At 34.2% G+C, this 140,713-nt stretch overlaps 16 protein-coding genes and 2 pseudogenes across 26 annotated transcripts; 11 read left to right on the plus strand and 7 right to left on the minus strand.

Moving 5' to 3' along the window:
* Positions 1–6,237: 6,237 nt before the first annotated feature.
* LOC145631802 (uncharacterized) lies at positions 6,238–10,490 on the plus strand. The gene is made up of 2 exons (XM_081683981.1): positions 6,238–9,123; positions 9,884–10,490. The coding sequence occupies exons 1-2, from the start codon at positions 6,429–6,431 to the stop codon at positions 10,318–10,320; spliced, it is 3,132 nt and encodes a 1,043-aa protein (XP_081540107.1). The 5' UTR covers positions 6,238–6,428; the 3' UTR covers positions 10,321–10,490.
* A 556-nt stretch (positions 10,491–11,046) lies between these two features.
* LOC145632539 (uncharacterized) lies at positions 11,047–14,554 on the minus strand (annotated as a pseudogene). The gene is made up of 7 exons (XR_014112581.1): positions 14,531–14,554; positions 14,233–14,340; positions 13,102–13,979; positions 11,932–12,168; positions 11,664–11,753; positions 11,447–11,554; positions 11,047–11,217 (listed from the first exon to the last, which is right to left on the minus strand). The product of XR_014112581.1 is annotated as an uncharacterized LOC145632539 (transcript).
* LOC145631803 (proteasome subunit beta type-4-like) lies at positions 14,400–18,061 on the minus strand. Its single transcript, XM_081683982.1, has 6 exons — positions 17,898–18,061; positions 17,573–17,649; positions 16,348–16,477; positions 15,934–16,093; positions 15,624–15,809; positions 14,400–14,709 (listed from the first exon to the last, which is right to left on the minus strand). The coding sequence occupies exons 1-6, from the start codon at positions 17,948–17,950 to the stop codon at positions 14,593–14,595; spliced, it is 723 nt and encodes a 240-aa protein (XP_081540108.1). The 5' UTR covers positions 17,951–18,061; the 3' UTR covers positions 14,400–14,592.
* A 1,825-nt stretch (positions 18,062–19,886) lies between these two features.
* On the plus strand, positions 19,887–24,584 carry LOC145630332 (protein APEM9-like). Of its 2 annotated transcripts, none has more exons than XM_081682582.1 (6): positions 19,887–20,073; positions 20,606–20,845; positions 20,958–21,035; positions 22,579–22,864; positions 23,302–23,627; positions 23,895–24,584. In XM_081682582.1, exons 1-6 carry the CDS (start codon positions 20,000–20,002, stop codon positions 24,022–24,024), a joined length of 1,134 nt encoding a protein of 377 aa, XP_081538708.1. In that variant the 5' UTR covers positions 19,887–19,999; the 3' UTR covers positions 24,025–24,584. The 2 variants fall into 2 exon arrangements, with proteins under 2 accessions (XP_081538708.1, XP_081538709.1); XM_081682583.1 differs by having other exon boundaries at positions 19,891–20,073; positions 20,681–20,845.
* Positions 24,585–24,671: 87 nt separating this feature from the next.
* Positions 24,672–29,595, minus strand: LOC145631804 (protein DAY-LENGTH-DEPENDENT DELAYED-GREENING 1, chloroplastic-like). The gene is made up of 7 exons (XM_081683983.1): positions 28,654–29,595; positions 28,393–28,478; positions 27,647–27,820; positions 26,831–26,945; positions 25,838–25,935; positions 25,599–25,734; positions 24,672–25,034 (listed from the first exon to the last, which is right to left on the minus strand). Exons 1-7 carry the CDS (start codon positions 29,302–29,304, stop codon positions 24,966–24,968), a joined length of 1,329 nt encoding a protein of 442 aa, XP_081540109.1. The 5' UTR covers positions 29,305–29,595; the 3' UTR covers positions 24,672–24,965.
* Positions 29,596–32,373: 2,778 nt separating this feature from the next.
* LOC145631806 (uncharacterized) lies at positions 32,374–40,123 on the minus strand. Of its 2 annotated transcripts, none has more exons than XM_081683985.1 (20): positions 39,929–40,123; positions 39,709–39,745; positions 39,371–39,501; positions 39,115–39,213; positions 38,932–39,000; positions 38,752–38,811; positions 38,566–38,631; positions 38,390–38,471; positions 38,011–38,144; positions 37,503–37,642; positions 36,794–36,844; positions 36,605–36,687; positions 36,459–36,513; positions 36,233–36,347; positions 35,000–35,489; positions 34,697–34,910; positions 34,480–34,550; positions 33,682–33,850; positions 33,469–33,592; positions 32,374–33,235 (listed from the first exon to the last, which is right to left on the minus strand). In XM_081683985.1, exons 1-20 carry the CDS (start codon positions 40,086–40,088, stop codon positions 32,592–32,594), a joined length of 2,994 nt encoding a protein of 997 aa, XP_081540111.1. In that variant the 5' UTR covers positions 40,089–40,123; the 3' UTR covers positions 32,374–32,591. The 2 variants fall into 2 exon arrangements, with proteins under 2 accessions (XP_081540111.1, XP_081540110.1); XM_081683984.1 differs by having other exon boundaries at positions 38,752–38,820.
* Positions 40,124–50,255: 10,132 nt separating this feature from the next.
* LOC145630333 (uncharacterized) lies at positions 50,256–52,629 on the plus strand. Its single transcript, XM_081682584.1, has 4 exons — positions 50,256–50,692; positions 51,212–51,455; positions 51,923–52,016; positions 52,177–52,629. The coding sequence occupies exons 1-4, from the start codon at positions 50,268–50,270 to the stop codon at positions 52,443–52,445; spliced, it is 1,032 nt and encodes a 343-aa protein (XP_081538710.1). The 5' UTR covers positions 50,256–50,267; the 3' UTR covers positions 52,446–52,629.
* A 436-nt stretch (positions 52,630–53,065) lies between these two features.
* On the minus strand, positions 53,066–56,580 carry LOC145630334 (uncharacterized). The gene is made up of 9 exons (XM_081682585.1): positions 56,357–56,580; positions 56,189–56,250; positions 56,035–56,098; positions 55,630–55,666; positions 54,430–54,662; positions 54,272–54,335; positions 53,857–53,948; positions 53,488–53,778; positions 53,066–53,364 (listed from the first exon to the last, which is right to left on the minus strand). Exons 1-9 carry the CDS (start codon positions 56,390–56,392, stop codon positions 53,212–53,214), a joined length of 1,032 nt encoding a protein of 343 aa, XP_081538711.1. The 5' UTR covers positions 56,393–56,580; the 3' UTR covers positions 53,066–53,211.
* A 5,936-nt stretch (positions 56,581–62,516) lies between these two features.
* Positions 62,517–63,592, plus strand: LOC145632541 (uncharacterized; annotated as a pseudogene).
* A 2,447-nt stretch (positions 63,593–66,039) lies between these two features.
* LOC145631808 (E3 ubiquitin protein ligase RIN2-like) lies at positions 66,040–70,902 on the plus strand. Its single transcript, XM_081683988.1, has 4 exons — positions 66,040–66,389; positions 66,579–66,639; positions 67,000–67,378; positions 70,405–70,902. The coding sequence occupies exons 2-4, from the start codon at positions 66,635–66,637 to the stop codon at positions 70,459–70,461; spliced, it is 441 nt and encodes a 146-aa protein (XP_081540114.1). The 5' UTR covers positions 66,040–66,389; positions 66,579–66,634; the 3' UTR covers positions 70,462–70,902.
* Positions 70,903–71,619: 717 nt separating this feature from the next.
* LOC145631807 (putative disease resistance protein RGA1) lies at positions 71,620–75,837 on the plus strand. Its single transcript, XM_081683986.1, has 2 exons — positions 71,620–75,121; positions 75,567–75,837. Exon 1 carries the CDS (start codon positions 71,777–71,779, stop codon positions 75,092–75,094), a length of 3,318 nt encoding a protein of 1,105 aa, XP_081540112.1. The 5' UTR covers positions 71,620–71,776; the 3' UTR covers positions 75,095–75,121; positions 75,567–75,837.
* A 15,173-nt stretch (positions 75,838–91,010) lies between these two features.
* Positions 91,011–93,738, plus strand: LOC145631810 (uncharacterized). The gene is made up of 5 exons (XM_081683990.1): positions 91,011–91,110; positions 91,210–91,258; positions 91,774–91,959; positions 92,101–92,140; positions 93,289–93,738. Exons 2-5 carry the CDS (start codon positions 91,256–91,258, stop codon positions 93,372–93,374), a joined length of 315 nt encoding a protein of 104 aa, XP_081540116.1. The 5' UTR covers positions 91,011–91,110; positions 91,210–91,255; the 3' UTR covers positions 93,375–93,738.
* A 439-nt stretch (positions 93,739–94,177) lies between these two features.
* Positions 94,178–98,884, minus strand: LOC145631809 (uncharacterized). The gene is made up of 5 exons (XM_081683989.1): positions 98,553–98,884; positions 97,668–97,809; positions 95,955–96,181; positions 95,149–95,406; positions 94,178–94,626 (listed from the first exon to the last, which is right to left on the minus strand). Exons 1-5 carry the CDS (start codon positions 98,805–98,807, stop codon positions 94,309–94,311), a joined length of 1,200 nt encoding a protein of 399 aa, XP_081540115.1. The 5' UTR covers positions 98,808–98,884; the 3' UTR covers positions 94,178–94,308.
* Positions 98,885–99,827: 943 nt separating this feature from the next.
* Positions 99,828–101,854, plus strand: LOC145630336 (hexose carrier protein HEX6-like). 2 transcript variants are annotated; one of them, XM_081682588.1, is made up of 3 exons: positions 99,828–100,127; positions 100,259–100,581; positions 100,666–101,854. In XM_081682588.1, exons 1-3 carry the CDS (start codon positions 99,992–99,994, stop codon positions 101,737–101,739), a joined length of 1,533 nt encoding a protein of 510 aa, XP_081538714.1. In that variant the 5' UTR covers positions 99,828–99,991; the 3' UTR covers positions 101,740–101,854. The 2 variants fall into 2 exon arrangements, with proteins under 2 accessions (XP_081538714.1, XP_081538715.1); XM_081682589.1 differs by having other exon boundaries at positions 99,828–100,048.
* LOC145630335 (putative disease resistance RPP13-like protein 1) lies at positions 100,435–107,293 on the minus strand. Of its 2 annotated transcripts, none has more exons than XM_081682587.1 (3): positions 103,240–107,293; positions 102,051–102,176; positions 100,435–101,035 (listed from the first exon to the last, which is right to left on the minus strand). In XM_081682587.1, exon 1 carries the CDS (start codon positions 106,782–106,784, stop codon positions 103,284–103,286), a length of 3,501 nt encoding a protein of 1,166 aa, XP_081538713.1. In that variant the 5' UTR covers positions 106,785–107,293; the 3' UTR covers positions 100,435–101,035; positions 102,051–102,176; positions 103,240–103,283. The 2 variants fall into 2 exon arrangements, with proteins under 2 accessions (XP_081538713.1, XP_081538712.1); XM_081682586.1 differs by lacking the exon at positions 100,435–101,035 and adding an exon at positions 101,378–101,503 and having other exon boundaries at positions 102,037–102,176.
* A 4,354-nt stretch (positions 107,294–111,647) lies between these two features.
* Positions 111,648–117,621, plus strand: LOC145631811 (putative Rho GTPase-activating protein At5g61530). The gene is made up of 10 exons (XM_081683991.1): positions 111,648–111,854; positions 112,660–112,774; positions 112,872–113,122; positions 113,512–113,574; positions 113,660–113,678; positions 114,606–114,719; positions 114,831–114,908; positions 114,987–115,231; positions 115,661–115,829; positions 117,168–117,621. Exons 2-10 carry the CDS (start codon positions 112,714–112,716, stop codon positions 117,314–117,316), a joined length of 1,149 nt encoding a protein of 382 aa, XP_081540117.1. The 5' UTR covers positions 111,648–111,854; positions 112,660–112,713; the 3' UTR covers positions 117,317–117,621.
* A 1,882-nt stretch (positions 117,622–119,503) lies between these two features.
* On the plus strand, positions 119,504–123,165 carry LOC145631812 (putative isoaspartyl peptidase/L-asparaginase 3). 2 transcript variants are annotated; one of them, XM_081683992.1, is made up of 7 exons: positions 119,504–119,627; positions 119,752–119,923; positions 121,152–121,216; positions 121,307–121,699; positions 121,804–121,862; positions 122,377–122,481; positions 122,662–123,164. In XM_081683992.1, the coding sequence occupies exons 1-7, from the start codon at positions 119,577–119,579 to the stop codon at positions 122,900–122,902; spliced, it is 1,086 nt and encodes a 361-aa protein (XP_081540118.1). In that variant the 5' UTR covers positions 119,504–119,576; the 3' UTR covers positions 122,903–123,164. The 2 variants fall into 2 exon arrangements, with proteins under 2 accessions (XP_081540118.1, XP_081540119.1); XM_081683993.1 differs by lacking the exon at positions 121,152–121,216 and having other exon boundaries at positions 119,517–119,627; positions 122,662–123,165.
* A 4,884-nt stretch (positions 123,166–128,049) lies between these two features.
* On the plus strand, positions 128,050–137,391 carry LOC145630338 (ceramide kinase-like). Of its 5 annotated transcripts, none has more exons than XM_081682591.1 (13): positions 128,050–128,376; positions 129,774–129,917; positions 130,000–130,167; positions 130,249–130,329; positions 131,107–131,199; positions 131,785–132,010; positions 132,116–132,142; positions 132,279–132,366; positions 133,103–133,252; positions 134,561–134,662; positions 135,771–136,115; positions 136,846–136,912; positions 137,018–137,391. In XM_081682591.1, exons 1-13 carry the CDS (start codon positions 128,209–128,211, stop codon positions 137,153–137,155), a joined length of 1,797 nt encoding a protein of 598 aa, XP_081538717.1. In that variant the 5' UTR covers positions 128,050–128,208; the 3' UTR covers positions 137,156–137,391. The 5 variants fall into 5 exon arrangements, with proteins under 5 accessions (XP_081538717.1, XP_081538716.1, XP_081538719.1 ...); XM_081682590.1 differs by having other exon boundaries at positions 130,249–130,341; positions 137,018–137,390; XM_081682593.1 differs by having other exon boundaries at positions 130,249–130,341; positions 131,785–131,932; positions 137,018–137,390.
* Positions 137,392–140,713: the final 3,322 nt, after the last annotated feature.

Below are 140,713 nucleotides of genomic sequence, written 5' to 3' on the forward strand. Positions count from 1 at the left end.
TTTTCTTTATGCTAACAGGCCCAATACATTTCACACAAATTGTAGTCTATGTAGAGCCGTAGAGGTGTCAATTAGAATCAACAGTCGAGTTCAAGTCTAGCTCAATTAATATGAGTACTTTACTATCGTATAGTACGAGTATTATTATCATCAGTCGAGTTCAAGTCTAGCTCAATTAATATGAGTACTTTACTATCGTATAGTACGAGTATTATTATTATTATTATTATTATTTTAGTTTCTGTAAAAATTTCCTAATGCTTACTTTTGATTGGCCCATGCATTTACTTTATACTGTATTTTTAATGTTACAAAGTATCTTCTTAACTTATTTGATAATCACTCTTTAATTACTTTTTTGCATTAGTAGTCGGTACCAATAAAAAAAATAAACCTGCATTTGCTTCTTCCTTTACTAATTAAAATGTGAATTAGAATTTTCATGAAAACATTAGTAATAGACTTGGTTGACAAAAACATACAAAATGATATATTACACGAATTTCATTATAAACAACCAATGCTTTAGGTGTAATAACACTATATATAAATTAAACAATCAACATCAAGAAAGATGTGATTGATCAATTAAGAACTTCCATTACCTAAATGAGACCCTAGAATACCTAACTGGTGATTAGAATCATCTCTTAGAACAACTACAGACTACCATTAAGCACATTTCCAAAAAAACCATGTTATTGAACCAGACCCATTCTCAAGCTAGAATTCAGCTTTGTATTCTGAAATTGATTCGAAATCATGTATTTTAAGGGTTTAACCATTTATTTTATTGATACAAAGATTATTACATCCTTCAATCTTAGAGAATTTTAGACTTTTTAGGGTTTCAGAAGGATAGAGTGGTCCAACAAAGTTTAATTTTTATGCATGTTTTGACCCACCTTTACTTCTCCTGTAACTGATAATTTTTATGCATTAAGTCACCTACATTTGTCTGTGTCACGCTTGCTATGCCCGGTCTTATGTGGAAATGCTCATAAGACGTGCAAAATGTATTTTACACTTGTTTGTATTTAAAGAAAATACTCTCTATTCTATATGAATTCGCACATAGAATGTTGTGTTGGACTACATGTACACTTAATCCCTTATATAGATACATTACATGTTACACTAAAGACGTGTGTTCAGTTTCTAACGCGTGCAAGCCGTGCATCATACATGTGAAGTGTCGCGTGCATGTAAACACACTCGCACAACACCTAGATGGCTACATGCAGCACCTGGATCATAAAAACTAGTGTTTCCGCAATTACATCTTCAATTCAAATAAAAGGTATAACTTGAACAAAATTTCTCTATGAAGTTTTTCACCAAAAAGAAGAAAATAATCCGAATTAGGCATTCGGAGCTACGATCATGCGTAGTATGAGTGGGGACAAACATTAATGTGCAATAGCTTTGGGGCCCTTTTATTTACACGCGAGAAAATTCAGAAAATAAATAGGCACGTGCGACACACACATGCTAGCCTTGTAAGAGGATAGGTAAGAAATTCATGATTTTTATAAAAAAGAAAAAAAAAAGAAAGAAAATAAAAACATAGTGTTAAGAGTGATGGGAATGAAGGAGACAAAGTGATGTTCTCTCTACAATAATATTAAAATGTGGACCTCACATCATCTTCTTGGCTTTTTGGGGAGTTCCTCTACAAAATTCATCTTCTAACCATGTTTTTCTTTTTCAAGATGCCTACCTACCTAGCTTATCTATGTGTAGTATATAGTCTTCCTTTTTTGCCCTTGATATTTTTATTTTGCTACTAAGAGTTTAAGGACAATATGGTAATTTCCATCTTTAGGTTGTTGTTGACTCCATATTGAAGGATATCAATTAGTATGAACATGCAATGCATAATGTTTTGGTTAGAACTTTTAGACTATTAGCATTTAATAAGAAGCATGGCTAAGCTAATGCCTAATTGACCTAAGTTTATTCTCTTTTAGAGATAGAGTGGTCGATACCGTGAAAGAGGTATTGACGTATTGTTGTAAACAATGATATATTCGATAAACATCTTCTATTACACATACAATTGAGTGTGTTTATATTTCACGACTTCATGTACTAATATGTACATGCAACCACGTACTAAATCCGCTTCTAGAAGCCAGGACACATATAGTATGTCTTATGAAATACCTACTAGACGATACACTTAATTAAATACAAGATTGTAACGATATAAGATCGATTATACAATACAAAATGTGATCGAATCTGTATTTTTGCCAAATAATGTATATACTACCTCCGGTCCAAATTACTCGTAACTTCGGAATATTTTATATCTCACAAATAATACCCCAAAGTTACAAGTAATTTGGACCGGAGGTAGTATATACTTTATCTTTTCTAAGTTTGCCTCCGTTGATTTTCTTTGCTTTGTTAATGCATGTCTCATTATTGCAATATTACTAATATCTATTTGATCCTATTCTTTCAATATGGTTATGTTACTTGCGTAGCACTTGGTGGATATAAAGAAAACAACCATGCATACACAATTCCTCCTTAATGATTCAGTTAGCCGCATGCCCGCATCCATCATTTTGATGTATCATCTTGTAGACTTGCATGGCGGTACACTTTCATATTGTCATGTACGGAGTATAACTACATTATGTTGGTCCATATTCATTTTTGTACAATTTTTTTTCTTATATTCTTTATAATGTAAGGTACAACAACGTTATCTTATACTTCCTCCGTTTTTTTTTTTTAGTTGACACGTTTCTTTAGTCATATTTGTTAATGTACAAATTTAGGGTCTGTTCTCATACATTTATTTTCAGTTCAGTTCAACTCCTAATTTCCTTCTCTTGTAAAACATTCATTTCACTTCAGTTTAGTTCAGCTCAGCTCAGTTCAGTTCAATTCAGTTCAGCTGAGTTCAGTTCAATGAGAACAGACCCTTAATCATTAATATCTTTAATCAATGATAAGCAAAAATTATAAAAGGTTGATATTTTGAAAATATATATTGTGACGAAGAATCTAACAAGATCTCATATTTTTCATTACTGATAAAACACAAAATACGATCAAAGAAAAGTGAGTAAGTAGTGCTAAAGTCAAAACGTATCAACTAAAAAATATGGTGCAGTAGTAGATACTACCTATTATTTATAACATTTGGAGTTCTTGCATGCTCATATAATTGTGCAAAATAGCTGTAAGGCCCACGGAATTTTAAGACTTGGCCAATTGGCCACAACTCATGGCACCAAAAGTTCCACAAAGAATTGGCCATCATTATGCTTTATTTTATACATCACAATGTAAATATATAATTGTCACATGTATGATTAATTGTTGTCTTAGAATTTATTTATTTGTTACACTGTCATTTTCTGCAACAAATTAAGGAGTATTAATTTAAGACAATACTCTGCTTGGAAATGAAGTAGAAATCATGAAGTATTTAACCTGAAGATGATGATTGTTTTGTCTTTAATTAAGAACAACAATAATCATTAAAATTGGTAATTGGTCATCATGACAAATGTAAATAATTAACCTTTTACTCAAAGTCAAAACATAGATAATAGCAAAAGTTACCATATTTAACGTATGAAAATATACAGTAATTAAATTTACCTAATTAGCTGAATAATTAGTACACCTTCTAGGGTCATAATCTCATATTTTTCACTTGAGGTGGGGATGGGAGACAAAAAGAGCATCTTGTTAATTTTGAATTTCTGGCGCCATCTAATCATGGTTTGTTAAACTGATTAACCATATAAATAAGCTTAAGATAATTAACTACGTAAAGTTAGGTAGTCTAGAGAATGACATGTAGTAAAATCCTTGTCCGAAGTATTTTCCTCTCGATCTCTTGGTACATTACTATTGATTATAAAGCACAAAGTTTTATATGTAGCTGGCTAACACCATATGATCAAGGTTACTTTATCAGGATATTCAGGAGTTATTCGATTGGTCAAGGGTTACTTGGTGCTCAATGAATTACTCAATCAGGGATTACGTACTCGATCGATCATACATTACCTGGCTAACCAGTCGCTCACGGGTTACTCGGTCTGTTATTCTGTTTGTTACTCGGACGGTCAAGAGATACCCGATTAGTGCTTTGGTGTGGTCAACTAGCCACGCAGAAAACACACTAATTGAAAAACTGGCGAAAACTTTTTTATATTAAAAGACAAACGAGATTAAATGAATGTGTTTTCCTTAATAAAAGCAAGTTTCAAGCTTAATTAGATAAAATCAAGGTTAATCATTAAGACTAATCGGGTGTTAGCACAAGGTGAATCAAGAATTAATATTCCCCTCCATGTTTTTTTTAAATATTACAGTTTGACTTTTTTATTATTCACATAATGGTTTTGACTTGATTAGTTTACTAATTTAGAGAAAACAAATATTATTTGTGTAATACTCCCTCCGTTTTTAAATATTTGCTCCATTTCTCTTGGACACGCATGCCGATGTTAATCTTTGACCACTAATATCTTTAATTACTAATAAGTATTAATTCTAACAATTGAAAATTAATAATCTATTCATAGAGATGATTCCAACAAGTACCCATAAGACTATATTTTTTCTTATGTATAAATCACAAACATAAGTCAAAGTAGGATAAATGAATAGTGCAAAAAATAGAAATGGAGCAAGTATTTAAAAACGGAGGGAGTACATTGTTGGATTCGTCATAATGTATACTTTCATAATATCTAATTCCCTATAATTTAATAATTTATAATTAGATAAATTAGTGGTCAAAGTCGTGTCTCGACATGCGTATTTGTTCAAAATGTAACACTTAAAAAACACGGAGAGAGTAGTGATAAACAAAATATGTTTTAGCATTTTATATATTCTTTGGGATTATGATTTTTTTTTTATACATATATAGTTGGGATTAGAAACTAAGAGAGGAGGGGTTGATGATTTGTTTTTGAGATACATTTAAAGAAGATATTCCAATTTCCTTAAATAGTAATAATCCCTAAATCCAATGGAATCATTCCCTAATGTATTGTTCTGACAAATCCTAAAGTGATTACTATTTATATAATATGATCCATTAATTAAAATAACATTAATCAATTTTCATCTCATTTTTTTTAGTGGTGTGCCAAAAGAAAAAAAAAAAGAAAGAAAAGATAAATACTTAAAAGAGAAGCAGAGGAATCATGGGTGGGAACTTGAAATTTGCTTTCTCGGATCCTGCGTGAAACAATTGTCACTATAACATTAACACATACCCATCAATATTGATGGCCAAAGATAAAGGAAACAAAGGAATGATGAAAAAGGAGAAAAAGATAAAGAAAACACAATTTTATTTTATTTATTTATTTATTTTTGGGTAAAATACATTAAAGAAAATCCAATGATAAATAAAACAGTATTGAAGCAAAGCAGACAAAACTACAATAACTTTCAAGATAGATACATGTGAGAAGCAAAACCACAAACAAATAGGATGAAATTTTACTTAAACATCTCAAAGATTTCAGTAGAGTATCACTATCTAAGAGCTTTCAATTCTAATGTTTGGCCAAGATTGTTTTGTTAGGGAGTTATGGATGTGGTCATGTGCACAATTCTACTATGGAGTACGTGATATTATTTTGACATGATATGAATATGATAATGAAATTTATAAGTAGTGATTAAAATATGTCATTAAATTATAGGACTATCGACCATCTTAGTAATCTGACCTATTGTACATAAACTCTTATTAGTAGCTAATAGGTCAAGTTCTCATTAGTCTCTTTGCCAATCATAATTCAATATATGTGATCTGATATGTATTATATTGTACACAGTTGGACAGTTTTAAGTAACACTTTACTTGTTTTTATCCGTTTAACATACATGAACTTATATGTTATAGACAACATTGTAACATAAGAATTATGCATTCTATTAGATGTTCTCTACACCTCCTCATGAACCACCAAAAAAAGAAAAAAGTCATATTGATTGATATGATATCACCCATGCCAATCAAAAACAAGAATAGTTTTTGAAATAGTAGTGAAATTCAACCTCACTATTCAAAATAAGAGGTAAATAGGTAGGTGGTGATGGTTGTTAATAGAAAGAAAGAAAGAAAATGAAGAAAAAAAAATACAAAATCATGTTATTTCTTTCTTTTTTGGTTATCTTTTTTGTCAATCTATATCACACTCTCTCTTCTCCAACTCTCAGTCCCACTCAAACCAAAAACTCATGATGAAACACCCTCTGCACCCTGCACTCCAAAAAAGCACCATTTCTTCTCTTACTAGATTTTCTACTATTACTCATTTTTCTTCTACTATTTCTCACCATCATAATTATCTTCATTTTCTTTCTTCCCTTAAATTTACCTTCTTTCACTTCTTTTCTTCCACACTTAGATTTTTCTTCACTCAAAAACCATGAAATTCTCTTCTTCTCTGTTTCCCTCTGTTTTTCTCTGTTCTTTCCTCACCATTTTTCCCTTACTAATTCAATCACAAACACCCACATTTCAAAAATCCCAAATCCCAATTCAAGTTCTTTCTCTTCTTTCCCTTAAATCTTCACTCAAAGACCCTCAAGATTCCCTAAAAAGTTGGGATCCTACCCCAATTTTATCAAATTCTTCCCCTGTTTCTCCCCATCATTCCCCTGTTTGGTGTTCTTGGTCAGGAATCAAATGTGCCCTTAATTCCTCCTTAATCATCTCTTTAGACCTCTCTTCGCGTAATCTCTCCGGCGATATCCCACCAGATATCCGCCATTTATACTCTCTTAGAACCCTCAATTTGAGCAAGAACTCATTTGAGGGTAATTTTCCCACCTCAATTTTTGAATTATCAGAGCTTAGAATCCTTGACATAAACCATAACAACTATAACTCAACTTTTCCTCAAGGACTTTCTAAGCTCAAATTCCTTACACATTTCAATGGTTATAGCAACAGCTTCATCGGCCCTTTACCACTTGATCTCCCAGACATCCAATACCTCGAGTACCTTAACCTCGGAGGCAGCTACTTTTCGGGCGGTATTCCAGCAGAGTATGGCAGTATTCCTAGCCTAAACTTCCTTGATTTAGCAGGAAACAGCCTAAATGGTACAATACCACCAGAACTTGGTTCTTTGATTCAGCTTGAGCATCTTGAAATGGGGTATAACAATTTTGAAGGGTCTTTACCAATTGAGTTGGGTATGTTATCCAACTTACAATACTTAGACATCTCAAATTGTAGCTTATCTGGGAATATACCCCAAGAAATTGGGAACTTAACAAACTTAACTGCATTGTTGCTGTTTTCCAACGACTTTTCTGGTGTGATCCCATCTAGCCTATCCAACTTGAAAAGACTACAATGGCTTGATTTATCAGGTAACCGGCTTTCGGGTTCGATTCCTGAGTATATTTCAGAGCTCAAAGAGCTGAATGTACTAAGTTTGTTGAGCAATGAGTTAAGTGGGGAGATTCCACAAGGTGTTGGTGAGCTTCCATTGCTTGAGTTCCTTCTTCTTTGGAATAATGACCTTAATGGGTCATTGCCTTCTAGTCTTGGTACCAATGGAAACTTGATTAAACTCGACGTTTCCTCGAACCGCCTTACCGGGGTTTTGCCGGAGCAATTGTGCTCTAACAACACCTTAGAGAAGCTAATTCTGTTCAACAATCAGTTTACTGGTGAGTTACCAACATCACTTGTGAATTGCACTTCATTAGTGAGGGTAAGAATTCAGAATAACTTGTTTAATGGAAGTATCCCAACTGGGTTTGGACACTTGCCTAATCTTGTTTTTATGGATGTTAGTAAAAATAATTTTAGTGGGAACATTCCCAATGATCTTGGGATTGCACCCAAATTGATGAATTTGAATGTTTCAGAGAATTTTTTTAGTGGGGAATTACCAAATGGGATTTGGGGTAGTCCTAGTTTGCAGATTTTCTCAGCTTCTTTTTGTGGGATTTCTGGGAATATCCCAGATTTTAAGGGGTGCAAAAGTTTGTACCAAATTGAGATGGAAGGGAACAATTTAAAGGGTACAATCCCTTGGAATATAGGGCACTGTGAGAAGTTGATTTCCTTAAATTTGAGGAAAAATATGTTGACAGGAATTATTCCTTGGGAAATTTCTACTCTTCCTTCTATTAATATTGTTGATCTTTCTTATAATAATCTTAGTGGGAGTATTCCTTCTAATTTTGATAATTGTAGAACTTTGGAGACTTTTAATGTGTCATTTAATCTTTTGACGGGGTCTATACCATCTTCTGGGTCGATTTTTCCTAATTTGAATGCATCATCATTTATGGGTAATGAGGGGTTGTGTGGTAATTTGATTGGGAAGCCGTGCTTGTCGGGTTCTCCGGTGGCCGGAGCATCGGATATGGAGGATAAGAAGCCTAAGAAGACGGCGGGGGCTATTGTTTGGATCATGGCCGCGGCATTTGGGGTTGGACTATTTGTGTTGATTGCCGGTAGTAGGTGTTTTCATGCCAATTATAGCCGTAAAATATCCGAGGGTAAGGAGATTGGTCCGTGGAAGTTGACCGCCTTCCAACGATTGAACTTCACCGCGGATGATGTGTTGGAGTGCTTGGCAATGAGTGATAAGATCATCGGAATGGGGGCTACCGGGACAGTGTATAGGGCGGAGATGCCTAGTGGCGAGATCATAGCAATCAAGAAGTTATGGGGCAAGCAAAAGGAGACGTTGAGGAGGCGAAGAGGGGTGCTCGCCGAGGTGGAGGTGCTAGGCAATGTAAGGCATAGGAACATTGTAAGGTTGTTAGGGTGTTGTTGTAATAGAGAAAGCACATTGTTGCTCTATGAGTACATGCCTAATGGGAGTTTAGATGATTTGTTGCATGGCAAGGTCAAAGGAGAAAATCTAATAGCAGATTGGCTTACTAGGTACAAGATTGCCCTTGGCGTGGCTCAAGGCATATGTTATCTACACCACGATTGCGATCCAGTCATTGTTCATCGCGATCTTAAACCTAGTAACATCCTTCTAGACGCCGAAATGGAGGCAAGGGTGGCCGATTTTGGGGTGGCCAAGCTCATTCAAAGCGACGAATCTATGTCCGTCATTGCTGGATCATACGGCTACATTGCACCCGGTATAGCTCTTCTCCTTCACTCTTAACACTTAAATTTGTTTTAAAAACACCATTAATTTAATTAACTAACTAACTTATCTAAAATTTGAAAATACTCAATCATGCATGTGGTCCAAAGTGTAATGGTATGTCAGAGTGTGTATAACATACAACAAGTATGCTATTTATTCAAACATTTGGAAGCATGCTTCTTTTTGTACAATTTGGTGACAGACGAAAATTAAAACTACCCATAAAATTGGAAATTTGGAATACTATATAAACTATATGTGATGTTGATTCATCAAACAAATAAAGTTATAGTGCAAACACCAAAAATTCCTTATTGTCATTTGTCAGTGAACTGACTCAGCAACTCGTTAACTCAGTGTTATATTTAGTGGCATATACTACAATTTTACACAGTAGTGGCTCTTTCAACTGTTACGCGTGATGTTGCTTTTTCTTGCTTTTTTTCTTTCAAAATCATTTAAATTTGGACCTACTCACCATTTTGTCAAACACTTAGTTTGTAATAATCTTTGGTGCAATATATTGCATTGACTCATTTTTAGCACCTTTTTATTAGTTAATTTCATGGTTAAGGTTAAATTAAAAAAACAAAAAAAAAGTTGTCTTCTTGTTTGTATTCACTAAGCTTGTAAGCCCCACTAATTACTTAGGTGAATTCAATTAACCTTAAGTAAAAGCTAAGTTTAGTAATCTTTATGTTTACAACTTTTTTTTGTACTAAAGTATTGTTTGTGTTTGGATGATGCAGAGTATGCTTATACGTTACAAGTTGATGAAAAGAGTGACATCTATAGTTACGGGGTGGTACTATTGGAGATATTGAGCGGAAAAAGATCGGTACACCCAGAGTTTGGTGAAGGAAATAGTGTTGTAGATTGGGTTCGTACCAAAATTAAGGCAAAAAATGGGATCAGTGATGTCCTAGACAAAAATGCAGGGGCGTCGTGTGCATCAGTAAGAGAGGAGATGATGCTTGTACTTAGAGTCGCGTTACTTTGTACAAGTCGGAACCCTGCTGATAGGCCATCCATGAGGGATGTTATATCAATGTTGCAAGAAGCCAAGCCTAAGAGAAAATCTCCTAGTCTAGGAAGAGGTGATAGTGGTGATCATGTAATAGAAATTGGTGGTTGTGTTGATGTTCATGACAATGTTGGTGCACCTCCTTTAGGTGAAAAGAAGTAAAGAAATTAAATTATGTTAATATTAGTACTAATCTTTTTTTTTTTTCTAATTATTATTTTCTATTTTTTGGGTTTTTTTTTCAATTTCTGATTCAAATTGTGGGGGGTGGTATAGAAATAGTTTTTATGAAGTGATTTTTGATGGAAATTTGAGGCAATGATTTTGTTCTAGTACTAATTGTAACAAAGTATTGTTTGATGTGGCCAGCTTGTGCTTTTTTAGAGGTGATAATTATATTGCAGATTTATTCAAAAAGCAAATATAAATCCATTCATTACTATTGTAGCTAGAATTAGTCAAAAGAAATTATGAAGTTAGCTTAAAAAAGGTTATTTCCTTTCGGTTTGAGAATTATCAAGTGCACACAGTATATCTCTAGAAGATGAAATGATAAGTACACTCTAGATTTCTAGCTGTGGATGTCTATCTATCATCCCCCACCAGGCCGAGCACTGCAGCTGCACGTCGATGGTGCAGTGCTCGGATGCTGGCTCTTGGATAGGCTTTGGTGATCGCCATGCTTTTAAATGTAGCAAGACTCGAGTACTATTATGAGGCGACTTATATAATGCTCTTATGCTCTAGCTCAATCATGTATATATATTTATAGAATTTTGATATAATTCTTTCAAAATTTGGCCTTTGAAAGACCTATCATCATACAAAAATTTCAGCCTCACCACTTTTGGGGGCTAATGTATTCATAGATATAGCATGCAAGAACAATATGATCAATTGATATATAACAATAAATTAAGAGACATTTAACATAGAAAAAATTAAAGCTGTCTCCTTGTTTTTGAAAGTTCTCATAAGGTGCTGTTTACAGTTCCTCTGGCTTTCCTCTGGCTCCTTATTTCCCTGTATGAGATGTACTACCAAGCTTTTTTCATGTGCCTGTTCACACAATAAATTATGTTAGACTATTACGGAGTAAGTACGTGCTTATTAACATAGTACGGACTACAAAGTACCCCCTATATATAGTCGTAATTCATACAAATAATAACACATTGATGTTGTACTGTTTTACTATTAGGAGTACGGTTTGATAATAAGATTGCTTATATCTGAACCTTTTTTTACCACGCTACCAGAAAAATTTGAATCCGAGCTAAGACCATACCTCTAGTGACATAACAGATGCAATTTCCTTCTGTAAATCTTGGAAGCATTCCATGTTTTGATTGACAGTATACACAAGCTCCCTTAATGTATTGCTTGCTTTTTCACTCTGCATTCATGCAAGAACAACCCAAACAAAATTAAAAATTTTGAACCAATAATTATGTACAAATAACAGGATATTGAGGTGATTAATTAATTATTAGATAAATATTAACCTGATTTTGAAGGTCTATGATGGTGTCTTCAATATTTTCTATAACTTCCAAAGCTGATTTCATAGCATCATATACAGAAACTATATCAGCCTGCATACAAAAAGCCAACTTATATTAAATTAGCAATCAAAATAGTAATTTTCATATCATTATTTTATTGTTATTTAAATTTGCATCTTTCATCGATCCTCTCAAATTCAATTACGTGATAGAGAATATACGCAGAATATTTTCTTAGCATTCCAGGGTTAAGAAATATGAAACGCACCGTTGCACCATCAACTAATGGAAGTTTAGTAGAGTAAGCAGAGAGCTTCCTGGTAACTCTACCAACAGCTTCACAATTTTTTTTCTCCAATTTTTCCCACTCATTGAGAAGCACAATTTGTGGGCATAAAATTTCAAGAAACTTTACTTTTTGCTTTAGTCTTTCCACTTTCATCCTCTTTTCAGCAATTGCATATCTCATTTTGTATAGTTTCAACCATACACCAAACACTCTCTCCTGTCAAATATCATGTAGACACAACATAAGCATATCATTTAAAATTTCAAACTATTACTCCATATTCTATAGGTATTAAGCGTTTTGTTTCATTTTATGTCTCATCTTGTGTCTTAACACGTCTCGTTTTAACTCATAACACACATGACAATTCATGATCACCACCACCCTTTCACTTTTTCTTTTAATTTTTTCCCTTATTGATCACTCATTTCTTTCTATTGTTTTCCCTTACTTTTTTTGTTACAAGTTGTCTTTCTTTTGTAAATGCAGGATACTTCGTATTTTGATTTTGATAAAAACTAAGAATAAGGGCTAGAAGTTTAAAAAAGGTTTATAGAACTTTAACTATCACAAAGAACTTTATATACTAGTATTTCTTTTTAGAAGATGGGGTGATGAAATTAGTTGGAAATCCCTGTAATGCAATCACATAGCATTAATTAGTTTGTTAACTTGTATTTTTCTTGGATCAAAATCTTAACTAAGCATATATTATTGATTAAGAGGGCAATCCCAAAAAGGGACTAATTTTAGCTACAATTTACTTATGTTAGTTGGTCAAGTTATATAATGGGTGGGTCATTAGTAGCCAATTTTTATGACAGCCCGAACCTACCACCTGCCCATGAAACAACCCATCTCGTTGTTTCATGGGCCGGTCCTCAACCCGACCTGCCTTAGATTATGTATTTTATCTACTGATCTACATCACTAGCCTTTGTACAAGAAGAAAAAAAAAAAAAAGAACGAGACAAGATTTCGAGGGTGGCCAAGGTTAGGAGTTTTCGGTTATGTGATGTGGTGAGCCCTCTACTAAATTTCCTTTACGTTCAATCGTTCTCATATAACAGATAGATTTTGACATATGACTGATATGAGCGATGTCAATCATACATAAATGGAGATGTAAGGGAGGATAAACCAACTGACCTCCGCTTTTCGCCTAACAGTTGCCATAGCAGCCTCAGCCTTAGCATTGGCAAATCTCCATTGAAGTAGCCTACTATGCATAATCTTGTATTGGTGAAATTCTTCCTCTTGAGCTGATGATACCTTCTTCTGCTTATTGAAGTACTTCAGAACCCCACTTACAGTTTTCACCTTAGGTGACTCTGGTGCCAAAGGCGGGGCGGACAATGGACGGCCTGGAGACAGGGCCCATGCAGAGGGGGATTTGATCAAGGACTTTCCTACTGCCTTCGATATTGTGTTATGAGAATTCGACCTAAATAGCCTAGCCAAATTACTCTGGTTTGCATTGTTGTGATCTTCCTTTGAATCCTTGCTATCCAGGCTTAGTCTCCTTCGTGGACTGCCTATGACTTTGGATATAGGAATATTGTTGTAGCTTTCCTCGTCTTTCTCCTCCTTAGTGGTGCTTCTAGTCTTGATTATTGACCTTGTCCGATGAACTGATTGCCTAGGGGATGAGGTGGCAGACCTTGAGGCACGGACCTCAGGAAGAGAAACAGATGAAACCCGGTTTGTGGAACGATATGGGGATGTCCCACGAGACTCTGAAGTGGAAGCAGTTGATGCACCACTGCTGCTACGACTCAAGCGTGGTGAGCGAGGAATTCCAGCAGATTGGGGACGACGAACTTTGGAGTTGGGGGTCATGGGTGTACTAGTTTCCATATCGGGATCGCTTTGTTTGCAGAAAATTGCCATATTGTTAAGAATAGGAAGACATTTTATGAGATTCAATGAAACCAAGAAACCATAGTGGTGGGAGTGTCGCACAGTTACATCACTTACATGCAAATAGGAGTTGCGGGCACGTTGAGGCATATAATAAATGAGACGGCCTAGTCCATAAGCTTAATATGTCACTTTCATCACTTTGTGTCAAGAAAACCACCAAGACAAAAGTGTCTATTTATAAGTTTTAAATACAGCTAGAGGTTAAGCTGTCACGCTTAGCCTGCAATATGACTAATTCCTTCTTATGATTGGGAGATTTTTCAAAAAGAAGAGAAAACTATCAAGAAACTGCCTAGAAATTCAGTTGAAAAGGGCCGAAGAATCGAAGATCAAACAAACAACAAACATTCAGCAAACAAGACCAGTATGCAGATAGCCATGTAACATAACCTTACAAACAGTGACTCGTACAAGCACATAACCAACTGATGGCACAGAAGAGCATATACAAATCGTGTAGCTGGCCTGTACGAAAAAGATTAAAGTTGAGATGAAGATAAGAGTGGTTAAAATCCATAATCACATGAGCAAATAATAATGTTACTGCAATAACTAACAACAATATTTCTTGATTAGGTTTGCACAGGGGGCTAACCATGAAAACATTCTAGTTCTCAAGTAAAGTTTAAAAGTGAATGAAGCTGAAATTACAAACAAAAGCCTCAAAGTCATATTTCATTGCACTCCAACTTTTAACCCCTAAAAGGGGCAAATCATCTACCATGAGCCCTCAGCACCAGCAGTGGGATTCTTGAATGCAGCGTATTCCCAATATGTCTTCAATGAGTAGGGTGGGGAGATTGACACACCGCCTTCTTCGGTGATCTTTGCAATCTGAAATTTTCAAAGTAATATTTAGTGAAAGACATACTCTTCAAATCCTCAAAAGACAGTAAAGCTTTTTTGATGAAGTAGTGAATCACAAACATTTTGGACTCGGTATCAAACAGAACTTTTAATCGTCCAAGACATAAACATAGCATTTTGGGAAAGATGAAGACATCCATCTGAGCATGCAGAAAGGTAAATAAAAATCTAGATGACTGCATTGACCAGATTTTTAGATATATCTCCAGCATCATTTCTCCCTTAGAGCTGTGTCATTTATAAACATGCATTATCATGATTCTTTATGTTAAAACAATTGACAAAAATGCTTAAATAATCCAAAGGCACAGTTCGAATCTTTTTTAATCCAAATAAATTTGAACTCTCCCTACCCAAAAACACGGAGAGGAGAAAAGATCCAAAAGTCACTTCACATTCCTCACATGCAAGCACTTCAAACAAGTAAAATGTTTCCCAGTCCTTTTGCCAATTAAATAGACATCATAAGATAGCAGTACAGCACAAGTCCCATATTTCCGGGTTATTAAAGATTCTCACTTATCAGCAGCACTGTGCTCTAATATTACAATACTATGTGCACACAAAGACCAGTTAGCTCAGACATCTCCTAACATAATGCATTTTTGGAAAGAGGCATTAAAAACAGGAAAATTGAACAAAGCATGCTGCATGTTCCTAAATCAAAACAGTAATTCATCCTAAAACTCAAATGGAGTATTTTATAAGTGGAGATCAATGAGTGCATGTGTAGATAATGAGTCTTTAACAACTCAAAGGATGTGCCTAAGCTACCAAAATGGTGTATCTTTTCAGTTGCTCAGGAAAATAGAAGAATTTTTTTTTGTAGATGGCTAGAGAGGCATCTCATCAAAAGGAAACCATGACAAAGATGAACAAACCTGAAGCTTGTTGACCGCAGATCGATCACGGTATAGTAGGACGCGCATGCACTTCTCCAGTAGCCTAACACCATCTTCAAAACTCAGGTCCTCCTTCCATTCATCTCGCAGAATTGGCACTGCAAGATGATTACCAAATCCGGTGGCAACATGATTGTCTTGATAGTGTACACCAATCATATTAACCTACACAACATGCATCAAAAACATCACACCGTTCAAAATCTTCATTCAAAAATGATAGTTATGTCAGCTACAAAACATTCTAACAGCAATCATCTGTGCATTTAGCTGAAGATAGAAAACTCACTGTTCCGAGGTACTTCTGCCCATTTTTAACACCACCAAGGACAAGAGAGTTCCAGAGTGGATTAAACTTGTTACGCCTATTATACATAACACGAGTCAGGTAGTTGTGCACCTCTTTAGGTCCAAGGGAGTTTCCATCATCCCACATGTTGTCATACAGACTGCAAAGATCAAGGTTAAAAAAAGCAGTTACAAGTCAAGGAAAGCAAAAACAAACAAGGCACATCAATGATGGAAGAAGCATAAAGAGATTACTTATACTATAGACCTATTGTATTTTTTGTATAACTATTGTGGGCTTCAAGAGTAACAATTTACAGTCACTTTGGCTCTTGCTATTTGTTGGCAGCATATTTCAGCACCAAGTTAAATGTACTTATTGAACAAAAGAAATGCCAACAGGATTATCACTTACATGAGATCATCTAGGTAACGCAGAAGCTCCTGAAAGTCACTTATTTCCCCACTGGCACCAAGAAGAGAGTGCTTCCCAATACCTTTCAATCTCTCCACACTCTTGTAACGCAATGTGGATCCATAGGAACCTGTCATACATGTCAGTACTTTGGTTATATAAATGCTAAAAGATAAACCGCTTTACACGGCCCCTTATATTGTGTTTGAGGTTACTCCGGAAAGAGCTTGTTAAACAGACACAGGAAAGATACTACAGGGATGGAAATAATGAACAAATGATGAAGGTATGTCAAGACTCTACAATCATAATCTATAATAGTAGACTATACATACAGTCAGATTGATGACAAAGGCATTGCAAACTATACTCATGTATCAGCCAAAGATGACAGAATACTAGAGCATGCATAGCCAAGTGAGTATTATAAGTTTAACCCCCAACTTCAAGAATATGACTAATATCCAATCATTTTTTTTTTCTTGATTTTATTTTTAAAGAATCATTGGACATAGTAAGATGAGTGTTTACTTGAGTCCTCACTACTTTTATGCTTTGAGACGTGGATAGGCCTTCAAATGATTACCTCAAAAACACATTTCTTGTACTCAGTACGTAATTATCCCAAAACACTAGAAAGAGCAGCTTCTAAACTTATAATATTTAAGTTGACTCTATATAGTCTATGTACAAACCAAGGAATCCATAGGAAAGTTCTCCAATATTAACATATGACACATCCAGTCCACTTAAGTTGTGCAAACAGAGAGTGTCCAACAAATTGAAGTTGTTATCGGCTATATGATAAAAGCCAAATAGATAGTAAAATCTCAAAAGGGGTTGTATCTCAATACTCAAGAGATACATTCTCCATAATAACAACCACATAATGAATCTTACAAATTGCAGGATCAAAAGAGTTGTTCCGAATGTACTTAAACTTAACCCTAATTGCCTTATCATTCAATAAGATAACAACCTCCTAAAAGAAATCACCTTTTCATCCCCTTCCAAGTTCCAACCAATTGAAGTCTATATCTAAATAATCTAATGCTTCATAGAAACCATCTAGCCCTCGCAGCGAAACCCGAACAATAAAATTTTCACAACACTATCATGCGCAAACCCCAAAAACAAGTATACATTAATCACTCACTGAAGTATATATATAATTGGAAGCATTAAAGAATCGCAAAAACAAAATGAAAAAAAATCAAAATCAGACCTCCCATATCAGCAGCAATGAGAATTCCATCCTTGTATTTGATTCCGATAACAGATGTCCCAGTTACATAAGGGTACCTGTTTCATACAAATCACTCAATCAAATTCCATTCCCAATTAACTAATCAATTGAAGTCTAATGTCAAACAACACTATATAAGAACCAAACAATCAAAAATTAATACCCACAACAAATCTTAACCAATCTAGCTTTTACAAAACCCTAATCGACGGAATCTAAGAAATGACCCAAAAAAATGAAATAGAATGAAATGAACCCTTAAAGCAGTGAAATTGGAAGTAGGAGAGAGATAAAAAGGGCATACTGAGTTCGCTGAATGTCGTCGACGAGTAGAGTGCTGGTGTTTTTGGGATCCATTGAAGTAAGATTGTGGAGTTTTCTCTCTCTTGATTTTGGTTTCTCTCTTAATCAGCTTTCTTGCGTATTCTTTTTCCTCAAGAAATCGGAAATTAGCATACTCTGCTTTTATAAAAGTACCTAATTTATGTCCGACATTAAACATGTACACTTAAAAATATTAAGGGGTATAATGGGTATTTTGACTTGAGTAAATATGGGGTATTTTTGGAATTTCCAATATTTTGCTTTTTCTTGTGGGAGTGTTTGCTTTTAGGGCCTCTTTGATTTACTGAGCTGAAGTGAACTAAATTGTATTTCCTCTGTTTTTTTTTACTTGCAACACTTCTTTAAAAAGAAAATGTCACAATACTTACAACACACTATAAAAAGAAGGTTACTTTAGGGAAAAATTATATTATATCCCTTATTTAAAGCACATGGTCCACTAAATTACACTTCTAACAACCACTCATCCTATTTTAAAGTTTATTATATCATGTAAACCCCGTCTTTCTTAATTACCGCGCTAAAGGGTGTGTTGAATCTAAAAGAAAGCGGAGGAAGTATATGAGTTAAGGAAATTAGGAAACGAACTGATTGGAGCTAAACTAAAATTAAGTTGAAGAGAAACATGCCTTTAATCGAGCAAGCCTAATTAATCTTTTTTATCGTCAAAAACTATTAATTTAACGGCATTGTTGTAATATTAAACAACAATGATCGGATACTAGTTCATAAGCAATCCTACTCATTAGCTGAGATTGTGTCAAATTGAAGTGAAGTTAACGGGGGTTGTAGCATTACTCCACCTACACCATTGAAATGTTCTCCTTCTTCCTTCCCCGATCTCCACCCAACTCCCACTGACACCATCGTTTCCACCATCTTCATCGTGTCAACCTTCCACCAACACCATATTCCTCGTCTCCGCCATCCATTAACACCACCATTTTCCATAGCTTTGTCATCAAATTAAACGAAAACCTTATAAAGAAGGTGAAATTAAGGGCATGGTAAAAGTTAGAAGGGTGAAGGTGACCCCTTCTATCATTGAAGCCTATCGAATTTACAACAATACTCCAAATAATTTATGATAAAGTCAATTTTACTCTCTTAGTAAAACAAATAGATCCACTTGTATATTCTCCTTTAGATATACAACAACTTATATATTAATCCAACAATAATTTACTAGAAAAAAAATTAAATTTGCAAAGAAAAAGTAGAATGATAGTAATATAGGAATCCTTGGTATATCATTCTAAGTAGCTAATTTAAGGAGAAAATTCAAGTTTGTTACCTTGATAATAACACAAATTTTGTTTATTAAAAGGCAAAACCGTAAATAAAAACAACTTTTTATTAAAAATAGAGTCCCATACGTCATGCAACATTTTTGTTGCTTTATTTACGACTTTCCCACTTGATAAACGAATTTTGTTTGTTAACATGATAAATAGGGCTTCCTCTAATAAATATATAATTGATAAAATAATTAATATTACATATGAAGAAAGAGAATCGGTATTCGGATGCCGTTGAAAAAAAGTAGCTGATCATAAACCCAAGTAGATAGGGTGAGATTGATTTTCAAATGATGGTTGGACTGGGACTAATTTTCGATCAAAGGGTTATAACGACACTAGTTTTTTTTTTTTTTGAAGGGAAGGGGAAAACGACACTTGTTTGGTTGGCCTTAGTTTTGAGTTATAAGGTTGAGTTCGAGATACATCTAATTCTAAACCATTTATCATTTAAGGTTTGACGAAAAAATACTACCTTTGTTTCATATTATTTGCAACGATTAGACATTTTATCTTTATTTTATATCAAATCGTTGCAAATAATATAAAATGAAGGTAGTAAATAATAACAAAACGGGGACGAAAGAATTACCTACTTACGGTCTGATCCAGAGTACTTTGTAATCCATATTATCTTTGTTTGACTTATACAGTCTAATCCACCCAAATAAAAAGAATGTCAACTGACTTATTAACCAGATGATGATGAGGTTGATCTGGGTTTGAAAATTTTCCCAAATTTCTTGAATCCCTTGTTTGTAAAATGGAAGAGGAGGTAGTACCTGCTCAAATGCCGTTCGATTTCGTAACTTGGCAACAAATTGATCTTGCTGAAAGGTGTTTCATCCTACTTAATTTCCCTTTTTTTTTTTTTTAGGTTTTCTATTGTGAAGTTGTTTCAATAGCATGTTAAGACACACAAATTAGGGTTTTATTGATTTTGAAACGCCCAAAATTCAAGCTATTGTAATAAAGATTACTACTTTTTCTATTGGAAATTATATAAAATTAGGAAAGTAGTTATACTCCCGATTAATCTGTATGCTCTTGCTTTGGCCTCATCTTGATTTTTAATTTCTTTTTTAATTTTAGCAATTGAGATGTTAGTGATACTGATTTGGGTGTTTTGGTTGAAAATTTGGGTGTATAGTGGATACTGATTCAGCATAATTCTTAAGTTCGCGCTTCGTAGTTTGTAATTCTCAAGTACTGAAGTAAAGAGTTGAGAAGATTGTTCATACTGGCTGTTTTTGGTTGATAAGTAATTAAAGTGGTAATATCTTCCGGTGCGCGTTAATTAGTTTAAACTTGACAATTGGCTTTACTTGTAGTTGGCATTGCCTCACCTGGTTTTGCACTTTGTTTGCAGTAGGAATGATGTTCATCTTTGCCCTTTTCTTAACCAAATCAAATATGAAGTATGTGAATTCGTTGTGCTGTGCAGTTACCTTGTTAGTGGAATGTTTGAGGAGGCGGTAGCATCAGCCTCTTCAATTTTGACACGCTTACATGATAATAGACACATATATACCGAGGATGATGTTGTATGGCATGAGATGATGGAATCATCTGCAATGGTCTTAGTCCAGTCTTGGAGAGAAACTGGAAGGTATGTGCATTATAAAGCGTTGCTTAAATTGACTTGAGTATTGTGGAAGATACTCATGTATGTATATTGTTTTGGTGCTAAGAATGATTTTACTATTGTTCCCCTCATGCAGGTCATCAGATTTGTTGAAGGAGCTTGAGGGTTATTTTGGATCAGTTTGTGAAATTCCTGTTCAAGTTGTTCTTACCGGGTATTTCCTAATGTCCTGCCTGTTGTGTTCTAGGATGTTTATGGAATGCCTTCATACTTTCATATATATCTCGTGAAATGACTACTATAATATGTGATATTTAAGGAAGTAGAGAAAGAGCACAAGTGAAGTATACTTCCATCGTTCTTGCTTCTTAGACTAAACACCTTTTGTCCCGTTCTATAGTTCTTAAGAATTAGACTTCCTGCTGTTCATATTCTAGAATGTATCCGCCTATTCCTGAAGGTTGCAAACCTCGCCAGCAGATGTGGCTCTGTAAACTTTCCCAAGACTTTCTTAGAAAACACCTCAATTGAGTCAACCTCCCCCCCCCCCCCCCCCCTCTCCTTTCTTTCTTTCGAAACTGCAAAATCAGTGACTTTCCTTGTATGCCAAAGCCTTTGCTTCTCTCTTGAATTTTCTATTTTTCTTGCTAGAGCAGTAACTATATCAACCAAAGGTTACAGGAGCTCAGAATTGTAATTGTATCCTACATCGAGTGTCAGTTTAAAATGTGCTGTTGAGACTGACAACCTGACCTCTGTTTTCCTATGTGATTTCTTCAAGAGTTATCTATTCTTTTCTTGCAAAAAACTTTTCCCAGTTCTAGTCCATAACCATCACTGTGAAACTTCATGATATTCAGAGTAGGCTCGTGTTATTTGATTTATCATATGGTTCTTGCCAACTTGCAGCTCTTAATTAAATTACTGATACTCTCTCTCCGCATCCCTAAAAGCAAATGTATATTACGGTTTTGGAATCTTAAAATTTTGATATGTGTACTAGTGTTTATGCTAGAGTTCTTGACATGTGGTGAGCAGAATATTTACCCTTTCTGCCAAAAGCCTGCTGGCTGAAGAATGGCAATTGGAGAATTAGTGTCTACAGTTTTTGATTGCAAATATCATGATCTATATTGCTGATGTTTACCATTGAGACAAAAGGGGGAAATGGCCATGATTCTTATGTCTTCATTTTTTTTTTCCAGTGCATGTGTGCAGGTCTCATGTCTACAGTTTTTTATTACAAACTAGTTTGAGGCCCGGGCAATGCCCTGGGTCATTTTTTTGTATATAAAAAACTATAGTAAATTGTTTTAAAAAAATAACTTTAATAAATTAAAGTGAAATCTATTGATGATTTTATAATTTTTTTTAAAAAAATCTTTTTTATTTTAATTTTATTGAACATTAACAAAATTCATTATCATATTAGTTTGTTTTATCTCTTAAATGAATGAGCAAACGAAAGAATGAAGATTAAAAAATTAGAATTTTTGAACATTAATTTTTTGTGAGGAAAAATTGATGATTAGTTTTAATATGACATGAATCACATGACCCCACAACATTTATCAATTCATGATGACACGTGGCAAAAATGATGACACGTGGCATGATTACAATTCTTGCCTTGGATTTTAATATATATAGATAGATATAGATATCATGATCTACATTGCTGATGTTTCCCATTGAGACAAAAGGGGGAAATGGCCATGATTCTAATATCTTCCTTTCATTTTTTATTTTTTTTCCAGTGCATGTGTGCAGGTCTCAGGTGGACATCCCTCAAGAGTCCGTGACTTCCTGGAGGATTTTCTTTCAAAGTGGCAGTTGAACAATGACAAGTATTATGCTGTTGCTAGTCCGAATGTGCAGAAAATTGATGTGGATGTCTCTGCTGGACATTTCACTATAGAAGGGGACCAATTTATCAAAGTTGTTGAATTTTATGCATTGACACTTTTAGGAGTAGCTTTAAACAATGTCGACCATGCTATGTCATGGGTTGAGAAAGCTCAGCTACCAGAGAACGCGCGGCAGGTATTTACATTATTACCATTTTGTGTGTATTAATTAACTATTGACTCATTGAGCAATCATTTCAAGAACATAATGTTAGCAAAAGCTTATTTCCTGAGGAATGATAAGGTACCAATGTCAGATTCTCAAACTATTGCTATCGGATAAAAAAGATAGGTTGCATTAGTATTATAAAAGGGTAGATATAGCCAGTCAATGTTAATGGAGTCTCCTTTAACAAATTATCATTTCCTGTACATTTTGTAAGTCTTTTCCCCATGATTGACCTGAAAAAGAAGCCACTTTGGCCCTCTTTTCCCGTGTGAGTTGTATATATCACTTGCATTATACCTTTCAGGCTTTCATAACATATCAGTGTTTTGTGTACATGTTAAACTGAAGCACTGACCATTAAACACTTATTATTTCCTTCTCTCTGAAATCACTTTCTTTCATAGGATCTCTTGAGGAGACTCCACTCTCTGTCTCATCTCAAACCATCTAGCTCAACACTTGGTGATGTATCGGTATCAACAGTTGAGGAGCCTGAATCTCATGCTTTATCTTTGAAAGAAGTTAAGCAATCAGATAAGACCATGACAGTCCTGAGCACCCAAGGTCATAATGGAGGTGTTGATTCAAAACATCCTTTTTGGATATCATTGCAGAACATAACTCAAAGGTCTTGCAATTCAGTTATTGCATCTAGAAGGAAGATCTTCTTGGCTTGTTTGATCTTTGTGATTAGCTATTTCATTCAGAAGAAACGAGAATCCATTAAGAGGTAAGTCAACTTTATTCTGATACTGTTTGTTCTGGCCCCCACAAGAAGCGTTCATCAATTTATTTATTTTTCTTGGGTTAAAAACAAGGTATGTTACCTTCAAAAAAAGAAAAAGAACGAGGTCTGAATATTAAGCTGATTACTGACACCAGGGCATAATGTTACGAGTATCATACATTTATACTCCATACAACACCAATTTAATCAGTAATTGCAAATGCAATTATTGTGATTTTGTTTCTGAATTATGTTTTTTTTTACTCTCAGGGGTGTTCTTAGTAGAGTGTTATCGCTGAAACAGACTTTGGTGGACTTTTGGAAGCTTGCATTTTCGTACCAAGTGAACCCTCTGGCTGCTGTTCAGCCCCTTCCTGCCTCAACAAACAGGAGCAGGTGATTGTGTATGGACTGCCAGTCTGCCATTGATGCATTGTTCTTGACATCTCACCACAAGCTTGAACTAGTTGTTTTCTTTAGCCAATGGGGGTTACTATGTGCCATGTTCATCATATGCACAATGGCTGCAAGCAGCTGAGTTCACTTCGGCTGTTTCACATCATGTAGATATTGATCTGAATTGAGAACGAAAGAAAGAACAGTGCATGGGTCACATAGGAAGGAAATGCCTTAGCCTGGGGCATGGCAGAGCTTTTGTAAATTTTAGAACGCAAAATGTGGAAGGAAAACCCTTGATGATTGTATAGCTGTATGGATTGAAATTGGTTAGTTTTGGTTTGATACCTACTAAACTGCTTAATCAAATTCAAAAGGATTTCTAACTATATCTCTCTCCAATTACAGTATTATCTTTAGATTGGGTACATTGGTAATTTCCTTTTGTAATTAACATTATATAGTTGTCATACTAGTTCTGTTTCTACTTTCTGTATATAGGAGTATATGATATATTAGCTTCAACCTCCAAAGGAATTGTAGTTGGTTAGAGCATTGTGCAAATATCTACTCCATATTATTTATACAGAGGTTGAAGGGTTTGAGATCATATGCATGGGGCACAAGGTGAAAAGATAATGAACCAAACAATGCAAAATAATTTCCCAGCTAATTTCATTTATTAACATATTGCTCGTGCTCTTCCAAAATTTTGAGATTGATGTTTTCTTGACAAAATGAAAAGCAAATTGTGAACTTTACAACAATATGGAGTAAAATTTATGACTTGAACACTTGAAGAATCATACTATACATAACTCAACACTCAAAATTCATCTCCGGAATGTGATCTCCTCTGACAAATGCCTCCGTAGAAGAGAAAAAGAATATGAAGGGGATAATGCTCATAGCACATTATTCTGTATGTTTTGAAGAAAAATCTCTTCAGTGACGTTTCATTTCGTGGAAGATATTAAACACTTTTGGGGATAATCTTGGCAGGAACTTGAACAGCTGCAAATTAACAATCGATTAATTAGATTCACCATCTAAGGAACGATGGGAAGGAAAAAAAAAAAACCATGCTTCACACAAGCTATATAAGGCAATGAAATAGTCATATAAGCAACTAGCTTCCTCAAAGAAAAAACAATACGAGAATCTATCCTTGATAATACTGGGTTGAAAAAAAAATTCTCCACATTATATGACCATTTACACTCACTAGATTCACTCAAAAGCACAAGACCAAGAAAAAAGGTGCATGCCATTATCACAGTGACTAGAAATTAGAAGCAAAAAGTTTTCACGACTAATCTGGAAATAGGGACAACATGTTTGACCCAAGTGCCTGGTAACTTTCAGATTTCTCAAGGCAAATGAGGCATCCAGGTGACTGAGCCATGAATATAATTCAATTGTTAGAACTTTACAAGACCAGTAACAACTTTCTGTAAATTGATGGATCGTGAACCTAACAAGAAAGGGATTATTTTTCTCTCGTTGTTCTGAAAGCATTACCACAAAAAAAAAAATTACGACGACAGTGTGATCTATGATAAGAAAATGTATGCATACCCAAAGCTTCACACAAGCATCCATTATCACTGGTACCAGGCATATAAATATTGTGATTGTAGACTGATCAACCTCCAGTCCATAATGCTCGACAAAGACTTCACACACGGTTTGCCAACCAGATTCAGAATGATACCTATATAACAAATGCAGCATACATTAATATTAATTCTCTTTACAAGAATTCCTTAATTATATACATTTTATTATTAGAAATTGAGTCAGCTTATTAAGATTACCCAAGAAATATATCAGTGATTAGAATTATGAGAAATGCTTTTCCAGCATCTGAAATGTTGTTGATGATTTTGTATCCTGTGAATTTCAGTAAAGCCACCTGCAATATTCAATGTTCAACGTAGAAGTGATAAGCTTCAGAAATTAAATTTTTGTATCCCAATATTTACATGTGAATATCAGAGTTCACACTTTATTTTGATAAGAAATCTTTTTCTTTACCCACCTTCCAACCACAACACAAGGCTGCGAATGATGAAGGCAACAAATTAATAGATGTCTGTTACCTAGAATTTAACTTTCAATCAACTTCTCCTATAAATTATAAACGAAAAATTTACTTTTTCTTTTGTGTCTGAAGCCAAAGAACCAATACTCAACTGAACTTACTCTAAATGCATCTTAAGCCACATCTAATCAGAGCACTAATAAGGAAGTTTCCGTGTTCCACAAACAAGCTAGTTGGATGGGGCAAAGAGAGAATAGTAGAGATGAACAAAAATATCAGTATTCCTCTTTTTACTACAATTCATAACTGAACTCGAGATAATCTTCTAAAGTGAGGAGTATCTCTTTGAAAAAGTGTAGCTGTCCAGCACAAAAAAAAAAAAAAAAAAAAAAAAAAAAAAAAAAGATTTCTTCATGAACAATCGAAGACTTAATCCCAAAGATGGGGTTGGAAAGAGATAAAAACAAAGATTTTAGGACAAGATTTCATCAGATACCAAATCATGTACTCATTGACACTTACAGAAGTACATTTTAGTCAAATCCTTAATGTCATAGCAAAATAATATCACTCAGAAATGGATAATAAAGCAGAGCAGGCACTATTTAAGGTGATGCACAACTACACAGGACCTCCCAAATTTTTATGTCAGGCTTCCAAGTATTTTGTATGAGACCAATTATTCTGTATGAGACACTCATTGATCATGGACTGAGCTGGAATCATACACAGATTTAAATGTAGAAGTAGAGCAAAGACATCTTACCTTGCTCTGGTTGAAGTATAACAAGAGAAACACTGAAACTCCAAATACCATGTCGGACCATATGTTGGCAAACGCATTCCGATTATTCAACCTCCATTCATCTCGCAACTCTAGCCTGTCAGGATAACCAATTCGAACAAATTTTAACACAAGATAGAAAACAGTTTTGTGTATTCAAGGGCTAGCAGAAAGGATTGCTATTACAATTGCTAAATTAAAGCAATTATGCTTTCCAGCCAAGAAATACAGTCTTATAGAGAGAGCCTTTTCTCACATCAGCAAACTAGGTTAACTTCCTAACTAGAGAATTGTAAGCAATGCATGAAATCATATGGAGCAATCACAGCAAAAAAAAAAAAAAAAAAAAAAAAAAAAAAAAAAACCTTTATTAATTCCTTTATGTCCAAATCTACACTCTGATGATAAGTATATTAACAATTTAGTACACGTAACAGATAAAACCCGAAATTTCAAGTTATGAAGTATAGTTTATACACATTGTTATCATGCCATGACGCCATGAACTCTCATTGTAAGGGCAAAAAGGTTCTTCCATCTTGAAAAGAACAGCACTTGAGGTTATTTTTAATGGTATATCTCTCAAGTGAATAAAGGGAATACACGTATTTACAAGGCTAATCCCGATTAGACTGGCAAGTGACATTACAAATGGGTCAGGCAGCCTCAGGCCACGGAAAGCTCAAATCTAAAAACAATTAGAGGGTCATGTTTGAATTTCAAACTTATAGCCAGAAAATGCCACGCTAAAAAGTTCCCTGAAATAGACTTTATAAAATGCAATTCAATAGATCTTACGCTTTATGCCGCAATTCCCACCATGTCTCCTCCTCAGAAAGTGGAGGTGCTTTACCAATCTCCACTTCAAATCGAAGCCTTGCTTTCTCGGAATTTAATTCCTTGACCATTTCAAGCTTTTGAGATCTACGCACATCAAGCAACTCTGCAGCAAGTGGTACAGTCTTGACATATCTGTGCAGGGCAATACATACCATAGTGAAACAATGAATATTTCCATATTAATGATGATCGAAAATAATGTAGAACGAGTCATTCTTTTATAAATTGCACCTCTTATATTTTGGTGATCACAGTTAAGGAGCTTTAACCACTTATGTGCTTTAAATTATCATTGGATATCATTAAACGATACATATCCTTTAGTTGTACCGTTTAGTGTGTATATATTAGAAAATTTATTTCAAACTAGGGCATTCACGAATATGTGAAGAAAAAAATAATAATAAGGAAGATGCAAGCTCTTCTTCCAGTTAGCACTAGAGATACCTTGCCGAGGATAGCCTAATTCATTAATGAGCTACAAATTATATATTCGTAATTAAGTATTCTTCTTTCCAAATTGCTCAAAACATCCCAAGTTTACAACTTCATCCATCAATAAGGAACACTCTCTAACCATTTCAAGTTTGACAAGGTAATGCAGCCATGCCGATTTTTTTAAACGATGAACAACACACAAAAAGCAATTATTTGAGTTGTAATCACAATACGCCAAGCTAATAACAGAGTAGACAAACATTTACCTGTCTAAGAAAGGCATAAGAACGTAGTCATGCACAAGAAAATCCATTGCCCATGGTACAATTATCAAAATAGCCAAAAATTTAGCCTGCAAGACAGGAACACAGAGTTTATAAGACAAAATTCATGCACTTATCTAGCAATTGTTACATACATTCATACAGAAGAACTTAGATCATCCTAACAACATACACAATCACACAAGTAAAACAAAACAACAGAAACCAGAAACACACAAAGGCAGGCAACAAAAGAAAGACTACCGAATTCCTCGAAGCGAATTGAAAAACACGATCTTCATACAACAAATCATCATCCTCTTTCCCAAGAATAAAATTCTCAAGAGTCTTCACTAACCCCCTCTCAGGCATTGTCTCATCAGGGTCACCATCAATATCATCTTCCTTCAATTCATTCACATCATCATCATCAATATAATCCCAATCTCTTCTAACAGCACCATTTCCCTCATCAAATACAAGCCAATCTTCCCAATTCCTATTCTCCTCATTCCTAATTCCCTCCTGAGCCTCTCTCAACTCAATAAGCGCCTCGGCCCGGTTCTTCCAGGCCTCAAATTTCTCCTTCTCTGAATCCCCCTCTACCTTATCAGAACCCTCAACTTCAATTTTACTCTCCTCCTCAAATTCCTCCAAATCCTCCTCTCTTAAACCAAGCCAATTCCCATCTTCCTCAAAGAAAAACCTCTGCCACCAGCTCTTCTTCCTCGAATTAAGCCCCTTTTTCTTCTTCGCATTCGGAACCACTAACCCTAAAACCCTCTGATTCCTCCCCCCAAATTCTCCCCTAACCCTAAAATTGGGCAAAAAATTGCTACTTTTCCTGTGAATTGAACTGCATAAAGTAGGGTTAAAAACCATGAAATTGTCAATTAACACTACGGAAGAGCTCATAACCACAACCCAACATTGTCAGCCAAAGATTCCCCAACAAATAAAATACTTTTTTGAACTCAATTTGAGATATTCAAGCTGAAAAAGTGCAGAATTTGGGGAGAGAAGAAAGAATATATCACATTCTTCAGCAAATGCGTGAAAACCCTAAAATGCCAACAAATGAAGAATTTAGCAATTGATTGAAAAATTAAGAATTTGATTAGGAATTCTAAAGAGGGTTTAGGAAGAAATGAGCAGAGGAGAGAGAAAAATGGAGTGGATAAAACGGTCTGCATGTTAGTTTGGAGATGAGATAAAACCCCGGGAAGTTTTCTCATTTTTTTGTTTGTCGACATGGACACTAAATGGTCCACAAATTGCTATAAATCGAAAACCATTTGGAATTTTATTCTTAATTAGGGTTTCATGACATGGCTCGTTTACGCGATTATCGGTAACTAGAAATATCAGGTAAATAATGTTAAAAAAGGAAATTTTGTCAATAACTACCAATTAAAGCACGTGTTTTGAAAACAACTACCTATTAAATTTTTTTTTTTAAAAGAACTACCACAAAGATATAAAAAGTTTAACTAGCACTACCACTTTAACAATTTTGGCTAAAATCTCCGGTATTTGGGTCTCACTTTTTATTACTTTTTACCTTTATAAAGGGTAATTTAGTTAATTTAGATGATGATTTTATGAGGTAAAGGTAAAAAGTAGAACCTACATGCCGAATATTCTAATTGAAATTATTAAAGTGGTAGTGCTAATTAAACTTTTTACAACTTTGTGGTAGTTCTTTTTTTAAAAAAAAATTAATAGGTAGTTGTTGTTTTCAAAACACGCACTTTAATTGGTAGTTTTTGACAAAATTTCCGTTAAAAAAATGTGGGAGAGAGGGTGAGATGGTTGGATATAGGCAGGTATGATACGCGAAGTACAATTAATTAACTAGTTATTGTATATAGATTACTTGTGGTAAGTATGACTTTTAAAATTTACATTCACTCATTATCCACCAAAGTCATACTCATATGTCATATCGTTCTATATTATGTACATGTCACAAGTGTGTAGAATAGACGAATATAATTCAAAGATAACTTGGTGGGATTAGGGCTTGTTTTATTGTTTCTCATTTGAAAGATGAGTGATTTGATTTTTTGTAGTCCCAAAATTACTTTTGAAAGAGCTTAAAATTTAAACAAGAATGAGAAAATAGTCTTGTTACAATTTTGATTTGCAAAAATTGTATACAGTGGATATTATGGTCATTTACCAAATGAATTGGAGGTAACTTTGTCATTCATCTACTTTTTCTTCCCATTTTATTTTCATTTAAAAGAAAAAAAAAATTGTAAATATGCCGCATAAATAAGGTCCCTTCAAAACAAGAAAATAATATTTATTGATTAAGATAATCATCATAAATCAATAACTAAATATTAAAACAGACACCGAGAGTGACACATGTCATATTCTGATGTTTTTTTTCCCCTTCAAAACCCTTCTTTTCTTACAATTATAATAATATCAATCCAAATATTTTATATTATCTTATCACAAATATAGGTTTTATTTGGTGTTTATTATTCTTCCATAAACATTTACCTAAAATGTTAATATTAGATTTTTCCAGAATAAGAAGTTTTAATAAAATTTATTTATATTATTGATATTTAAAAAATTATTACTCTAAAGCAACACTTTTATTTGTTAAATACAATTATTTTAATTTTATATACTACAGGTTATTTGCAACATATACTATAAATGGATGCTAACTATTATGTGCAACAAATGTTTTTTTTTCCTTTTTAGGTAATCATTTCTCTCTATCTCTCTCCTCATCACATGCACCCAACTTTTTCTCTCTCCATTTTACTCTCACAAACAAATTTTGTCTAAGAGTCCGCAAACACCCCCTTTGTTGCAAATAATAGTTAACGGAGGAAGTATATATTTTTTTTAAAAAAAAATCAGACTTATCGTGCATGACACAGGACCTAAGCTAGTTAAACACTGAATGACACCCGCAAATAACCGAATGACGCTCACACTTTTACATTGATTGACGAACCTAGCACCTTATAAAAATACCCCATGTCATTTGTTCATTTTAACCCTATTTTTTAAATTTCTATTTCAATTGAATTGTTAAGATTCACTATTTATAAAAATTAAGGAAATGATTAAAAAAATAAATAAATAAATGAAGACATAAAGAAAGCATTTGTTACTCTCATCTCCTCTCCTCCTCTCTTCTAGGGTTTCTCCAAAATCTTGGCCGTTTAGGCCAGAAATAGTCTAATTTCTTCGGGATTTAGACTATTTCCGACCCCTTTCCTTTAATTTTATTTAGTTTTGCAATTTGAATTTCAATAAATCTACACAAGTAGTGTAGATATTCGTCCGTCTCCCTATGGTGGAGTCGTTAGTTTTCGTTAGTTTAGTTGTTTGTTTTTGTTTAGGATTTGTTTGTGTGTTAGGGTTCATCAAAAAAGTAATTATCTTTTGCCCTATTGTCAGTTCTTTGGTAAAGATTTGTTCGGGATCGCAACGGTTGTCAAATTTTCAAATGCGTTTAGGCGAATCAAATGAGAATCATCCTTACGGCTACAACAAATCGTTAGACCGTCTCTCCGAAAAGGCTGTATATTCCAGCGATGTGTGCGAGAGATGTACCACAGTGCAAGATCTTTTCAACGATCGTAGCTCTGATGAAGGAAAACCTAATTTGATTCAATTTTATGTATTTGTTAATTTAGATTTCATTTGTAGATGGCGGATGGCTTTTAATTAATGAATTGATTTGTTTCAAAAAAAAAGAAAGCATTTGTTATTCCTCAAAAAAAAAAAAAAAAAAAAAAAAAAAGGGCAAGTGTAACCACCATTTTCAAAACATTACAAACCAATAACTAGATATGAGCATGTTCTTTTTCATCATCCTATATATTTATGCTACACTTGTAAAATTGATTTGTCAATAATTGTGACCTGTAATTTGACCTGCACACGTTCCAACGTTGGCCTCTTTTAAACACAATCCTTAGTAGAATAGTAGCCACATTGTACCAGTAGTATCTTGAGCAATGTTATACTAGAGTAGTAACCACAGTAGTAACAAAACTTCCTGTTGATGATGACAGACTACAGAGCAGAAATAGCAAAAATCTTTCTAATTTGTATTAGTGTATCGCATAATTTCTCCCTACAGATCTTTGGTACAAAATTTTGGTGATGTACAACATTCAAAACGTAGCTACTTCTGGAAGAGAAGCAGTAGCAAAAAACGAAACCTATGTCTGAAACCATCTTTTAATCTGCTGCCTGGAACCTTGTTTTTCACCATCTGGTTTATCAGAACTCTTCTGTGAAAACTTGGATCTATATTGTTCAATCAGCACATCCAGCTTATCCACGCCATCTTGGCCTAAACGGTCTTTTTTATTGTTCCTATTTCTCTTCTTCATAATTTTCCCCTCAGGACCATCTCCTGTAGGATTAATTACCTTTCTCTTTCTGGACTGCTTATCATTTTGAATGGAGGGTTTTGATTGAAGAGCATCCACAGTTCCATTTATGTGTTGAAATGATTTATCATGATTTTGCTTCTTTTCTTGGTTGTATCTATCTTCACTTGCTCGGACTGGCTGATGCTTCTTTCTTTGATTCTCTTCAGTAGCAGCCTCATCAGCTGCTCTATTTCCTTTCACGTGTTTTCTGCCAGTAACCCGATCTTCTCTTGATTTTTTATCATCTGGTGATTTCCTTTTTCTCGAATTCTCTTTATGTGATTTGGTGGATGAAGTTAAGGTGTCATCATTTCGATCATCACCAGCTTTCTGCAGCTGGTCATTAATTTTTAAGCCTCTCTTCCGTAATGTCTGAACATTATCAACAGCAAACTCCACAATAGGACGATGCGAAGGGCCAAATACCTCTGTTTATGAAAAAAATACCAAATATGAATAAAGCATTCTAAGGCATTTATTCAAATCATGAAGGGCATTCTTAAGGCATTTCTTTGAATGTTGAATGAGGCGTTTCTTAAACCACATCACTCAAATTATATGAATGAGGCATTTCCTCAACCACATAAGAAAAAACAAAAAGCAACTGCAATCTCAGGAAAAGAAAAATCTCTGACAAATTATATACTGCTCAAGTAATTACCAGGATTGTTGTTAAGCACTCTTAATGTCACAATAGCATGTTGATGCTCTGCAAACTCCACAAAAGCAACTCCACGAGAATGATTTTTCACCTTTCCATTCTTAACATCACTAAGAAACTTTATCTGCACAGCAGATTCAGAGTGCAAACAACTTTAGTCTAAAGCAACAGCACAAACAAATATATGCCAATAACAATGAGAAACACACAAACCTGCCGTATCACAGGGGTCTGCTTTGAAGCTTTGGAAACAACAGCGTCAATGCAGAGTTTTTTCAGTTGTTTTGGAGTCATTGACTTCGGTAAATTGTATATTACTAATCTTGTTTTGGAAACATGGAAATTTGGTGATTTAAGTTTAGTCATTTTTTTCTGATGCAACCTGCACAGGATCCAACCACCATCAATATACAATTGAAGGATAATAATGACATGCAGCAAATGCTGGCAAAATAGCAGCCAATAAATCTGCCTCAATTACCCTTCAAATAAATGACCACCATCTCTATAATCAAGCAAAAGTTGAAATTTAAAGAATTCCTTTGTGCAATCAAATCTAACTCCAAGCATATTGTCAATTCATAGGTCAACTATGCTACAGAAAATTTTTGCAGGGTTGCAATAAAAGGCTTCTTTGCTGGTAGCTTCAGTGACTGAAAGCTCAAGACTTCTTTGCTGGTAGTAAAGGTATTGTGTTTTCTATCCCATTACATAAATTCTTTGTGCAATCAAATCCAACTCCAAGCATATTGTCAATTCATAGGTCAACTATGCTACAGAAAAATTTTGCAGGGTTGCAATAAAAGGCTTTTTTGCTGGTAGCTTCAGTGACTGAAAGCTCAAGACTTCTTTGCTGGTAGTAAAGGTATTGTGTTTTCTTATCCCATTACATAATAGGACAGGAGGCCCATATAGCACATTAATCATAACTGCCTAAATGGTAACTACTAACTAGGATGTGAATCCCATTATTCAAAATAAATTTAACTTCTAAATATTGCAAGGACTTACGTTTGGCGTTTTTCCAAATCTTCCGCTGAAATCCCTTCTGCGGCAGGAGTTCCCTCAACTATCAGACCCTCCTGTACAAACCACAATGCAATTCTGTTCAATAAGCTTAAACAGTCTGTACAATATTTTTAGCCAAAAAACACAATAGCAGATGGAACTCTCAAATAAGCTTTCAAAAACACCAGCCAAGAAGAAATGGAAGGAAAGACAGACAAACCTTTGCCAGGTAAAGGTTGCGGTGGTCTTCAATCTCTTTTTTGGAATCCTCCAATGCTTTTTCATCAGCTGATTTCTTGTCCAGTGCCTTAAATACCTTCAACTGCCTTCCTTTCAGAAAGATTCCCAGACCAGGTGCAGCACTTGCTGCAGATACTGCTGCATCAGCTGCATCAATCATTTTAAATTTAAGGAATCCAGTTCCTCTTGGCCGCCTGCACATATAAGAATGATTATATACATCATATATATATATATATATTACCTCATGGGAAGAAAGATGCAAGAAGATATATGACCATACTTGGTAACGGGATGAACAACAGGAAAGAATGATTGGATTTTTCCAAAAGTTGCGAATCGTTGTTTTAATTCTTCAGGATCAAGATCAAAAGGAAGATTGTTTATGAAAACTGTTCTTGAAAGATCATCTTCCTCATTGACAGATTTAGTGGGTTTGACTCTCGCTTTTTCATCCTTAGTCTGGATTGTGTGTTCAGGTTCTACACTTTTGCCCAAGTTGACTGCCTTGGCAGGTACTCCGTCATTTGAACCATTGTTTAAAGAAGATTCTGTCACGGAGGATGTAATAACATTTTGAAGGACCTTTCGTGCTAATTCTGCTTCCTCTTCAAAAGTGATTGTGGCTTCCTTTTCTCCATCTGAGTCAGAGTGATCTCCATCTGAGTCAGAGTGAGCTCCATCTGAGCCTTCAGTCTTTGTTGCAAGAGCCAAATCATCATTCTCCAATGCATAATCAGTGTCACTGTCAGCATCTTCATCAGCAGATTCTCCTATCAAATGTTACAAGTCATGTAAGAGAAAATTTAGATCCTACATAACTGCTCAACAGAAATTTAAAAGTATCATGTACACCTGCACCACAAGTCAACAAGAGTATGTTTTGCTCATTTGAGCAAAAAATGACCAAACGAGCATAAAAAACTCTTGGGTCCACCCATACCCACCCCCACCCCAATTAAACAGCTCCAATAACAAAATTTGTTGAGAAATACAAACTATAGCTCTCCATTCCTCTCTCATCAAATAGGCCTTAAAAGGACTAAATTACCACCATCATTTAAGCGGCCAGGCAAAGGAGGTTAAGTTCCTTGATTTATGATTCCAAACTACTCTATAATGTCATCTAGATAAGTATAGCATTACTGTATTCATTTGTCCCAGAGTTTCCACCTCCAAGCCCCAACACCTAAAAAGGGGGGAAAATAGAGAAAAGATAGGCAAGGAAAATACAACACACTAAAAATTAAGAAAGTCTGCAGCTAACAGAATCTCCCAAGGCTACTGATATTACCAAGACTTATTTAGCTTATACTTAAGTCACCTTACTAAAGCCGCCTTTCTCACCACTCAAGTTTCTTATATGCCTCTCTCTCAAATCAGGAGAGAGTATAGAAATAAGACGATAGAAAAAGTGACATATAAGAGCAAATTACCATATAATGCAACATCTTAGATAAGCGGCTAAAAACTTTTTAAACCCAGGCATTTGAATAGAGAGAGAAAGAGGAATTACCATCATCTGAATCAACCATAGAAGTTACACCAGTTGTATAGAGTTTCTTTGGTACAGCCCAGTCAACAGCAATAGTTCTATTATTAAACTTTTTGCCATTGAACTTCAGAATAGCCTATGTGGAGGAAAAAAATAAAAAAAATAAAAAAAAAATTCATATATTTATACAAAAGACCCTCACAATTACCAAGCTAAAGGAAATTGAAACCAGATCAAAAGAACATACATTTTCAGCATCATGCCTGCTAGTAAATTTTACAAATGCAAACCCCTTGGCCAACCTGAAAAGGAAATTCAGTCATTTATACAGACATAAAGAAGAGGATATCATTTCCAGGTAATCCAGTCTGTTGTACAAAAAAAAAGCAATACCTTGTCTCTGGATTCCGAGGAATAAATACATCCCAAACAAATCCTGCAGCAGAAAAATGTTCATTTATCTCCTTGACTGTTGCCTGCTTCAGTGCAATAAACAAGTTTAAAATGCATTGCTTTACAAATGACGGTAAATTTGGAAATTGCTTATGATGAATAAGAAAACCACAGTACAAAAGAATTAACCTTAAAAGGAAGGTTACGGACTATGACTTTCCACTTTTGAGCTTTGGAACCCTGAATAAGACATGCAAACCAATTAGAATATCATGCTTATTCAGTTATAGCAAGTCAATTATCAAGTAAATTAAATGACACAAAACAGGGCCCAAAAGAACAGTGAAGACATCATGAAATCATGTTTAATCACACAGGGAAAATTTACAGTGCAAAGTAAACCTTCCTAATCCAGGCCTCCCACTCCTGCAAGTCACCTAATCTGCAATCTGCCTACTTATACCTTGATTTTGTTAGCAATTGTATATCTCTATATAATAATCAGTCATCTGTCTTATACTTGTATGATAGTCATCAATTGGACTTGATGTATGAAGTCACAATAGCCACATTTTTTCAAATCACTGAGTACATTACAGCATTACTCCATACAATATAAGTAAAAACATTAGATAAGAGGACACAGTGGTTCCAAGACTGTTTGGACTTAAGACTTAACATGCCAAAAAAATCTAGATTATGTAGTTCACAAATCTTTCTAAAGTTCACAGTCTGCAGCTTTTCAGGTACTCAACCATATGCCACATACAGGTTTCCAGCACTTAATCACTCTATCTTAACATGCGACTTGATATTGGGGAAACCATGCATCACATTTGAAATAACAGAAAAAGGCATGATTCATAATTGGGTAGCAAATCTAGCAATATGGGTTTACCTCTCCACCAAGTTGGCGTGCCCACACTGAACCTCCTTTGATTTCTTTTTGGTGCAAGGCTGCAACAGAAGCACGTGCAGATCTAATACTTGCATACAGCACTGCCGCAGCTTCCATCTTGCATCCATCTTGAGCAAGCCCTAAAACAACACCACACTGTTAATATCTGATTTTGAAGGCACAAAAGTAATTCAATTTCACAAGCGTTACAAGTCTTACAACAATAAAGCCCTATTGATTAGTTCAACATATAGACTACAGAAACTGCCTTTTTATATAAGCACTTTAAATGTTAAGAAAAAAACAGCTAACAAACCAATTGGGGTGGGTCCTACAGTATTTATCATCTACCAATCTTAACCCTTCAAAAAAAGTCTTGGATGTGCTTAGACAAACTAAAACAATGCAAGCCATATTTGCTGCAACTTATCTAGCCCATGGCTTTCAATATAGATAGCTTAAGCTCCATAAATCATAATGGAGGGGAGAGAATGCAAATTTCAGTTACCATGGTGCTGAAGCTCTTCTTTTGGAAGTGGATATGTGACTGAACACACTCCATCAATCTCCCTAGCACGACGCAGGACCTCCTCTGCCATATCAGCATTTAAAAGGCCTCCAAATATGACAGTTCTTGCAACCCTATATACATTTCAAATAAGTATTTTTTCATGAAAAATTTCAGTTTCATATTAGTAAAATACAAGTTATAATTATATAATCAGATATGGCCATATGCCCATGGAAAGTACACAATTTGCCTAAACACAGCTGTGCTGTACAAATTGTCCAACTGCTACATTCTCAAATATATATAATCAGCATATAATGAATAATTCTCAAAGCTAAATTTCCAAAATTAGAAAATAAAATTTGCAATTTAATACCTTTGTTTATCTGAAGATTTGCCAACTTCAATTGGACCAGCAGGGTCTCCCTTTGCTTTCTTTGGTGGCTTAAGTGATTTACCTATAATAAATACAGGCATGTCAACTTTGACAACCGAGTAACCTTACACAAATAGGATTGAAGTGAACATAATGGAGCATATTGAATATCCTACCAATATCAGGTTTACTTGGAGGCTTAACAGGCTTTTCAGCAACATGAGGAGCACTATCCTTCTTATCTGTTTCCATTATATAAATTCACGTATGTCACAATGACAAACAAGTGATTTACTCAAATACAAAGTAGGATGAAGCAGAGATGAAGGAACATTATCAATAGATGTATCGAAATATCCTACCACGTTTACTTGGAGGCTTTTCCTTCTTTGCAGCAACATGAGGGGGATTGTCTTTCTCATCTGTTGTCACTACAAATTCAAGTATGTCATAATGACAAACAAGTGATCTCACACAAATAAGATGAAAGCAGGCATAAAGAAGCATTGCCAATATAAATGTATTGAAATATCCATTCCTACCTATTTCATGTTTACTTGGAGGCTTTTCAATCTTTGCGACAACATGAGGAGCTTTATCTTTCCCATCAGCTGTCATCACATGTTCAAGTATGTCACAGTGACAAATAGGTGATCTTACACAAATACGATTAGAGCAGACATAAAGAAGCGCAATCTATATATGTATGTATTGAGATATTGTACCAATTCCAGGTTCACTTGGAGGCTTTTCAAGCTTTTCAGCATCATGTGCAGCACTATCATCCTCATCTGTTGTCTTATCAGCATCATTCGATTCAGCTGCTGCTCAAGCACATAAGCAAGAAGATTCAGCATGACTGAGAGGAAAACAAACTAGAAACTACATAATCAGTCGATATTTATTCTAACCTAATTAAGTCACATTTTTATCCTCCTTTGTAAAGATGTCCATTTATTATAAATGAATATGTCAACCAACCTGGATTAGTTTTAGCTCGACGTTGCTCCAACGAAGCACGATGAGAAGCATGTTTCACCACAATTCTCCGGCCACCAAGAGACGAACCATTTTTCATATCAATAGAACGGTCCGCATCCTCAGCAGTAGCACTGCGATCAAGTATAACCACATTAGTGAGTAAAAACAGCAAATGCATTAGTTTATATCACAACTGGAGATACATTCAGCATATTGTTCTGATGCTGAACAAAATGCTAAAACTTTGGGTCTTACTTCATCAATAACTAAAAATTCAATACAAGTATCAAATAAAATTGAAAAACCTCCACTAATTTAATTCAAGTTATTCAACTTACAATTGAACATAACCAAATCCTCGGTGTTCAGTTGAACCTGTAAAATACACCCATTTTATCAAAGTGAACAATTACTTACATTTCCAACAAAATTGCATAAAAACAATCAAATTAACCCTCTATTTCCAAAAATTAACAATAATTAAGATAAACCCAAATCACAAATCTTACAAAATATAGCATATTACAGAAAATTAACAATAATGGATTCAGAAAAAACCTTTCTTGGTGACCATGAAACAGCGGCGAATGGGACCCACATCACTGAAGGATTCTTCAAGCTGAGAATTGGAGAAAGAAAAGGGTAAATTTGAGATGAAGACAGTAGCAGGGCAGTGCTCAGTTTGCTTGCGTTCCTTCAATTTTTTGTTCTTCCCCATTTTTTTGGGTTTGGGAGGAGAGAGAAAGAAGTTGCGCAAGGTGAAGAAGAACAAGGGTTTAAGCTCAGGGCTTATTGGAGTAATAATCAAAGAGAAAGGAGTTTTTTCTGTATTGATTCGGGTCGGGTCGGGTCGAGAAGCTTTTTTGGGGATGGTTCGGATACTTGAGTTCATGACTTCATGGAATGAATCATTAGTAGTGTAGGCTCATGACATTGTAGGGGTGAGCTAACCGGGTACCCGGCCAAAATTTTAGGACCCGAACTTGGAATTGGTTGGAACCGGGTCCTAAAATTAGGATCCGGAATTGAAATTGGTTCAACCGGTCCTAAAATTTAGGAATTGGTATTGGAACCACCGGGTACCAGTTCCGGTTTCGGGTACCCACTTGTGTATGTAATTGTTAAAATATAATACAAATTATAATTCTTATTTTAGTTAGGTTCATTTTTAGCATTTAATACTTATATTTATATATGCATTAAGCTATTTGTATTTATGTTAGGTATTAATAATACTTTTTTAATTTACAAATTAAATACATTCAACATATTTTTATTATTTAAAATTTATTTAGTTTAGCATATATTAGGTTCTATTAAAAAAAAAAAAAAAAGGTAACCGAATACCCAACCATTTCTTGTTCCAAAAAGTTGAGAATTGGAATTAGAATTGGTTATAACCGGGTCTTTAATTTATTACCCGGAATTGGAACCACTGGGTCCAATTTCGACTCCGGACCCGCCGATTCCTAACCGGTTCCAGTTCCAATTCCGGGTACCCGGAATTTTTGCTCACCCCTAATATTGACACATGTCCCACATCCTTTGTAGAGTCGGAGGACTCAGAGTCTCTTCAGTTCGGCTTCAATTCAGTTCAGTTCCTAATTTGATCCTCTCACTTCAATTCAGTTCAGCCCTAATCAGTTCAATTTAGTAAATCGGAACAGGCCTTCATGTGATCGTATGAACAGTAGGCAATGATCATAGATTCATAGTTAGGGAGATGCCCATGGGTGCCAAAATGCCAATTACCATCTTCCCCCTAGCTCTAAGTTAAAATCTTTAGTAAACTTGGGGGTTTTTGTTTTTGGACCCAATCTTAGTGAGGTCATTTTTTTAAAAGTGGGGTCTACAAATGTCCTTCCAGATTAGATTGCATTATGAAGTTTTGGATACATCTGGAAGCTTCTAAAACTTTCTTAAGCAATCTTGTATGAACTCCAAGGGCTAGATATGCGTAGAACACTCCGAAAACTTGTACTTAAGAGCATCAATAATGCATTGTTTCTTATATGGTAGTTCTTATTCTCTCTCTTGTTCCACATCATCATAAATTCTTATTAAGCTCCACCCTTCATATACCCAAAGAAATGCACTAGGTCTTAACACTATATCTTAATCTCTCTCTTACTTTTAATAATTGCTCCATCATTATTATATTTGTCCAACAACACTTTTTTTTTTGAGGAACACTTTTTTTTTATTATTATTATTATTATTATTATTATTATTATTATTATTATTGCTACTACTACTACTAGTATATATGCTTGTTTTTTTTAATTATTGTTTTTTGGTATTAAACAACATACAAATGTATTGTTAAATATGAGTTATATAATGTACTTAAAAAAAATTGGCATTAATATTGAATATGGAGATAAGAACTTTTGCATACAATAACACATTAACAATGGTAAAAAAAACATAAACACAATTAAAAGAGACAAAGAAATACATTCAGAAATTAAAATTAATAGGAATAAAAATACATTTTATTCCTCACCATCATGACCAAACCGATCCCAGATATGTTCCATTAAGTCATCTCGCAATTGAATATGGGTTTCCCTATTTCGTACTCTCATCCTATTCCTTAGGTATGTTTGCATATCGGCACGCCAACGTACATTATAATTAGTTGGCGAGTCATCATCATTTTCTGCTTGATCAAACTGCCTAAAATCTCCATACTCTTCATTGTGAAGGTAACCTTGTCGTTCATCTTCAACAATCATGTTATGCAATATGATACAAGCTATCATTATTTTTTGCACAACTTCTATTTTCCATATTAGTGCCGGGTTTCGTATTATAGCAAATCTAGCCTGGAGAACTCCAAAAGCACGCTCAACATCTTTTCGTACCGACTCTTGGCGTTGCGAAAATAAATTTGCTTTTCGACCTTGTGGAAGTCGAAATGCTTGCACAAAAGTTGCCCATTCTGGATATATACCATCTGCTAGGTAATATCCCATATTGTATTGGTGACCATTTACTTCAAAATTGACTGGTGGCGCTCTTCCTTCAAAAATATCATTAAAAACTGGAGATCGATTTAGTACATTGATGTCGTTTGATGAGCCCGGAACTCCAAAAAAAGCATGCCAAATCCATAAATCTGTCGATGCAACTGCTTCTAATATTATTGTAGATTTACCATCTCGACCTTGAAATTGTCCTTGCCAAGCAGTTGGACAATTTTTCCACTCCCAATGCATACAATCTATACTTCCCAACATGCCTGGGAATCCACGCACCTCTCCAATGTGCAATAGCCTTTGTAAGTCTTCTTCATTTGGCTTCCTCAAATACACGTCTTGAAACTCGACAATTATAACATCAACAAATCTACTTAAGGCATTGAGTGAGCTTTTCTCACTAATTCTGACATACTCATCGATTTGGTCAGCTGCTACTCCATATGCCAATAATCTCATAGCTGCAGTGCATTTTTGTAGTGGTGAAAAACCGGGCTTACCAACTGCATCATATTTTTGTTGAAACCATGGATCGCATTGTTGGACTCTTTCAACTATATGCATAAATAACGACCTTTTCATCCTAAACCTCCGTCGAAATTGATCATCAGTATATACTGGATTCTCAGCAAAATAATCTAAGAATAACCGGTTGTGACCGGCAACACGATCACTTGGTCGATTGGGAGAACGATTCTTCCTCTGCCTTTGAGAAGTGGAACTCCTTCTAGTGAGCTTGGTAACAGTTTCAGCTACAATTTGATTGCGATGTGGCATTTCCATTACCTAATTACGAGCCATTTGCCGGACTTGTGAACGGGGGTTTGGATTTTCATGATCTAAGCTTGCAGAGCTTGAACTTGAACTTGAACTAGAAGCCATAATTATTTTTGAAGATACTGCGTATTGAAATTTTAGTGAAATAAGAGAGGAATTGAATTCTAAGTTGTGTAAACATTAATGTACAAGGTGTTATTATATAGATTTGAAAAGTTAAAGATGCTTGTAAATAATTGATGTGCCATGAAAGACACGTGACACACCATGCATTGTCACACAAAAGTCATATTATATCAATACAATGCTATTGATGTCGGCAGAAGAGCTCTGAGTACATCGATAATTCACCTGCAAAAGAAAATGCCTCAAAATTATTTATGTACGTGGTTTTTGACTCATATTTCAACATGTTTGTACTATTTGGTCTTTTGTCATTTTAAAATTACAAACATAAGCATGTTTTTTTTTGTTTTTTCAATACAACATAACGAATAAGATTAAGAATTACACTGATACGATTAAGAATTACACTGATACAATTAAGAATTATGCTGATACGATTAACTAATATCATTAACTAGTAGTAATTAAACATAACAACTATTGATAAACTACAATTACATTAAATTAACAATGATGTTTAAAAATAAAGTCATTACATGGTCATTAATTCGTCCCACAACTTATTTTTACGAGCTTCATCTTCCTCTGATAAAGTATCTCGACTTAGTAATGCTTGTAGTAGTTGATATTTTAATTCCCGTTCTTTCATGATTTGGGCTTGTCTTTTTCTTTCCTCTCTAATTCGTTCAACCTCAACGAACTCCTTCACTGCCTTTGCAGTTTCTTCGTTTGAATGTTGTACACTTGCAAGTTTCTCTTGCAAAGGATCAACCGAGATTCAACCGAGCTCGAACCCGAGTAGTTTATTGGTCGGCTCGGTTCATTTACACCCCTAGGTTTGACATTTCTTTATACTAGGGTGGCCAACGCGCGCGTTGCGCGCGAGTAGCTAGCCCTTATAGGTAAGTTTTATTGGCTTGTTTATACTCTTGACGACAAGGCATGAACGTCTAAGGAAAATTCCGTATACGACGTATAAATTTTGAGTTTTGTAGAAGTTTTATATTATCAAAGTTTGCAACTTTGCATTGCATTTATTTGCATCGTATCGTAAAGGAAGCCTTGTGAAATAAGGCCATAGAAATTTAGTGTTTTGCATCAACTAAAATAGTAAACGATTTTATTAAAAGCTGTAATGAGTTAGTGCAATATAAGCATAGATGAAGACGCTAACAAAAGGGTTGACTATAGCAGCATAAATGGTCATTTGTTCGTACAAAGAAAGAGTTTAAACAACCATATGCATTATTTAGGAATGTGTCGTGTAGGGACACATGGTGGAACTTATTGTTGTGATGTAGCAGCCTAGCTAGTTTAGCCTTAAGAGAATGGCTTTGAGAGTTCAGGTGAGGGATGTTGACGGTCCAATTTGAAAATACATGGGGTTGCTCCTCAAGCTAATAGCTAACAGCTTCGCCAAGCGGCCCAAGCACCCTGAAGAGTAATGCTGATAGTGTGTTAGTGGAAACAACACCGTGTTCTTTTTAGAAGGTTTCCCTGCTATGTTAATTTTGGCCAAGAAAGTTAAAAATTATACGAAGTAGATGTCAATTAGAAGCAAGGCACCAAATGAATGAAACAAATTTGTAAATCTGTACAATAAATTATAACTGGCAATCATTATCCATTACTCATCAATTTGATTATAATTGAAAAGCATAGAAAAGGCGTCTTACCTATCTGTGCAGCTAAGCCCTAGGTTTTGAGCAAGCCAACATCTCTTGAAGAGTTAAATACTACTTCCTTCCATTTAAGTGACTTTTATATAGCATTTGTTATTAAGAATTACTGCTACAATGAAATTTAAATATCACTAAAACTGACCTTCCATGATTACCGTTCTGCAAACTAATGGCGAAAAAGTGATCACTAATACCCTTATTTGGCACTCTATATACCAGCATACTGATGCAATAAGAGTCAAGATAATTCATTTGTCAGCTTAAAAGCGGTTCTTTATAAGAAAAAACAAAACAAAAAAAACCACATTAGTTCATCAAACCCCATTAGCTTAAAAAGGGGATCCGGTAACATATCAATTGAGTTAAGCACAAATTCAGGTACTCAATTCTTTCTTTTTTCACCGTTTAGGTACTTAATTTTTTTTACTTTGCTTTTGGGTACTGAGTTTAAAATTCCGACCAAAAATAATAAATCAGCCTAAGAATTCAGTACCTTTGGTTAAAGAATTCAGTACCTTGGTTAAGAAAAAGTGGCCCCCACCCGATTAAAAAATTCGTGGGTCACCCTTAATTTTTTTCCCTTTCTTATTCTTTATTACCCCTTTTTGCTCCTTTATTCTTTCCTTTTCTGGAAATTCTGCTGCGTCATTGTCGAAGAACACGAGCAAGTTTAGGCTCGATTCTGGGGAAAACGACACCAAAAGCCGCCATTTTTTTGAGCTAAGCTCAATTACTCATGGATTATGTTGATATTTTGATATAAATTTTGAAATTTTTGCCCATTTCTTGATGTTATTTGCGACCTAGGGTTTTCGATTTTTTGGGGTTTTTTTTTTAACAAATTGATGATGTCGATTTCTTGTGTTTTTTGTGTTAAATTTGTTGCTTTGTTGTTGTACGTTTGTTGTTGGATTAAGCTAGCAGCAGCAGAGGAAGAACCTAGCAGCAACTTTTTTTTTTTTTTTTTTTATAATTTCTAAAAAATCTGGGAAAACCTTGTTGAAGAATTTGTGCCTAAATAGACATGGTGAAGGAACCTGTTTTGATGATATTTGTTGCTGGTGTACTGCTACAGCTTCTGCGTTGCTGTTTTTATTTTTTTTTTATTTTTTTTTTATTGAAATTAATCAGGGAAAATCGTTTTGGATGAATTTTGTTAAGAAAACATGGTGTGCTGCTAGTGTTTTGCAGGTGTTTTCATGGCATTTTTTGGCCAAGTTCATGCCCCTTTAAATAGAGTAATAACGACTAATTTATGAGTCAAAGTTAAGATTTTTTTTTTAAAATATTAATTTTTTAATTAGGTATGGTTAGTGATGAGTTAGTGGTGAGTTAGTTCACCTGAAAATCACTTTGAGTACCAAAAACAAGCAAAAAAAATTGAGTACCTAAAAGGTGAAAAAAGGAAGAATTGAGTACCTAATTGTACTCTTAACTCCATATCAATTCTATACAAAGAATAAAATGAAGTAATTTTGGTAATTTCGCTGAATATTTAAGGGCATGTTGGGAAATTCATTTAAATTCATCAAGGGAAAATAGAACAATTAAGATTAGATGTATTGAAAGTTTGAAACCATATACCAAATGGTGTACTTTTACACATAAAAATTGAACAAAAGATTCACACTAATTCACAAACATGCCATTGATATACACAAATATGAACTACATATCAATTTTACTTTATGAATTTCCAGAAAAAGCACTAATTTAATCAATGAATTTATACTATTACAAAAATAGCCATCAAATAAACAACAATCAAAAACCCTTTTTGCTTATCCAAGTTTTTTTCACAACCTTCAAATTTATAGTCACAAATTTCAACAATTCAAAATGAAAATTAGCCCAGACTTGATTGGTGGCAAATTTAGGAGCAAAAATCAATACTCTGTACTAAACTATGCGATTAAAAAGCTAGACTCAATTAACTAATTACTCTAAATCAATACTGAACTATCAAAAGAAGAACATTCTCTATCTCTGACTGGTGGAAAAACTGTGAGTATAAATCAATACTAAACCAATTGTTGGCCACAATTCAGAACTAATATTTTGTTAGTGCAGGAGTACAAACCTTGTATTTTTGCCCTGTATAGAGAGGAGAGAGAAAGAGGCACCGGTGAGCGGTGACCCACCTCCCATGAAGTCCGGTCGTCATCTTCCGCTGCCGCCCCCTCGACAGGTAGCTGTGCTGTCCTACCCCCTCCCTCAACGTGGTCGTCACCACCCGATGGACCACGAAATGCATCTTTGATGTCATTTCTTGTATCAATTTTTCTCAATTGAAAATGTAAATTCAGAATTTTAAAATTCAGCACTTCAATGGAGAATTGTAAATTTAGAATTCAGGACTTAATACTTCTGTTCGGCAATTTGAACAGAGATGGAATTCTCCATTAAAGTGCTGAATTTTGCAATTCTGAATTCAGCACTTAATACTTCTCTTCGGCAATATGAACAGAGATGAAGACACATGCAGAGCAGAGAAAGACACATGGAGAGGAGAGAGAAAGCTGGAGGGAGAAGGTGTTAATTATTGTGGTGGTGTGTTAATTATTATGGGGGTAATAAGGTAAATAAACAATTTTGAGGGTATAAAGGTCCGACCACTATTCATAAGAACATCTTTCCACTTTTTATAAAGTAGGGATTTGTAGATGGAAAATTTCACGTGTTTACTTCCTTCATCTTTTAAGCGTTACACTTTAATTGCCACATAATTTTAAGTGAAGTTTTAACGCAAAGTATCTATGACTTATAACTGAAGTTAATATATCATTGAAATTGTAGAATATAGGAAGAAAATTGATAAAGAAATATTAATGGGTGGAAAACTTTTGTATACACCCGGTTTTCAGTAATTTACTGAATATCGGGTACACTTTTGTCAGATTTAGTGTCACTTTTGTCAAATTTAGTGTCACTTTTGTCAAATTTATCAATGAAGCATAAATAACTTTTATATATGCCAGGGTAACTTTTGTGCGTTTTAGTGTAACTTTTGCACATTTTATTGTCACTTTATAACCGATGTTCAGTAATTTACTGAACATCCGTTTTATTTAAAAGTTTGTCTTTGATAGAGAATATCCATAGAATATTCTCATCCTAGGTTTAGGATATATTTTGTATAAGATTATCTTTGATATCTGTACATATCTTATAGTTACCTAATATGATTAGGTTTCTTATTGTAACCCTATAAATATTGATCAATGGAAATCACTCTAATTAAGGAGTTTATATTATCTGACATGGTATCAGAGCTTAGGTGAGATCTTGAGATCATATACAAAAAATTCTCACTATGCCGGTGGGTTAGAAAATTAAACCCACCGGCGGGATATACAAAGTTTTTTATGCTTCCACAAACACACATATAATTTTTTTTTCTTTTCTCAAAGTTTTTTTTTTAGAATCTTTATGTAACCTTGCGCCTCCCACCAACAGTAGCAATCGCGAAAGCCTCCTCCATCATTGTTGGCAATCGCATACACTACCGCCTCCCACTACTGGCAGTAACCACATCTGCCAACCTACTCCATGTGCCGTACTCTATTTCCACCTCCCCATGACCAACAATGATTCTTACATTGCCTCATTGGTTTTTTTTAACACATAATCATATAGATTTTGTTTTGGTGGTGGTATATCACAATAAGGTCAACTTTTGCACATCTCTTTTGCTATCAAGTTAGCTCCTTTTATTGTTGCAGCACTTGGAATCTTTGTGGAGTATTACTTCTTGCTACCTGGTTTCTCTTTTGAGAATTGATTAATTTCAAGCGATGGGATTTAATCTTTTCTTGCGCAATTTTATTTGTTTTTCTTCAATTGTGATTTCACGTAGTAGAGTAGTGTCTTCTCCCCGGTGATGGTTTGATCCCTTAGCTTCTTCTTCTCTGGATCTGCAACTTAGCCCAAGTATATGCGTGACTCTTCTCCTTCAGCCTAAAAGCGCATATCTCTACTATACGTAGGTCGTGGTTGTTGCTTCTCATCGTCATCACCAGCACACGTCTACTACTTCTCTTTTGATCATGGGTTACTATACTATCCTTACCGTTCGATGCGTGATTTAGATCCAGTCTGAGCATCCGATTTTCTCCCGCTCCGACTGCGGGGGTGTGATAGAGAATATCCATAGAATATTCTCATCCTAGGTTTAGGATATATTTTGTATAAGATTATCTTTGATATCTGTACATATCTTATAGTTACCTAATATGATTAGGTTTCTCATTGTAACCCTATAAATATTGATCAATGGAAATCACTCTAATTAAGGAGTTTATATTATTTGACAGTCTTAATGGGTTTAGTGACGGAGCCAGAAATTTCAAATCGGGGGACAAATAGACATTATATAAATTGACCCAAAGAAAATAGAAAAAACCGATATTTGTACACATAGTTAAATTGTTATAGGTTTACAACTTAAAAGCTTCAAAATATTAAGTCAAAAAATCGAACATCGTATACCATTTTTCCCTCCAAAAAATATTCGATTATGAGTTAAATTTTCTTGAAGATTTTGAACATAAGATAAGATAGATGATGAAATGCACTTGTCATAATTCCAATAACAATTTTAAGTCGGGAATACAATTATTTTTTTATTTTGAAGGAAAAGGGGATTACAATTATTTGAATACATATAATTGTTGGTTTCAAAAAAAAAAAAAACATATAATTGTTACAGAAAAATGGAATGATATTGTCCTGACATATAATAGCAAAATGTTGCAATAAAATGAGATATCAGGGATTTGATCCCGCGTTCAGTCAAGTTTTAAACCATTGCTCTGCATCATTTGTTGTAATATAATATTGCATGCAGTAAGCATATAAATCAGCCAGTGAATGGGTTTAAATGGAGATCAGAAATCACTTTAATTATTAAATTATTTTGGATTTTTTACAAAAGAAAATTATAAATAGATAAGTAGAGAAAAAAAATAAAATTAAGAAACAATACTAAACTTATTTGCATCATTCTAAAAAGCAAAAAAATAGCCCTGACGTGATATACAAGCGAACATGCCGAATCTTTAACGAGCCAAACTCAAACAAGAATTTAAAAATATCAATACTAAACATTAAAATTATTGCCAAATTCATACCATCACACCCACTAGTATAGTTAGTATATCTACTAAAATAGGCGTTAATAAAAGATACACGTGTGATAATTTGATAATACAAGACAAATATAATTAAAAAAATAAAATAAAAATAGTGACAGATGATAAAATCCAAATATAAGTTCATCCATATCCCAGTTTTTTCTTCTTCAATCTTCCTAAACAAATATTGAGAAAACTAATGAGGAAATCCTTTAACGGAGGATACGGTGGCGGTGGTAGCGGCAAAAATATGTTAAAAAGAGTTGTAAGAACCAAACTTAAAAATTTCCAAGAATCTCTACCTTCACCAAATTCTTCTACCACCAAAAATTGTTCATCTTCTTCAACAAAATGTAAAAATTCATCACCCAAACATGCCCTTTCTATCTCCTCCACAACCCCAAATAGTATTAATGGACACCCATTTTCTCCCCCTTCACATTCTTGGCCTCTTTATCCTAATTATGTGATTAATAATGGTGTTAGTGTTAATGAAAATGATGATGATAATGGGGTTAGTGAGGTTGATAGTGAATGGGAATGTTTGGAGAATTATTATGATCCTATTTTTGGTGTTGTTCCTTCTTCTAATGAAGTTCAAAATGCCCTTTTCTCCCTTCAACAGTAAGTTTATTTTTTATACCGTATGGATTTTGTTATGATTTTGTGACGTTATTGAAACACTCTGTGTATAATGTGCCTGGTTTCTTATATTCTATTAATTTATACAAGTTAGTCGATCGAATTAATGGTTTAATGTTGTCGTATTAATTTAATACTAGTGCGATGAATGTCAAATTCTAAAGTGCGATAGAAACTAACTAATTTTGTTAGTTGTTTAATTGATGAAGTTGAATTGCAATCAATTGCCCATATTATAGTCATGATCTTTGGAATCTTTTTACTAGAAACTAACTCATTCCGTAGTAAATGGCTTTAAATAAGGAAAGTTTAAGTCTTCCGCTTTGTTTTGTGCTGGTTTTGACTTTTGTTTAAGGTGCTAGTATTGTGTTTTCATTTGCATAATTTTTATTACTGTTTCAAGCTTTTTTTCGTACATTTCTCCCTTAGCTTAGTTTTCAGCTATTTTTAGTGCCCATAATTAGTTTCCAGAGTGCTTTACCTATGGCTGCACTGCTGTAGAGTCTTTCATCCACTCTCACGCTCGCAATCTGCCACCGAAGAGATGTCTCATGATGTAGACATAGACATGGATGACCAAACGAAGAGTTCCTCCGATACATTGCAAAGAACATCCTCAAAGGGTTCAGAGACAGATTGGATTGAGCCGTCAATGCTTCCATATGATAGGAATTTGTCACAATCTCCTGGATGGGGGACGGTGCATGATGCTTTCCATCTCTTGCAAACTGAGCCTAGTGTTCAGGTAATTTCGAGTATAGTTTTTGTGGAACATATATGGTTTTAATCACTTGTGATATTGCAATAGATTAAACCAACTAATTATACCGATTATCTGAAGGTTTACTTTGTAGTCTTGTTTATGGATAATAAAACAAGCAATTCAGTAAAGTAATTCAGGTCATTTCTAGTCTTCCAGCTCTTTACTACTGGTATGCTCACTTGGAGTAGTGATAAAAGATATAGGAAGTGTTGTTTGGCTGATTCGGAGTAATGAATTTTATGACGTTCAATTTGTAACCAACCTCATTAGGATACACAACAATTATGGTGAAATAGAGGAACTATATAAGAAACCTTTTTCAGATATCAACCAATTAACCAATATCTTCGAAGTATGTTTTCTTAAAAGAAAAAATTCTTAGTATTAGTTCTGCCTTCAGGCTACATTATTTTTATATTGTTATTGTGAAAGAGTTTATTACATTGCAGAGAATGGTGGTATCGTTGTCATCTGATAAAGCTGTTTGGGATGCTGTTCTGAACAATGAAGCTGTGCGAGAGATTAGGGCTTCTTATCGTGATGGTTAGTGTGCTGCTCTAATCATATTACTGATTAATGTAATTGTATTTGCATTATACAAGTATTTTTCAACATATTCAGAACATTTTTATGTGCTTTGTTAACCAAATTAAGTTTTCTGATGTCTCAAAATTTTCATTCAAGTTTTCTATGGTATGTGCAGCTTCTGAATCGATTCCTCCGAGCTCTGTGGAGAAATCTGGCTCCTCTAAAGAAAATTTTAAAATATTGAAGTGGATGTTTGAAAATGTGAAGATGAAATTGTTGGATATTCTAGAGGATATTTCACAGTTTTTGGGCGAATTATTCAAACCTCTTGATTGTGAGATAGAAGGAGAGTCTTATGCTTTCACAGAGAAGCTCAAGTCAACATTCTTGATCACGGTGGTAGTGTTGTTGATAGTGGTAGTTGCTCGCGGACACATGACTTGATCAATTAATATTCGTCGACATTACTCAATATGCATTTTCTGGGAACACTATGTATTGGACTTGGTTTTTTGAATGTTTGGCATTTAGTTTTGATGAATCTTGTATCAATTATACTCCGTATTGTTTATGTTTTTGTACCTTTAAATTGATAATTTTTAATGGCAAATTGTTATTCTAGTATTAATACCAATGTACATCAATAGGTGAATTTACAAGTACAACAATGAATTTACAAGTACAACCATGAAGCACCAACACCGCAACACGGCAACACCAATATCACAGGAGTGAACATGATCTAGTATGGAAATGCTGTCAGTCAGCTTATCTTAATACAATTGTATATCACATTATCACTTGAATAATTCAGTTGCGATTGCAAGTACGGATAGTTTTATAGATTCTTACTGTAGACATGTTAAACCGGTAGTTAATGAATTAATCTAACAGTAATATTAGTTCTTCTAGTAACAAGGGAGTTTTTTCGCAAGGGGTATTGAAAACTCTGTTCAAAGGTGTAGAAATTACTTCCGAGACCATAATACAATTACAGGCCTAAAGGGCTATATATGTTATGCATTTGCAGGATCAATAAAGTTAAACGATTAGCAATCAAAAGCTTTTGTAGCATACTAACATTAAAAGTTTCATATTAATCAAGAATTTAAACTCATACTTACAGTTGATCTTTGAGGTCTCATACTTACTTACAATAGGTCCTACATACATGTAATGGGGTGTTTGAAAACATCGAATGCTTTCAAGTCTAGCCGAGGTCAATAACGCTATTCAAGAGGTACTCTGCATCAAGGGAAACAATGGCTCGCTTGTCAAGGTTGCCAATTGAACAACATTCCTTCTCTTTGGGATTGAATGCCACAACATCTTGAGCAAAAGAACAATCTGATCCAGCTGACACCTACGCAAATTGCAGGAGGCATATAAATTACACATTATTCTGAGACAAGCTAACGAGAGGAGATACTGCAATGAATAAATGATTACTCTGTTTATAGTGGCAATGACAGCTCAAAAAACTTACATCATACAGGGTTTCTCCAAGTTTAAGTTTGACAGCTCCGCTCTTGTAAACAAGCAACTTCCCCATCAGTCCTGCAGGCAAATCTTCCAAACTGCAGCTTTGCTGCGAACTACCTGCTGTACTAGATCCCTTTGCCCCCATGTTCGTTGTCATTGGACCCTTTTGACCTCCTGATGGTCCTAAACTGTCTTCAATTTCTTTCCCCTTAGCAGTAGCAGATCGTTTAACTCCTGGAAGAGATGGAGGAAGTTGGAAAAACAGCAACCGTCCTTGACCTGTCTCTTCTGGTTTCTGTGAAGTATCACAATTCATTAGGACATATTAAACACACAAGCATCAGGAGTATTATTTCCATTTAAAAACACTCACCAGAAATCCAAGTTCTGAGGCAGGACTTATTGAATTCTCATCATAATTTGACTTCGTTGCAGCTTCCCCAAACTCGGCTTCATCAAGAATGACTAAAAGGAATAGCCAAAAGATATCAACCTCAGAGCAATAAAAATTTTAACTCCAAAGAAAATAAGCGATATAAATGTATGTTGCTAGGGACTTTTTAGTTGCATTGAAAGTCTTTGTGTTCACAGGTTCAAAATTCTCACATGATGGTTTGTGCTTGATTTCTATGTCTTCGACTTCTTTACTGACCTGGATCTGCTATTTGATAATCCATGGACTTTCAAAATATAATTTGCTCTTAGAGTCTTATCTTGTTAGCATATGACTTGCTTCAGTGTGAAACTAAACAACACTTGATTCATAGCTTTCAAAGGCCAAAGCATACCTGGATCACCAGAGTATGGCCTCCTCCATGGAAGTGTGGTAGGATAGTAAGTAGTAGTGTAGTTCTGCAGTTGATGACAAAAAACATATTGTCAGCTTAAGTGTAATAAGTCAAGGATAAGAGAGAAAATGACAAATTAAAGCTTTCATAATTCATACCCAAGGCTCTTTGTACTCTTTGGTTTTAAGAACTTGATCATCTCCTGAACTCTTTTTTGTCACACTTGGTCCAACTGCAGGTAGAGATGAAACAGGGTGCTTGGTGCTGTCATCCAAGTCCATAAGATCCGATTTTTGGCTGTGTTTGAGACCTTCATCTTGAAGAACATCAGATCCCCTTGTGGTGATGGAACTCTTTACTCCTCCATGAATAAAGGTGGGTTGCATTTGAGCTACAAGTATAAAATCCAACGTAAGTCACTGATCTTGAACAAATATCAGTAGCAGTAGCTAGACAAGAAAGCTAATGTGGCATTGGCAGCCAGGTGCAAGGCCGTTTTCTAGTTTTCGTTATGGAAGAAGCCAAAGCACCATTACAACAAACTAATAGAAAATAATCTTAAATTTCAGCCATATAGATGTCATAGCAAACTTTATCAAGACAGAAATGTCATACGAGTAGCAACCATTAGTGGCAAGTCCAACAAAGAAGAGATCACGGAAAGGAGGTAAGGACTACAGTGAAAATTAGAACGCATGGTAGTCAAGAGAAGCTTTTGATCTGTTATATCATAGGTGTATCTAGGAACTTCACAATCATAGGTCTCTTGCATATCCGATGATAAGCCAAAACACACACACATATACTGATGTAACTCTATTTGCACAAAATATGTGCCCCATTTGAGTGAATGTGTGATGCGCCTAACTTTTCCTCATGAGTCATGCTTCAGCATTGGAATTTCTTAGCACCTCAACTCCATGATAAACAATATACTTCACATTTCAATTTAAAATGTGGAATAGCTTTTAGGTTTAACCATAGGTTCATAAATCAAATCCCTCGGCTTATGGTTATGTGATAGTAACTTGCCAAGGTGAAAGGTGCCACACTACGGAGCCTTGTGAAGGCAGTGGCTTTAACTCTTTAAGTATATAATGAATGTCCATATTTGGTTTGGTTTATCTATGTATAGCAAAACATGTTGGTTATAGAGTTTCTTCCACTAAAGAGAGTTCGGGGAAATACACTAGCTTCACTATAAGGCAATCAACAAGAGACACCAAACAAGTGGAACAACATTACAAATTGATGTTACTGCTAATTGCTAAAAACATTATTAGTATACTTCATCGCACATTTGCACCCCAGTCCAAACAAAGTATTTGTTCAATTGCTCATACAATAAAGAAACTCACCTTTGTTCTCGGCTTTAAATCGTTGTCGAGACTTGCCCTGAAACACACAAAAGGGGGAATTTGTAATTTACACCCCTCTAGCAGGGCCAAAAAAAAAAAAAAAAAAAAAAAAAAAAAGGATCTCAAAGAAAACAACATTTTCATATCAACCTATTATCGATTGCATTAACTTTCTTAATAAGTAATCACAAACCTAAATGCTGTTTAAAATAAAACTAGGAAGAAATCAAAAGTGAATATATTAATCTCATAGATTGACACAATGACGCACGATTTTGTTATGCATTCCGAAATAAATACGAACCAAGGGAAAGACTGTATGTAACATAAGTTACATAACATTAACATTATTACACCGTATTACTCGCTAATACTGTAATTAAACAAGTAGTCTTGATCACTTACTCGTTCATCAAAACGCTGAAGCAATAACTTCGCTTCCGTATCATCATTTCCATCAGAAATTTCTCTGCAAATTATTCCATCAAACATTTTAAGTAATCTTTAAATCAAATTAAACAAGAAAATGAAATATAATTTAGGTTGAAATTTCTTTTACTTTGTCGTAGTAGTAGCTTTTCTAGTCTTTCGTTGCGATGGAGCTTTTGGAGCGAATCTGGGCTGTAAACATCAAAGATAAAATTGGAATTTAATAAAAAAAAAAAAAAACAAAGAAAAAAAGAATGAAAATTGAAATTGAAAACCAGAAAAATGCTTAAATACTAACCTTTCGAGGGGAAGGAGAAGGTTTATCTGAATCCATTGAAAATTAAACGGAAAATTACGGAAATCTGCGAAATTCGGAAAATGTAAGATTTTAGGGAAGAACAAACATAGGAATTTCCGGTGTGAATTGATCGGAAAACTGGAAATTTTCCGGTGAGAATTGATCGGAAGAAAGGAAATTTTAGGGTTCCAGGAAGGAAAAAAAAAAAAGTTAGGGTTGAGAATCGAACCTGCCACCTTCGCAAAATTGAATGTGAGGTTTACCACTGAATCAATTTGCGAACTTATGTTAATGATGAATGAAATTAATATATACGTAGTATATTTCCAAGTTAAATGAACCATACTCCTTAAGTTATCACTTAATTCACCAATATAATACATCAAAATTTTCTTGTATTCATAAGTTTAACAGAAATATTACCAAATGTAGTTGGTCTTGTATAGACCCAGTCTACAATAAATATAATCACATTCTGGATGATATAATCACATTTTTAGATGATATAATTATCTTTTTGTGAGTCATATTTTGAATTATATAATCTCATTAGTAAATCATTTAATCTAATATATATATATAAAGGGGAGTTTTGTAATAATATAATGACATTTCAGATGATATAATCACATTCGTATGGTATAAAGGTTGGGTCTACGATAAGTTATTGTAGACCGGGTCTATTCTAGTCTTTACCGTAACTGAAACGGGGTGTATGATCTGTCTTTTATGACGTGGTTAAAAAACCAGCTAAGGTTGGTTTTTTCCCAAGTTATCAGCATCAATTGACAAAAAGGTCCCTGAATAGATGGGGTAAAGTGACGATAATAGGGCTAGATGTACAAATTAAAGCAATCATAAAGATAAACTGGGAATTGCCCATTAATTGAACTGATATTAACTTCCTGTGATGATTCAGTCTTTTGCAGTACTATTGTTATGTTGTTTATTTGCTTAATTTACTTTAATGCATGCTGATTTATCTCATTAATTAATAATCACTTTTGGGGCATGCTCTGAAGGCATTTAAGGGGCTGGTTAAACTTCAAGCTCTTGTGAACAGAGGCCACTTTGTCAGCAAACAAAGCACAGACATGCTAATGATTTCTTGAAAAGAGCGACAAAAAACCAAGAAACATGTCCTTCCAACAGCTGGTGATGCAACAAATTTCAGCGCAAGACTATCACAATTGCAGCTTTGCAGCATCTGATTACCTGCCAAGTTATTGCATGAAGGAAAATTCTACTATGGTCCTCTTTATTTGTACCACCACTATACTTAATTATCATTGGTCGATTTTTCATTTTATTTTTTTACCTTGGTCAAACCTTAATTTTGGTATTTTCCTTTTTTAATTCATTTTTTATTTTCCAAAATTTAATTAATGAATTTACAAAAATCATTCTAATTACATTTTCAAAATTATTAAAATCAGATTTAAATTAAATCAAAAAAACAATTAAATCAAAAAACGATTAAATTAAAAAAATCAAAATCAAAAAATTGTTCATCATGTTCTTCATAGTTCATCAATGTTCTTCAAGTTTTTTCATCCATGGATGAGATAAAACACGAACACATGATCTATGTCCATTAAATTCACTCGCGCATCGAAAGCGATTTACAATATGGCTTGATTCAAAAAGCTAAGCAAATGCGAAATTTTAATATTCAAAAAATTTGGGATCTTTGCGAATTTGGGCAGCGATTGAAATCCCAAAATAATAGGTTTGGATTGTACATTATCAGTCAAAGTTTGCAAAAACGATGATTTTATGTAATCAAAATCACAATTTTTAAGTTTTACGATAATCGGGGTTCGTCATGAACATCTGAAAATAATACTGCATCAATTTTTGGTCGAAACCTTGTTTGATCCAAAAAACACGAAAAAACGAATTTAAAACTTGTTTGTGTAAAATGTTTTACCCCAAAAAAGGATAGGACATTACCTATTATGAAAATTGTAATTATTAACAACATATGACATTAGGTTCTTTTGGACATTACCCATTATTGATTTATAATTCACTAATATTTTGTTATGCTCTTTATTGGTACAGAGTAGTAAATATGAATGTGGTCTTCAGTGGACAACCACATTATCATGTTAATCAGGTTTGGTATGATGGTAACTAATATATATTTATTATTGTGGTTTGCTTTATGTATGCATATACTATAAAAAAAATATATTATGGAATCAATATCTTTTAACATTAGAAATATTATTTAAAAAACATTTCAATCACCAATTATAATAAGGATAGTTTCCTAATTTCTTATCTTATTATTATTGTATGGAAGATTTTTAAATCAGTATAATTTTCAAATTTCAAAAGATTATATTCTTATATTTTCTAAATATTAGAATATATATCTTACTGATTTTGTCGACATATCCTATGATTTTGTAAAATTATTGATTTTTATTACGACTAGAATTATGGTAATATATACCTATAATAATGCAATAAACATGAAATGTTTGATAAAAAAATCGTGTAAAATGAATTTAAAAAGAGGATAAATTTTGGTAAATAGAATATTAATAAATCTTAGGATAATAGCTGATTTACTTTCCATCAAATTTTAGATTTTTCTAAGATTTTGTTAGTTCTTCACGCGATTTGGTTAATAGAATATTAACAAAATCTTAGGATTAAAACTTGCTTATTTTCCCTCAAAAAAAGGATAAAATTAGAAAAATACCATAATTTAATTAAGGCTTATTATGATTTAAAATCTATCTTATTTTTTTAAGGAAATACTTTAAGTCTTTTTTTTCTAAAATAAGATCAGATTTTCAAAAAAGATTTTGACATGCATATCGTAAAATAAAATCAAAATGTTTGTTTCCCTCAACTCCACATCGAAAAAATCATAAAGTTGGAATTTTTACAATATCCAAATACATATCGTCATTCGTCAAACTCAATAAACTTTCTTTTTTAGGTAATAACCAAAGTACACATAAGTTAATTCCTGAGCTATAAACAGATCACAAAATTCACACTTGTGTTCTACGTATTAAACAACGTTTATAAGAAGAAAATTAAAAAAAAATTGCATCTTCTTCCTCTAATCGATTTGCTCATTATATAGCTTTGTATCCTAAAATTGCGTCTACTTCCTTTGATCGATTTGCTCATTATATTGGTTTGGACATTAATTTTGTTTTTTGGTTTGTGTAATTTGAAATTTAAATCATCTTTTTATAAGGTAAAAAAATCATGTATTTAAAGCAACCAATCAATATTGAAATTTAGATTGACAATGGAATGTGTTAGATTTAAAATATATTTGAAGAATATTGTCTATATGATGGCTGTTGATTGCTTATTTTTAGGATATATTGTTACTAACTGATACATCTGTTAAACCATATAAATTGTCGTCCAAATCTTTTTTAAATATTTTATTATAATATCTAACATACTATTTAAGAAATAAATCAATGATATACAATAATGTTGTTATCATTTACTTTTTGTGGCACATAAAAGATAGACTATAAATTAAAAATGAAACTAAACTAATCAAAAAATGAACTCGTAGAGTCGTAGTACTAACCATTGGGTAAAAAACTAGATACAAATAATCACATTTAATATGTAACGCTATTTTGACAAATAGGAAAAATAATATTTTTGATTATCATTAATATAACTAGAATATGTGTATATACACAGAAGCATGGTATGTCCTAATTATAAGGAATACAACTACCAATAGTAGCATGTATTTAGCCTAAATATAAGGGGTTGAATATTGGCTAACCTAATTATAAATACAAAAATATATTTACTATATTTAACAATTTGTCATTGTATTCTTTCAAAAAAAAAAAAAAAAAGTTTGGCATGTAATTGCTCACCTCCACGTTTTTTTTCATTTGGTTATTATATGGGATTCATCCAATATTAGGATATGACATTACTTATATATTTAGAATTGGTCTTAATCTCCTTAATTATTGTAAAAATATAATAATAATCAATGACAGATCATTGTTTTAATTAATAACAAACTAGTATCCAAGTAATCCAACCATTGGGTCACACGATAGATAAGAAGATAATCATCTAATTTGATAATTAGGTTGCCATTAGAATATCTCTAAAGGTGGTTTGATTGAGAGTTAATTTAATTTTGAAGAATATGCATACGGAAATCAAACCACAATAGCTGATATATAAGTGATCATTGATATCAAACTTGGTATATGTACATTGTGACTTGGCTAGTGAATGAGGATTGAAAACTATATCCAAAATAACGTCCAAATTTAATGTATGGTCGTAGACCAAATAAACAATAATATTGCTTTTTATAGGTAATGTCCTATTAACATTTGGGTTAATGCCTTATATGCAAACAGAATTGAAAACTATATCCTTTTTTTTCGGATCAAACAAGTATTCCAAAACAAAAATCGTTGTCTTCTTCAATTTGCTCACAAACCCAGATTTCGAAAAATTGTTAATTTTTTTTATTTTTGCATACATATAATGACCGATTTTACATCCCTTGTTTGCGATTATCCAATTAACATATATTGTTTAGGATTAAAAACAATCCCAGATTCAAACATGAATACAAATTTCGAATGAACTTTTCACATATAATATGTAAATCGATGCATATTTTCAATTTTCATTGATGTGCGAGTGTATTTACGGGACAAAGATTACTAGGCCATAATGGTTGTTAATCTCATCCATGAATGAATAAACAAACTTCTTGAAGAACAATGATGATTAATGAAGAACATTGATGAACAATTTTTTGATTTTGATTTTTTAAATTTAATGTTATTTTTTTATTTAATTTAAAACTGATTTTAATAAATAAATTTCGAAAATTATAAAATAATTTTCAGAATTTCAGTAATTATATTTTGGAAAATAAAAAAGAATTAAAAAAGGAAAATACTATAATTAAGGTTTGACCAAGCTTTAAAAAAAATAAAAAATCGACCAATGACAATTAAGTATAGTGGTAGTCCAAATAAAGTGGACCACAGTAGAATCATCCATTGCATGAATGATCTTTACAAGCCCACTTCGAGCCTGTGTGCTGAGGATGTTGCTTCAGTAAAATCCCTACAATTTCCATTCGAACCTTGCACTGCTGAGAGTAGCCCAGGCCACACGATCAATCTTTATCTTCAGCTCCTCGGGATTTGGTAGTTTTAGAAGAAGTCCGTAGACCCCTTTGAGGTTTTGATATGCTTGAGTTTTGCAAGTCATAAGTATATGGCTAACACGGAATCATCTTGATCCCGAGCCAAGTGTAGATTACTCCCTTAAATAGCATTGATTTTGAGAAATGTAGTTCTGTTATCAAGTGGTCCGCCCTTCATGCATTTTGGCGGTCTAAGACTGTCCAAAAAGAAGTCATCCTTTCACCAACTTGTGAAAATTAAGAGCTTGTTTGGTTACCACTAATTCCTATGGGCAATGAAAATTCCCATAAATTTCAATTTTCATGGGTTGTTTGGTTGCCTTGTAATTAAATGTAGGCAATGACATTTCCTTGGGAAATCATAATAATTGTACGGTACATGAAGTTTCTCACCTTGTACCCCCTTGGTCAATTACACTTCCCACATGAATTTATAGAGTGAATTTACGATTTTAGCCTTGAAATAATAAAATTGGCGCTGCTTTTTTTCATTTCCCTCCTCTTCCTGTCACTCTTGTTTCTCTCTCCAAACTCCTTTGTTTTTCTAGTTGTGGGCTTTTGGGTGTTGTGGCTATTGTCTCTCATATCTCTCCATCTATTTTCTTCCATAATCAACCAGAGAACCAAATTATAGGTATGACCTAGCAATTGAGATGTATGCCTCTTGGTACAACTTGTATTACAATTTTTTTTTTTTTTTTGTAAGAATACTATTGCTATTAATTGTACCATGACATGATCATACTAGAGCATGGTCAATTTTGTGAACAATTTTATGAGTTATATATATATATATATATATATATATATATATATATATATATATATATATATATATATATATATATATATATATATATATGATGTTTATTATTTTGAATTAATTTTGCATACTTGCTAACTATGAAGTTATATATGTCATTACTTATTATATACTTAAAGATCCTAAATATTTTGTATGTCTCCTATAATATGTGTGTTGGACAGAGTACATGCTTTCAAATGAGTCAGTGTGCTGGTGAAGGGAGCTTCAAGCAAAGTGCTGGAAGCAAATCTACCAGAAACTTGTCGAGATGGTCATTACATGAGGATCGTGCACTTGTTGATGCCCTGAATGATCTAGTCGATCTTGGTGGATGGAAAATTGACAACGGCCAATTTAAAAATGGTGCTTATGCTAAGCTTGAAGCTCTTATGAAAGGAAAACTCCCTGGTTGTGACAAAAAAGCTAAGCCTCATATTGAGTCTTGAGTTAAGCTTTTGAGAAAGCAATACGATGCTATTACTGAAATGCTTAGCCCTAGTGCAAGTGGATTTGGGTGGAATGATGAGGGAAAGATTGTCACATGCCCGCAAACTGTTTGGGATGAATGGATTAAGGTAATTATTAGAACTAATGTCCTATATTGTTTGTCTAATATCTTTAAAAAAAAAAAAAAACTTGATGACTGAACTTTGTTTTATCATTCTACTTGGCAGAGCCATAAAAATGCTGCAGGGTTACGCAACAAACCTTTTCCATTTTATGATGACCTAGGAAAGATTTTTGGCAAAGACAGAGCAGTGGGAAATGAAGCTGAAAGTGTGTTTGATGTGCTTGAGGAGATGGAGCAAGAAGAGATAGGTGGAGAAGAACAAGAAGTCCATTGTAATGAAGAGGAACCTAGTCCAACTTCTGAATGTAGTCCTACTGGACTTCCACCATCAGCAACACGATCTACTACCAAGACAAAGAGAGCAAGGACAAATTCCATTGAAGTCTTAAAAGACTTTTCGACCAAGTTTGCAAAAATTAGTGACGTGATATGATGGAAGGTGCAAATGAACATATTGGTCGTCTTGCTAATTGTTTTCAGCATGAGTCTAATTCTGCAGAGAGAAGAATGAAAGTGACAAGTGAAATCATGAAAATGGAGGGATTATCTCCAAATGAGGTTCTTACGGTCTCAAAGAAGATTGCTCTTATTCCTCTTGAAGTTGATTTCTTTTTCAGCCTTCCAGGCGACTACTAATATGCTTATATCCAAGGTTTGTTAATTCCCAATTAAAGGTATTTTTGCAAGTATACTATAAAGAAGAGACTAGTACCTAAAAGGATCATATGAGCTGCTCTTCAAGTCTCTTAATTAGCAGCACTATTATTGTTACTTTTTGTGATGATACACTACAAATCTACAATACAACGCCAATATATATGTGTTGGCTAATTTACTATTGCTGCTATGGCGATTATAATATTTTGTGTAGCAAACTATGATTTAAAATAGCAAGATTAAATGTAAATTTTTTGTAATGCTCGTAACCTGACATTTTATGGCTTTCATCAAGTTAACTCTTTTGTAAAGTATAATGTATCTTTTGTAAGGGAAGGAAGAAACATACTTCATGGCTCATCTTTTTAATTTGATACTGATGCATGCAAGTTGAAAAGTGATGTTTATTTGTACGCTTATGTGGACTAGTGGAGCATGTAGTTCCATATGATTGAGTTTTGATACAGTGGATTAGATCAATGGAGCATGAAGCTGCCATGATTAAAAGAAATTTTTTTAAAAAAAATAAGAGTTGTTTGTTTGTGTTAAGTTTCAAAAATAAGGAATGTACATAGTATTATAATTTTGATAAAAGGTAGTTAAGTTTGTTAAAATACATGGGAAATGTAGCAAGTGAAACAAACAAGATAGGGGAAGTAAAATCCTAGGAAGTTAAAATTTACAAGTATCAACCAAACAACTTTAAGCCAATTCTTAGGAATTTCATGTAGTAATTAAATTCCCATGTATTACAAATTCCTTTGGGAAATAACTTCCCATTGCAACCAAACAAGCTCTAAGAAAAGCCTATTGCTATGCTTTACGAATTTCAGGGCACTTTACTTTTGGATAGTGTAGTTATACAATTTTAAATTTTTAATGATGGTGTTCAAATATGATTAGGTTGGTGTTTTGTTTTATACTCCGCAACTAGTTATTGGCCCGGACCATGTCCGAATCATTATAATTTTATAAGGCTAATGTTCAATAATCTTTATAATTAAGTGATTTAATATATAATAATAAATTAATAATTATTAATTAATGAGGGATACCCAATTAAATCTCCAGAGGCGCAGATAAACAAAAGTATAATTGTCTTTTTAAGTGCCAGTGGAGGGGTATATGCGTCTTTTTATGTACTAGTTGAGGGTATATATGTAATTTTCTCACAAAACAGTAAAAGCAAAAGACAAACAGTAATTGAACAGCTCACCAAAAATATTGAATAAATGACTCTGCTTTTCAATATATTTACAAAAATGTCATCAGATTAACAAAAATTCGTTTATCTAGCAGATTAACTTGTATTTTCCCTTAATTAATTGCAGTGGTATATATAGGATGTATCAAATTTTTATTATTTCATATCCATGATACTAAATATTACTTTATAACTACCTTATATGATAAAATACACAGAAAAAAAAAATAAAAAAAAATGAAGATGCATGACATAAAATTTTAATAAAATATAAAGAGCGAATATTATGTACACTTAAAAACAAAAGTAATGGAAATCGAGACTAAAATATACTCCATAGCTAATTCATGCATATTATTACACAATTATTAAAACTAAGGGCTTGTTTGACATCAATTTTGGTTTTAGTTTCCTGTGTTTTTTAAAACCAAAAACAGGAAAACAAGAAAAATGTGTTTCCACTAATCTATTGTCAGTTTTTAAAATTATCATGATTTTAATAGGTTCAAATAATTTTTGATTCATTATGGGGTATATATCATATACTTTTAAAAAAACAAAAAACCAAAAAACAGAAAATCGCGGTAATGTCAAACGAACCCTAAAATGTTTGTAAAAGAAGCGTAAAAACAATAGGAGTATAGATTAAAGTTTTTTTGCTAATTTCGAGCACAATTCGGGCCCCAAAGAGCTAAAATGGCCCCTAAAACCTTAACCGAATATTTTTCGGCACATAAACCGGTGAAAAGATTGAATCGGGCTGCAATTTACAATTTATAAGAACTTTTGGGCTGCAATTTACAATTTTATTTTAAATGGTTGCAATTTGCAAAATACTAACTTTAAATGCCTGTAATTTGCAAATTTTCCAAAAAATTGACACATAGCGGAATGACACTCCTTACCTTGGAGTTTTAATAGTAATATATTAGCTGTATATTTTTAATGAAATTCATAAGGGGGATTTTTGTTTGTCTGGGTTACTCGAGTTACTCGGTGAGGAGTAACCCCTCGAGAATTTCCTGACAGAACCCCTCAAGTAACCCCTGATCGAGTATCTCTCGTAATCCCTGATTAAGTAACCCCTCAAGACTGAGTAATCCATGTCCGAACCCCTAAGTAACCCTTTGGAGATAAGCTTTAAACATTTAAGCTAACCTGCCCACACGTGATACTTCACACACTTGATCAATTACACAAGTTGGGTATCAGCTTGTTTATAAGTTATGACTTCATATTTTCATTGCTCATCAGATGGATCACCTTCATCTTAATCTGATTCCACGAATTCTTCAAAACCAAACAATAAATATCAGAAATTCCACGAATTGGGCAGCTCTAATTTGCAACCAATTTTAAATTCCTTGATTACAACTCGATATTTGGGAAAATCAAGCAAACTTAGATAATCAATCGAAAAATATAGGGTTTCAGAACTTTGCCACCCTTCAAATTGTTTGCGATTAATCAAGGAATATGGGAATTGGGTTTAATCTTAAATAAGAACTTTCAATTGAAGATTTGAAGAAAGATTATCAATATAAATTTCTCCCTCAGCAACAACAATGAAGAAGAAAGAAAAAAATTTCATCCTCAACGCCATTCTTGGTATATCTTTATCTCTCCTTATCGTTAATTATTCGCATCAACCACAGATTTAATTAGCCCCTTTTTCCATCTATGAATATATTTTTCCCCTTCTGCCTATATTCATGCTACATCATCTTCTTTTCATTTGTTTGAACTTCTTTATTGCTAATGTTTAATGATCTCATAGTCTTCGTTGGATATCAACAGGAACCAATGGCAAAGGCTAAAAGGCTTCCTTGCAATCACCCTTTTTGTTGGACTTAATGAGGTCTATGCATGACCTTTTAAGATTAACTTTAAGATTCTGTCAACATATTGTTAGATTCAATATCTCCCTTTTTGTATGTCGGCTAGAAGCTCCATGGTTGCAAGGCCGCTAAATTTGCTCTGTAGCATGGATATGCATGAATGCAGCAAAAAATTGCATTGCATACAGTGCACATTTCTTATCTTATTATTGCTTTTTCATGGTGTAACAATCTCTAACCTCTGGCCTCCTTACCTAAAAGAAAAATATAGATTTAGAAGAAAATAGAAAAGACTTTACCACTAGCATAGAAATCTTAAATCTCATCTAACGACTTTTATTACCATCATGTTTCTTAAACTATGTCTTCTTTTGGTATAGAGGAGCAGGAGCAGATTCAAGTTGGTTACAGCCTTGGCCAAGTCAGGGTCTTGATGGAGCTGGCCCATCAACTGCCATTAGGTCTGCTGGGTTGGGGAGGGTCCAGATGATGATGCGACACCTTGCTTCTGTTGGAGAAAACTATGCCCAGACTGCACTTGAAGATACTTCGTGGAGCCTTTGGCCAACAAACTCTTCTCAGGCAACAACATCCAGTACAGCATTTCCCCCTGCTGCACACAGATACCCTGCAACAAGTGTTACTGCACATAGGAGGACTGCCTCCCGTCCTGCTAATGACAGCATTGCAAACTTACTTGCCATGACAGAAATTGTAAGGGAGGTGCTTCCTCACATCCCTGATGAAATGATTTTCCAGGTATAAATTCTCTTGATGTACATATGTACTATCATTATCTTTGCTAATGCTTGTAAATCGAGACCTGGCAAAAGCTGAAAGCTGATACAACCTGAGCCCATCCAAAACTTATGTTGCGTTGAACACTTTTTTGACATGAAATACAGATAACTGATGTAGAAGTTGGACAACTGAAAAATGGTTTTGACCAAAATTTAACCTGAAACTGACTTGCCTGAACATGAAATCATTGACCTAATCAATCCTCTTGACAATTCTGGTTGTAAATGCATATTCTTTTATGGCTTACGCTTTGGGTAGGACTTCTTCAGTCATATCTGGAAATTCAGTTTGCCTCTGTAAATATTTTTTATCCCCAGTAGATAGTAATACATGAATGCCCCAAGGAGGCAAGGATGCCATATCCATGAATAATTTTGAACAAGATAAATCCATAGCTTTTTGATTAAATTTGAAAGCCTGTCACCTTACTAGTGCCCCTACTAACATAATGAGATTGAATTTGGATTCTGTTTAAGATATTTTTGTAAAGAGAGGGTGGGTGTTATAGAGCCAAGGTAGCAGTGTGAACAGGACATGATCCTAGGTTTGGGAACTTTTGGTATAGCTGAAAGTTAATAATTGCTGATTAAATGTTAATCCCTTGCACCAAGCTGAAGATCTTTTGTTTCTTACATTTTTGTTTAGTTTAGATCATTGTATTATTCTAATTTTGATAATGCCATTATGCTCTTCCAACATTGCTCATCTAATTTCCCTTTTATGACATTATGACTTGTGTGAGGTCAAAACACTGGCTTGTGGGCATCTAGTATATCTGACAAATAATTATCTAAGCTAATGAACAGTATCACTCTAGAGGGCCAGAACCCTATTTCAGAATACGACCACCTATCTTCCTGTGTATTACACAAACAAGGTGGGATTATGCTAGTAGCTAGACTCCTAGTGGAGATTTGCCTTGTGTGAATACACTGTCCTTGAGATAAGCTTAGCTGATTGGTGTTTCCTATGTCTATTTTAGTTAGCAGAACTTGGATGTGAAATAATGTGTACGTAGAGGTGAGGAAGGAGGTTTTTTGTCTTAATGGTAAGAGAAATTCAATCTAGCACAAATTTTCCAGTTGGTATAAACTACTAATTTTATTGATTAAATAATAATTATATAAAGGAAAAATTTGTAAATTACCACCCAAATAGCAGACTTATTTTGAAATTACCACCCGTTAATTTATTTTATTTTATTTTTATTTTACCACCCCTTAGATTAAAAACACATTTAATTTCCCACCTTTTTCATAAATCCTGTGGCTTTTCCGTTAGTGGGCCCCAACTAACTTACTTCCCCCTCTTTTTTTTTTTTTTCACCCTCTCACTATTATATAGCACTCAACTCAACTAGATCAAATCTCTGAAAAATCATCTATCTTCTCCCGCTTTCTCCATAAATTCTCTGTAAATTGTTCAACCACCCTCAAAATTATTAAATTGAAACCCTAATTTTTGTTTTTTCTGCAAAATAATTACTGTCACGGAGAAGGAGAATTAAGTGAGAAAAGAAGAATTTGTGCGAAGAACCCCAATTCATGAAATCCCCCAATTTCCCCCAATCAATTTGTGCGAAGAGCCCTAATTCATGAAATCCCCCAATTTCCCCCAATTAATTTGTGCGAAGAATCCTAATTTATGCAATCCCCTAATTTTCCCCAATTATAATGTGCGCAAAACCCTAATTTTAAAATAGAATTGTGGATACCTGATTGCAAACTGAGTGTCTGCACTAGTGGGAGATTCGTCTTTAAATACAAGTTAGTAAAATCCGTGAGAATTTGGGGTAGGAACAACAAATTGAGTTTGAGGAAATGTTTTATAGAATTTTTTTTTTTTTTTTTTTTTTTTTTTTTTGGGGGGGGGGGGGGGGGGGTGGGGAATAGTAATGAAGGCTCAATATAGCCGTTAATAGCCATTATGTGGGTCCCAGTGACGGAAAGTTCACCTAATTTAAAAAAAAAAGTGGGAATCTGAGTACTTCTTTTAATTTAAGGGGTGGTAAAATAATTTTATTTTTAATGGGTGGTAATTTCAAAATAAGTCTGTTATTTGGGTGGTAATTTACAAATTTTCCTTACATAAATTACCATGACCTCTTAAAATATGATTACTCCTTTCCTTGAGTAATGTTTATTGTTGTAAAAATGTTATATAACAAATAGGAGAATTATAATTTTTCATCTTTTTAAAGCCCTGCACAGCTAAAGAATCTTGGTTGTAATTACCCTAGTTGTGCAATTCTCATTCTCCCTCCATTGTAGGTGAGGTTATTTTGGGGAGCTCCTAATTCAATGATATTCGGCTACTATGTCAGCAAAGGATGAACTTTTACTACCTTGCTGAAATCCAGTGATGGCATTTTAGGATACAGAGAGTAATTCATTACTTGTGTGGAATTTGTTACTGGTTAGAAATTTCCTAGGGAATAAGAATAAGTAAGGGACCTTTATCAATAGGGTTAATGGAAACAATGATCTGGATTTCTTCACAAGATTTGATTGTTTTTTCTGTATACTTTTCCATGTGCTCATATCTCTGTCTCTCAGAGTGTCTTTCTTCATGAGTCCATGAAAATTTGGAAGATAAAGGCTACTTCCACCAAGACATTCTTGTAGTTTGGAAGCTGAAAAGGTCTTTTTGAAAATTTGTTTGCACTTTATAGGAATCTAATGTCTATATTTAACAGGTTTAAGAAAATTATATTACTATATCTGTTGTAAATTGTTTTAGGAGGGTAATAATGATTCCAAATAGTAGACACGTTGATAAGGATACCAATCTGAAACACCAAAATTGGCTACAATCTGATCCACCCCTTTCCTAGCTCCCATTAAAAGCCAGCTATAGGGTAGGGATCCAAGCTTGGACTACTTCTATGTCATCACTTGACCGAAGTAGTCATGGGCAGAAATTATAGGTCAATATTGCACACTTTTTCTTTTGACAGTTGCCTAACCCTTTTGTAAATATGCCAGGACCTGCAACAAACAAACTCTGTCTCTGTGACTGTTAATAACCTTCTTCAGATGTGATACTGGATATTATTCTGCACAATAAGCCTTCCTGGTCCACAAATGTTTTGCGGACTGTGTGATGACACAAGGCAATGGAAACTCAGAGAATTTTCTGAGTATGTTGAAACTGCTGTCTGTCCTGCCGGATTCTGTACATAGTGGCACATATTACCAATGATGACAATGTCACCTAGGAGTATTGGTAATGAGAACATTGTAAAAGCATCATGTATATTCCCTTATAACGGTCTTTATTATCGCACATAGACCAAATAGAAAGTGTTTTTGATTTTGGTCTCGCAACAAAGAGATTCCAGATGCATCTGTGGAACTGCGGCAGTTTTGTATGAGTATGTATATTCTCATTGTAGTTGTACATGCAGAATTTCTCTTGAAGATGTAACAGGCTAGTGGCTTTATTTTAATTCTTAATATATACTTCATATATGTTGTATTTGATCTGTTGATCACTTCATAGTTGCTGCATGTATGGTTTACATGGTGGCTGTCGGTCCATAATGCTCTTGCAATACAGTGGTACTACGTGCCCATAGTGACATATCACGCATGCCGATGCAAAACTTTGACTAATAATATTTTAATTATCAATAACTATAAATTATAACAATAGTATATTAATAATCTACTATTCGAGACAACTTCAACAAGTACCTATAAAACTATATTATTTCTTATGTATATTTCACAAACATTGGTTAAATTATGTTTCATGAATAGTGCTAAAATCTCCAATAGGACACTTTAAAAAAATCAGGTTTTTTTTTTTTTGGTATATTCTACCATAACCTTACATCTTGATGCTGCTGAGTGCTGATCGGAGGATTTAAAAAGCTCAGATATCACTTATTGCATTGGTTCTGGTGTATTATACTTCGTATTTTTTTTACTGAAAAAACCAGCACTAATTTATCCCTATGACTTGACACTAATATGAAGTTTGGGCATTATTGTACGGGACATTCTTTAAGAAAGGGAGTACGTGGTTACTCCTTGGCCTTGCCCCTTTTCCTAGAAATTGTTTTAGTGGTAGTCCCACTAGACCAGTGAAACAACGGTAACAATCAGGAAAGAAAAAGTCAAATTTGTGGAGGCATTGATACTCTTACTTTAGATGAAAATATAGCACTACCTTATCTCCTTTTGCTACAAGATATCAACGATAAGAAAAATGATTGGTCCAAATTATGACAGTGAAGCACTACCTTATCTCCTTTTGCTACAAGATATCAATGATATGATTTAATGTAGAGCTTGCAACCATTATTTTATTCATTCACATCTTTTTTTCAAAAAAAAAAAAAAAAAAAAAAAAATGGATATTGTTGGCACAGTTCTATCAGCTGCTCAAACTCTGCTTACAGCTTTGCAGTGTTCAGAGCTTCAAGAGATCCTTTCATCCTTTGGCTACAAATCCCAGCTTGATGATCTCCGACGCACTGTTTCTGCTGTCAATGCTGTGCTTCTTGATGCAGAGGCCAAGCAGGAGCTCTCCCATGAAGCACAACATCGGCTCAGGGAGCTCAAGGATGCCGTCTTTGAAGCCGATGATCTGCTGGACGAGTTTGTTACTCTTGCTGAGCAGAAGCAACTCTTGGAGGCTGGTGTTAGTCTCTCTAAAAAGGTGTCTCGTTTCTTTTCTGATAAAGGGGTTGCTTACAGAATGTCTAAAGGGGTTAAGAAAATCAGAAAGAAATTGGATGCTATTGCTTATAACACTCAGTTTAGCTTTAAGCATGATCCCGAGCCTATCCGGAGGAGAAGGCCCGAGACCTGTTCTTATGTGGATGCTGGTGATATCATTGGAAGGAAGGATGACTTGGAGAAGATTGTTGGTATGATGCTCGATTCTAATGTGCAACGCGATGTATCTTTTCTCACGGTTGTGGGAATTGGAGGGTTGGGCAAAACAGCTCTTGCTCAACTTGTGCATAACGATCCAAGGGTTACAAGAGAATTTCCATTGAAGTTGTGGACTTGTGTCTCTGATCAAGATCAGAAGCAATTAGATGTAAAAGATATTCTTTGTAAGATTTTGGCTTCAGCTACTGACAAGCCTCATAAGGACTTCACCATGGATCAGGTGCAAAAACAGCTACGCGATCACCTAGCAGGCAAAAAATACTTGCTTGTTTTAGACGATGTATGGTCTGAGAAGCGTGATCAGTGGCTTGACCTGGAAAGATTCTTAATCGGAGGTCAAAAAGGAAGCTGGATTTTGGTAACAACACGTTCACTAGTGACAGCAAGAATTATAGGAGATGGTCTAACATACGAGCTCCAAGGGTTGTCAGAGGAGAATTCTTGGTGTTTGTTTGAAAGGATGGCTTTTGGATTGCAATCGTCTAACCCTCCTGACGACATGGTCAAGATCGGGCAAGATATTGTAAAACGATGTGCTCGAGTTCCTCTTGCTATAAGAGTAATAGGAAGTCTCTTATATGGTCAACACAAGACTGTATGGCTATCACTTGCGCAAAATCCATTAGCCAACCTCGGAGAGAGCCAGAATGACATCATGCCTATATTGAAGCTGAGTTATTATAATCTCGAGTCTCCACTGAAAAGTTGTTTCAGCTATTGTGCGTTGTTTCCTAAGGATTATAGGATAGAAAAGAAGAAGCTAATATGGCTCTGGATGGCACAAGGCTATATTGTCCCGTCAGATGGTCGAAGCATAGAAGATGTTGCCGAGGAATATTTTTCAATTTTGTTGCAACGATGTTTCTTTCAACACGTAAAAATTATTGATTCTACGGTTGTTAAGATACACGATCTCATGCACGATGTTGCTCAAATGGTAACCAAACAAGAGATTTGTGCAACGGATAACTTAGAAGGCAACTTGAATAATAAAGTTCGCCATCTGTCTGTTACCAGAAACAAAGATGCAAGAAGTTCATTAGACAAGTCACATATTCGAACGTATCTCTCTGTTGGCTATCCCTCTGTGTGCTACCAGCATGAAGATGTTAAGGCATTAATGGCTAATTGCATTCGCCTTAGGGCATTGGATTTGTCTGATATCAGTATCAAGACATTGCCAAAATCAATAGGCGATCTGTTGCATTTGAGGTATTTAGATCTCTCGGGGAACCACAGACTAGAAGAGCTTCCGAAGTCGATTACAAAATTATGTAATCTACAAACCTTAAACTTAAATTATTGCTCCAAGTTAACTTGTTTTCCCAAGGGAATGGGTAAGTTGAAAAACCTTCTTATGCTAAGCAATTTTATAGTGGGTGGTGAAGGGAGTGATTCAACTACGAAGCAATGGTTTGATGGACTGGAAGATCTTAAGGCTATGAACAACCTCAAAGATCGTCTTGTAATCCAATTTAAGTGGCCTACAAATGCCGTTAAGGTAGATGACGGCAGAAGTGAAGGACAATATCTAAGTAGGAAGGAACATCTCAAGGGCGTTACCTTTCGTTTTTGTCATCAGGAGGTAGATGGAGGTGTGGATACTGAGGGAGCAACAAGATTTATGGAAGAGCTGCAACCACATTCGAATCTCGAGGGATTAGATATAAGGGGGTACCGTGGTGTGAGAATGCCTAGATGGATAACCCATATTACAAAGCTTGTACGTATTGATCTTGTGGATTGCAAGGAGTTGGAGTTCATGCCACCGTGTCTGGGAAACTTGCGGCATCTCGAAGTCCTCTGGCTTAAGAATTTGCCCAAGTTAGAGTACATAGAGATTAATCCATCAGGTTTCAGATCAGAATGTGCTCAAGGAGTATCAATCTTCCCCTCCTTGAAAATCCTTGTTTTGTGGGATTTGCCGAAGTTGAAAGCATTGGGAGATGATCTTCATCTCCTTGAAGATTACAAAAACATGCAATTATGTCTCTCTCTCCTGGGTATACTGGGATGCCCAGAGTTGACAAGTATTCCGCTGTGTCTCAAGGTGGATAATTTACATTTACGCAATTTCAATAAAAGACTTAAAGTATTACAAACAAAGAGGGATGAAAAAATAGGTGAGGTTCCTCCGTCATTGTTTGGTCCTGAAAATTCGAGTAAAAGTAGTAGTATCCCAATTCCTACGTTAAAGAAAGTGATAATAGACAATGTGATGTGGTTGAAATCTCTTCCCATGGTGGCTTTTCAGAGTCTTGAAAGTTTAGATTTTTCAGATGTTGGGGGGGAGTTGGAGAGCTTTGAAGAATTTGAGGACGTATTTTGCAACTGCTCATCTTCTCTGCGAATCTTGCAATTTGATAGCTGTGAAAGACTAAGGAGTGTTTGTGGAGGATTAGAGCATCTCACTGCCTTAAAGGAGTTATCGATAGGCGGCAATTGTCCCAATGTGAGGCTATCAGAAGAGACACAGGATTGCAGGCCATGGCGATCCCTTCATCACTCCCTCCGAAAGTTGAAATTTAAGAGTCTCCCACAGCTAGTGAGTCTGCCAGATTGGATGCAATCCTTGCCTGCCCTCGAAACCCTTGAAATTCAGTATTGCAAAAGACTCGAATCAATACCGAATTGGATGCCCAAACTCACCTCTCTGAACAAACTTGAGCTCAGTGGATGTTCAGAGAGCCTGAAGAGTAGATGCCAAAAAGATCCCCCCGGGGAGGATTGGTCTTACATTAAACACATCCCCAGCATCGATGTTGACTAAACAATACACTTGATATTTTCTAGATGGGTAAGTCACTCGGTCTTATGCTGATTTGTTATGAGTTTTCTCAGTTTGGAGTTGCTCTGTTATAAGTTTGCCAAAACTGATTTACCTCTTAGGTCCTTTCCTAATAGTAATTCTGCTGTAAATGGTTATATATTTGTTCCATATTTCAAGAAAATCAAGTATGAAATTTTACAATAGAAAATCCATCATAATAAACATGGTCAACAACTAAAGTTTATATGCTCTATTAAATGCTGTATTAGAATCAAGCTCTCCATTTCAGTTTTACTGATACATTTTACTTATTATGTTATTATTACATCTTTGTCCAGATTAAATGCCACAATACTTGTTCAAATTACGCTAATAATAAAAATGTTAATGGAAAACCAGACAAAGAGAGTACTTATTATAAATGCACGTTCCGTTTTATGTAGGATGTTCACTATTATTGTACATTGTGCAGGTACTAAAGGGGTTTACAAATTCACTGGTACAAGGGCAACAAGGCTGGTTTGATGGAGAATACCATAATATCAATATACACATTGTGTTCCCTTCCTAAGTTTAAGATATGTATATGTACTCCGTTTTATGTAAAATAATTATTTACAAACTTCTTATTGGATTCCTAATATATTCCATAATTAGAACTCTTATTGTAATACATATTGATTAATGAAATTTACTCAAATCACGAGGTTTTTCATTATTAAAAGAACAAGTATATATCTAAAGTCCAGCATACAAGCAGCAAGCTAAATTTTCCAACTAAACATTACTGCTATATATTTTATTGCTTTATAGACCTTGTGTTTTGTTAATGTGTGGTTCCTACGGGCGTGGGTACCTTGCATCGTACCACCGTTTCGCAAAAAGAATATATTATACAAATGTAAAGAACATATAACTGTAGGGAAAAGAACATATTATTATAATATAAAGAACATATACCTAAAGTAAAAGGAACATATTTGCACCAAAAAAGAGTGAAAAGAACATATGTCCATGTTCTTTAATTGTCAGTGTAATGAACTTTTATTTGTGATATAATGTTCATTGCTTATTGTGAGGTTCATTAAATTTTGTCATAAAATTATGGTAGATATATATAAATAATGTTTATTACATAATATCTTCATGTTCTTTATTAATATTACAGATGTTCTTTACGTATATAAAAAAACATAAAATTGGATGTTCTTTACAAAACTGCTATATATTCTTTTAAAAGCAGCAGTATGTTCTTTATAAAACAGCTTCATGTTCTTTCCGCGCTTTCTGTCTGTAGCAAGCAAAGTACAGGCTGTTGTACCTTAAAATTTTCAGTGTTTTGTGGCATAATTTGCGGCTTGTTTTATATTTCCTTGTTACAGTCGATAGGGGTGAACATGGTCCAATAGCTGGTTCCTACAGACGTCTGTACGGTGCAACGTACAGTCGTTTTGTAGCAAAGAACATGATATATAAAAGTAATGAACATATAGTTATAGTGCATTGAATATACTATTAAAATGTAATGAGCATATACCCAGAGTAAAAATAACATACTATCAAAATGTAATGAACATATACCTAGAGTGAAAAGAACATATTTGCACCAAAAAAATAAATGAAAAGAACATATGTTTATGTTCATTGATTAGTCACTGTAATGTACTTTATTTGCAACCTAATGTTCATTGCTTAATGTGAAATGTTTATTGAATTTTGTCTTCAAATTAGGGTGGTTATATATAGATAAAGTTTATTACATAATATTATCATGTTCATTAATATTACTACGTACATATGCTCTTTAGATATGAAAAAATTATACTTCCTCCGTTTTTTTATTATTGCACAATACCTCCGTTTTTTTTATTATTGCACCATAGGGGTTGGGTGTAAATATTTTGGTAGTGGAAAAAAGTAAGAGAGAGAAAGGTAAAAATACAAAATTGCCCATGTAAGATATTGATAAACTAAAAAGTAAGTGTGAAAAAGCAAGGGTATGTTGAGTATTTGTAGTGTGAACACAAATAATTTTTTCCTGAAGAGAAAATGGTGCAATATTTGTGAAACTTCCTAAAAAGGCAAGTGGTGCAATAATAAAAGAACGGAAGAAGTATATATAATTGGATGTTCGTTACAAATAACTATATGTTCTTTACAAAATAATTGTATGCTCTTTACAAAATAGTTACATGTTCTTTTTGCGTTTTTTGGTTGTACCATCACTAGTAGAAAAAACTTAATGAGAAGCCCTAAATGACAAGCAGTTTTTAAAATCCGCTTCGAAAAGCCCAGCCAAAATAAAAAAGACCTCAGATATGTGATGGCAAGCAGTTTTGGGTTGAACCGCTTGCCATTATTATAATGACAAGCGGTTCAACCCAAAAACCGCTTGCCATTCCTAATAAACCCTAAAACTAAATACGGGCCTCAATATCCTCCTCTCATTCTTTAGAATTCTCACGCGCGCGGCACCCCTCTCTTTCCCCTCATTTTCACGCTCTCTATCCTCATCACGCCTCACTTCTCTCTCCTCTTTCCCCCTCCATATCCTTCATTTATTTTCTCCATCCACTTCAGCCTCCCTTCTTTCCTTTCTCACGCCACACCACAACGAACACCGAGCGACAAACAATGACGAGTGACGAACAACGGTGAGCGACGAACTTCTCACTACAATAACGACGAGCGAGGTACATGCGACCCAAATTCGAGCGAAAATCCGACCAAATTTGAGCGTAAATCCGACCAATTCCGAGCAATACCAACACCGACACTCATGAGGTTGTGTAATTTCAGATCTAATTTAATTTAGGTAAGAATTTAGAGTTAGTTTCTTTTTTCTTTTCAAATTTCTGATTTTAATTACTTGTATTTCTCCATTGATTTTTCTGGGTATTGGTTTAAATTTTCTATGTTTGTTCAATTTAGTTGATATTAAATTGTTAATTACAGATTTTTTTCGGTTTTGTGGTGGTATTGGTGGGTTTTGTGGGTTTTAATTTCAAAATTCATGTTCTATTTCCAGATACAGGTGGCGTCAGTTGCGGTGCTGGGCTGTTAGCGTCGATTGTGGTGGCGGTGGTGGAAGTGCGTGGTGGTTGATTGTGATTGCTGTGTGTAACACCCCAATAATTCTCTCTTAAAAACCTGTGAATAACCTGAACAATTCCAAGAGAATTACTGGCGTGCTACCGCCACGTGTTCAAACGTTAAAGCTTTTTCAAAAAATAGCAACGGAAAAACTAACTCAGTTATAAATAAGTTTCAAAACCAACAAATAAAAACAGATTAAGTGATACAAGCTGGAACCATTAAGACCCTTATTCAAAACCCAACAAAAGTAGTAAATATATAAAACCAGAGTTTAAATAAATTCAAACTTATGAAAAGAAATAAACTGCAAACAATAACCAACTCTCCACTCAAAATCCCACCACCTTGATGCAAGTCCAAACTATGTAAACACCTTTGATGAGTCTGCTCCCCAATATTACAAGTGTAAAGATTGGATCATCACAGGGTCATTGAAAGGCGAAGGTCATGACCAAAGAAAGACACACAAAGCAAGCAATCAGCAAAGCGGAGTACATAGAAGCTGCAAAACATAAAAGAAATCCCTAACATGCTACTAATAATCAATCATCATGCATCATTAGTTTATAGACTCAACACATGACTCAACTATTATATTACTAAGACTCCATTAATTAATAATAGGTAAATCATTATTTTTATTCATTGGATTACGCAATAGACAAGGTTGTCCAACCCATGCTCCATTTGGAACATCAATAAAAGGAAAAACCCCATACCTCCTTTCGGAAACATCAATAAAAATCCAATGACCACGGGCGCGACTCTGTGACCGTAGTTAGTATGATATCTCACCTAACTCCTAGTTTAAAAAAAAAATATTTGAAATAGGAGACTTGTAGATCAGACGGCCTCGATAAAAGTACACGGCTAATACCCCATGTACCCTAACCCCTGATTGTCAATACTCCAGATGTGCACCAATCCAGAGTTTTATTGCTCATTCATCTTGCACTTTACGTGATTTACAGGTTTAGACTTGGTGATGACTCATATGCATAACAATACAAACATTCCAATAACAATTCAATCAAGCAAGGCAAGTTTCCAATTTCAATTCTTGATTTATTAGTGACAACCAACATTTATTATTTAATCTTTTAACAACCTCGGTGTATAAACACCTTGAGTGCATTAGGAACCCCACAAACTTAACCTCGTCATATAAGACTTAAATTCTTCCTTTACTCATCCTGTTTACATAATCATGAATGAGTAATAAATAAATCATTCCACATATTCACATACATTTGCCTCTAATCGCATCTTGCATAATTAAAGCACAAATAATACTTGCAATATAAAATAGTGCACGTCATACGAAATTCACAATGTATAACCAAACAATTTAACCCAGTCATCCCTATACATGATACTAAGTTCTCGATTCGTCCTTAAACATACACCTAAAAGAAAGGTTTCGTAACTTGTACGTACCTTGAATAAACGAATTGGTATGCCACTTTACTATCTAGAAATCACCTTCAATAAACTCCTCTCCTAAACCAAACAATAACATCTCAATCAATACCCAATCAATCAAATTTACAGCAATACTATCTTACTTTAAAACCTTCAAAATCCAAATCAAACAACACTTTAAAACCTTTCCTTTAGTTAAAATTAAAGGCTTATATATAGTTCTTTAAATTTCCTTCATAAAAACCTTAAAATACACCTTTATACATAAAATTTCAGCACACTTAAGTTACTACAAAAATCTGAAATTTTAGTTTGTTATTATCTTTCGGAAAATCAACAATATACGCTTGAAATATCAAAGTAGTAGCTTAATAAAATATGTAGAAACATTAAAACTTCTTATTTTGATACTAAAACAATACAATTCATATTACAAAGTCTGAAATTTTAAAAACTTTAAATTTGAAACTTTATTAGCAACCCATGAACATAGTTTAATTGGAATACCTCGGGGGTATAAATAGAATTCTAACAGTATGGTTTAGAATAGTTTTAACCCAAATGTTCATACTTTTATAATCTGAAAATTACTTTTAATAATCAAAACTAAAGATTGAAAAATATTTAAACAAAAAGTAACTAGTTAAATAATCAAAACTGCCCAAAAATCATATTTAATTAGAGGCTGAATTTGGCCACGAGAGGGTGGTATACACTACCAAAGGTAGTGATTCTTTCTTAAAACGTTGTTTCCACTTGGAAAACACTACTTTTTTTTATATCAAAATCGGATGAGTTCAGAACCTGACCGAGATTAAAACGAGATTAATATTAACGAACGGAAATATTAAAATTAAAACATGTATATAATCTGAAATTATAACCTTTTGCCGTCAAAATATAGATTTGATACTAATTATATCAATTTCAAACAATTAAATCAAAATTCCAAAACAATACTTATATAATTACGCAAATAGAAATAGAAATAAGGGGAAAAGAAGGAAAGGAAGAAGGGGGAAAAGGTGGCTGCGGTGGCTGCCGGCTGGGTGGGGACAGCAGTGAGTTAATTCTCACGTAGGAAGAGGAGGAAAAAAGAAGAAAAAGAAAAGAGAAATAAAATAAAAAAAGATAAGAATAATAAAGGAAAAGGAAAAGGAAAATGAAATAAAATAAAATAAAATAAAGGAGAAGGAAAAATAGAACTAACCTTTTGTGTGGCAAAATTTTAGGGATTAATGGGGTATTTATAGGAGAGAATGTTGTAGGGTAAGTAAGAAGATTGGACCTCATAAATTAATGGGTCAAATAGGTAAATGAAATGGTAGGCTTTGTTTGTATGATCATGTATTGTAGACATATATTCATAAAAATAGTTTGTGCTAAAATAATTTTTGACCTATATATATTAATAATTTGAAATTTTTGAAATTAAATTCCGGAAAAGTACAATTAAATATTATAAATAAAATAAATTTTCATTTATAAAATATTTAAAAATACGGGGGATTACACTGTGTATTACTGGCGGTGATTGCGGTGGGGAGCAGGGGATTGCTGAAATTGGTGGGCAGAGATGGTGGTTCAGGTGGTGCACCGCGAAGGGGAGCAGGGGATTGCGTGCTTACATGAGTTGTATCTTTTTTTATTTGATGAAATTGAATTATTAAAACATTTAATTAACGAAAATATTAATGTTTTTACATATTATCTCCGTTAATAGTTATGTGCAACTTTTGCCATTTTGGGATGACCGGGTTTATATGCAACTTTCCATTTTCTTTCTATTTTTAGTAAAAAAAGGTGAAAATTACTATATTGCCCTTACTTAACATTTTTAATTTGTTAATTATTACCCTTATTATAACCTAATCTAATTAACCTAAAACTAATCAGATTCTCCTAATCTAATGATTCCTTCCTTTTAGCTTCCTATTTCCTCCCTTCTCTCCTCATTTACTCACATTCCCAACCATCAAAATTAAATTATGATGGTTGGTTCTCTCTATATTTTCTCGAGTCTTCTAAAGATAAACCCTAGTTCATCTTCTGGGTTTTTCTTTCTCCTCTATTCTTACGATTTTCTCACTTCTTCTCTCCAGATCTACTCCTCTCTTCTTCAATCTTTCTCAAACAAAGCCCCCCATAACAATGGTGAACTTGGATCCTTTAAAGGATGCATACATGGCCACAAACGACAAGGGAGAGGAGAATTATTTGATCCAAAACCTCATCCACTGCTTCGAGGTTGGATCTCCTTTCCCTCGTCAATTTTACGAGTCCAGTGAGACGGGTCCCTACTGTACTTTGTACACATACATAGACCTTGGTCAAGTTATGAAAAGTATTTACGAGAAAGAAAGGGCGAAGAAGGAGGAGGGTGAAGGGGAGTCCCGCCGTAAATCTCTTGATTTCTGTGACATGGCTGTGGATCTGGTTGTTGATCAGAGTGGTGAGGGAAGTTTTGTGGTCCCAACCAAACCTAGATCTAAGAGGGAAAGGCCACCCCCAAGAGTTAGGGCTACAAGGAAGGCCGCGCGTGTTGGTCTGCGTAGGATGCGTGGCCTCCCTGACCACGAGTTGATTGAGTTGTCTTTTGATGAGGAGCCTGCTGAGGAACCTCCATCCAAAAAACTAGAAGAGCGTTTTGTTCCTATTGTGACGCGCTATATGAGGCGGATGAACCCTTCGGTTCAACCCTCTGAGTAGCTGCACTCGTAACGATTCATAACCCTAACTTGTTTAATTTTTTGCTATTGAGTCCCTTTTAAGTGATGTTTGTGTATGATTGTGACTTGATTTGGTTATGCCGGTTCTGTTCTGCTCTTGGATTTGAGTCGTTTATTTTAGTTCTTTTTCTGTTCTGATCTTGGATGGATGCCTTTTGTGAGTCCAGTTTATGTTCACACTTATATTTGTTGTTGTTGAGTACTGGGACTGTTAGGTTACTTAATGGTGCATGTTCTTGTTGGATTGGTGCTGCCTTGGATAATTATTGGATGATGATCTGGTTTGGTAGCCTTCTGTGTTGGATTAATTTTTGGTGGATGTTTTGGTTTGGTTTTGTTTATCATGGATTTGATTAATTTATGATGCATGTTCTTGCTTGGATAATGACTGGTTAATGATATAATCATGGGTTTTGGCTTATGGGAATTTGATTGTTGAATGATGAGCCTTATTGATGGTTTGTTGAGTTGGTTTTTTTGGTTGTTGTGTGTAACATGTTCTCAATGATCATATAGGAGTGAACATTATGTAAAGGAGTTCCCTTTATATGCTGGTTGTTGTAGATATTGTTGAGTCCGTCCCCCCTTATAATTGACTTTAGTGTTGTAATGGAATCCAAATGATAAAGGGACTCCTAAGAAACAGTTTTTGAACATTGGTCTTGCTCCACCAATCACTATATAGTGATTGATGTTGAGGTAACCATGTTTGAAGAGTTATGTTTAAAAAAAAAAAAAATAAGATCTCCTGATGGATTCAATTAATTAAGTACTTTTGGCCATTTCATTAACTTCAAAATATGGCTACAAAAATCGTGTTACATGTGCACTGGAACTAAACCATCACTGCCTTTGATGTTTGTTTCAATTACCTACATACAAAATACACGTAACCACCTATTGATTGGTACTAAAAAAAAAAAAAAAACTAAACATAGGAGAAATTAATCCTACCACTGTTGACTCCTAAGTGGTTATGTGTGGCAGTGTTTGGTTGTCTTCTGTAATTAAGTGATCAATGTCGAAAAAAGGGTCTTCATTTATGTCTGCCATGTCTTCTGTTTGCTGTTTGAATTTGCAGATTGATGTAGATGGTGAGGGGGTGGGATGATGAAGGTTTTTTATTAGATGATGCTGCTCTCAAGATGATGCAATGATGATATGAAGACTAATTATGTGTAGCACTAATTTTAGATTAGGAGTAATTTTTCGGGTTTAATGTGGGCTAAACGTTTGTAATTAGTGCTAACTTTTGGCTGTTTTGAACAAACATGGTTGTGTATTTAGTGTGAAGCGTTGAATGCTTCATGAATATTGGAGGCTACTATTTATAAGCCTCATAAATGCTGAAATGATGATCAGAAATAAGGAAGTTTAGCTTCCTTTTTTTAAAAAACAGTTGGAGGGAATTTTAAAAATCCCAAGTTCGGGGGCGGGGGGGGAACACACCCCTCCAAAACAATGTGATTTCCCCTCCATATTTGCAAGTGGGGGGGACCAACTTTTTCTCTCCACTCCTTTTAATTAAGTCACTTGACTCCCTCTAATCTCTACCCTCCATCTTTTGCCTTGGTATCCGAAATGCCCTCCAAAGTTGCACATAACTGTTAACGGAGGGAGTATATTTTGTTTGTGTATCAATTAAAGTGAAAAAAAAAAAAAAAAAAAAAAAAATAGCCATAATGGGCAGCGGTTTTGGCGCCTAACCGCTGCCCTTTCTCTACAAATGGAACCGCTTGCCATTTAAAAGGCTATTGGCAAACCCCCAGAGCATGCGGTTCAAAACCGCTTGCCATTTAGTTTTTTCTACTAGTGCATAAAATTTTCAAACATGGTCTAGTTTGGTGCGGTTTGAGTCCAAATCAAACCAAACCACAAAATACGGTTTGGTCAATTTTCCAAACCAAACCGTAATAATACGGTTTGGTGCGATTTGGTTTGCGGTTTATAATACTAAATAAATTTATAATAAATTTTAAAAAATTAGCCCAAAGGGATTAAATTGTACTACAAAGTTAAAATAAAAATAACTATCAATCAATCAAGTGCTAACACAGTAACACATAATAAATATAATACTCTGTATGCAGTACATAACATTTATAATAGATTTGTAAAAATAATAATAATAATAAATAAAATCTACATTATAGTCATTAATAATTGGCAATAGCAACAAATTGGCAGCAACATGACAATATCCAGAACTCAAAGTTACCAATTATATATAATTAGTTACATAAGTAACATAACCAATTACATTATTAAAAATTTAGAAGAAAAAATTACCAATTACCAGTTACATAACCAATTACCTATTTGATTTGAAGTTTGAGAATAAGTATACAGTCTACTGAACGTACAGTTTTCTTTTGATTTTTCATGTTTTTTTTAAAATAATATATACTTCCTCCGTTTTAATTTAGTTGCAACATACCCCTTTGACACACATTTTAACGAAGATATTAGACTAGGTAAACAGATAAATTAATTTACAAAATTTTACCACCTATAAAAAGAAAGGGATAAATTGCTACAGTTCAAATTTCATAGCTTAATTCATTCGTTTACCTAGTTAAATCACCTCCTCGAAAAGTGTGATAAAAGGTGTGTTGCAAGTATTGAAAAACAGAGGAAGTAATAATTATTTTAATTTATTTAAAAATTATGTAAATATTAAAATACGGTTTACCGCAAACCGTATTTACCAAAAAATCAAAATCAAACCAAACCGCTAAAATGCGGTTTGGTTTGGTTTGGTTACGGTCCAAACCAAACTAAGTTCAACCCTAACAGTCGACATTCATTGTATGTATTGTTTATGGTTAAAACTTAAAACCTCGTAGAATGTTTGACAATTATTGTCAAAATCTTAAGCCTAATACATTTGAATCCCAATGTTCTTTTGTTTGATGTGAAAGTGTGAAACCATCAAAGCGATTTAATTTTATGTGATGGGAAGAGGACTCATGAAACCCGGTCTGTTAGTTCTTCATAAGAGACTCGATTTATCGGATTAAATTTGTACGTGGAGATTTATGTGTTACGAAGGACAAAATTCAAATGATGTAAAACGAATTTAATCAATGTATTTGGTATCAAGACTACCAACATTAAAAACTTTAAGCAATTAATTTAGTCACCGTCAAGTTATATAATCAATCAAAAATCACTTAAATCTATATTATAAAAAATAAATAAATAGATGTCAAATTTTCTAATTATAAGACTTGGATGTGATATCATTTTTGGTGGCCCCATTGAAAATGATGTCATCAAATTTTTGTTAAAACTAACTAAAACTTATTTAAAATTTTCACTTTAGCCCTACGACTTGCTTGAGATTTAAGAAGAAAAATAGAGGAAGTTTAAACATATAATTGGTCTTGTATGGACCCAGTCTACAATAAATTATTGTAGACCCAAAATTTAACACTTTCAAATAATATAATCACATTCTGGATGGTATAATCACTTTTTTAGATGATATAATTATCCTTTTGTGAGTCACATTTTGAATTATATAATCTCATATTAAACCATTTAATGAGATTATTTAATTATCTTTAGGATGATAAAATTTAAAAATCATGTTTTGAAATGATGTAATTTACTATTTGATACTTAATGATAAATTCACTTTTTGAGTTATACATTTACATAACAGTTTCAAAATGATATAATCACTTTTGTAGTAATATAATCACATCTCGTATGATATAATCACATTCGTATGGTATACAAGAAGGTTGAGTCTATAATAAGTTATTGTAGACCTGGTCTATTCTAGCTTAGGGCCTGTCCACATTCACTTAATTTCAGTTCAGTTCAGTTCAGCTTCAATCAGTTCAGTTCAGTTCAGTTCAGTTCAGCTCCAATCAATTCAGTTCAGTTCAGTTCAGCTCTTAATTTCCCTCTCTCATAAAATATTCATTTCAGCTCAATTCAGTTCAGTTCAGTTCAGTTCAGTTCCAATCAGTTCAGTTCAGTTCAGCTCAGTTCAGCAAATGTGAACAGACCCTTAGTCTTTTTACACCAAATGGCCTTACTAAGATTGATTGTGCCACGTCACAATCTTTGATAAGTTCATTTTTACAAAAAAATTAATTAATTAATTATAAAAACTTTTTTTTTAAAAAAAAAAAAAAAAAAACGAACCACCACCCCTTGGACCCAAGCCGCCCAACCTGCCCCCCATCGGCACCTAGACCCCTCCGTGGTTAGGCTGCCGACTGGTGGTGGCCTGGTGGGTTTATTTTTGATAATTTTTTGAAGTTTTTTTTTTAAAAAAAATTTAATTAAATAACTTTAAATAAGGTTTTAAAAAAAACTTAAATATAAACCCATTAGATGCTGCCATACGGTATAATTAATCTTAATGAATAGCAAAGTTAACGACATTAGTCATGGCATTTGGTGGCATTTGATTTCGTAAAACTTATATGGTGAATTTAAAATTTTAAATGGGTATATGGTGAATTGAGTGATAACTCAAGCATATACGTTGAAAAACCTTTTATTTTATTGGAATATATTATAAAACATAATATTTTGAATAATTATGTAATAACTAATAACCATAATTTTATACCGTTTGAACATAAACAAGTAATAGAAAAAAAGTTAACTAATTTAAACGAGTGAAATTTGAGCACAAATAACATTTTAAAATGTATTCAATTCGACATTTTGTTCATTGTTGTAATCTTGTTGATAGTGGTAGATGCACGTGGAGTCGTGGATAGAGGGATTGATCAATCACCATTCGTTGACATTAATTAGTATGGCTATTTTTTATATTTATTTTTTGACTTTTTATCAAGGTTAAATCAAAAAACTTTTTCCGGTAACAATGTCTATTAATCTTGGTTTTTCGAATATTCATCATGAAACCTTTCATAAATATTGTAAATCATTTAATTTTTGCATCAATTTATTACTCTTTACACTGCTTATGCTAACTTGTTGATTTAGTATCTATACCACGTATATGGTAAAAATTTCAAAATTGTAGATAATCATTAACAAAGTTGTACAAAAAAATTTGATATACTTGTTCATTTATTAAAGATCGATTGCGTATTGATTTTGGTGGTATATTCAATTCTTGCGAGTAATATTCTTATCTTATTATGCTTTTTCTTATTTTTATTTTTTTTATTTACGTATTTGTAGGGAATATTTCAAGTCTTTAAATCCCACTAGCTTGAACCCCACTGTAATCATACACTAAAGTACGGTGGCGTCCAGAAGGGAAGAAGATAGAGCAAAAGAGTCGCCAACAAGTTTTTTTTAGGAACTTGTAAACCGTTCATAGGATGAAGGTTACACCCCTTAACGATCCAAGAGATCGTCAACTCCATAAGGTCATGAGCCAAATAAGGATTCGGGGATGAGGGTACAAATCCAACCTAAAAGAGATTGAACCTGCCCTAATAATAGGCCTCTACTTTATTCTGCTCGTATTCATGTGCGCTTTCTGATTAACATGCAATCAATAGGATTGACCCTAAACCTGTTTATCTATGTTGGTTGAACATTAATGCACAAATAAACTATTATTGGCGATCACTTGAATTATAATCACAATTAACCCTAACAAGATTATTAATTATCTTATTAAGCGTGATTACAAATACCAAATTCCCTTTAAACATGCAATAAAGGTGATCAAGCAATAACAATAATAAAATTAATGTACCAAGCAACATAATAATAATAAATAATCAATCATTAGAATAAACATGAATTATAATAATTATAATAATCATCGTGAAAATAATAATAATAATATTAATAATAATAATAATAATAATCATCATAAATCATAATCATAATCATAATCAAAATCATGCTCATATTAATATTAAAGCACAATGAACATAGCAAGATCCTAGGCATGATACTAATTAATAAGATTAATAACAAACCCTAGCATGTCACTAAGCAATAAAAATCAAACCTTTAACCCTAACATGATACTAACATGAATAAATATTAGGAAGAGAATAAAAGGCATCATAGCAATCATATTTAATATTAAATATAACGTAGACATGATACTAGGAATATCATAATAACAATGTAACCATGATTTCTACATCATAAAATCAATCAAATCAATTAAAGTACTTACTTTGATGCCTCGTACCTCTTTCTAATAACAAAATACACACGTTAGTAACTTCAAGGAAAATAATAATCAAAACAATTAAATTAAATAATTGAAATAGAGATTTGGGACCAAACCCTTCAGAAATTAAAACCTTTCACGTCTAGGGCGAAGGCAACTTCGAATATGGCTAGGTGTTTCTAGATCTTGTGAATGCGGAATTTTGTATGAGAAAACCAAGTTTAAAGAAAGATGAATGAAAGAGATGAATGATTTAGAGATTTAAAGAATGCTAATGCATTAATGATTGATTGTAGGTAAATAACTTGCGAATGAGGAGAATTGGTGAATGAAAACGGAGTTTTCAATACGATATTTATAGAGAAAATTAGCCAAAAAAGATAAATTAACAAAACAGAGTCTGACGCTCAGGAAACAGAGCTGGCGCCAACCCTGGCTAGCTGGCGCCAGACACCAGCACTAGCGCCAGGCGCCAAGCCTGGTTCCAGGCGCCAAGGTCTGGGGTTGGACGCCAAGCTTGATTTCAACGCGTTTTCGAAAATCCGATAAATTTACCGTACTGGAGGATAAAATAATATAATTTCTTCGAAAATGCTATTTGATCTTAATTAAAGCTCTGAAAAGTCAACAAAGTCAACTTATCAATGCTAATTGAATTAGGAATGAAAAGAACCTTCTAGAAGATTCCAGAAGACTAAAACCATTCCTAATTGCATTAGGAATGATAAATCATATTAGGCCCTCCCCTAGATCATTGGGCCGCATATAAAGCTCAAACCGGGCCCAGTTTAGTAAATTAGCCATAACTTCCTCAATATTCATCGGAATCGGGCTTATAATATATCGTTGGAAAGGTCTTTGCAAGCCCCATCCAACTACACCACTATTGGACCCATATCATGGACCAACCAAACTAGATTGACTGTTTTCTTAAAATAAAGTTTTCAAAAACAGAAAGAAGAGAAAAGAATTAAAAACTTTCCGCAACACTAGACCTTTCCACACTTTCGTTTCATTCGATTATGATTCGACGTGAAAGGTACTCATCACTGGGTTTGGTTTTGGGGAGACACAAATGGGAAGTAAGCTTTCATAGTTAACAACATGGTTCTGCCTAAATTTTGGTGTCTTAATGTCAACATCAAGCTTCATTGTCTATTATATGAATTAAAATTTTGGAGTATCATTATTGTGCTGTAAAAAAATAGATTGTCAAGTTAGCCTAAGTGGAAATGACTAAGAAGACTAGCTGTAAATGTCACCAACATTCGACCCAAGATAAAAAAGTTCAATTGTTATATTTGTGCACCCTATTATATGCTGACTATTTCCCTTAATTTTTTGCACACGGTCTACTAGAATCACTACTAACTCTAGTTAAGGTTCCCCAAACTATTAAGTAGAAAATTATTTAAGAGAGAGGTTTTTTTTTTAAAGAATTCTTTGTATTAAAAATTGAGAGAGTTTACAATTGTGTGTATGATACAAAAATGAGGGAAAAGTCCCTATTTATAATCTTCCTTATATACAACCTACTTTTTTGTCTAGAATGTTCTTAAATTCTTAAAATGGAGGGTTCTACATTCACATGTTCTAGAGACTTCTACACTGTTATAAGTACATCCTTCTTATTTATAAGGTTTTAAAAAACTCTATGCGATTATAGCTCTTAGAATATGTACAGGATTACCCTAAAGAGTTATAGAAGTTTTTGGATGTTTATCAAACCTCTTCGTCTAATTTGGACGTTTTTGGGCCCTACATTGAAAAACCGATTTTGCCATGATATTTATTGGACACAAAAATGGCAGACCTCCAAGGTTAGACCCATTTGGATTCCATTTGGGCCTTTAAATAAATCATTATTGAGTTATTGGCGATGTGATGTTTACAATATTACCTCGTGCTAAATAAAGCGGTATAGAAGGAAGTTGTTGTTGGCACCCATGGCCTCGATTGTTGCCTAATGCCCATACGCTACATTGACTGGAGGTGAAAGTTCGGTTTGCGGTGTGGCTTATAGCTCAAATTGAAACCAAACCACAATAATTCGGTTTTAGAATTTTCAAACCACACTGCAACATATTATTATTGAACCGAAAAAAATCACACTGTTTAAAATTTGGTTTTCAAAAAAAAAAAAAAAAAAAAAAAAATCACACCAAAAATTTTCATCCTCTCTCTTTTTGCTCCATTATAATGGGTCATTCACTCTAACATTGCCCCACATTGGTTGACATTCTAGGACATAAAGAAACACAAGTTTTATCATTTTTTGGCTTTATATATATAGGGTAGAAATTAATAAAGAAAATTGAAACCAAATCATATTAATTCGATTTTGAGATTTCTCAAACTGCACCAACCATATTAAAAAAAAAAAAAAAAAAAAAAAAAAAAAAAAAAAAAAAAACCGCAAGGTTTGGTTCGGTTTTAAACTGCATTAATTTCACCTTTTATATTAACGCCTTCAAAGTCGTGACAACCCGGAGACCTAACTCAAATTTTAAATAAAAAAAAATTAATAATAAAAAGGTGAATAGAAGAAAAAAAAAAAAAACACGAATACAAATTCTGGACTTCGGAGTTGGAGGGGTTATTGACTTATTGCTAACTCTTCAAGTCTACAGTTGCCTGTAAGTTGTTCTTCCATTAACCATCTTAACCAACATCGTTAATCATCTAATTTATCTTAATCATCATTGATTCTATGTTTAATGTCTTTGAGTTCTTAGGAATTTGAAAGCAACTATCTTTTCACTCCTCGTCTCTTGGTACAATATGGTAAGCAATTTTTATCTAATCTTTCTCATATGTAACTTCAATTTTTTTTTTTTTTTAAATTTATTTATTTATTTATTATCTCGTCAATTTGGATGATTTCATGCAAATATACATGATTTATTCACATTAGATAAGAGTTAATTTATAGGAGTAAATGGGAGGCTGAATTTTTTTTTTTTTTTTAGGGTATTTGGTTTTGATGATTGTAATTGAGGTGCTTGGAATTGTGGTAGATCATGATAATGCGAATTTGTCTGATTTATGATTGAAATTGCTTTTGGAGCTCGATTGATTGACCGTTTTATTGAATTATGGTTAAAATTAATTAAAAAAAAACTGTAATTTTCCATTGTTTTGGTGTTGAATTGGAATATATCTGTCTAATTGAGTTACTTTTATGAGAATCTTTGCTTGTGATGAAGCGTCTTAATGTCGAATGATCGATGAAGTTTTGATTTGTACTTAGTTTTACATGAGTTGGTTGAGTGATTGAAGCTGTATTGATTTGTATTTAGGCCATGTACATTCGAGTTAAGCGTAGTAAGACAACCTACTTCATTCAGTGTGATCCTACCGAAAAAATCCTGGAGATAAAGCAGAAAATTCATGGGCTTATTGAACAGCCTGTAGATAACCAGCGGTTGATTCTTGTAGAATCGGGGGAAGTTCTTGAGGATTCAAAGACTTTAGCAGATCAAAAGGTAGGTGAATCCGTGAGTATGATCAACTCGTGAACTTGGAAACTGGTTTTGTTATCATTTGTCAATATACTCTTATTAGTTTTGAGGTTTTAAATAAGCTTTTTGTCTCTTGAAATTCAAATGAAGTTATTTTCTTTGTAGGTGGAAAACGATGCTGTGGTGGCATTAACCTTGAGAAAAGGTGCTTTTCTTACTCTTGTCTGGGCTCTTTGTTTTTGTTCTTTTTTCGTCGTGATCTTCAATGTGTGTATTTTCTTTTGTGTCTGAAAATAATCCTATTGTGGACTTGACTTGTTTTTATGAAATTGATGGTACATTCATGCAAAGCGACCAAAGAATTTCAGGGAGTCAGGTGGCTAAAGTTAATGTAGTGTATTATAGTGATAGGTATTGGCAGCACAATAAGGGGTAGAAACATAGGTGCCTAGCCAATAAGTTTATTGGTGGGGTTTGGGAATTTGTAATGAAACCATGTGTCTAACTAGCCTATCCTCCAAACTAGTGAATTGGCTCTTTAGAAATCATCGATGCATTTCTCTTTCCCACATTATATTCACCTTTGTTATAGGCTTATAGCCCGCTGAGGAACATCTAGGACATTTACATCAGTTAGATCACCTTGATATGATGTTAAAGGTCAGTTTATAGTTTGAAGGGGTGATTAGGGAGAAGGAATTCTTATCGACCTTCCACACATGCTGTTTGAATATGTAAATAGGTTGGCCATAAGTCCTTAAAAGATCAAACATAGTATACAAGGCTCGAATCAAAAACAGGGTCTGAATAAAGGCATTAAAATGTAAGCATCAGCTGGAAGCCTGGAACAATTATCTTCACTATTTAACAAGACCATGCTAGAAACCAGAAAGAATGAAAAAAAGGGTAATAATAATCAATAAGGGCTTAAGTGAGGGGTGTTGGATGGTTGGAGCCATGGAGGCAATGCTAGTGTTTGGTAGCAGCGGAGTAACTGTTTTATTACCCCCATTGACAGTAAATTATAACTCTAGGAGGGGAAAAGGGAACCCAACATCCCATTTGAAGGTAATATATTACCCTTAATTCGTCTGTTTTACATTGTGCTTTAGCTCCAATAGTAGTTCTAATAAACGAAAAGGGTGTCTAAATTGTTCCTTAAGGTAAACTCCTTTTATACCCCCCCCCCCCCCCCCCCTCCTCCACCCTAACTAATACAACAAAAAGGTGTGAAGCAAAGCAAGAATGAACATAAAGGGTGTAAAGTGTAAACCCTCTTTTTAAGATGTATTCTATCAGTTATAGGTTGGTTTGTATCTAATGCTTTGCGTGCTTTTTTCTCTTTGTGTCTAGATGATAATGAATTTGAAGATGTCAACATCGTAAAGCCAAACGATTTCTACCAATCTCGTGATTCAGATGGTGGTTCCAATTGGTAAATTAAGGTTCAAGTATAGCTTAGTTTGTTATGGTGGCAAATTGGCAATTGGCAGGCAATGAGCAGTGATGGATGAAAGATAATTGGTCTTGGGCTTTCAGTACCTGTTTGCAGGCCGAAACATATGGTGTTCGGAAACTAAGAGTAGTAGCTACAAGAATTCAATTTCATGTGTGCTGATGACATGTCAGAACTGCATGAACTTAGTCAAGTTAGTTGTTCTTGTTAAGGAAAGGCTACTTGAAGTCTTATAATTTGTATGTTCTAGAAGATGTTGCTGGACTTTTACTATACATGAGTCTTGTTGTAAATTTGCCGATTGCCCCATTCTATGAGTTATTCTTGTGCACATTTTTTTTTGCTAATTGAAGCTGTAAACTTAGGCTGTCTACAGCAAGTCAGCAGTGCCAATAGCAGCTGTCAATTCAATTTATATTATGGTTAAGCTACAAGTTTCCGGCCATAAAGAATTTGTACTACAGTGCAACATCCTAAGTAAAAACCTATATAACGGAAGCAACTAAAGGATGATAAACCTTATATTGAAAAGTAGATTGGTCAGATAGGATTATAGTACGTAGTAATAGTTTCTTTTCTTATTCAAGATCTGTTAAATTTAAGGGCCTGTTTGTTATTGTTTTTGTTTTCAATTTTCCGTTTCTTTTTTTTTCAAATGAAAAACCAAAAACCAAAAAGATGCCAATGATACCAAACAAACAGTTATTTATTATTGGCAAGTGAAGGTTTAGACCTCACAGGAAAAATTAATGTTTGCTCGCTTACATAACATGAAATATGATGAAACCTCATTCTAGTAGTAAGCTAGTAACATAGACAAAAGATCCTTGTGTAATTACACAGAACCCGTTACTCACCCTAAAACTACCTTGAACACGGTACATAAGCGACAAACACAGTTTTTTAATAGTAAAACCTCATAGTGAAGCATCTGGTATCAACACAACTGATCCAGTTGTTTGCCGGTTCTCAAGTGCTGTTTGAGCCTCAGCTGCTTGTGACAGTAAAAACTTATGATTAACACGAACCCGTAAAACACCTGAAGCAACATTTGCAAATAACTCTCCAGCAGCTTCTAAAAGCTCATCCCGAGTTATGGTGTAATGCATAAGGGTGGGTCTTGTTAAGAAGAGGGATTTTGCTGCAATCGCTGACAATGGAACAGGATCTGGTGAACCTGAAGACTGACCAAACAGAACCATGTATCCCCGGAGTTTCAAGCATTCCAGTGATCCCTGAAAACAAAGCAATTTCGGTATACATGGTTCAGCATATGGATGTTTTTATCTATTATTTTTTTTAAAAATTATATTATTTAGATTAGGCAGATTTAGCATCTTAATGGAACTACAGTATATAGGAAGGTCTGGAAAGCACCAAGAAAATCACAAGGGAATATAAGCTAATTACTTCATATATTCTAAACCCCAACATGCAAATAAGCTTATAAGTTGGTTCCTTTGTTTGAGAATTCAGAAAGCTTGGAATAAACAGATTAAATTCAAAAATACACAAGTCTAGGAAGCTGCAGGGTCCAGGTAGAAAAGCGCAACCCTGGTTTGATTTATGGTGGATAAGGGTTCATTTTTGTTGAATGTAGTGAGAAACAACGATAACACCATTTTTTTTTCTGGAGGGAAGAGGGGGGTGGGAGTAAAACCTAAAAAGGTAATTTGAAGTTCCTTCTCTTAAGGTAAATCGTGAAGATCTCATAAATTCAATATGGGTGCCAAATTTCTCACAAAGGTGGACATTACCTGAAAAGTGTCTTTTCCAACAGAATCATAGACAACTTCTACCCCTTGGCCAGCTGTTATATCTTTAACACGAGCTACAAAATCTTCTTCCTTGTAGATTATCACATGGTGACAACCATCTTCTCTAGCTTGAGCTGCTTTCTCTTCTGTTGAGACAGTGCCAATGACAGTAGCACCAAGGGCATTTGCCCATTGGCATAACAGAGATCCTACCCCTCCCGCAGCCGCATGTACAAGAACAGTATGCCCAGCTTCAACCTATGATTTCATAAGTTGGAAGAATAGACAATATTATAGCATATAACAACAATTTCCTCTGATCATTCTTAAATTTGGATCCAAATAATGCAAAAATCAAGAAAAATATCTTCTTAAAAATATACTTGTGGTACTATTTGTGCCTTCAATAGAAATACACTAAGATGATACTTGCTACCCATGTTCTCTACAGTAGAGAACTACAGGTGTAAACTTCATGAGTGATTCATGAGGTAAATGTTCTCATATGCAAGCTACTTATGACTTACTTTATATATAACAAGTAAAAAGAGAATTCAGAGCATTGCTTTTGTCATGAGTGGTGTGCTAATTGCTAATAACTGTCATCACTCATCAGAATAAATGTTTAATAGCATGCTTAGACATATGAAACTGGTCATTATCATGGGCGAGCAGAACTTCATTTACAAATACACACCAGAAATAAGGGAAGAGTATGAAAACCAAGCCCTAGTCAGAATTTCATTCAGAGATGGTAAATTTACGATTTAACAGGCCTATAGTCAATATTCAAATAGAGTGTGTACCTTGAAGCTGCTACGGACTAAATATTGAGCTGTCAATCCCTTGAGCATGATAGATGCTGCAGTGATAGGATCAACAGAAGGCGGAACAGGGACAGCTCTGTCAGCAGGAAGGATCTGCTCCTCTGCATATGAACCCATTGGACTACCAGCATAAGCAACAAGATCACCCACCTTTCTGCCAGTTAATCCAGGACCTACAGCTACCACCTCTCCAACTGCTTCCATTCCTAGTAATCCCCCAAACAAAAAAAGGGCTTAATGGAGAGGTAATTCAGTCGCAAGAAATGCAGTCATGAAAACATACTTCGGACAGATGTCATATCTAAGATTCTAAGCAACATAAAACATTTGAGAACTCCACGTAACTGCCCTAACTACCGATATGCTTACATATTCACATGCCCATCAACACACAATAGATGATAAGATTAAGTCAAATAACATTTTTTAATCAAGACAAATGCCTCCTGTTATGCTAAAATTTTCACCTCTGAATCCTTATGTTATACAGGTAGTCAGGTTACAGGTTACAGGTTGGCAACGTACAGGTTGAAGGTAACAGCGAAGCTGGTGTCCAGAGACCAAACAAGCTGAGCAAAGATGCAAGGAATATTCTTCAGAATCTTCGAGTCAAACCTCTATCCATGGAAATAGGAGCCACTTTCTACAATCTGGCCGTTGAAGAAGACTGGTTCAAACTAGTAAGCCCTTGACCAGGACGTGCGGAGAAAAAGGAGGAACAACTTTGGCCCTCAATCCCGAAATTAGAGGAGTTGAGGGAAAGTGCCGTTAAAGATCTTTGGGAAGGCTTTCCGAGTATAAAAAGGAGAGAGGCGACCATAGCAAAGGACATCACAAAAATACTAAAGTATAGCCATAGAATATAATCAGAGAATTATTATCATTTAGTTATTAAATTGCAACCTATATTGTAACAAATTTGATTACTTAGTGGATTGGTGGACTCATAGCCACCCGCAGTTTTTACCCTCGTTCTTGGGGTTTTCTGCGTCATCACCTTTGTGTCTTCCTCCCCTTTTTTCCCTTGTTTCATTCTTGTAGATCTAAATTTAGCAAGCCTCGTTACTTTAATCTAGTTGTAGTTGACGCAACCCAGGTCGAACCTGGTAATCAGTTTTTTGACCAAAACACCTCCCCCCCCCCCCCCCCCCCCCAAAAAAAAAAAGAATAAAAAAAAATGTAAATATAACAGGTTAGTGGATAGCATTATGGACCAAAAGAATATTCAAATAGCAGAATAAAGACCATGGGGCTCTGCACAGCCCAGTATAAAGCATACTGGAGCCATTGGAGACTAAATTAGTGTTCCTGTTGAGTCATAAGACTCATAACTAAGCAAGATATGATACCTAAAGGACTCTTTTTCACCATGATTCTCATTGGAACATTCAAATGAACAGACAAAACATTCCATGAAAAAAAAACACTCACACCATTGAACTTTTGAGGTTTGCATGCATATCAGTTGGTATCTTGAAAGAATTGCAGAGAAGCTGCTTCATACATCATTTTACTGGAATGAAATTTGTTATCATAACTAAATAAGCAACAATAAGATCAAGCAATATATCTGCACCATTGATGGGGTGGTTCAAATGAACAGTCTTTCCCAAGAGTCCAGAACTGGTAAAAACCAGAAGAGGGGGTCAGACAGACTAAAATTGCAGAGACGATCGAAAGTAATAGGCAAACCTGGAGTATAGGGCATTGTTGGACTCTTATAAACTCCCTTGCGAAAGTAAATATCAATAAAATTAAGCCCAATTGCTTTATTTTTCACGCGGATTTCACCCTCCTTTGGTTCTCCTACTTCTACATCCTCCCACTTCAATACCTACAAACATTAGCATCAAGTCAAGTTCAGCCAATAAATTCAGCATCAAATACATACATATAAACCCAAAAAATAAATAAATAAAGAAATAAATAAAGAAATTTAAAAAAAAAAATACAAATCTAACATTTTCAGCTTCTTAATTAGCATAAAAGCAAGATTAAAACTAAGATTCACAATCTCCCTGTCACATTCAACAAGAAAATTTCACAAGTGAAATCATCAACTGTATATAAGAGCATGATCATCTGCAAAGGTGACAAAATTTCAGTGATCAACCACTGCCTCCACACGAAGAATTGGATAAGTATAGCATTCTTGGAATCTCTCTCAATTGAAGAGTAGATACATTATAAATAAGTCATGTGAATTATATTCACAAATAAAGTTCATAGTCTTAAGAACACAGGTGCATATGCATAAAATTTAAGGGAGAGAAAAAAGGGAATTATATTTTGGGTTCAACACAAATTGTAAAATTTGTCAATTTATATTTTCGAATTTCAACCAAAAAAAAAAAAAAAATCAATATGCATTCTTTGGGAGTTGGGGCAAACTAACAAACAGGAGGAGTGCATTTGAATAGAATAAAAAGAAAGATCAATAATTTGTCATCAAAATGCAAACTTTCAGAAATTCATCAAAATATAAGCTTAAGTTTGAACCATCAATAATTAGCTCATTTGGGCATAATATCAAACAGGTAGAGTGCATACAAATGATTAAGAGAATAGAAAATGAACCTCTGGACCGCCAAATTCATGAACCCTAATTGCTTTCACCATTGTTTTTTCGGTTGAATTTGAACAAGCTCTAACTTTGTTCAATTTGATTGGACTTGTGATGGTAATTAATCGGAATAAGTTTTTATTTGAGGGAAATGAAGAACATGGTAGAAACCCAGTTTTATACTTGTGTAAGATTAAGGATGATCTAGAATTCAATATTGAAGGATTATGATGATAATTTGGTACTAATCCTAGCCTTAAACACCCCATTTATTTGGTTAACTTGTATTTTCTTGTTAATCATATGTTTTGGGTTCTTAATGGACCATACACTTGTTTAGTTTTTTTTATTTTTTGATTGTCTTGACTTCATTGAGTCTTTTTTATTTCTAACTCAAGTCTACTTGTTTTAGTATTTTCTTTTTATAATTAATATTTTTTAATTGATAGTATAATTTGTAATTTAATTTATCTACCCGGTTCTCATTTTTCTTGCTCTGTTTTAATTAAAAGCATTTAGACGGGCAGGTAATACGGAGTAAGAGATTTACGGACTTCGTTGTGAGTCTTTTTTTACTTGAAAATTTATCTTCATATGTCCTAGTAGGCTAGTAGTGTACGCTGAATTAAATTATCAGGCTTTGTATGACAATTTTCGTGTATGTACTTATGAGTTATGACACTAAATTGCTCATTTGTGTCAGTTGGAAACTTGGGTATTAAGTATAACCTTACAAACAACCTAGTATTTGAACATCACTTAATTTTTAATTCCCTAAATCTTCTACATGAACAATTGAGATATATACAGATCATCATCGACCTTAAATCAATCCTGGTTTTCTTCGTTTCCTACCTTGTTCATATAAGCGATGACAAGAGTAATAATTATGTACAAGTCCAAAAGATGATTAGTTATAATGGCAATGTGGCAGAGTTTGTAATAATATGTTGCACGTGAATACGTGATACCTACGAATTGAGTTAGTTATTAAGTTAATCATGTAGTAATACAAGCAAGCTCGTTACATGACAAAAAATTAAGTAAAGGATTACATTTATCTAACTTATACACTTGCTATACTAATACATCACATATTGAAATATAGACACATAAATACAAAATCTAAGCACTTCAAGTCAATGGTCAACATTAGCTTCATAATCTTGACAGCAAAATAAGAGATGCTTAAACTTCTTTGAATCTTCTCAAATTCATGATATGACCATAAAATATATACTTGAATGATGTATAAGACTATGACAATGATATTGATAGCATACTAGCAATGCTACTAGCTTAGAGTTCTAGTCAAGGAAGTCTGCGGCAAGCACAATGTAATAGTAACATAACCTCACAAACAACCTACTACAACATGAACAACATCTATTGATCATCTTCAACCTTGATTCAATCATCGTTGTCCTCGGCCTTGGCCTTGTTCATACAAGTGATGGCAGGTGGTGTAGCAGTTATAACTCGAGGCGGAGGTGATAGTTATAATGGCAAGGTGACATGGTTTGTTATAATATCTTGCATGATGGCTGCTATGGGAGGGGTACTTTTTGGCTATGACATTGGAATTTCAGGTTTTTCTTTTTTACAACTTTTGATTTCATCTCAAATTTTCAAGCATATATAATAAGGTGGTTAATTAATCTTGGCTTTATGTTATTACTTAGAGTATTAATGAGCTATATAATGTGTATCAAATTTGAAGGTGGAGTAACATCAATGGAGCCATTTCTAAAGAAATTCTTTCCAAGTGTGTATGTGAATATGATGGAAGACACCAAAATAAGCAACTATTGCAAATTCAACAGTGAATTGTTGACTTCATTTACATCATCTCTTTATGTTGCTGGCCTTGTTGCATCCTTCTTTGCTTCATCCATCACCAAAGTATACGGCCGCAAGCCATCCATTCTAATAGCGGGTTTAGCATTTCTTGCTGGCTCTGCTGTTGGTGGTGCTGCTATCAATATATACATGCTTATACTCGGCCGCCTATTGCTTGGTGTTGGAGTTGGTTTTGCCAACCAGGTATGTATGAATGTATGATTATGACTGAGTTATGATTCTTGAAGATGAGAGTTTATTTTATAACATCTATACTTTTTGGTACAGTCTGCTCCACTATACCTGTCAGAAATGGCACCACCAAAGTACAGAGGAGCATTTAACAACGGCTTTCAACTTAGTGTTGGGATTGGGGGCTTGACAGCAAACTTGATCAACGTTGGTACCGAGAAAATCAAAGGCGGGTGGGGATGGCGAGTCTCCCTAGCCACGGCTGTGGCTCCTGCTATAATCTTAACTTTAGGGGCACTTCTGCTGCCTGAAACACCAAACAGTTTAATCCAAAGAAGCAAAAACTCTCGCGCTACTGATCCTAATGATCTTCTGCATAAAGCAAAGCTCACATTGCAAAGTGTACGAGGTACTGCTGATGTTGAGGCAGAACTTGATGATCTTATACACGCAAGCAGCACGATTTCTGAAACAAAACATGGCAGTTCATTCAGCCAAATCCTGCAACCCAAATACAGGCCACAACTCATAATGTCAATAGCTATACCATTTTTTCAACAGGTAACAGGAATCAATGTAATCGCGTTTTATGCTCCCTTACTATTTCGTACTTTAGGCCTAGGAGAAAGTGCATCACTTCTCTCTGCAGTCATGACAGGGGCTGTAGGAACAGCCTCAACTTTCATATCAATGCTAATCGTCGACAAATTTGGAAGACGAGCTTTGTTCATCTTCGGAGGAGTTCAGATGTTCATCTGTCAGATTGCTATAGGGACTATTATGGCAACACACCTAGGAGATCATGGTGGGATTAGCAAAGAATACGCTTATTTGGTGTTGGTGCTCATTTGCATTTATGTAGCTGGTTTCGGGTGGTCTTGGGGGCCATTAGGATGGTTAGTCCCTAGCGAAATCTTCCAGCTTGAAATAAGATCTGCAGGACAAAGTATTACAGTAGCAGTTAATTTTATCTTCACTTTTATCATAGCTCAAACATTTTTAGCTATGCTTTGTTGTTTTAAAGCTGGGATTTTCTTCTTTTTTGGTGGGTGGGTTTTGGTTATGACTGTGTTTGTATACTTGTTTTTGCCAGAAACCAAGGGTATCCCTCTTGAGAAGATGGATCATATTTGGAGGGATCATTGGTTTTGGGGTAAAATTGTTGGTTAAATTTACTTACAAAATACAAATACAAACTAGATAGAAGACAATGGTTACAAATAATACTTGTATGAATTGTATTATTATGCATTAAATTGAATTTCATAATCGAACTACTCAATAACTATCTTTGTGTGTTAGTTTTTTTTTTTTTTTTTTTTTTTTTTTTTTTTGGCATGTGTTTGAAGAATCTTAAGAATGTATGTATATACCACAGATAACTTATTGAAGGTCTAAAAAGATGTGGTTTTACAATTATATAAACATGAAAAACAATAAGCAAGCAATGTTAGCCAAACTAGTTACCCTTGTTGTCCCACCCTCATAGTCAGGATTTCACGATGCTGAAAAGCCTCCATATTCACATGCCATAATTTAAAGGACTGGAACTGAGTTTCTTTAAACTTGATATCGTGTGGTACTTTGGTGCACCCAAGTCTGCGTTTCTGTATAATGACAGTCAAACAGAATATAATGAGTCTTAAGTGCACATCTACATGAGTACACAGACAACAGAAATCAGAGCGTGTCAAAAGACAAATTAAGAGAGTTTTTTTTTCCAGACAAGATAAGTTCAAACAAAATAAGATCAATATGTACATGATCAAAATCTATTTGATTTCTCCTCTTTTTACAACCACCTATGCAAAATGCATAATACAAGAAATGTTAATCCTTCAGGGTCTGTAAAAGACAATTACAAAACCAAATCTTGAAATCCTGAAAACAGTAGTTTAATCTGGCCTGGACTGTTTAAGCTTTTTAATGTCGATTCAGAAACTCTAAATCAGCCTAATAAGCAAGAAAAAGTGATAAAAGTGTAGTGCAACAGTCAAGTCAAGAAAAACCAGTTGACTTAACGTACTAGTATATCATTTATTCATTTAACTAAAATAGTGAACTCTGAAGTTCTGAACTAAATCTGAACTGAGGGCACTAATCAGTTTTCATCTGGTTTTTATTATCACCAGTAAAAACAGTGTTTGTTAGTATGTAAGAACAAAATTGCAGGATACAAGCTTTGAGTAACAAAAACAAAGGGGCTCATCAACAGACACCAAGCCAGCTAACAATTCACAAGCAAGTAAACAACTGAGAAAAATAAACTTATTAAAAGGCATCGTGAAACTCGTACAGAAAAGTTGTAATTCAAAGGGGTAGTCAGGTAGAAAACATGCAAAGGGATCGTAAAGGAATGCACATACTAAATCAGATAGTAATAGTAAGTTTAGGCCTAGACTTTATTTGCAGATGACAAATCATGCATATCTAACATCAAGGAATTGGATCATCCATTTGATTTGGTTGAAATATCACCTATATCAGTGTAAAATGGAACTGAGATTCTTAGAATTGCAAATTTGATTGAGAACACAACAAAGAATAAAGCATGCTAAACTCTAATATAAATGAAAGATGGGCATAATAATTATACAAATAAGGGCAGTTGATTTAATTCCTAATAAGAGAGAGAACACTAAGGGAGGGGTTGAAAGGATAATATTTTACCTGTTCAAGAAATATACGAAGTATAATTGACTGAGATGGCTCAATTAATTGAATTTAATCAAAGGGATATGTTGAATGTGAGGCCAGTCCTCTCCTGTTGATTCTTGGCATCTCTCCCTGAGGCGTGTTGAACAGTTCTCAAGCCGAAAATCTTGGAGTGAAGTGAGCTTGGGCATCCATTCTGGCAGGGATTCTAGTCCTTTACAATCCTCAACAATAAGAATTTGGAGGCCGGCCAAGTATTGTATCCAATTAGGCAGATTCATCAGCCGTTGAAGATCAGTCAATATCAACATGTCGAGGGAGTGATGAAGGGATGACCATGACTTGCCAATGCCATCCTCTTTCTCATCTTCTTCTGATAAACTCAGATTTTGGCACTTCACAAACCGTAAATCTTGTAAGGCAGTCAGATGCTCCAAATTTCCAGACATAACCCTCCTCAAACTGGGGCAATTTTCAACTTGCAAGAATTGCAAGGAAGATGAGCAGCTACGAAATACATCCACAGCTTCTCCCAAACTCTTCACCTCCTTGTCACCCCTTATACGCATCGTGGCAAGACCCTGAAATGCCTTCGAGGGCAACGAGTTCAGCCATGCCACATTGTCTATGTTCACCTCTCTTAATTTGTGACAATCAAATGAGGATGAATATGAGGGAGTAGTAGTACAGCTACTAGTTGCCTTTGCTTTTTCATCTTCAAATTCCTTACTAAGGCTCATTATAATTTGCAGTCTTTTATTGAAAAGCCCGAGATGTATCATTTCTAAGTTGGGGCAGAACAGTTTAGATATCAGGTTTGGGCAACTTTGTATGTATAATGACTTTAAATGGGGAAGAGGTATTGGTGCCATGTTGCTGCTATCGGTATCAACATGGAGCTGATCATTATCTCTCACCCTTACCTGGCTTACCCCCAGATTCTTCCATCTTTTCAACTTTGGCAGGCACCATAACACAAGCTTTACAAGGCAGGGAAAGAGCAATAATACTTTTGCACTTGACAGTCCATCTGATACTGAAGCTGTTGGTTCAGTGCTAGCTATGGAAGTAGTATCTTCAATTATGTACTCCAAATTCTCCATGTACTCAACTTTGAGGTATTTCAGATGGGGGAGATTTCCAAGGCACGTCAGGTACTCCACATCACAGCATGTAAGTCTCAATCTAATAAGATTAGGAAGAGAGGTGACCAAATTATTTTCCCTTGCCCATCTCGGCATTCTGATCATGTCATCAAATGCACATAACTCTAAGTCCTTGACATTTGGATGTGGCTGCAGCTCTTCCATCAATTTGATTGCTTCCTCATCACCCCCTCTTCCTTCAAACCTAATCACGATGTTATTGAGATGTGCTTTGCTTCTCAGATATGCTCCTTCCCTTATACCATCTTCCTTAACTTCTGCAGCATTTTCACAGAAATTAAATTTGAGATAAAGGCTACCTTTCAGGTTCTCAATTTTTTTAAGTTCTTCCAGCTGATCAAACCATTGTTTCCAGCTTGAACTTGAGTTATCCAACACAAACTCGGTTAGCATGCAAAGGAAAGTCAACTTGCTCATGCCCCTAGGCATATATCTCAGTCTATAGCAGCCTGTTATATCCAATATCCGCAGGTTAATTAGCTTCATCAGATCTTTTGGCAACTCTTTCAATCCATGGCACCTACCTAACTTCAAAGTCTGCAAATTATATAAATTTATGATTGATATCGGGAGCTTTTCCAAATCACCATTTTTTGAGAGATCTAGATACCTTAAATGCAATAGTTCACCTAATGAGTCTGGCAAACTTTTTATACCTGAATCACTCAAGTCCAGTGCCCTCAAGCACACCCAATTTGCTATCAATGCCTCCAAAGAAGATTGATCTATATTGGCTTTATTATAATATTTGCCAACATAAACATAAGAACGGATATGGTTTTTAGTGGAAAACAATTGTGCAGACATATTTGTATGGGCTAGATGCCGAACTTTTTTATCCTTGAAGTCGGTAAGAGAATCTGCAATGCAAACTATCTCCTTTCCTGCTACTTTTTGAGCAATATCATGCATGAGATCGTGTATCTTACAAGAGAGAATCTCACCATAGTCATCATGTTCTACATCTTGAAAAAAGCATCTCCGGAGTAATATAGAAAAATACTCCTCTGCAGCATCCTCCATTCTTTGACCATCATCTAATGGAACAATGTATCCCTGTGCCATCCAAAGGCTTAATAACAATTTCTTCTCTATTACAAAGTCCTTCGGGAACAAAGCGCAATATGCAAAACAACTCTTCAATGGGGATTCTAGCTGCTGGTAACTAAGCTTTAGTACAGGCATGATGTCATTTTTTCTTTCTTTAAAGTTGCACAATCCGATCGATTGAAATGATAGCCACATACTCTTGTCTTGACCATACAAAAGACTTCCAGCCACTCTTATAGCAAGAGGGACTCTGGCACATCCTTCAACAATCTCTTGACCAATCTTGACAAAATCATCATGGGGGTTAGACTGTTCTGATCCAAATGCCGTCTTTTTGAACAAACGCCACGAATTCTCCTTTGACAAGCCTTGCAACACATGTGTCGGACCATCTCCTATAACTCTTGCTGTTTCATGAGAGCGTGTAGTCACCACAATCCAACTTCCCCTCTGATCTCCAAGCAAAAATTCTACCAACTTAAGCCAATGATTACGATTCTCAGTCCATACATCATCTAAGACAAGCAAGTATCTATTACTAGCAAGTTTTTCTCGAAGTTGAGTTTGCAGCCAATCTTTGCTAGAACCCTCATGCTTCTGACCCGTAGCTGAAGCCAGAATCTGACTGAGGATCTGCTCTACATTTAACTGATTCTGAACATGGTCAGAGACACAAGTCCACAACCTCGACGGGAATGCACTTTTGACCCTTGCATCATTATACACAAGTTGGGCAAGAGCAGTTTTCCCCAACCCACCTATTCCCACAATAGTAAGGAAAGAAACATCCTGTTGAACATGAGAATCAACCAAAAAACCTACGATCTTCTCCACATCATCCTCTCTCCCAATGATATTACCCTCGTACACATAAGAACAAGTCTCCTCCCTTCTCCTTCTTATAGATTGAGTGTCAACACTAAAGCCAAACTGATTATGATTAATGGCAATAGCATCCAACTTCTTCCTAATCTTCTTTACCCCTTGAGACATATTGTAAGCAACCCCAAGTGAATTGTAACGAGAAAAGAAAAGACGCACCTTTTTAGAGGCTTTCCCACACTCCTTGAGCTTCTTTTGCTCAGCGAGAGTGATAAACTCATCGAGAAGATCATCAGCATCATAAACTGCATCCCTGAGCTCCTGAATCCAGAGTTCGGCTTCATGGGAGACCTCTTGTTTGACCTCAGCATCACGGAGCACAGCCTTAACAGTGGAGACAGTGCGTTGGAGATCGTCAAGTTGGGATTTATAGCCAAAGATGGAGCACATCTCTTTCAGTTCTGAACATTGCAGGGCTGCAAACAGAGTTTGAGCAACAGACAGTGTTGTTCCCAAGTCCATATTTGGTTACAGAAGTAGCAGAGGAATGTGATGGGTTAATGGTAGATAGCTGAATCTAGGAGATAATAGTGGAAAAAGGGCTTTACTAGATGGCCAATGGTAACTGACATTCAAGGATTTTATAATGAAGAATCCTGATAGTACATATTCATGATTAAATAAAAAAAAAAAAAAAAAGTACTAAGCAGTAAGCACTGCCATAGATTTATTAAATATAATTAACACTGATAATCGGTTCCTCGTGCTTGTTGCTTCATGTTTAAATAATTATTTCACTCTTCAATTATGAAGTTGCGTGTAGTAATATAAGATTATTTCTAGATAACTCCACCACAGTAGTTCTCATGGCCACATTCACTGGTTTTGGCCTTCCAGACTACATACTGTAAATTTGTAATTCTCATGATCCATGGCATGCATATACCCCCTCCTTCACTTCTTGTTTCCGATCTACCCCTTGTTTTATTTATTAAGGTCATCCCTAAAACATTGTCTCCATTCGATTTATGATCAAGGGGTCCATGGGGAACACAACTTACTCTCATCTTGTCTCATGAACAAATTATACATTTGGCCCCCACTACTTTATCTCTTAATCAACCCCTACTCAACTATAAATTAAAAAAAAGTAAAAATGGCTAGGGGAAAACAATTGGGGACTAGTACTTCCCCTGTTATAAAGAGAGAAAGTTGTTTAGAGACATTGGTTTTATAAAGTAGGTGGTCAAGGTGGATCATGTAGTGATATAAAGAATGTATAAAAGAGAAAATGTCCATAGACTTAAAAGAAATAAAGCAAAAGTAGGACAGAACAATCTATTAAAAAAAAAAGGTAGGAGGAAAATAAAAGGAATGGAGAGAATATCTAAGTTTCGATCCTGAAATTGAAGTTCATCTACATTTAAGCGGGTTGGGAAAACTTTGCCTATAGGCAATGCTTAAACGGTTAAACCATTTCCTTTTCGATACTAATGTTTAAAAACTGAAAAATCTCACACCACCTAGATAGAGATTCTTAGGCCAACACTGTAAGTAAATTTTTGTGGAAACGACCCACTATCGAAAATGCATATCAAAAATTTTAAGCCAACTCAAACAAACATCAAACGAATGTTTGCCTCATGGTGCCAGTATCTTACAAGCCTAATGGTAAAAGATCATGTAGCACCATGACAAAGATTAAGTGGTTAGCATCATACACAATATTGGAGGGCACCAATATCAACGCGCTTAGATTCATTCGGCTTAAACATGTCATGAAATTCTAAAGATATCATAATGGTATGACGATTTCATGCATCCTCAAAGTCAAGCCTCATGCTATGCTACACGATGCATCTCTATTCAGAAAACAACGAACCAAGGAACACAAATGATATGACATTCTACTCAGGCACTCACTATTAACACAGATTTAGCACAAAATGACTACCACAGCAAGAATAGTCGTCTACTAATCAGCTTTTGGTTTGATAGTAGCACACCCAATAACCTCAGGAAGCCAAAATTAAGAATGCAATATATGAGTAACTAAGACAATTTATAAAAATTAAAAAAAAGAAATTCAAAATTTAAGTGGGAAAATGCTTATGAATGTGAAATCAGCTAGAATTTATATCTATATAATAAAAATAAAAAATAAAAATAAATAAAAAACACTTCAAAATTTAAGGGAGAAAATACCTGTGAATGCGAAATCAGCTGGAAATTGGCTTTGCATGTGGCATCAAAACAATTTTGAGTTGTAGATCCTTGCAAAACTATCCAATTTCCGGTTGTTTAGCAAAAGTATATAAGTGTGAAATTTCGCTACTAGTGTACGATTGTGGATGGGCATTATAAAATCCGGTGAATTATAGGAAGAAATAAATCTTTATAAATGTGGGCAAAATGATAAAGAGGTGTGTAACAGTTTGGTAAAGTTCTTATTGGAACAAAATTATCTTATTTTTCCGATACTTTGTACAATTGTACTCTCTTCGTCCCCGTAAAAAGACTCATTTGGGTTGATTTCGTGGGTATTAAAAACTTAATTTGCAAGTACAAATGCATAAGAAAACACAAGTCAACAATAATTTACAAGTACGGGAAAACAAAAGAAAAATTAATGGTGGCATGAGAAAGAAAAAAAGTTTAGAGATTTAGGGAGGAGATGACATAAAAATCTGAAAAAAACACAAGGGTAAAATAGGGAGAAGAAACTATTTGACAAAAATATTTGAAAATATATTGGTAATTTTGTGATTTTAATAGATGTTGGGGAAAACAAATGGGTCATTCTTTTTGGGACTAAAATTAGGTCAAATGGATTGTTCTTTCGGAGACGGAGGGAGTATTATTTTTTACATGACTAAAATCTGTTTTGGAGCATAATTTCCCTCATTGTGACGAAGAGTTTCGAACACTCAACCTCTTAGAAGATTAGTCATTGTTTAACCATCAATAATGCATTAGTTCTTAACACAAGTCATTTCCACTGTCAAAGAAAGCTTTTACTTTTTTATAAAAACACAAGCCATGCAAAACGCAAGAGATGCAATAGTAATTAATGTTGTATTGAGCCCAATCAGCACTGGTTCTTAATATTAAGAGTTATTCCTTATTTCAGAACCCTTAACCCCAATTGCTAATTAAGAAACTCCCATTTTTTTACCTAAGAACTAGTTCTTAAATTTTCTCTCTCCTTAAGAACCAACTAAGAGCAAACACAATAGTTAACCACAACCTTTTGGTTATTACTTATTTTATTAATTTCTCTATCTTCCACCTCACCTATAACCATTTTTACACCCATTTAATAACCAATGTATCCCAATAATTAACCACGACTTTTTGGTTATAAAATTTCTCTCTCTTACTATTACCCAATCATACCACACAATCCCTCTCTTTCTCTCTCCTAATTTTACCTAACCCCACCAAGGACAAATATTAAAAGCAAAAAGTAGTATTATTTTAATCTATAACCAATGTTAATAACCGGTTATTGTTGTAACCTAGTTACTACACTTTTTCCACAAATTTTTCTCTCTCCTTATTTTTTTACTATATTTCCACTTTCTCTCTCATAATAACCAAGCAATGTGGTTATCCACTGGGTATGCTCTAAGATTGAGTCACTCATTTACTTTATTCACAATGATGAGCTAGCTCACTATAATTAAAAAAATTATTTTATTTTAATTTTTAGCAAAAAATTAAATGAAAATATAAAAAATTGTCACATGTCTTCTCCTTGTTTGTCACTATGCTCGTGTGTCGAGGTTGTCAGTAACTTGGAAGAGGGAGGAACCTCACCCCATAAGTCACCTTTCACAATGGTAAGCTAGCTCAAAATAGGAGAGAGAGAGAGAGTGTGTTGTGGGGAGGATCTTGAGTCACCCATTGTGGATTTGTGGGTGCTCTTATGTTATAACTTGCATACACCTGTCAAAAAAAAAAAAAAAAAAAAAAAAAAAAAAAAAAAAAAAAACTTGCACACAATTTAATTTAGTACTATAAAGGTATTGAAAACACATATAAAGTGTTAAATGTCTTCTTAAAAATTAACAGTTGCACAATAAAAAAAAAATAATAATAAAAAAAAGTAGCAACCTGAGGCAATGCCCGGGTCATACACTAGTTATTACATTTACTACAAGCCTGTTCCGATTTACTGAAAACAACTTAATTAATTGAAATTGAACTGACCTGAATTGAATAAAGTTGAAATGAATTGTTTATGAGATTGAAATTAGGAACTGAACTGAGATTGATTTGAACTGAAATTAAGTTGAACAAAACAGGCTATACGAGTATCTAATTTATGGTATTTGGTGGAAAGCTACTCTATAATAAGTTTTTTTACAATCATGATCAACTTTCACCAAATGAACTCTTTTACAATAAGTTTAGCTTGGGAGAATTGTTAGGAGATCATGGTGGGATTAGCAAAGATAATGCTTATTTGGTGTTGGTGCTCATATGCATTTACGTAACGGGTTTCGAATAGTCTTGGGAGCCATTAGGATGGTTAGTCTCTAGCAAAATCTTTAGGCTTGAAATAAGATCTGCAGCACAAATTATTACAATAGCGGCTAGTTTTATCTTCACTTTTATCATAGCTCAAACATTTGTAACTATGCTTTGTTGATTTCAAGTTAGGATGTTCTTCTTCTTTGGTGGGTGCTGGGTGGGTTTTGGTTATGAACTTATAGCTGGGTTTGTATACTTGTAAATTTGTTTTTGCCACAAACCACGGGTATCCCTCTTGAGAAGATGGATCGTATTTGGAAGGATCATTGGTTTTGGGGTAAAAATGTTGGTTGAAAAATTTCTTAACATGTATAAAAACAAGTAATACTATATGGAGTGCGATTTATCATTTTGGCAAACATTGATTATTGTATGGAATTTTTTTTATTTATTATGATAGATCTTATGCATTTATTTAATCATTTGAGCTCTATAATCATAATAGACAAGCAGTCAAAAATACCAAACTTCTATTCAATAAATGTTGTTAGCCAAATATGTTTTTTTATTTTTTAAATACGATTCTAATTAGATGTGTCAAATTGGATGTCAGAGTCGGGTTTAATGAGGTCGGATTGAATCGGGTCTCATTTCAAACTTGAGTCATGCTTAATCACTATGACCATGCAAATCGAAATTTAAACTGAAAATTTTTTGGGTTGATTTTGCATCAGGTCGATTAGGTCAAATTTTGATACTTCTAATTTTAAGCTAATTTTCCGAACGGATATACATAATAGATGTAAAAGGTAAAACTGTAAAAGGATAAAAATATTAAAGCCCTACTCTTCGACTATTCCAGGATTCCAGCGCAAATCCAGCCCATCATATCTAGCAAACGTCGTCGTTTAATGTCTTACTGCGCTTACTCTTCCAGTTGTTCAATTTCTTTGAATACTAAAATTCATGAAAATAATTGCTTTTTAAAAAAAAAATCAAAATAAAAGTCCAAATTCAAAATTCGAAAATCCAAAGTTTCCACTAATCACCTTTTCCCCTCCACCAAATCAACCCTACTTGGTGGCGATTTACAGGATTAATCCATTCTAGCTGCTGGTATTTTTTTTATTTTTTTGTTTTTCAGAATTTCTTTTACATGATTAATCGATAATTCATTTATATTTTTTCTCGATTTCCATGATTGTTGAAGATTTTAGCAAGAACCATTTGAAAAGAAAGTAATTTACAGAAAATAAAAATTGTTTTTTTTGCTATTCAAGTTTGTTTTTTTTTTTTTTTTTTTTTTTGGTTCCTGTAAAGTTACATGTTCTAGGTTAGATGATGTTATGAAATGGGTAGAAGTTTGTATCCTGTATTAGTTGATAAAATTCTATTTTTAGATGTTATTGGAATCAATCATGATACATCACCAAAGTTCAAAATTGTTGTGTTTGATCTAGTATTATTGAATTCACTAATTGCTTTTAATCTAATTTTAGTGTTATTGGATTGTGGAGATGCTGAAATTAGGTTTTTGTGATCGGCCTGTTTTTGGAAAAGAATTGAATTCTTGAGTTAGGGCCTATAGGTGGTTGAACAAGAATTGGACCCTAATTGATCATGATTGAAATTTCCAGCACCGAAGCGATTTGTGACAGTTAATCTTTGCTTGTGGTTGAACAAGTAGGAATAGAATTAATTGGCTTAGTGGAATTATAGTATTTAAACATTATTGCAACTGTTTTAGACTTTTAGGAAATTTGTCTTTGATTTTTTCGACAACTTGTTTTGGGTTTGTAAGAGGTAATTGATGAACCATCGGTTAGGAGTACATTTTGTTTGGGATTGGAGGAGGTACTGAACTAAGTATTGATTTAGGATGAAGTCAGCATGTGTTGATATTTTGGGTGTGTTATGACAGGTTCAGCTATTAACACGCGTGGGTAGGTGTACGTGTCTTTTGGGTTGAAACTCAATGCCTTCTATGATATCTCCTCAGTGGCAAGACAAGGCTAGTGGGTTTTTTTCTTCCTCAGGTAGATTCTGTACTATTAAACTTATAGATTTTAAGTGTGGTGTTGTTATGTGACTAAGTGTTAGATTGGAGTAATCATGATTGATTTTGCAATATAGGGGTTAAACTAAAGGAAGCTGGGAATCAGGCTGGATCTTTAGCTAAGGATGCAAAAGAGAACGTGGTTGATGCAGCTGAACGAGTTGGTTCTGTCGTTAAGAGTAAATGGTCACTATTCCAGCAACCATCTACTAAGCAAGCTGTGCAGGAGCGGTTTCTTTCAGCTGCTGCTTCAACAAGCTTTTTCTTAAGGAAAGGAATCTCTGAAACTAAAGACAAAGTTTCTGTAGGAAAGACAAAAGTTGAGGAGGTATCATGATGTGTATCACTTTCTTATGCCTTTCTATCATTTAGTTCTAGCAATTGATGTATACTTTGTACTAAGATTTTTTTTAGTCTTTTGGCAATATCTGCTTGTGCTAAGGTGGTGAGCTTATCTTGTAGTATTGCACTCTATTATGGGACAAATTGAAGCTTAGGACGTCATATATTTACAAGTTGCAGCTTACTGAATGTTAATATTCATTTAGTTTCTATAAGACCAATCTTGAAGCCTATTTTATTTAGCTTATACTATGTGAACCAGGTTTATTTGTTGCTGCAAATCTTTTACTCTAGTTTTAGGATGTGTCTTTGGTGTTTCGAGGTATTATAATCTACTTGTCATTTTATTGATGTCATTTCATGGCAACTCTGCAGGTGGCTAAGAAAACTGCTCAAAGAAGTAAATCCTTTATATCAGATATTGAAAGATGGCAAAAGGTTTAATTCTCTAGTTGTTTTTTAATTAAGGATTGGGTTTTTCTTTCAGAATCTTACCTTCAATTGTTTTTCTGTTTTCTTGCAGGGTGTTGCAAGCAGTGATGGTAATGCATTTATCTTCATTACTTTTAGTTGTTGTTGTTGTGTTTTTATTTTTTTATTTTTTATTTATTTACAATATCTGTCTGTGCTGCCTAATACATTTCAGCTTTTCCTTGTAGATTAATGTTCTTTTTTTTTTTTTTTTTTTTTTTTTTTTTTTTTTTTGAAGAACTTCAATGTAAGACTGAAGTATGGTAGAGCTTTAAACTTTGGTCTGTCGCTGTCTTAATTTAATACTATGACTGGTTTGTATGTATTACTGATTAATTTAGTAATTAGATCTGCCCTGCATAATTTCATAGTTTAGGTTTATTGGGGATGTCGAGTTAACACTCAAACATAGTGTATGGAATCAGAGTGGGAAGCTTCTTTGAGGCTTTGGGCCCCCACTTTTAACGTGTTGAAGTCTTGAAGAAGAGTGAGCTTCTGGTTGCACGCTTAAGGACAGGTCACAAACTCACAATATAGGGAAGTGGAAGATTACTGTTTAGTTGTACTGTATTTTGGTTCAATTTAAATGAGCTTAACTCATTAAAAGATAATTTCGTCTTTGACTTTCCACTTTGATTTTGGGTGGAGGTTGGAGAATGACCTTAGCTCACTCTTTGAACTTATAAGTAAGACTATTGCAGTTTCTGGAGGAGAGATATAGAAAGGAACTTTGATGAGAAAGGTAGTTATGCAAGGGAATTTGTTTTGAAACATGGGAGGGTGTCTGCTCTAATTACTAATTGTAAATCAAAAACAAAAAAAAAAAAGATTGTATTATTTTCCTTTTTATCCTACATATCCTATTTTGAGTCTTCCCAAAGTCTTGGAAACCTTTTGTTTGATTTTTGATAAATAAAGTCATACAAAACCTGGTGTAATTTTTTAGCATTTTTGACTATCTCGTATGAGCAAGATTATCAAATATATTATGTCTCCAGTATTTGGAATTGCACTAGAAATTACAGTGCAGCAGCAGCAGCAGCAACAACAGCAATCCAGTAGGCCCATTCCCCAGATTTTGGTCAGATGTGCAGATTATCTCATAGCGTCAGGTCATTATAGCCACTTGAGTTATTTTATTTTGTATTTCAGTTGTATTTGTTTTGTATCTGCAGGATCAAAAGAGAGGGTTTTTATTTTATTTTCTTCCACTTGTGCTGCAGGGCTTAGTTCACCTTATTTGTTTAAATTGGAGGGAGACAAGAAGGCAATTCAGCAACTTGTTTCATTATATAACCAAGGTTCAACATATTTCTGCTTACTTTGGCCAAAATATTTTCTGACTTCATGATGGTTCACATGCTGACATTTAATTTCAGAGCCCAATGCATTGCCACCAGATGGCACGAATTCACTTGACATTGCATTCTTAATTAAATGTTACCTTGCAAGTCTTCCCGAGCCAGTAACCACTTTTGAGCTCTATGATGAGATCAGAAGTGCTCGTTCGAGTATCAATGTTATTAGGAGTGTGTTAAAGAAGCTTCCTACTGTAAATTACATGACTCTGGAGTTTGTTACTGCACTCTTGCTCCGCGTTAGCCAGAAGTCGGTTCTCAACAAGGCATGAACCACATAACTGCTTTCTACTTTAAATATTTCTTGCCGAGCTTGGCTGATATTTGGCTTCTGTTTAAAAATTCATGTTTACCTGTTATCCTTATCCTTCAATTCAGCATTCAATACCTAATTAGTTTTATGTACCCAGTATTTCACGGTTTACTCTGGCTATTATTTTTCATAAACTCCCATACTTTAAAGTTGTGCTTTCCTGATTGAATGAGTATCTCTGTTGTCCCATTTTATCCTCATATCTCATAGATCTTTTTTTGCCAAATATTGGTCTTAGTTTTCCATTTGATGATTTTCCTCTTGTATTAGATAATGAGCACTAACTGCTGAGTCATTTTACTGAACAGAACCTCACTTTGAATGTAGTATTTCTATTTTCTCTTTGCCTTGATGATAACAATTGTCTTTTGGATCTCTACAGATGGGTGCTCAAAGTCTTTCTGAGGAAATGGCACCTCTTATTATCTGGCAGAAGGAAAGGAGGCCAGAATCATATAGGCAGTTCTGGCATCATGAGACTAAAGCTTTCACTAGAAAGAAAAGCGATTTGCCCACTGGCCCCCCTACTTACGGCTCATGGGACATGCTTGGTGAGTAATTGTGTGTCTCTGTTGTGAACATCATTTTGTCTCTTATGGTGCAAGAATTGTCTATTCATGGTTGGAAGTATCTCTAAAGTTGTTTGTTTAAGAGTGACATTATTTCTGATCTTATAATTGATTGTTTTATGATGAATTTCAGCAACTACTATCTGCAGGATTATACCAATTGATTTTTGGTATATAAAATATTGTGATAGATTTTGTGTAGAGATGTAAATTGTTAGATTGGCATGTCAACATTATGTTGAGGGTTAAAGTGACCTCCTGTATGTTGATTAAACTGTCATATTAAGTAAACCTAGATGTGTGCAAGCAGTGCAACACATGAGATGCATAATACCTAGTACATTTTTTGTTTGAACCATTGTTTTCACCCCACTATCTGCTATATCTAAGGGCAACAAGGACTGAATTAGACAACACTAATTTTGTGTAAAATTTTGTAGAGCTTGTGTCATTTATTTTCCTCTTCTCTGATCTATAGTCTATATGTGTCATAACAAGAAAGTCTGCAATCATTGTGAAGAGTAGTTTTGTTTTTGTGAGGCGTTGAGTAATGGTATGCACTTTTTGCTGATCTAACATGGTCTTTAGTTGTGATCTCAGTTTGGTTTGAGGTGTAATAGATAGGTAACATGGATGAGGTTAGGTGACTTAACTAATAAACTTTATGAAGCAAGCATACTGAAGGCTTGGATGGAGTATGTAGTCAAATAGAATTGATATACACAGATAACAAATATTTTAGGTGGTCCTGTAAAGCTGTAATTTATTCTCTGCCCTGAACTCCAGTGATCATTGCCTAGATCCTAGTCCACTTGGACAGTGAAATAAGAATTTTGTTTTTTGAAAGTCTGAATACAGATAATTTCATAAGCAATCCTCTTTCTGCTGGAAATGTAGGAGAAACATAATCTACAATTACACTATGTTAAATGTAAAGATTTGGAGGGAAAGGGCAGAAAGTAAAATTGAGGATTATGTTGTCTCTTATCTGGAAATAACACGGAGGAGAGAGGGAACTGGAGGGATCTGTTAACCTTCACCTTTCAATAAATCAAATCCCTCCATTGATGGAATTATTTTCCAGACAATATAATTAATACGGCTTTTTAGCCTACTTGTAGTCATGTGGATATGATGCTTACTAAAGCTGGGTTTATGGTTCTGTTTGTTTTTATGGTTCTTATTCTTTGTTTTTGAACTGGTATTAATTTGGACTTTGAAAAGATAGCACATATAGCAATGCAAACCATTTGTTTGATATGTATTTCTAGCAAGTATAATTGTTCTGACGAATTGCTTGTCTTATATTTCTGGCTTCAGAGGAGAGCGAAGATGAAGAAGATGCTTCATCCCCCATTCCATTGGATGATGGCTTACCCATTGACTTTGCTGCAGTTGAGGTCATTCGGTGCCTCATAGAGCATCACAACTCAATTTTCACTGATGCCAATGAGACAGTTTGGAGATGATGTTGATGAAGCTGTGTTTCTCTGCTTACAGCTTTGTATAAAGGGTGTCTCTCTCTTGATTCATTGAGAGGGTATCAAGGGGGATCGAGTCGTAGATTGGTTAATTGTACATATTTAGTATTTGTGTGTGGTGATCCATCTCTGTTTTGTGTGTCTTTCCCTTTCCATGCCCCTTCGCTCATTCTTCTTAGCCATTTTTGTGGGTAACACTTGCACATATTGATTTGTCAATTGTAACATTGGGAATTTGATATCAGCTTGTATTTTCAGTTTTAATTCCAAAACAATGATCTCTTAGACTCTTACTCACTGAAATCATGATGACAATTAGTCAATGAATTACTATTTCAGTGAACTATTGTAACCAATGGTGGTGTTTTTTTTTTTTTTTTTTTTTTTTTTTTTTTTTTTTTTTTTAATTATTTTTAAGGAAATTTTGATTTTTACCACCTTCAAATAACGACTTTATTAATTTACCACCTCCAAAAAAAAAAAAGATTTACTTTACCACCTCATAAAAAAAATTAAACATCAGTTTTCTACCTAAGCCTAACTCCGGTGACAGAAACTGCCAGTGGGGCCCACCCTAACAACTAGTTTTTGAAATTATCCCCGAATTCTCCCAATTTCCCTTTGATATAAACCTAACTTCTTCATTTTTACATCTATTTTGTGAAGATTGAAGTTTTTTTTTTGCCATTTTCTTCACAAATTCTTATTTTAGGTGATCCTTAACAATCCCACATCCTCAAATTATCAAATTTTTTTTTTTGTAATTGTTTGCGTGATTATGTTACAATTGCTAAGTATAATTGAAATTGCATGTTTTATGTTATTAATTCAACCCCAATTTCATATTGTAAATAATTAGGGTTCATGTAAGTGTAAATTAATTTGGGGGTTTTTGATATTTCAATTGGGCAGTAAAATTAGGGTTAGATTATGGTAATTGTGTTCAAATACAATTAACTTCAATGAAAATTTGGCAGTAGAAATGACAATACTACCTCTGAATTACGAGAACAATTTTTTTCCAGAAGTCGGATCTATTCTTCGTCGCCGTCTGTTATCTAAAACCTCTGGCATATAACAATCAGGTTCAGGAAACAGAAATTGAAGCAGCTCAGGTATGAGTAATTGTTGTTGCTCATCCACGGATTCGGTATTTATAAGATCAAACACGTTTTTGTTTGCAATCCTTAAGCCATTAAGGATACAAATCAGACCCAAAACCAAGCTATAAGCAAATTATAAGATGAACTTTGGCTCATATACTACCCAAATTAAGGATTTGTGAAGAAAATCGCAAAAAAAAACTTCAATCTTCAACAATTTGATGTGGAAATGAAGAAGGTTGGTTTAAATAGAAGGAAAATTGAGAGAATTAGGGGATAATTTCAAAAACTAGCTGTTATGGTGGGCCCCACTAGCGGTTTCCGTCACCGGAGTTAGGCTTAGGTGGGAAAACTGATGTTTAATTTTTTTATGAGGTGGTAAAGTAAATCTTTTTTTTTTTGGAGGTGGTAAATTCAATAAAGTCGTTATTTGAAGGTGGTAAAAATCAAAATTTCCTTTTTTTTAATATATATATATATATATATATATATATATATATATATATATATATATATATATATATATATATATATATATATATATATATACACACACACACATAAGTTAAGTATTTACGTAGTAGTGATCGTGTTGGAATGGTTTTAAATTTTTAATGTGTGCTCTGTATACTTGTAACATATCAACTCAAATATTTTACTTGTATTAAGGGTTATTTGTATACTACTGTACCCTTACTTTGATACAGAGTATATCTTAACAATACACTAGTGGTTTTAAAGAGTAGAGTGTCAAAGATGCTCTACCGGCCCAAAAACATGGTGTTTTGCCTAGTTTTAGCTTTTGGATCCTAGAAACTCCCTTAGAAGTATTGGCCAAACACGCTCTAAGTCTCTAATCACTACCACCTCTGTATTTTATTACTTGCTCCATTTCTAGAATTTTAGGCCTGTTCACGGATCGGATTTCCAAACCGATATCTGAATACTCATTTGGATATCAAAAACTACAATCTGAAACCAATCGGATGCTTTGAATACCCATTATCCGATACTTGTATAGTTGTATTAATTAAAATTGATTACCGTTTTGTGTATTGGGTCAATCCAACCCACCCGATAACCCACTTTTGATAACTCTGATAAATCAATTCCCTGTTTTGGGTGTCACCCCAGAAAGAATCTGAATGGCGACTGCTGGGTTTAAGTCCCTCCTTATTACTACACTGCTCGTTACAGTACTACTCCATCCTTCCCAAAGTTCAATTTTTGTTTATCTCTAATTTCTGGGTTTTTGTCAATTTTAAACATTAAGTCATTGATAATGAATGTTGGGTTGTATCTTGTATGTATGTTTATTAGGTTGTCACAAATGAAGTTGAGATTAATGGGAAATACCCAATAGTGGTAAGCACTTGGCCGTTTGTGGATGCTGTTAGGGCTGCTTGGAGAGCTGTTGATGGAGGTTTCTCAGCCGTTGATGCTGTTGTTGAAGGCTGTTCTGCTTGTGAAGAACTCAGATGTGATGGTACAGGTATAATCTTCATAAATTATCTTCATTTATAACTTTGAGTTTCATATTTTTGAGGAAATTGTGTGATTTCTGTAATTCATTCATCATAATTTGCTCATAAATTGTTGCAAAGTTAAAATTGGGCACCTGAGTAAAATTAGTAATATGAAGTTTTTAATTGTACATAGTATGTTTTGGAACTGAATAATTTCTGGAGGGTGAGCTTGAAATGTGTTTAGTTGTCAATATTAAGATTTAGAAGGTTATGGCTTATTTCTTCTAAAAAGAAGATTATGGCTTATGATTTGGTGTTTTGTAAATATTGTGTTAGTTTGGCTTACCGGGTGGTTTAGAAGTGTATATATCGTGTTAGTTTAGCTATGCATCAAGTGTATGACTCTTGATGCATAGCTTATGTATGAGCTTCCACTACATGTCTTCCCCGCATCCGAAGAGTGAACTTGTGCTATCAAGAACAGTATTTTTTTTTTTCTTGATATATCAGTTGTGTGGTTGCTCTGATGTTATGTATAGAGAGCTTATGATTGTGCAACGAAAACAAAATAATAAATGCAATCATCTGAATTATGTTAAGGTTGGTAGGGGTGAGATGATGACATGTATAAATGTATTTAGCCTTACTTCTAACAAATATAGTACAGAGGTTGTCTTTGAAAGATTCGTTGGAAAATATTTTTGATAGGAAATATGAAAAACAAAGATCATATTCCTAAAGGTAGCACATTAAGAATGGAAATATCGATAGTTCTGCTATTACCAGCTAATCATCATGATAATAATGATGATGTTAGTATTAATAGTTTGAAATCAAGGATTGTGGCCATAAGGCACCCTCTCTTGAACTGTCTTTTGTTGGTTTACTTATACTCATGTGTGAGCCCTCTGTGGCCAACATTAATTTTACTAATTTGAAAGTTTGTGCACTCACTTTCCCTTTCTACTGCTGTAGTTTGATGGGGGTAGTACCAGTAACATTTGAATCTTTCTGCCTTATGTGGATCGTGTGGTGGCTTCGTAGTATATTAGTTTCGAGTATTAAGTTGTAACTGTAACGGTAAGGTCGGTCACTAGCAGGTCTCAGTGATATTGAAAACTGACTGAATAAATTTTGGTTTTCGGCTTTTAGAATTTAGATTGTACATGTAAATGTGGAATATAAAGTTGAACCATATGGTTGAGAATCTTGAGATGTGATCGAATGTTGAAATGTGTCTTTATGTTTGCACAGTTGGACCTGGTGGTAGTCCAGATGAGAATGGAGAAACAACTTTGGATGCTTTGATAATGAATGGGGTAGCAAAATTATTTCTTGCTCCCTTTTTACATGTATGCATGTTGTAGACATTAGCTCAATTTTTATTTGTTTTCTAAAGCATTTCATAGGCATCTATGGAGATTGGTGCTGTTGCTGCCATGAGATATGTGAAAGATGGTATTAGAGCTGCAAGATTAGTGATGCAATATACCGAGCATACTTTGTTAGTTGGAGAGCAAGCATCACTATTTGCCATTTCAATGGGTCTTCCGGGACCTATGAACCTCAGCTCTGAGGATTCATTGCACAAGTGGACTAAATGGAAAGAGAATGACTGTCAGCCGAATTTTCGAAAGAACATTTCCCCTTCAAACAGTTGTGGTCCTTACCATCCGACCAAAAAGGTTGGTTTTGGAGAGACGTCATGTCCTGCTGCAAATCTGGTAGAAACTTCAACTAGAAATATTACGCCTATTAACATCCACAACCATGACACTATTTCAATGGCTGTTATCGATAAGGTATGCTCTTCATGGCTAACCTACCTTGATTCCTTTAGTCAGTTTAGACTATTTTGAATTGTAATTCTGTGATAAGAATAACTTAGCATCTGTAATTTTTATAGATGGGACATGTTGCTGTTGGTACATCTACTAATGGAGCAACTTTTAAAATCCCTGGCAGGTAATTTGGATTATGCTCACTACCATAGTGTTATGTATAGTTAGTGTTTTATTTTATTTTATTTTGTTTTATTTTTACTTCTTAAATAAATATATATAGATGAGATAGGCGTGAATTAGACTGGTTCTTAATTTCAGATTTCTGCATATATATAAGGAATGATGCTTGCTATACTTGCTCTTGTAATTTTGTGAATGTAAGAGCTACTTGTTGGAGCCTTATGTTTCAATTGTTTTTAGGGACCAATAGTGGTTGTTAGAGGGTTGAAACTTTGGGAGAGGGAGGGGGGGGGGGGGGGGGGGGTATTGCAAGAAGCTCATCGCCTGTTATATGTTCCCCTGAAACAACTTAGTCTTCTTAATGATCTGAAGAAGTTAGTAACGTCTAATTGTATCTCATGCTCCAACGTATATGCAGTGCTATCATATGTGGGCCTATATTTTTATATAGTTTTTGGGTTCCTTTAGTATTTGGGTATCATTGTATGCTGACAAGATAATGGCATTGCAACCAGGGTCGGTGATGGTCCTATTCCTGGGTCTTCAGCATATGCTGATGATGAAGTTGGTGCATGTGGTGCAACAGGAGATGGCGATATTATGATGCGCTTCCTTCCATGGTTAGTTTACAGAACTTGTTGCTTAGGATCTGTATTATATTATGACTCTTAAGTATTTAAACACTCTCAGCTTTAATTATTAAGTTGCTAGGAAAAATGAGTGATCACTATTATCTCTGAACAAAAGAGTGAAATTTTTTGAATATTAGTGATACGAATTTATCTTTGTTTGATGAACAGCTACCAAGTTATTGAGAGTATGAGACAAGGAATGGAACCTAAATTAGCTGCTGAGAACGCGATATCCAGAATTGCTAGAAAGTTTCCCAAATTTGTTGGAGCTGTCTTTGCAGTGAGCAAGAATGGCGTACATGCAGGTGCTTGCCATGGATGGGCATTTCAGTACTCGGTTAGACTTTCAAGCATGGACGACGTGGAGGTGTACACAATCATGCCTCAAATTGCAACTGCCAATGTTTGACAAAAGGCTCAAATGCTTATTGAGCATTACACCTGTTGTTTCCGTTCAGACTGAACTATTATGTATGTACTACTCCATATTTACTCAAACTTAAATTCCTAGATTTCCCTTGAGAAAAAAAAAAAAGTGCACAAAATATGGAGGTACATAGTACAGAGTAAGTGAGAAAAGATAAGGATCTAGGAGGTGAAGGGACTAACCTCCATCTCCCTCCCGTGTGACAGGGGTTTGAACCTCGTCCCCCTCCTGTGATAGGAGGGGGTTTCCCGTGTACCTTAAAAGTGTTTTAAAAAATAAAAACTTTTTTTAAAATGTGAGAAAAGATAAAAATTAGAGGTTAGAAAAGATAAAATTTAGTAGGAAACTATCCTCTTATAATAAATAAATAGACAAATTACTAATAGGAAACTATCCTTATAGTTGTAAACTACTTACCTTAAGTAAACTACTACGTATATTATATTATCTTCCAAATATACTCGTATGATATATTGATATCTTACTGTAATGCTGTACGATTATATATATGGGTGCTGATATTGTCAAGGCAAAAAAAGTCACTTCCAAGACAAATTATTTACCCAATATCCATAATATTTGAGAATCTTAATTTGTCAAACTTATAAATTCAATAAAATACATTGTAATATTTTGTTGCTGATAATAATAGTAGCTACAATTAAAATCTTTTCAACTCTAACTACTCCGTACTAATTATTCTCGTCAAAATATGCAATTAATTGAAATATTCACTATAATAAACTCATTAATTTAACATTTTATTGGGAGAGACACCATTATCAAAGCTTTGCAGATATTAGCTACCTCTAAACTTGTTTATAATTGACTATTAATTAGTAAAGGTACTTTCATGTTAACTTAAGATATACTGATGTTCTACTTTTATTATTAAATTTGCCATTGAAAAAAAATTTCATATTTACTTTTTTAGGTGTTATTTTTTTAATTTTATTTTTAATTATTATTATTAAATTTGCCATTGAAACAATCAAACAAATAATAATTCCTTTTACATGCCCCCGGTTTACAATAATTTTATTGTACATCTAACATTTTGCGAAAAGTGACCCTTTATTTTTTACAAAGTGACCTATATGTTTACAAAAGTGACCCTTTTTTTCACAAAAGTGACCTGTTTTTTCTACAAAAGTGACCCTTTTTTTCACAAAAATAACTTTTTTTTTTTCACAAAAATGATCATTATTTTACAAAAGTGACCCTTTTTATCACAAAAGTGACCCTTTTTTTCAAAAAAATAACTTTTTTTTTTTCACAAAAATGATCATTATTTTACAAAAGTGACCCTTTTTATCACAAAAGTGACCCTCTTTTTTCACAAAAATGACCCTTTTTTTACAAAAGTAATTAAGCTACAAATGCAAAACAGAGTATCAAAATCAAAATTCTTTCAAAAAAAAAAAAAAAAAAAAGTATCAAAATCAAAATTGAAGAAACCCAGCAAAATTAGAACCTCCATTTTTACGAACAAACCCAACTCACCCACAAAAATTGAACCACTTTCCAACTCCGATCGTCATCTACTCTTCTGTTATCAAATTCTTTATTCTGCAGAATTCGACCATGACATGATCTCTTTCTTAGAGGTCTAGCTCCCACTCTTAATTCAGGGAGTTCAGATGTTTGGGTCTTGCAATGGCATCATTTGCATTGAAGAGAGAAATAAAAGCAAATTGAAGAGAGAGAAAGCTTTCAGCAATGGCCTTGATAGAGCAAAGTTCATAAAAGAGAATGAGGAGAGAGAGAAAAGTAATTTAAGTCACGTGTGGAATTATTTAGGGAATGGAATTCTTCCTCTTCTTTCTTGCCACACAATAAAATAGTGTAAACCCGCTTTTTTTAAATATTTGTAAACAAATAATAGCACTATCAATCAATTAACCTATACTAAAAGCGAATCTAAGATGACATTTGTCACGATGTCATTAATAATTTTCCCTCCTTTTTGCGCTTTCCTTTTTTTTTTTTTTTTTTTTTTTTTTTCCAAATTTAAATGGCTTCCATTTTATAAGCTACAATAATACTTATTTCTATTTTGACAACATATCTAATCCAATCATACCAATTAATATTTTTTTTAACGTATCAATCAATTACATACTACTAAAAACAAATCTAGGAGGACACTTGTCAATGTGTTATTAAAAAAATTCCCGCCAAAATTACTTTCTAAAAAAAATATTACTCCGTATTACATTAAAAAAAAAAAAATTGCATTTAGATTATGACTTTTATTTTATATAAAATCTAAAGTAAACTTTCTAAAATATCAACTTGCACATTATAACTATCACATATTTAAGTATTTTCTCTCTCATGTTTTTATTGTTTTAATACAAACTGTATTTCATTTTTAATACGAACTGTATTTCATACGGTTTAATACTGATCAATCGATTTAGTTTTTTAATATCTAATTATATTTTCATTATAATTAGTCAATATCCGTGCATTGCACGGGATTTCACCTAGTGTTTGTATATTAACGTGGGATACTTCAATTATCAAACTCTTAAATCTAGTTAGGATTGGTAGAAAAAGGTTTTTAATTATTTATCATATTCATTGGCAGATTAATGCTAATTATATAATGATGGAAGAAGATGTGCTATTGGAAGTTTTGCGTTATATCCATTACAATCATCAATTCAACTTTTGATTATATTTTGATTCTTCTAATATCGATTATTAGGATGAATTAATTAACAAAAAAGTATATGTGCATGCATATAGTAGTGGTATGTACTTTATGTATAGAACGGGATTACGGGAACAAATAAGAATAATGTTGCATATCTTTACAAAAATATGTATAAATACAAATGAATCCAATAAGTAAGAAGAGTGTAAGACTACTCAAAAATAAAATAAAAAAAATATTTAGCTACTATTATTTTTGGCAATAAAATATTACAAAGTATTTTATTGAATTAATAAGTTTGACATATTAAGACTCTCAAAGATTATGGGTATAATAATTTGCCTTTGAAGTAACTTTTTTGCTTTGGCAATATCAGCGCCCATATATATACACTACGTATATTGCTAAATCAAATATCAGAATTCAGAAATTGTTCAAAAATATGGATTCGTGTTTATCATCATTAGGAATTTAGGACAGTATGTATGAGCGCGGTACCAATAGCAGCGTTCATGGAAGTAAAACGATGTTGGTCTAATAATAATAATAAGAAGCCATTATTACCATTGAATCGAGAAGAGGATGATGATGAAGTGCAGGTTGGCCTTAATAAGCCAAGAATTAGTTTGAATTCTATACCTCGGGAGTTGATAGAGTTAATCTTAAGCAAGTCGATGACATTATAAGCCTTTGTCGCTGCTCCATTGTCTCTCGTCAAATGTATGATATTGTTACAAGTAAGAGGGCCATCTACTTTACCATGCCAAGGTCGTTAATCAACTACCCAAAAGTGTCAGCCGCCATCATGGGCGTCATCATTCTCTATAATCATGTGTCCGTTCCCTCCAGAATTAATCCAGCATGAAGTTGATCGTTGTATATTGTCGGTGAATCAAAAGAAATCATGTGATTTTTTTACAAGGTTTTCGCTTCTTGAGTCTGTGTTCGTTCAACTCCAGCCTCAACCCGTACCCTCAGCTGATTCCTGGTTTAGGTGGGATTCTCAAATCAATGTTACCTCGCATAATTCAACTTATTATTTTATTTCTGTTGATGCTACCATCGTCAATAATAATAATAATCAAAGTCACGTACAAAGAGGCTACTCGAAGAGGGGACGTGACATGGAGGCACTTGAAGCTCCATGCTAATACGGTTTTAACACAATTTCCATCCATGAAAATCAATCCTAGCGGAAAGGCATTATATCAGCACCCTAGGTTGAAAACAATTGTGAGCAAAGACAACGACACTAGTGGTAATAGTAACGGGAGGCTAATATTATATAAAACCGATAAAGATGAAGATAAAAATAAATTATATGGATGCAAATTTTGTTAATTGTATAATGAATTGGAGTTGAAGTCTAGTGGTGTCACCATAAAAGATGCATGGCTTTGGTTTTACTACTACGACAAAGGATGCGTTGAGGGTGATGATTTTAGCAACGCAGCACATGAAGATGATCTTATCAAGTCTTGCTTTGATAGAGGGGATTATTCAAGAGAAGAGCTTAAAGAAGCTGTTACGAAAATACTCGGTCATATCAACACATTACACTTCTCGCGCCCTTTGGGGATAGTCCAATCACAGAGTATCCTCAACAAGTTGTTAAACTTATAAGCATAGCATACCTTTACAAACATCAATACCTATGATTCAATCTTGTTGATGCGTTTGGAGACGCGGGGCGAGTCTAGGGGCCGTGATCAAATATGGGAATGGGGCTTTGCTGTTGGCAGGAAACTTGGGGTATAGGAACTTGGTGCTTGAGTGTGATGATGCCATCAATGTGGTTCGTGTGATTAAACAACTAGCAACAGGAAGGAGCTGCTCCTAACTTCTTATTCTTTGAGGATATTTTTGGAATTTGTAATTTTCTTTATAGCTTCAATTGCGTTCATGTTAAAAGATCCGGTAATACGGTTATCCACTTAGTTGTAAGATGGAAAATTGATCTTTTAATCTCTAATAGCTTTTTAAATGTATTATATTTTGTATATTTTGTGATCTCTTAATTTCTAACATTTTTGTCCAATTTAGGATTTGTTCTCTTCATCAAAAACAAGTAGATCTGATTTGATTTTTTTAAAAGATTTGGTGTGGTCTAATATGAATTTTTATTATCTAAACTTTGACCGTATTTTCAAATATGTAATTTTTATATTTTTTTTAATACGCAATAACAATAAGTAAATGATATTCAAAAGTTCTGACTGATCTGATCTGATCTAAATTTATGAAGGAATAAGGAATAAGTATTTAAAATAAATTGAAGAGAACAAGTTCTTAATTAATTTTAGACCGTATAGTAAAATTAAATAGTCTCGCCAAATACTACAAATTTTTTTTTTTAATCCAATTTACTATGGAGTAGTAAAACAAATTTGCTTTTTTTTTTATTATTTTTTTCTTTACGCGAAAAACAAATTTGCTTTCTTTAGCTGCCTTTCTTTACCAAAAATGGGAAAGAGAAATAAAGAATAGTCAATCAATTTTTATTTCTTAATGATGAACATTTGACTCTGGGTTCATAAACTCAAAATTTCATGATCTTCTTCTTAATTTTCTTCAAATTAAAATATTTTTCAATGATTTTCTGAAAGAGGAATTATCCTACAAAATAATGGAGGATGAAAATACTTTAATTGCAGAAAATTCGACCTTGAATGACCATTTTAATGGCGAATTATCGGAATTAAGCTCCACTGTATTCCTGGATCGTGTTGGCGAAGTCAATCTCTCTCTTAATTCAACTGGATTATCTTGGAAACCTGCAGATTATTCGATTGATGTAAGCCCCTTTCTCTTAATCAAAAAAAAAAAAAAAAAAAAAAAAAAAAACATTAATCGGGTGAAAATGATTTGTTTTCTGGTTTATATCATGGAAATTATGATTTATGGAATAATGGGTATTGTTGATATGATCATATTGATTTCATAGTTCTTCATTTTTTACTCTATGATTTTCTGGGTGTCTTTAAAATTTCAATTTTTATTGCCAGTTTAGTTTTACTTAAGCCTTTGTAATTACTCATTATGGGCTGTTAGAGTTATGAAGATTAGAGAATGAGTACTTTCCAATTTTCAATGATGTAGGTAATACAGGAATTAATAGAAATTAAGAATTTCCCAGCTTATTGTTTGCCATTGCCTTAGGCTTCTATCTTGTTTTGAACATGGTGCAATGAGGAATTTGTGGTTAGGGTGAGAATTGAACAAAATAAGGAATGAGAACAATCAATTCTAGGTTTATGCTCTCTGGTTCACTAAAAACCCATTTTAACACAATAGCCCATTAAACATGCGCGCCTCACTAATCTAATTTGAGGACAAAGGTTTGTTAGACCTTACATCTCACTCCAGTGCATTGGAAAAATAAGGGTCCAAATTTCCTCTCCCCTTCCCAAAATACATGAATTACTTGGGCTAGAGCTAAAGTCACACCATGTTGGAAATCTCCATGGTTTTGTCTAATGCCATAACATATCATTACCATGATACCTCACATCAAATTCCTTAATATAGCAGGATATAGACAATGGAGTGGTCAATTGTATGCATTTTTACCTCTGTTTCTACGATCGCAGAAAGGTTGTGAAGTTACTTATCATAGCAGTCTGTGTCCTACTTATTAAACAAATTTGTGGTGGTTCATGTTCAATGTACACATTGATCTAGCTATCTATTTCACTCAAGATATATGTTGACTTAATAGTTTCTATTTGAATTTAGAATTGGATTCTGTGGGATTCTCGCTTAACCACCATCTTTGTGAAAGCTCATTTGTACAGTGAAGCTGTCTTTTTTTTTTTCCCCTACTTATTTCGTGGGGAAAAGTTTTGGTGTTATGATTGTTTTAGTTAGAATATCCCATTGGGAATTAATTCTTTCCAAAGGTTTCCTCCATGATACCTTAAGGCTATGTATGGCTGTATGCCATGGATTCTATAAATATTACTAGTGCTGTGATCTTGACTTGGTCATTTTATTGTTAATTCCAAGTTTACAGCTATTCAGAGTGGTGGCTATAGTTTTTCCATTGGGGTAGCAGTCTATTATTCTGTTGAGCAATTGAGCATATACACGTACTTGGATTTGCCATTATCTTTTGATGCGCTTCTGTTTGTATTTTTATTTCAATGTAATTGTGTACTCATGGTTGGAAGTTGATGGTGGACTGTTTCACAGGATAAGTCATCATGTATTGGCCGTAAATATCACATTGAAAGTGATGCAGAAATAAAGTTTTCTGATGTATATGCTGCTGAGTCGGCTGATTGGGGATCAGTTCGTCAATCAACTAGATGCTGCTTTATGCATCAGGATTCAGAGGTTAGTTCCTTGTCTTCCAACCGTAGATTTTTTATTTTTTGACCATGATAGTTCGTTTATCAGTCTATATGTTATATTGCAGATGTACCTTTTTGTGGTACATGTTATGCAGAGATCAAAGGCCAAGGCATCTCTCTGGCACTTGGCAGAGTACACTTTTGGTCACAGCGATCAGCTTGTATGTAAATTGATAGTGAACAAAATAAAGTCGTATCTTGCAAAGCAAATTGGAAGACCAAAGAGCCTGTTGGTATGGTTTTCTGTAAATCTTTTTCTCTTGAAGCTCATCAACAAAAAGCTGCAAACTTATTATGCTTCTTTAATGTCCTAGGTCTTTGTCAATCCTAAAAGTGGCAAGGGGAACGGTCAAAATATATGGGGAGTCGTAGCTCCAATATTTTCTCGTGCTAAAGTGAGAACTCAGGTTTGTCTTTTGATCTATTTGTTTAGTTACTGTCACTGACCTATATATTCTATTGGAATTTTGAGATAATTGTTATTGTGTTATCTATGTTGATGCATGAAGACACCTTGTTTTTTGTATCTTCAACATTGTAACATATGTATGACACTATGACCTTCTTTGCCATTTTATACACATTCTAAATTCTTGTTATGGTTTGTTTTTTCAAATTTTCATGTTGGCTCTTCTTTCCAATCTCTTCCAATTTTCTCTCCCTCCCAACTGAACCTTGTGTTTCCTGTGTCACTGTCTTCTCTCTAGATATGTTGTATTATGCTAGTCTCTACCTCAAGCACTCTTCTATGCCTTTTGAGGTGAGGATGGAGGACAGAACTAGGTGGCTGGATTTGTTTAGTATTTTTGTTCAGTAAATTGGATGCAACAAATTTGGTGTGTGTCTGGGTCACATAGACAATGAGGTATATTGATCCCAGTCTTTCTCATGTAAGCTGACTTTCATGCGTACTCCAGTACCCCTTATAAATTTCTGATTACAACCATCAGTTTAGTTGGTTGACATTCTTGTCATTTATTATTTAGAAATTTCTCTGTCTGAGGTGTCTTAGCTACTTGCAGGCTTGCTCTATGATCAATGTTCATATTAGGAACAATGATGTATCATGAATCTTGATGATGTTGAACAACAACAGACCTTCATTTGAGTCTTTTTTTTAGCTTAAGTATTTGGTCTGCGGCTAACATCTTCTTTTGTCTACCATCTGTTAGGTAACAGTTACAGAGAGGGCAGGACATGCTTTCGATCTAGTGTCGTCTATGACAAACCGTGAACTGATTTCATTTGATGGTATTGTGGCTGTTGTAAGTTTGTGATTTGTTCTTTAAAGTTTTGTTAACTGATCTCCAGGCATCCTTGAACATTTGAATGGAACCAAACTGTTACCTTAGGGCTTTTTTAATTGCTAAGTTTTAAATTTCTCATATCCGTGAGGACTTTCTTTGTCTTTTTTCCCCTGTTTGGTTATGATGCCAATTGCCAAACATTAATTTTCTTATCTATGATGCCATTGGCGGATCTTAGCTGAAAATATTAGAGGAGCCGGGATTTAAATCTTTTACATCTCGCTCAAAACTAATCACTGTGTCCTAGTATTTTATAAATAAAATAAGGTTATTTAAGTTCATTAACTAAATTTCTCAAAAAAAAGTTCATTAAATAATTATTTATCTCCGTAAAAAAAAAATGCATTAACTAATTTATTACAATAATTTACTGGGGTCAAGCCCCAAATGGCCCCGGTGGAAAGCATTCTCTCGTTATTGTAAACTTTAGTTTATTTTGGTTGATGCAGTTTCTATGCATGTACCATTGATTTGTGTGTACTCATGGGGTAATCCTATCTTTATCCTCAATTGACTATATAGCTCTGTTTCTATTGGTTGCAGGGTGGTGATGGCTTATTCAATGAAATCCTAAATGGGCTTCTCAGGTCCAGGTTCAAGACCAAATCTACCCCCCTTCCTCCAGGTTTTATGGCTTCTCCAGGGGAAGAATCAAGTGCCTCAGTCCCTTATCCAAGTGAAATTAATGCAGGTACTTTTAACCCCAATGAAGACCAGTCCCCTCTGCTTCCAACTTCAAGACATTATGAATCTCAATTTCCAAGTTCCAGTATGTACCATAATTAGTTATATCATTGTAATGATGTATCCCAATTTCGGCTTTGTTCAACTTATTTAGGTGCTTCTTTGTGAATGGATGTGTCTAAAATTGCAGGAATTGAAGATGGTGTATGCAGCACAGGTTGGTTTACACCAGGCTAACTTCATGTTAACTTTTAGTGCCTCACTTTAAGTCTTTTATGTGCTTTAGGGCTTTAGCTCTTTATAGAACTTTATGTTGGCCAATTCTTTGACTACTTTCTTGCTTGTAATTTCAGCTGATGAAGATGTTGAATTTTCTTTTCCTCATGAAAGATTCAGATTTGGACTCATTCCAGCAGGCTCGACTGATGCTATTGTGATTTGGTAATCTTCGGGAAATTGTTACTTTTCATAATATTTTTCTTTTTATTTTGAAAATAATGTCTTTGTTTAATTTCTTTGCCTTTTTCCTTATCTTTTTTCCCCTTCACTTTCTTTCTCCTTATTGAAAATGGGGTGATTAGGGGTGGTTAGGGGTGTGGGGGGGGGGGGGAAGTATGTCATTCTTTGTAGTGGGGAACACCTAGGACTGCTTCCAGGGGAGTAAACCAACAAGCCTGTTATTCCTTTACCTTTTCTCTGATTTTGACCGTGTTGGTCAAGGTTATGACAGTGTAGTTTAAGTGTACCTTTCTATTTTAATCTCCTTTGATTTGCTCTGGATACAATTTTCATCCAAGTCAATGTGATCTCTAAATGTTGATTTCTGCTCTCAGTAAGTTAATTAATTATCAGTCTATGGCGCATGATGGTGCCAGTCCATGCTATCGGTCCCTTTTAAATCACAGGCCTTGCAGATCGCCTTATCCATTCTGTCATTTCTGTGTATCTTTTGTTGTGCTTGATTTATCTTAGGATGGAAAACGTGTACAGCTTTATGTATGCTCCATGGATACTGATACTAACTTCACATATTCCCCTTACAATTTTTTTGGATAATGTGTAACTTGGTGCCCTTTGCAAGCTTCTAATTGTTTATTCATATCTGAATGTTTATGTCCACTTTTTTCCTTAAGAGTTATGATATGATTGAAACTTTGTGCTTTACTCTTGCATGCAGTACAACAGGAGTGAGAGATCCCATAACATCAGCATTACACATTGTCCTTGGGAAAAGAATTGGTCTTGATATAGCTCAAGTTGTTAAGTGGAAAACAACCATGAACTCAGACATTGAACCCTCTGTACATTACACAGCCTCTTTTGTCGGGTAATTTACAAATGCTTATACGCTTTCAGATTTCTTAAAGTCCCTGAATATTTTCCTGGCCTTTATATAAGATTTGCAGCATGTTGTGTCCAAGGTATTATGCATTTGTTCTTGTTTTATTGGGTTGTGGAAGAATCGGAAGGGCTAGATAGAGGCTTTACCTGTATATATCGTTCAGATCTTCTTTATATGTTGATGGCACTTTACTGCGTCTTGAAGGACTGAAAATTTTAGTTTTGCATTCTTGTACAATCTTACACTCTCCATCCGTCTAAGAAGTGTTTTCTTATAATCTTATACTGCACCAATTTTATCTGCATTCCATATCAGTTCTTCACATGCATGCAACTAAATTAGTTCTAAAGAGAGAGTTTTCCAGCTGTTAGCTTGTTCATATGTTGCTCCTGTGAACATTCTTTCTCTGATCAGCATGCAGACCAACCTTAAGCACCTTCTTGGCTTACTCTGATTCGAGATCTTAGGAGCTAGATCTTGTTTATTTATATAAAACCGGCTATCATGCGAATTTTGATGCTTTGTATGTTGTGCATGGGAACCTTGCCTAGTCGTGGTCACTCGTGGTAAATTATGAGAGTTCAGATGAGAAAACACTCGGGAGACTGCTCACCTGTTGCCAATCAAGGAGAATTTAGGATATTTATGGGAAATAATAGGTAGTTCTGTTCAATCACCTTTATTTCAACCTATCGTCCAGATTAAGGCGCATAATCCCTATTTGTTGAATCATTTACGTTTGAAGAACAAGTGACTGAAGGATTTAGAAACCTCACTGAAAGCACATTTCTTGCATTTTGCATACTCCTTAATTTATTGTAAATTATACTGCTTAATAAATTGCTTCAAAGCAACCATTACAGGGTTAGTTAGACCTTGTTAAGCTAAGTGACTTTTCTGAATTTATACTACAAGAATAAAATTTATACCGAATAACTGAACCAATCACCCTGCATTGATGTAGGCATTTCACTTTTCTTAAATTGTCTCATCTATTACTATTATTATCATTTTCGGCTGTCTATTGCGAAAGCATTTGTTATAACCTGTGGATGTGTATTGTGATGCACCTTGGCCTCATAGCCTTGGCCTTTGTTTCTTTTATGCTTTTGTGAGAGTGAAGTTTATTGTATATGGAGTACTTCAATTCTTCATCCTTGTTGTTGAACTAATATTAGCTAGAAAAATGTTGTAACAAAAGAGAAGTTTCTTGATATTCCTTCTTTATGCTATTTGACATTTATTTATGCAGTTAAAGTATTTATTAATGACACAACGCTAAAAGCCTTGCAGTTATGGTTTTTATGGAGATGTCATTACAGAGAGTGAGAAATATCGCTGGATGGGTCCAAAACGTTATGACTTCGCAGGGACAAAAGTTTTTCTCAAACACAGGTAGCTATCTTAGTTGTTTCAGTATAGCATGCATGCCCCCAGTGGACTGATTGTAAAATTTATAATGCGGTCTAAAACACTGGTTCAGCATCGATTATACACTGGTTTAGCCTCAACGTGTATGAAAATAAGGGCTTCCTATGAGTGGAGCCAAGCCAAAGAAAAATCATATATGAGCAGGCTTGACTCTGTGGTCCCAATTTCAAGCTTGATAAAAGCCAAGCAATGAGCCTGCCTCAGCATTTTATTTTAGATTTCAATTGTTTTTCTTTTTTCCTTAAAAAATTCCTTCTTATTTTCAATAAATCTCCAATCGTTTTATTTCAAATTGATTCACTTCATCTCTTGTGTGTTAGACGCATTCATAATCATATATTTGTTGTAGTTGTCTCTCCCCTATAGTTTGGTTTATGTTATTATACTCCTAAATATTTTTGGCGCTGCAAATATATTGTCAACTTGTCTATGTTAGTTTGTTTATTTGGTCAATATATACAAATCTACCCAATCAACTATTTATTTTCACTACACTATGATTTTATTGGTTAGTTTTAACTCATGAATTAGACTTATTAATATTTGTGAAAAATCAAAAATGGAAAATTTCCATAGGATGTATGGGGAATCTATTATCCTCCCATGCCACGAAGTAATTTGTTTCTATTGATTTTTTTATTTTATAATTTCTTTTTTAAATCCTTAAAGGTCAAATGAATTAGCCACCCCATAAAGTAACTCATAATTTTTTAATGGAAAAGAAAAATTAAATGGCAAAATATGGTTGAATAGGCCTATGAGCTTTTAATTTTAACAACTTGTTTGTGCTTGGCTCATTTAATATAGAAGTTAGAATACAAGTTTAAATAATTGCCAAGCCAAGCTTTTGACAGAGCTGAGCTAGAACTTGTGAGCATTTTGGCTTGCTGCCTTTTCTAATGAATGTGGTCATATAGTATGATATCTTGGATTAAACCACAAAAACAAGTATACAAAACATGATTTGTAAGGATAAAAAAAAAGTCTGGGTTCAATCCCTCTGCATGCTTGATAATTGATATAGCTTTTTACACTATCCTGCATTCTCGTTGATTTATTGATTATTTTTTAGGTCATATGAGGCTGAATTATCATACTTGGATGTCAAGTCTAAGAATACCGATCCAGATTCCAAAGATGATGATTTGATTGGGGGTGTGGAGTCATGCCAGGGCCTTAAGAGAAAATGTGAGCGAATAATTTGCAGAGCTAATTGCAAAGTCTGCAACACACCATACACGGGCATGATGAAATCAAAATGGTTGAAAACTAGAGGAAATTTCCTTAGTGTAGGTGCTGCTGTCATGTCTTGTCGAAATGAAAGAGCTCCTGATGGTTTAGTGGCTGATGCGCACCTTACAGATGGTCTCCTGCATCTTATCTTGGTGAAAAATTGCTCGCATGCACTATATTTGTGGTAAGTTTGGGTCTCTTTTTTGGCATTTTTTTTTTCGTGCGAATGAGCCATATGGGCAATAGAAATTACAAATGGGGTGGGGGCATTTGAACTTGTGACCTATTGTACACAATCCCTCAATCTTAACCACTAGGTCAAGCCCTCATCGGTACTGAAATTTTGTTTTGCAATGACCATTTAGTGCACGACAGTCTAATCATTCCGAGTTCTTTAGGTGATAGATCCTAGAGAGATATCTGAGCAGGTCATCAGCTGTTAATGTATGTTGATATAGTCTGTGTAAATTGTAGTATCAGTATCATAGGCAGAAAATCACCCCTAAAATTCACAGATGCATCCCTAAGAGCTTAAGTTTTATTGAACACCCTTGAGCAACTATTAGACACTTGTTTTCCACGAGCTGACAATTTGGATGGCGAGATCCTACAATCTCATAAACTGTAATAATTGTGCATTAATTTAGGTAGGAGGGAGCATGTGAACTATATATAAAGTTTAACTGAGTAAACTATTAGCCTTATGCCCTTATTAGGTCTTTGTTCTAAACGCAAATTTTATCTGGTTCTTTGTAATCTCTGCCTCAGAGTTTGGTTTCCTGACTAATCGCCTCATTTGGGGGGAATGATGTTTCTGCAATTTCTGAATTGAAAGTTCGAAGTTGACTACTGAATATTGAAAAGTTGCCACATGATTAAAATTATGTATTGATGCTGTTGCATGATCTTTGCAGGCACCTAACCCATCTAGCTAAAAAGGGTGGATCTCCCCTTGATTTCAAGTTTGTAGAACATTACAAGGTATTGTGCTCTTAATCTTTCATAACTTCCAATTTCTTCTAATTCTCAAATGGATGTCTTCCTTATCAGGTTTTTTTTTTTTTTTTTTTTTGGTACTATTTGCAGACCCCTGCATTTGCTTTTACATCTTATGGCAAAGAGGGTGTTTGGAATTTGGATGGCGAGATCCTACGAGCTCATAAACTGTCAGCCCAGGTTTTCCGCGGTCTTATCAGCTTATTTGCGAATGGCCCTGAAGTGTAACTGAATACTGTACACTGTAAAGTTGTGACCATAATTCTGTTATATACCGATATTAGAACACTTTAGTTGATAAAAGATGCACAGGTAGTAATTTGTGCTGAAATTTTGCCTGAAAATAAATCTCAGTTTTCACTTTGAGATAAATCTGTAATTCCAAGTTTCTGATTGGGCACAGTGCTTCAGGATTCTCATCAATAAGCTCTAAAGTTGTCAAAATTCAAAGTCGATTGTCTTATACTCTTATTGTACCAAATCTCATTATGCGTGACACAAAGGTTATGGGTTCAGATCTCATCCCCCTCCCTCCCCCTTCCCCCCCCCCCCCACCCAAAAAAAAAAAAAAAAAAAAAAAAAAAAAAACCACTTTCAAGTGGATTATTAAGCGATGGGTATGAAAAGACCTATGTTAAAGGACCATTTTAGCCATCAACTTAAGCTTTAGGTTGAAGTCCACGAATATGCTTTATATACTCTATCAGCATTTGACCATTAAGAAACTATAATTAAATTGCACTCCTTACATGATTATGAATTTATTAAATGGTTGTTAATGTACATGACGTAACTTAATTAGTAGGCGTTTGTTTGTCCGTGCCCTTAAACATACTTAGATAATTTTATACCAGTATATTACTATAGCTTATTACAATCTCAGATGGTTCTACTAGTAGTATAATAGTAAAGTATTGAGTTTGTAACTTGTACTTTTCTTTTCATAATGTAAGCATCTATCAGCTGAATGGTGCTTAATCATTGAATAAACATATCTTAATCATGAATATATTTATTAATTAAGCTCAAGTAGAGAACTTTCAAACTAAATATAAAAATAAAAAGAAAAGTGAAGTAGACAGGATAAAATTAGCATATTCCAATATTTTTTTGATGACATTTTATTTGGGTTGCATGTTGGCATAATATTGTGATTAAACGTACTTTCTATGCTAATATATACTTTAGCTTATGTTGTCACTAAACGTGCTAGCACTAATGATAGTCATTTTGTCAAACAAATCGTTGTCTTTGATTAATTATAATTCTTCAGAAAATGCTACTCATCCATATTTGACATAAACTTTGTAATGTATTTATTTAATTTTTTTCTAATGTCATTTTCAGTGTTTGTAGTTTCAAAAGGATACCGATTATATATATAGTTCCTCAATTTCATATTATTTGACCACTTCCTAATTTTTTTTTATCCGTGGCATATTAATGTGTTTTGTTAATACTTAATATCAACAAAGGTTATTTATACTTCAATAAACTAGTCATTTTTAAAACCAAATTAAAGCAATAGCTCACAAATTCTACTGATTTGAGTTTATATGTATAACCTTAAAAAAGCCAACTAAGCTCCTTAGTAATAGAATGAGCAAAGATTATACAAAACAAATGTTGTTATATACAACTGGATGTACGTCTTACCAAAGTTGTTTTTTTTTTTTTTTTTGGATAATTAAAGAATGTTATTGCTCATTTAATCATTAAATGAGCAAAAACTAATTGACCATGGGTGCATGTTGTACCTGAGTGTATATAAAAATTTTCAAAGATCATACTTCGTATTATTTGTGGATAGGAGTATAATTCTTTTTAATTACATACACCTACATAATTATATTGATATACATTTTAGGTCAATTAGGAGGGAACTGCTAATGCTAACGGCAAAGTAGTATAGGATGAAAAATTACTCTAAAGATTTTATACACCTTTGGCAAATTTTTTAAAAAATTTGTTTTTAAAATGAACGTGCCAATTTGTTTTTCCTTATTATGCTTTAATACAAGAGTGCTAACCTTTAATCTTTAACCAGGTATCTTTGACAGTTCAACTAAGAAAATGACAGAAAATTATAGCTGAAAATATGGAGGGAAATAGGGAAAAAAAAAATAGTAAATATCAAAGAAAAGTCAGATAAGATGACCTCTGGAGTAAATTCTCTAATAATAATGAAATGGTCATACTTCTCTTATACGTAGTGTTAAGTTATGAATAATGGTAGTTTTCAAATTATCCTGCATGGTTCTGAGTTTGGGTTTCAGTAGCTAGTTTGAGTCAAACTTGTCCCTCATACTACATCATTAATATTCATATTGGGACGGATCCGATGCCAATTCCTTGGGACGGAGGGAGTAATGCATAACGAAGTCTCTAATATAGTAATATTTAAGTCAACAATTTGATCGACATAACTTGTTTGTAGTTAAAGGTTAAGCACACAAACAAAAAAAAAAAAAAAAAAAAAAAAAAAAAAAAAAATCTAAGGGTTTTTGGCAAAATTTTCCAATACATTAAGGTAAAGAGGTAAAATGTGGTTTTTATTTAGAGACAAAATTTATTAGTAGAATAAGACTTTTATTTTAAGACGGAGGGCGTAACTACTTTAATTTATCATTATATAGGTTATTGTTACAACGCAATTTAATATTTTATGATATGGTGTTTGCTTAATCAAAATCTGAACACGTAACCTAGTTTGCTAAGACAATTATTAGAAGGTTATTAATTACCAGTCAAAGTATTTGAGGACCACTTCATATCAGGCAAGAGGTTACATTGCTCCCAAAAACTATAAAAATAAAAACTATTGTTGCAATAAACAATTTTTTTAACAAACAAAAGGGTCATACACTTGTACATTAATTATTTACGTAATCAATTTACTTAACTAGCCTCTCTCCTTTTAGCTTAAGCTCTTTTTTTAATTAATATTATACACTTGGAATGTTATTATAGTATTTAAAAACAAATGATGGCGTGAAACAAACTGAATGTGCTAAACTGCTCATCGTTCGTTAAGATTGTCTGATCGGCTAATTAATTAATCAGTAATCACAATCAAAGAATCTAACTTAGTTTTTATTTCATTCATATATAGCTATATACCATATATTTCATATTCAAGTAGCATCCCAAACTAACTTATTAACAACCAAAAAAAACCTTACAAACCACTCAATATATGGATTGTGCTTCTCCATCTAAATATGTCTCAGTGTACGTCCATCATGTATAATTAAATGATTAAACGTTGTTTAGTAATGCACTTGTCTCACACTCGTTATTGCTTCACTAATCCTATAAACGAACATAACCTATATATTGTATGATTTTAAAAGCCAATTAATATCTATAAACGATGACTAACTACTAAAATGTAATCCTAATCCACATTTAAGGAAAAAAAAAATAGAATTAATATCCATAGTAGCAAGGCAACTCTCCGACAAACTCAGGCATATTGATGTTATAGAAGTCCTTGACTTTTAATTAATTACCATTTTAATACCATTTATTTTTATCCATTTCAAAGAAATAAATAAAATTAAAATCTAGTTTATAACTAGTTGTGGCATGGAAACTAGGCAGTTAGTCACTAAATTAAAATTCCGTTAGACTAGTCGTTATCCGTTATAATATTCCCGCCAAAAACTAATATAATATTTTAAAAATGAAACAGTCAACTGTCCCCTGTTTACATTAGCATTCAACCATTAAATTAATGCATAAAAATTCATGGCATTTTTATGAACGACGTGCTTAGATTTTTTC

The sequence above is a fragment of the Chenopodium album genome, chromosome 5, assembly GCF_948465745.1.
Source record: "Chenopodium album chromosome 5, dcCheAlbu1.1, whole genome shotgun sequence".
Lineage (NCBI taxonomy): Eukaryota > Viridiplantae > Streptophyta > Magnoliopsida > Caryophyllales > Amaranthaceae > Chenopodium > Chenopodium album.

Coding starts and splice junctions, on each gene's coding strand:
- LOC145631802 (XM_081683981.1), top strand. CDS start 6,429: ATGAAATTCTCTTCTTCTCTGTTTCCCTCTGTTTTTCTCTGTTCTTTC. Junction 9,124..9,883: donor ATACGGCTACATTGCACCCG/GTATAGCTCTTC, acceptor TGGATGATGCAG/AGTATGCTTATACGTTACAA.
- LOC145631803 (XM_081683982.1), bottom strand. CDS start 17,950: ATGGATCCCAAAAACACCAGCACTCTACTCGTCGACGACATTCAGCGA. Junction 16,094..16,347: donor CGTTACCTAGATGATCTCAT/GTAAGTGATAAT, acceptor TGATCTTTGCAG/TCTGTATGACAACATGTGGG. Junction 15,810..15,933: donor GGCAGAAGTACCTCGGAACA/GTGAGTTTTCTA, acceptor CATGTTGTGTAG/GTTAATATGATTGGTGTACA.
- LOC145630332 (XM_081682582.1), top strand. CDS start 20,000: ATGGAAGAGGAGGTAGTACCTGCTCAAATGCCGTTCGATTTCGTAACT. Junction 20,074..20,605: donor CAAATTGATCTTGCTGAAAG/GTGTTTCATCCT, acceptor CTTTGTTTGCAG/TAGGAATGATGTTCATCTTT. Junction 21,036..22,578: donor GTTCAAGTTGTTCTTACCGG/GTATTTCCTAAT, acceptor TTTTTTTTCCAG/TGCATGTGTGCAGGTCTCAG.
- LOC145631804 (XM_081683983.1), bottom strand. CDS start 29,304: ATGAGCTCTTCCGTAGTGTTAATTGACAATTTCATGGTTTTTAACCCT. Junction 25,936..26,830: donor TATACTTCAACCAGAGCAAG/GTAAGATGTCTT, acceptor TGAATATTGCAG/GTGGCTTTACTGAAATTCAC. Junction 25,735..25,837: donor ATCACTGATATATTTCTTGG/GTAATCTTAATA, acceptor TTTGTTATATAG/GTATCATTCTGAATCTGGTT.
- LOC145631806 (XM_081683984.1), bottom strand. CDS start 40,088: ATGGGGAAGAACAAAAAATTGAAGGAACGCAAGCAAACTGAGCACTGC. Junction 39,001..39,114: donor TCCAAGTGAACCTGGAATTG/GTACAATATCTC, acceptor ATGTGATGACAG/CTGATGGGAAAGATAAAGCT. Junction 33,593..33,681: donor AGACCCCTGTGATACGGCAG/GTTTGTGTGTTT, acceptor TCTGCTGTGCAG/ATAAAGTTTCTTAGTGATGT.
- LOC145630333 (XM_081682584.1), top strand. CDS start 50,268: ATGAGGAAATCCTTTAACGGAGGATACGGTGGCGGTGGTAGCGGCAAA. Junction 50,693..51,211: donor GCCCTTTTCTCCCTTCAACA/GTAAGTTTATTT, acceptor GCACTGCTGTAG/AGTCTTTCATCCACTCTCAC. Junction 51,456..51,922: donor AAACTGAGCCTAGTGTTCAG/GTAATTTCGAGT, acceptor ATTACATTGCAG/AGAATGGTGGTATCGTTGTC.
- LOC145630334 (XM_081682585.1), bottom strand. CDS start 56,392: ATGGATTCAGATAAACCTTCTCCTTCCCCTCGAAAG. Junction 56,251..56,356: donor CTTCTCCTTCCCCTCGAAAG/GTTAGTATTTAA, acceptor TGATGTTTACAG/CCCAGATTCGCTCCAAAAGC. Junction 53,949..54,271: donor GCCATACTCTGGTGATCCAG/GTATGCTTTGGC, acceptor TATTCCTTTTAG/TCATTCTTGATGAAGCCGAG.
- LOC145631808 (XM_081683988.1), top strand. Junction 67,379..70,404: donor CTGATGAAATGATTTTCCAG/GTATAAATTCTC, acceptor TAAATATGCCAG/GACCTGCAACAAACAAACTC.
- LOC145631807 (XM_081683986.1), top strand. CDS start 71,777: ATGGATATTGTTGGCACAGTTCTATCAGCTGCTCAAACTCTGCTTACA.
- LOC145631810 (XM_081683990.1), top strand. Junction 91,960..92,100: donor AGACTTTAGCAGATCAAAAG/GTAGGTGAATCC, acceptor TTTTCTTTGTAG/GTGGAAAACGATGCTGTGGT. Junction 92,141..93,288: donor GGCATTAACCTTGAGAAAAG/GTGCTTTTCTTA, acceptor CTTTGTGTCTAG/ATGATAATGAATTTGAAGAT.
- LOC145631809 (XM_081683989.1), bottom strand. CDS start 98,807: ATGGGGTGTTTAAGGCTAGGATTAGTACCAAATTATCATCATAATCCT. Junction 97,810..98,552: donor ATGAATTTGGCGGTCCAGAG/GTTCATTTTCTA, acceptor TAATGTTTGTAG/GTATTGAAGTGGGAGGATGT. Junction 94,627..95,148: donor TTGGAAAAGACACTTTTCAG/GTAATGTCCACC, acceptor CTTTGTTTTCAG/GGATCACTGGAATGCTTGAA.
- LOC145630336 (XM_081682588.1), top strand. CDS start 99,992: ATGGCAGGTGGTGTAGCAGTTATAACTCGAGGCGGAGGTGATAGTTAT. Junction 100,128..100,258: donor CTATGACATTGGAATTTCAG/GTTTTTCTTTTT, acceptor TCAAATTTGAAG/GTGGAGTAACATCAATGGAG. Junction 100,582..100,665: donor GAGTTGGTTTTGCCAACCAG/GTATGTATGAAT, acceptor TTTTTGGTACAG/TCTGCTCCACTATACCTGTC.
- LOC145630335 (XM_081682587.1), bottom strand. CDS start 106,784: ATGGACTTGGGAACAACACTGTCTGTTGCTCAAACTCTGTTTGCAGCC.
- LOC145631811 (XM_081683991.1), top strand. CDS start 112,714: ATGCCTTCTATGATATCTCCTCAGTGGCAAGACAAGGCTAGTGGGTTT. Junction 112,775..112,871: donor TGGGTTTTTTTCTTCCTCAG/GTAGATTCTGTA, acceptor TTTGCAATATAG/GGGTTAAACTAAAGGAAGCT. Junction 113,123..113,511: donor GAAAGACAAAAGTTGAGGAG/GTATCATGATGT, acceptor GCAACTCTGCAG/GTGGCTAAGAAAACTGCTCA.
- LOC145631812 (XM_081683992.1), top strand. CDS start 119,577: ATGGCGACTGCTGGGTTTAAGTCCCTCCTTATTACTACACTGCTCGTT. Junction 119,924..121,151: donor ACTCAGATGTGATGGTACAG/GTATAATCTTCA, acceptor ATGTTTGCACAG/TTGGACCTGGTGGTAGTCCA. Junction 121,217..121,306: donor ATGCTTTGATAATGAATGGG/GTAGCAAAATTA, acceptor AGCATTTCATAG/GCATCTATGGAGATTGGTGC.
- LOC145630338 (XM_081682590.1), top strand. CDS start 128,209: ATGGAGGATGAAAATACTTTAATTGCAGAAAATTCGACCTTGAATGAC. Junction 130,168..130,248: donor GAAGACCAAAGAGCCTGTTG/GTATGGTTTTCT, acceptor TTAATGTCCTAG/GTCTTTGTCAATCCTAAAAG. Junction 134,663..135,770: donor AAAGTTTTTCTCAAACACAG/GTAGCTATCTTA, acceptor ATTATTTTTTAG/GTCATATGAGGCTGAATTAT.